At 40.2% G+C, this 144179-nt stretch overlaps 2 protein-coding genes and 2 long non-coding RNA genes across 5 annotated transcripts; 2 read left to right on the plus strand and 2 right to left on the minus strand.

Moving 5' to 3' along the window:
• Positions 1 to 3683: 3683 nt before the first annotated feature.
• On the minus strand, positions 3684 to 13514 carry LOC138736398 (uncharacterized). Of its 2 annotated transcripts, none has more exons than XR_011340262.1 (4): positions 13099 to 13514; positions 9634 to 9914; positions 4418 to 4578; positions 3684 to 4012 (listed from the first exon to the last, which is right to left on the minus strand). It is a non-coding gene; the product is annotated as an uncharacterized lncRNA (long non-coding RNA). The 2 variants fall into 2 exon arrangements; XR_011340261.1 differs by having other exon boundaries at positions 9766 to 9914; positions 13099 to 13512.
• A 29-nt stretch (positions 13515 to 13543) lies between these two features.
• LOC138736399 (uncharacterized) lies at positions 13544 to 88322 on the plus strand. The gene is made up of 5 exons (XR_011340263.1): positions 13544 to 13850; positions 43226 to 43408; positions 79208 to 79364; positions 85211 to 85324; positions 87465 to 88322. It is a non-coding gene; the product is annotated as an uncharacterized lncRNA (long non-coding RNA).
• LOC138736838 (probable G-protein coupled receptor 139) lies at positions 71604 to 78582 on the minus strand. The gene is made up of 4 exons (XM_069886928.1): positions 78544 to 78582; positions 74740 to 74856; positions 73136 to 73256; positions 71604 to 72973 (listed from the first exon to the last, which is right to left on the minus strand). The coding sequence occupies exons 1-4, from the start codon at positions 78580 to 78582 to the stop codon at positions 72063 to 72065; spliced, it is 1188 nt and encodes a 395-aa protein (XP_069743029.1). The 3' UTR covers positions 71604 to 72062.
• Positions 88323 to 111614: 23292 nt separating the features above from the next.
• Positions 111615 to 113836, plus strand: LOC138737571 (probable G-protein coupled receptor 139). Its single transcript, XM_069888234.1, has 2 exons — positions 111615 to 111821; positions 112282 to 113836. Exons 1-2 carry the CDS (start codon positions 111722 to 111724, stop codon positions 113187 to 113189), a joined length of 1008 nt encoding a protein of 335 aa, XP_069744335.1. The 5' UTR covers positions 111615 to 111721; the 3' UTR covers positions 113190 to 113836.
• The last annotated feature ends 30343 nt before the right edge of the window (positions 113837 to 144179 follow it).

The raw sequence follows: 144179 nt of genomic DNA on the forward strand, positions 1-144179 counted from the left end.
GCGGCTCACCCATGTGGCAGGCGAACCGGCCCCAGCATTTGCGGTTGAGTGCGCAGTGACATACTCTGGTGCTCTTGGTGTGGGGTAGAATAACAGAAAGAGAGTGGACGAGTGCTGAGTGCGCTCGGACCAATCAGTCGGTTTGAAACTCTTCTCCACTCCGCGTGTTGTTTCCAGTCAAACTCACAAGGAGAGAAAGATTTCATTATTAGGCGAGTCTCCCTGGCCTCGTTCTCGGACACTTTCCGACCCTGAAGTCGAACTGATGAGGCTCCAAAGCAAACACGAATAACGTCACAAAAAAAATTGATAATTCCGAAAGGTGTGATTCCAACCACAGCAGAAAGCGCTGCCACAAAGGAGTCTGACTTGTGATTTATAACATCACTCGATTTACAATGTTTATCTCTATTTTGTTGAGCTTCCTACAAGCAAATCCCATCCCTTCTCCCACCAAAGTTTTCTCGGGATTCCTTAGTTAGTCTCACACCACCAAACAAGGTAATTCTTATCAGCTCTCAATGCAGTTCCCCTTTTCCATTCCAATCCGACTGGGGAAGGTCAGAACAGGAAGAAAGTGCAGCCAGTCGTGTGGCTGAGGAGATGGTCTGGGAAAAGGGTTTCATGTTTTTGGAATATTGGATTATTTTCTGGGGAAGAGGGTGACCTGCACAAGTGTGAATTGTTCAACCTGAACTTAAGGGGAACCAATATCCTGGAAGGAAAGTTTGCTAATTCTGTTGGGGGGGTGGGGGGTGGGGGTAACTAGATTCGCAGTGGTTGGAAATCAAAGTGAAGAAGCAGAGAAGAGGCTGTTTGCACACAAGTAGAAATAGCTGGTAGCGATTTGGTGTGGGAGGACATGCAGATGGGGCAGAGGTGCAGCTATGGCGTTGCTTGGCAATGCAACAGGGACAGAGACACTAATGTAACAAATAAACGGCTTAAGCTTTATGTATTTAAATGCACGTAGCATGTGACATAAAATGGAAAACATTATTGTACATCTTCAAATATGCAGGTATGATAGAACATAGAACATTTAACATAGAAAATTGAACAATGGAGCACGGTACAGGCCGTTCCATCCTCCATGATGTGCCAACCAAAATAAAAGTACTAAACCCTCCTTACCCCATAGACCTCTATTTTATTACATCCATGTTCCTGTGTAAACTTCTCATAAATTCCCCTAATGTTTCATGTTGTTATGGCCGTCACGGAATTGTGGCTAAATAATGAATGTCATTGAAAGTAGAATGTCGAAGCATCGAAACTATACGCAAGTAAACAGAGGGGGCGGAGTAGTTCGGTTGATAAGGAAAAATATTAAATTATTCCAAAGAGGTTGTAGGTTGTAGAATTGTGGTCTGAGGTAAGAAATGGCAACGTTATAAATACACTCCAAACAGTATTCTCGATATGCACAACAAATTGTAACAGCAGATGAAAAAGGCGTTGAAGAAGGGCAATATTATGATCTCAGAGGAAATACTGAGCGAGGAAATGAATACTAATCAACAGTGCTCACCTTCCTTCCCGAAACCCATTGAAGTAAGTAAATTTAGCCCTCAGACATCATACCATTAATAACTCCTTTCACTTGAAAGCCTTGTCGTGAATTTATTCCTTCTTTTCCACAAAGTGGACGTGTTTTCCGTACCCAACCTATTCCCCACTGGACCTGTTATTGAATGCAATGGTGAGAAGTCTACCAGGTCTTGTTTTCAGATCGTGAATGAAAACTAGTTGCCTTCCCAGCATGATTATATTCGTACAAAAATAATAGAGCCTTGAAATTGATTTGGGAAATGCGAGTAATATTGTTTTTGTTATTTTCACATCATCCCGTTTATTGTAAAAACAAATTTCACGCCATTTTTCAGTTCTTCTCTGAATTTCCTTTGTCAGTCCATAGAGGCAGGTGTTGGTGCAGGTACAGAGACACTGTAGCATAATTCCACATTGTTGAAAGATAAATATTGGAGTATTAAAATATTTTTCTGCATAACTAGGATTAACCGTTTGCCAGTTCATAGAGTGTATTACAGAGGGCAAACACAGTAACAAGAAATTGGCGGATAGCGCGAACAACAAAATCATCGATTTTTTTTTCCCGGATCTCCACCTCGGAATCAGTTTGATTTTCACCGTCCATGCGGAGTCCGCTGCGGACTCTGTTTGCTGCAATTATATGCCTGGCTGTTAACCCATTAAATAGGAAAATTAAAAACATCGGTAATATCGGCGTTACAATGCTGTCCTGAAACTCGTGTGCTTTCCACAGGGGTGCAGAATAATATTCAGGTACTGGCGCACGCCGCCAAGGAATATTGTCAATTATTGCACAAGGCTCTACGACAAAGTAAAATGGGACGTATCTCATCCAGCTCACTGCCGCCACTATTATCAAACCCTTCGTCGCTACTCTCTCAGTACAATAGTTTTTCTGCAAATTTTGATAGCAAATCGCGATGACGCAATCAAATGTGAAGGCAACGGTGAATCAAACCGTGAAATCCGTTGTCGCATATCATAATCAACAGAGTAGATACTTTGGTTCTGAGCAAAAAACGGGCATACAAAGAAATATCATTGACCTGCTTCAGAACGATTACAATGAGAACTACCATGAGATCGGCCGCTGCCATCCCCACGAGATAACGAGTGATACATTTGGAAAGGCCACATTTTCCACGACGCAGGATGACAATCGCCGTTAGTTAACTGCAAGAGCAAAGAAGAACAAAAATTGAACTGGCGAAAATAGTTTTAAGTTTTCTTCTTCAATTACTGCCTGTGAGAGGAAAGGTTCGGAGGCCGCAGTCACACGTGAATTCGCCTCTGATGGTACGGATCTCCCGCATGCCTAAGTTCTGAATGCCAATGTAATATCAGAATGTGTCTGATGTGGGTGGTGATGGTGGTAAATGCCCTCTGGAAAACGCGAAAGTAATAATAACAATGATTGTAAGGTTAGCATTTCGGTCAGTCTGTCCGGCAATCATGTTCATGTGTCAGCCCTTGAGCGTTCACAAAACTATGAACGAAAAGTGAAACCCCGTTAGTGTGTTGTTGTGGAAAGGGTATGGGAAGCAGCAGACATAACGAGACGACACATGAGATTGCAGTTTAAGTGAATTGGGTCATTTTATGGATGGAGGTCAACTGGCCGTTGTTTGCACAGAACTTGAACATCGTTCACAGTAGGCCACGATTGACAATATAAATCGAGAATAAAACAGAGAAGAACAAGACAAAGAGATGCTGAGGACAAATGGCAGGTGAGATTGGGCTGATGAGGAGAGAAAGGGCTAGCATCATAACGACATGGACAGGGTTCAAGGCATTCGATACTGATTGAAAATGTGTGTGAGAGAGAGAGAGAGAGAGAGAGAGGGAGGGAGAGAGAGAGAGAGAGAGAGAGAGAGTGCAAGAGAGAGAGATTGGAAATAGAGGGATGAACAGCACAGTAAAGATCAATCATACTATTGCCGACTGAGCCCAGTTTTTCTTGGAAGGCCTCGACCAACCTCCCTTGCCTTTTCCTGTACCTCAAATAAGTTTCTCTCTGCAGCGCTCATTTGAGGAAACACTGTATGATCATCCAGCATCTTGTTATCGGGGCGAGTGTAGCAAACATCAGAAGAAATATTTACAACATGAGGGAGGAAACATAAGGGTAGAAGTCAGGGGTACCTTTTTATTAAACAGAGGTTAGTTACTGAAATGCATTGCCACTTGATACAATAGACAGATTTCAAATACTCTTAGGCAAGCAAATGAATGAAAGGAATATAGAGCATAATCAGGAGGCGTATGATTTGGTTCAGTATGATTATTTTGGTCGGAATTATATGGTAGATGAGGGTCTGAACCACTCTGTAATATTCTATGTTCTATTCGCTCTGTTGTGCCCTTTCAGTCAGTAGCTTTGTCCTGCTGGTCACATTATACCGTTCGAAATACGAAGTTCTCACGTTCCATGGCGGTCTTCTCCATTGGTCATTCTCTGTTTTCAGAATTTGGAAAAGATTATCAATGTTCAATCATCATGTAAAAAAAAAGCCCATTCAATCAGTTCACCTAAAATCACATAAATATCACTGGCTCATACCATTTGTTCTATTACTACCTCTTCACCCACCCAGCGTCTGAGATGCTTCTTTTCCTTCTGGTGCTGATGACGAGTTATAGATTTGAAACATCAATTCTTCTCATTGCTTCCCCCATGATGGAAATACACCGCCTGGGTATTTCCAATTTCTAACATATTCTTAATACAGCTTTCTCGGGGGAAATAATTAACTGTTTTATCTAAACACAAATTCAAGAAACTGGGCAGCAGACAATTGCATAAAATTAGACAGGTTATGGATGAATTGTTTATAAAAGTTTGTGTGAACTAACGTATTACCTTTTACACCGATATCTGCAAGTACAGAATAGCAAATGGTCGCAATGTCGCAGATTGCTGGCTCTGTGAAACGCTGAAATCAGTTCGAATCTTACAGCCATCCACGTACTCTAAGTTTTGTGTAGGAGTTCTTATATGAGAGGAGTGATCCATTGGGACAACTAATTGGATAAACCACAGCAGAACAACACATTGAATAAGCAACTATACAGAGCTAATTTTGCTTATTGGTTCCCTGTGCAATGCATTTCGCCACTAGTTGTATGATGTAAACAGTTGATTATGCAATTCGTGTGCATAACGTGGCAATTTGCGCTCTCAGACACAAGCTGCCAGCAAGACCTTTTTGGGACTAATATAAAATAGCACAGCAAATGCAGACCCTCTTTCCATCGGCCGTGAGCGGTAATTTGGAACATGATGTTCATTTGTGACAGCAAATTGAACATAGAACACAGAACATTGTAGCACATTAGTGCTGTCCTGTTGAAACCTATTTCACAACAATATGGTTTATTCCAAACACATGCTTAAATATTTATCACATTTATGTGTTTATTTCAGACATATTTTCGCAAAGTAGCAGCAAAAACTAGAGGGCATCTGCACAACGTGAAAGTAGGAAAGTTTCGTTTGACATCGGGGGTACGGTTTCTATTTACACAGACATTGTGGGTAGCTGAATTGCATTGGCAGAGGTGATGGTGAGGTTGGAATGATATGGTCATGTAAGACACTCTTAGGCAGGAACTGATGAAAGAAAAATAAAGGTTTATGAGTTAGGGAGCTTTTTTTCTTTTGAGTAGACATATATTGGTGGCCAAAATCGCATTACCATGCTCACATATTCTGTGTATTATGTAGACTTAAATGTTCCAATTGTACCAACCTAAGCTGCTACCAGTCACCACCTCTCTATCAGTAATGTAAATAACCTCTGATATTTCCACTGTGCAAATCTTTCTTCTTTGGCTTGGCTTCGCAGATGAAGATTTATGGAAGGTTATGTCCATGTCTGCTGCAGGCTCGTTGGTGACTGACATGTCGGATGCGGGACAGGCAGGCACGGTTGCAGCGGTTGCAAGGGAAAATTGGTTGGTTGCAGTTGGGTGCTGAGTTTTTCCTCCTTTGTCTTTTGTCGGTGAGGTGGGCTCTGCGATCTTCTTCAAAGGAGGTTGCTGCCCGCCGAACTGTAAGGTGCCAAGATGCATGGTTGGAGGCAATATCAGCCCACTGGCATTGGTCAATGTGGCAGGCACCAAGAGATTTCTTTAAGCAGTCCTTGTACCTCTTCTTTGGTGCACCTCTGTCTCTGTGGCCAGTGGAGAGCTCTCCATATAACACAATCTTGGGATGGCGATGGTCCTCCATTCTGGAGATTGACCCACCCAGCACAGTTGGGTATTCACCAGCGTGGATTGTATGCTTGCGGACTCTGCCAGCTCGAGTATGTCGATGTTGGTGATGAAGTCATTCCAATGAATGTTGAGGATGGAGTGGAGACAGCGCTGATGGAAGCGTTCTAGGAGCCTTAGGTGATGCCGGGAGAGGACCCATGATTCAGAGCCGAACAGGAACTTGGGTATGACAACGGCTCTGTACACGCTGATCTTTGTGTGTTTCTTCACGTGATTGTTTTTCCAGACTCTTTTGTGTAGTCTTCCAAAGGCGCTATTTGCCTTGGCAATTCTGTTGTCTATCTCTTTGCCATCCTTGCATTAGATGAAATGGTGCAGCCGAGGTAGGTAAACTGGTTGAGCGTTTTGAGTTCTGTGTGCCCGATGGAGATGTGGGTGGGCTGGTATTCATGGTGGGGAGTTGGCTGATGGAGGACCTCAGTTTTCTTCAGGCTGACTTCCAGGCCAAACATTTTGGCAGTTTCCGCAAAACAGGACGTCATGCACTGGAGAGCTGGCTCTGCAAATACACGCTCGAGAAACACAGCATGCCTTGCAGCGTCCATAGGAAGCAATGGTATATTAACAATGTTTCCGGCCTGAGCCTGCCTCAAGGTATTATTTGAACGCTGGCCATCACAAGAATTTGCAAGTGGAGGAGCGAATGGAAAGAGAAGAGATATGGTTTGGCAAGCAGAAGATTACAAAGTTGTGCAATTTATGGAGAAGGAATAGTTCTCTGAATGGTGGGGACCAAGAGTAAAACAGACAGAGAAATTGGGAGAGTCCAAGAGCTATGGAGGGGCCAACCGGATACTGAAGACGTCGACATTTATGCCATCAGTTCAGTGGATGCCCACAAGATATATTCGCTATTTTATCTTCAAATTGTCCATGCTTTAGTTTGATATGCATGGGGAAATGAACTGAAAGGTCGACGAGACGATGATGTGTGGAATTGAAATTGGTGTCTACTATCAGTCGGTCTATATAATTGCAGTGGAAGAATTACAGTGTTAAACAAAATGTCCCCCGATTCTTCGTCCACTCTCTCTCTCTCTAATGTCGAGAAAGCCGTTGGATATCGTTGATGGCCACAGATGATTCACAGCAAAGTGTTGCTTCACTTGCAAAGACTGTCTGAGGCCGGTAAATGTGGTGAGAGAGGAGGTGAGAGCGAACCCTGGGGACAATGAGTGGGACACGGAGGTAGCAGTTCCTTCTTAAGTGGAGACGGGATTAGATGGACACATGTTTCCGTTTGTATAATCACCTTGTAAGTATCTGAAATTACGGAGGGCGCTGCGTGCTCTGTTGTGGTAGTGGGTGTAGACAGGGAATCCTGACCTTGCTGCGTCTTATAGTGGAGGGGGCTATAGTAGTTTGCGGGACATACAAAAGATGATATAAAACGCTGTTAATGGAAGTAGATTGGGAAGCCACGATTTTGAAAGGAAAGAAGGACATCTTGGCTGGTATGAAATACAACACCTCATCCTGAGAGCCACGGGGACGGAGAAGGAGAAATTCAGAGAAATGAGTAGAAACTACAGGGTATTCAGAGAGAGGTACTGTCCAGGAAACGATTGGAGTTGTTTGGTTGTTAGAAAATGATTGAATCTTGAAATCTTCTTGAATATCCAGGGCATCATATGTAATGGTATGAAGCCGAGCTGTGGGGCCAGGTGTGAAAAAAATATTATTTCACGATTAAATGGCGAAGCAGATACTATCAGCTGAATAACCCAAGTCTTATAAGATTCTTTGCCTCGTAGCCATATGAACAATGGCAATATTTTAGAAGGTTTTGAACAAGTACATGGATCTTCGAGGTATGGAGCAATATTGACTGGGTGAAGGTCAGTGGGACTAAGCAGAATAATTGTTTGGTGCTAACTAGGATGGCCGAGAGGCCCATCTTGTACATCTATGTTGTATAATTACACCAAGTTAATCATGATACATTGGTGGAGTCGGATAATCAGTGTCTACGACAATACATAACTTCACTCGGAGATCAGGCAGAGCAATGAAACTTCAGTGACTTTGGCGATATCCGTTTACTCAAAAAGTCAATCGTTGAACTGAAGAATATACGACGTATTGATAAAATAAACTGGGACAAAGTAAACATAATTAATGTAAAGTCGCCCCAGGGTGGTGGTGGTGGTGTTGTTCATGCTGAATCCAGAAGAATTCCGTGCTGATCTATGTAAATAGCACAACGACAAATATAATGGAGATGATGTAAAGTCACCAGAAATATCACTGAACTTATGAAGTTATTGAATAAACGTGGGTCAGTGAATAATTTTTGATTCTCATGGAGATTTGGGAGAAGACAGCAGGAGCAGGACGCCGATATTTCGGAATTATAATCTTCTATTTGGCTGATAATGACGATGCCAAAACGCAGAAAATGGAGAAATATTTATCCGCGAAAGTGAACGATTAGATGTTTCACTCTGTAAATATTTTTACAGTGACGTTATTATGTCCATTTCCTTGGTGAATGATATTGTACTGCAAATGTACTGGAAATATTATTGGTAAATTAAAAGGGTATGAATTAAAATTAAAAGACAAACAGAGCACATTAGCGGTTAGTGCAAATTCCTTACAGACAGAGCCAGCGATCGGGAGTTTGGTTCCAATTCCGAGCTATCTGTAAGGAATGTGTACATTCTCCAAATCTCTGCGTGGATTGTTCCGGGGGATTCGATTTCCTCCAAACGTTCCAAAACCTAGCGGGGGTTGTGCATTAATTTGATGAAATTGGGCAGCTCGGGTTGGTGGGACGGGACTGTTATTATGCTCCATGTGTAAAAAAATAATATTCGATGTAGAGAATTGAAATGGTCTAGTGATAAATTCAATGTCAATGACGAGGGATGAAGTCGTTTAAAATTTCATACTCGTGCTTGCTTCGATGAACTTATGACAAATATAAATGATGGGATCGAACAAAAAATTAGCAGTGCTGCCGGTGGTCCTGCAACGGCAGTACTGCCACTGGTGTGAACCCAAAGAGAGAGGAGGGAGCGGAGATTTCATCCGCAGTGTTCTCACTCCAGGGATGGAAACCATGTAGCATGCAGGCTGCCAGCGATTCCAATCAAAGGACTTAAATCAGGCCGCGGATAACTAGGAACAGGCTGAAGAAAGTCTGATGGGCTGCTAGCAATGGCAACCATGGTTTGACATGGTGCCTAAGGTTCTGTGGGCTTCCTGATCGCTCGGAGGTTTCTATCTGTATCTCAGGTTCCGATTGTCTGGACAGAACTGGAACTCGGAACGCCTCTTCTATCGGATAATAAATTATATCTGTTTATACAATTGTAGTGCGTGGAGCCCTCCCCTCGGCAAAATAGGGATGGATAAACTGAATTAAGCGGTACCCTGCTGAAATACAGCTAAGACTGGCTGAAGAGGCGTCTTTCTAATATCCCAGAGAGTCTGTTCCTTGCTCTCATCAAGTAACGATAAATAATATTACTTGCTGACAATAAAAACATAGCGGAAATATTCTTGATTGCGATGAGTGACGAATATTAAGGATTAAAAAAAAATAATTTACAAAATGGCTGCACAGTTCAATAGCGCAACGCTATTGCAGTGCCCAGAAACCAGGGTTTCGCATCCAGTGCTTGAAGTAAGACGTTACCCCTGCGGCTACATTGATTTCATCTGGGTGCTCGGTTTTTTTCCACCCTCCAAAACATACGGTATTTTGAAGTTTTTGTATTTGGGCGGCACTGGTTGATGGTCTCAAGTACCTGTTACATTGCGATATCTCTGAAATATTTGAAGAAAACATACCTATGAGAGATAGGAAATTGTAGATTCCTTCACACAATCCCTCATTTCAGTTCGAGACTCGCTCTGCACCACCACTGACCGCCATGATTCCACACAGCATTCCCTGTCCCATCATGCCTTCTTTACACTTACTTCTCCATTGTATATCTGTCTTTTACATGAAGGGATTCGGGGCGAAACGTTGACCGTTCCTTTTTTTTTCTCTAACGGATTCTGTTTCCCCTCTTAATTCGTCCAGTAGAGTGTTCAATTCAAAGGAGTGTATGATATCAGATGGAAACCTGAACGAGGGAATGAATAAGAATCAACAGTGATCACTTTCCTTCCCGAAACCAGGAGAATTCGAGTATCTGGGCCCTCAGAATCACACATTTAATAACTAATTTATCTTGGAAGCCTAGTTGAGAATTTGTTCCTTCTTTTCTACAAAGTGGACGTCTTTTCCGTACCCAACCTTTTGCCTACTGGAACTGTCATTGAATGCCATAGTGAGAAATCTACAAGGTCCTGTTGTCAAATCGTGACTGAAAACTATCTTGCTTCCCAGCCTGATTGTATTCTTACAAAAATAATCGAGCTTGAAATTGATTTGGGAAATGCGCGTAACGTTGGTTTTGTTATTTACACCTTGTTATCATCACATCATATGATGTAAAATCATATGATGTAAAATCAAACCAGGCCATTTTTCAGTTCCTCTCTAAATGTCCTTTTTGTCAGTCCATCGAAGCAGGTGTTGGTCAAGGTACAGAGAAACTGTAGCATAACTCCATATTGTTGAAAGATAAATATTGGCGTTATCATATATTTCTCCCTATAATTAGGATTCACCGTTTGCCAGTTCATAGAGTGTATTACATATGGCAAACACAGTAACAGGAAATTGGTGGATAGAGCGAACAAGAAAATCATCGATTTTTTCGTGTTCTCCAGCTCGGAATCAGTTTGATTTTCACTGTTCATGCGGAGTCCGCTGCGGACTCTGTTTGCTGTATGTGCCTGCTGTTAACCCATTAAGCAGGAGAATGAAAAACATCGGTAATATCGGTGTCACGATGCTGTAAAACAAGTCATGTGCTTTCCACAAGGGTGAAGTATAGTATTCAGGTACTGACGCACACAGCCAAGGAACATTGACAATTACTGTATAAGGCTCCACGACAAAGTAAAATGGGACGCATCTCATACAGCTCACTGCCGCCACTATTATCACAACTTTCGTCGCTACTCTCTCAGTACAATAGTTTTTCTTCAGTTTTTGACAGCAAATCGCAATGAAGCCATCAAATGTGAAGGCAACGGGGAACCACGCCGAGAAATCCGTTGTCGCATATCTACGGACAATCAATAGTTTGTCTTTATTTTCTTTCATCAATATTCCTGTCTAAGAGTCTCTTAAACACCCATATCTTTCCAATCTCCACCATCACCTCGGCCAAAGCATTCCACCTACCCACATCTGTCTGTGTAAATAGAAATCGTACCCCCCCAATGTCTACCTCCATGCGCACAGACGAGATATGGTTTGTGAAGTAGAAGATTAAAAAGTTGAACAATGTATGTAGAAGCAATAGTTCTCTGAATGGTGGGGACCAAGAGTAAAAGAGACAGAGAAATTGGAAGAGTCCAAATGGTAGAGGAGGGTTCTACCGGATACTGCAGACTTGGAGTTGATGCCATCTGGTTAGAGGATGCCCTCAATGGATATTTGCTATTGTTCATTCAATTTGTGGATGCATGGAGAAATGGAGAGAAAGGCCAACGAGGCGATGAGGTATGGAAGTGAAATGTGTGTCTACTATAGAGACGGCCCTTATAATTGCAGTGGAAGAGCTACACTATTAAACAAAAACGTCCCCGATTCTTCGTCCACTCCCTCCAATGTCGAGGAAGCCGTTGGATACAGTAGATCGCCACAGAAGATTCACAGTAACGTGTTGCTTCACTTGAAAAGACTGTTTGAGGCCTGTAGTTGTGGTGAGGGAGGAGGTGTGAGTGCAACGTAGGGGGTGATGAGTGGGACATGGAGGACGCAGTTCCTATTTGAAGTGGAGACGGGAGCAGATGGACGCATGTTTCCGGTTGTGTGATCACCTTGTATGTATCTGAAATTACGGAGGGCGCTGCGGGCTCTGTTGAGGTCGTAGTTATAGATAGGGAATCTTGACCTTGTTGCGTATTTTAGTGGAGGAGGTCACGGTTGTTTCGCGAGACATACAGAATATGATAGAAAAAGCTGTTAATGGAAGAAGATGTGAGGGCCACGATTTCGGAAGTAAAGAAGGACATCTCGGATGGTATGAAATAGTACACCTCATCCTGAGAGCCAAGGCGTTGGAGATGGAGAAATTCATAGAAAAGAATAGAAACTACAGGGTGGTCAGAGAGAGGTACTGCCTGGGGAACTGCTGGATTTGTTTGGTTGTTAGAAAATGATTACATCTTGAAATCTTCTTGAATATCCAGGGCATCAAACGCAATGGTGTGAAGTCGAACTGTGGGGCAAGGTGAGAAAATGTATCATCCCACAATTGAATGGCGGAGCAGACCCGATTAGCTGAAGAACCTAAGTCTTATAAGATTCTTTGCCTTGTAGCCATATCTACAATTGCAATATTTTAGAAGGTTTTGAATAGTGCGATATGGACTGAGTGCAGGTCAGTGGGACGAAGGAGAATAATTGTTTGGCGCTGACTAGAATGGCCGAGAGGCCCATTTTCTACATCTATCTTTGTATAATTATACCACGTTAATCAGGATACATTGCGAAATGGGATTCTCAATGTCTACTTCAACACATAACTTCACTCAGAGATTAGGTAGAGCATGGACACTTAATTGACTTCGCGATATTCGTTGACTGCAAAAGTCAATACTTTATCTTTAATAACTGGAATAAAGTAAACATTATTAAAGTAAGATCGCTCCAGGGAGGTGGTGGTGGTGGTGGGGGGGGGGGGGTGGTGGGGGGGGGTGGGGGGGTTCATGTTGAATCCAGAAGAATTCCGTGCTGATCTATGTAAATGGGTCATCGACAAATATAAGGGAGATTATGTAAAGTCACCAGAAATATCGCTGAACTTATCAGGTTAGTGAATATACGTGGGATAGTGAAAATTCTTTGAATCTCGTGGAGCTTTAGGAAATGAAAAATACAAACAGAGCACAGTGAGCCGAGCGGTGAGTGCAAATTCCTTACAGACAGCTCCAGCGATCGGGATTTGGGTTCGAATCCCGAGCTGTACGTTAGGAATGTGTACATTCTCCCGTTCTCTGCGTGGATTTCCCAGAGGGCACCGGTTTCCTCCCATCGTTCAAAAGCCTAGCGGGTGTTGTGGGTTAATTTGTCAAATTGGGCAGCACGGGTCGTGTCCAAAAATAATATCTTCGATGTCGAGGATTGATGTTTTAATTGTCCAGTGATAAATTCAAAGACGGGGGCTGAAGTCATTTTGGCAAACATACCTCAAGGATATGAACAAGATGTTTTGAAAATTCATATTCCTGTACTTGGATCGACGGACTGATGCCAAACAATGGACTGTTCTCTGTTCAAGTAACGATCAAACAAAAAAAATAATTGGCAGTGGTGCCGCTGGTGTGAACCCATAGAAAGCAGGGTGCGGAGGCTACTCTTTCCTGTGCAGTGTTCTACCTCCATGCCCAACTACGAATGGTTCTGAACAGGCTTTAGACAACCTGTTAGAGGAACCGACGGTGGTTTATTTTCCAATCCTGCTTTGGTGGGTCTGGGCGGTTGATGGTTGGTCCTGTGTTCAGTAGCAGCCACGAGAGATTTCAGACTCCGAGGAAGCAGATAACTTGGGGAGGGCACCAGGATAGGGGGTGACCAGCCCCCTTACACTCGTTTCGCAAGGACAATCAAAGGAGGTGACGTAATGGGGTGGTAACCACAGCAGTGGAGGAGTGAGGCCTCTGCAGTTGGAGAACACACAAACAGAAGCTTTGGGTAACTCCATGGATGGAAACCATGATGCCTGCAGTCTGCCAGCGACTCCAATCAAAGGATTTAAATCAGGCAGCGGACCACTAGTAACAGGATCGAGACTGGCTGATGGGCTATCAGCAGTGGGAACCTGCGTTTGAGAGGGTGCCGAGGGGTCTGAGGACTTCCTGATCGCTCGGAGGTTTCTATCTGGATCTCGGGTATCTGATGGTTTGGACGCAACTGAAACTGGGAATTCCTCTACAATCGGGTAATAAATTATATCTGTTGGTTCAATTTTAGGCAGTTATGAAAATAGATGGAGGGTGCGTGCAGCGCTCATCTTGTCGAAAGAGTGATGAGTAAACTAAATTAGGCGATACCGTGCTGAAATACAGCTAAGAGGCGGCTTTCTTATATTCCAGAGAGTCTGTTCTCTGCCATCATCAAGTCACGATGAAATAATATTACTTGCTGACAAAAAAAAAAGCATCGCACAAATATTTTTAATTGCGACGAACAATTCAGGAATTTTTTAAAAAGGTTTTGAGTTACAGAATGGCAGCACGGTTCACGTAGTGGTCAGTGCAACGCTATTTGAGTACCCAGAAACCAGGGTCCGCATGCAGTGCTTCCAGTAAGAGGTTTGCTGCGTGGATTTCATTTGGGTGCTTGGTTTCTTCCCATCCTCCAAAACATACTGGAGTTGTGCGTTAATTGTTGAATTTGGGCGGCACTGGCTCGTTAGTTGCAAGTACCTGTTACATTGCTGTATCTCTGAAACCTTTGAAGAAAACATACCTAAGAAAGGAAAGAAACTGTAGATTCCTTCATGCAATCCCTCATTTCAGTTCGAGTCTCGCTCTGCACCTCCACTCTTTTGCCAATCCCACATGGCGTTACCTTTACCCACCCTGCCTTCTTTACACCTACATTACATTTCTGTCTTTTACATGAAGGGCTTGGGGTCTAAACGTACTTTTTCTCTAACCGATCCTGTTTCCCTGCTTAATTTATCCAGAATGGTGTTTGATTCAAAGGGGTGCTTGATCTCAAAGCATAAAAAAAAAACTGACCGATGGAATAAATCCGTATCAATATTGTTCACCTTCCGTTCTGAAACCAAGATAAGTCAAGAACTTTAGGCTTTAGACATCAGGAAACCACATTGTAAAAATACGTTGGCCAGGAATCCAACCCGGGTCAACTGCTTGGAAGGCACCTATGTTAACCATGTTGAACTTTCACCATCATCTGATATGTTATCCTCTGACAATTTACTATCTCAAACTGATCTCACTACCAGTTTCATCTTCCCCTAACCATCCCAGCCGCCTAAACTAATACTGACGCAAAATCAGCTAATCCCTTTTACAATAGATAACCTTTCCTTTAGAGAATGGGAGAAAAAAGGGATCAAAAGAATAGAACTTTTCAGGAAATAAATCCTTTGAACAAATGAAGGATAAATATAATATAACTCAAGATACAGTGTTGGCATACTACCAACTGAAATCCTACTTGAAGAACAAATTGGGAAGCAGTCTGAGGTTACCAGAGGGAAGTAATTTTGAATATGTGATTACAGATACAATGATAATCAAATAAATTATAACAAATATGTATATTAAACTGAAGGAAAACGAGAATGAAGAACCAAATGGTAAAACTAAATAAAAATGGGAACAAGATTTAAACATAAAGATAAAGAAGGAAACATGGGAGAAGTTATGCTCTGGAAGTATGAGAAATACAATAAACACGAGGTTACGTATGATACAATATAACTGAATACACAGGCTATACATTACACCTCAAAAGTTAAAAAAAATGGGACCCAACAGTATCTGACAGATGTTTTCGTTGTAAGAAAGAAATGGGAACAACAATTCATGCAATCTGGACGTGTGAGAAAGTGAAAATATTTTGGGAAGATCTAAACCAGATATTAAATAAAATCACAGGAAGACTACACAAAAGAGTCTGGAAAAACAACCAACTGAAAAACCTCACAAAGATAAGCGTATACAGAGCCGTTGTCATACCCACACTCCTGTTCGGCTCCGAATCATGGGTCCTCTACCGGCACCACCTACGGCTCCTAGAACGCTTCCACCAGCGTTGTCTCCGCTCCATCCTCAACATCCATTGGAGCGCTCACACCCCTAACGTCGAGGTACTCGAGATGGCAGAGGTCGACAGCATCGAGTCCACGCTGCTGAAGATCCAGCTGCGCTGGATGGGTCACGTCTCCAGAATGGAGGACCATCGCCTTCCCAAGATCGTATTATATGGCGAGCTCTCCACTGGCCACCGTGACAGAGGTGCACCAAAGAAAAGGTACAAGGACTGCCTAAAGAAATCTCTTGGTGCCTGCCACATTGACCACCGCCAGTGGGCTGATAACGCCTCAAACCGTGCATCTTGGCGCCTCACAGTTTGGCGGGCAGCAGCCTCCTTTGAAGAAGACCGCAGAGCCCACCTCACTGACAAAAGGCAAAGGAGGAAAAACCCAACACCCAACCCCAACCAACCAATTTTCCCTTGCAACCGCTGCAATCGTGTCTGCCTGTCCCGCATCGGACTGGTCAGCCACAAACGAGCCTGCAGCTGACGTGGACTTTTTACCCCCTCCATAAATCTTCGTCCGCGAAGCCAAGCCAAAGAAAAGAAATATATTTGAAAATAAAAATGTATGTATCTTGATCAATGTGGCTTATAGTGTGAAAAATAAAAAAATTTAAAAAAAACCATCCCAGCCGCCTCTTCAGATGTGAGTCACTCCAGTACATCCTTATCCGCTAAACCTTCCCTGCAACCACACACGGTTCCACCCACTGTCGCACTGCCCAGCAATGTCCGCAGTGTGTCTAAACCCTGCCCCTACATAGTCCTACTCCACTCTCCTGGATCCACCATAAGAAACTAATCTTTCAGGTGAGGCCGAGCTTGAACCGCTTCTGGCCCAATCTGATCTATCTGAGACCAAACGCGGACAGTGGATCATTACGTCCAGCATCTGCATTCAGTTTGTTGGGCCTCAGCTTTCTGCAGCCGACGAGCAACTTCCACAACTACTCCCTCACAGCCATGTCCGCCCTCCGCCACCCTCCGGAAACAGCAGCTCAACGCTTTTGGGACCCCGCAGCCCCGGACCAAAAAGTAGAGCTCCGCGGGGTCCTACTGCCCGATATTGGTTAAAGTGCCTGCCGACGGGACCGGCGCGATGAAATGAGGCCGATGATCAAGATGCCGGCGCACGCCGTTAGCAGCAGACCCCAAGGAGTGTGGTCTCTTTGGGATCAGTGTTACCGATGCAGGCAACCAAAGAGGAAGAAAAACTCTCCTTCTCTCCCACTATTTCACCGAGAGCGACAAATCTGGGAGAGGACTTTCGGGGAAAGACAGCGTGGCAGAGCACCAGTGGGACGCTCGCTGTATGATGTACTCGCACCAGCTGGAGGCCGCCAAAGACCTTGAAATTTCCTAATCGCATCAGCGATCTGTTTGGAGCCCAAAGGACCCCAACACCCAGCAGCAATAGACAAATGGTTACATAAACAAAAGTTGTTTTTAATTATCTTTGAAAATGAAAACAGAATCAAAGCATAACTTTTCTCTATTTTTAACTTAACTTCCTTCTAAATCTAAGTGCACGTGTCTGTAATGTGTGTGTAAATTAAGGAAAGTTCTTTGGTTCACAGTCCAATCTCACTTCTCATTCGTCCAAGTTCACTGGTTGCAGGCAATGCTTATTCTGTGCACAGAATTTAACACGTGTGAAGTTCACGAGGCTTTGGTGCTTGAAAGGTAAATGTTTACCACTGAGGAAGTTTCCCGGATTCTCAATCGGTCTTTCTGACGAACCTTGCCCTCTTCAGGGTCTTCCAGATTATCCCCTTTCTTTCAGATCACCTTTCACACCACCAGCCTTCTCCTTTGACCTGACAACCTTCCAATGTTTGCCGTTTGTCCCTCAGGAACAAATTTCTGTCTCTCTCCTCTCTGTTTCACACCCTCCCTCTCTGAGAGCAAAACTCTTATCCTCTGCCTGCAACGATCACATGCTTTCCCATGCAAGCTGCTGTCGATACTTTGTTGCCTCCTGAAAAAGCATTCTGGAAAAGTCCTGCACATATTGTGTTTTAAAATGTGTGCGTGAAATCTGCTCTAACAATTCTTCCCAAACCACCTCTAAATACCCCGTCACACCAGCATTTGTAACAGGCTGTGTCTGTGGCAATGGGGAAATTCACATGAGTTCTTTTAACTTGCTCTTTTTCCATTAGAATTTCGCTTCGTTGTCAGTGTACATATTATTTGCTGATATTCCAATAGTTGCATCCATTTAAACTTAACTCACCTCTTTACTTCCAAAATTGCACAAACACTAGGCGTCCTGTTTCCTTTTCACTTTTAAGAACGAGTCTGAGATCTGTCGTTGGGACAGCAATCTCTGCCGTTTGCGGCACCCAGCTAAGTGGAGCGTGTGATTAAATGGACCTATTCTCTAGAATATTTCTGGGATGAAAAGAGGGATGTGTGCTTGAATCACACGGGATATTTGACCTATCACCAACGGAAAGGAGGCAGAGGAGCTTCAAAATCAGAAATGACAGGCTGGGCAATTTTTTTTCCCTTGCAGTCCTTGAAATTGACAACCGGTATCATGTATCATTGGACCTCTTATAAATGGAAACTAATTTATTCCAGAATATGTATACATGTTAATTTTTATTCTCTATTTATGCACTTATTACGAGGTGTGTATTGTCAACCACGGTTGCCTTATCGTTTCTCTGTCCCAGTGGGACAAACCGATCCAGAATCCTGTGCAAATGGTCCCTAAACAGCCATCTGTGCTTTCCCCGAGAACATCTGCTATATCAGTTGGTGTCTGGAATTCTCCGCCTGAATGTGGGAGGGTGCATGGTTCCGACTGGATAGGCACCCGTCAAACAATGTTGTCACTCAATAAAAATAAACAAGAAATTCCACTGAGTCAATTCTTTTCATTTCCTTCTCCTTCTGTCATTTTAGGTGGTAGATGTCCCCGGTAGGTTTTCTCTATTGTGTTTCATGTATGGCTCCCATATTTGTTCAAATATTGTAATATTATTTCTTAAATTATATGTTAATTTTTCTAATGGAATACATTTATTCATTTCTATATACCATTGTTGTATTCTCAAGTTATCTTCTAATTTCCAGGCTGACATAATACATTTTTTTGCTATGGCTAGGGCTATCCTAACAAATCTTTTTTGTGCACCATCAAAATCAAGTCCAAATTCTTTGGACTGCAGGCCTCGAGGATAGGATTTGATCGATATGCTCTTCTCTAACTGCTACAACCGCGATGGGCCATTTATCCTCCTGCATCATCAATGTGATGTAGTTTCTCCGGCACGTGTCACCACAGATGTTCCATCGCTGTCTGCATATGTTAGATTGTATGAGGATTGTGGGAGAGATACTCCTCTGCCCGAGACTTCATGTGAGGGAGGTGGTCAGTCTCGGAATGGGAGGCTGTTTGAGCCGAAATTATCACCTCATGTTTGAGTATAATGAACACATTACTCAGTCACCGAGGCTCATTCCCTTCATGTTAGTAAAATACACTATATATCAAATTAATGGTCTGAGCATTAATAAGAGCGATCATAATATGATTGAATTTCTCATACAGATGGAGGGTGGAATAGACATATCTAAAACTAATGTATTATACTTGAACAGGGAAGACTATAACAGGATGAGTGAGAAATTGGTCAACATGGACTGTGAACTCAGGATATTTGGCATAAAATTTGAGGAATAGTGGAAGACTTCCGAAGAAATATTTCACAGTGCTCAACAAAAATATATTCTGGTTAAAAATAAGGGCAGTATCATAAGGAAAATCCAGCCTTGGTTAACTAAGGAAATAGAGGTAGTATAAAATTAGAAGTTCATGAATGAAGTAGCCAAGAATAGTGGGGAATTGAGGGATTGGGAAAACTTTAAAGGGCAACAAAGGACAACTAAATGAGAAATAAGGGAAGGGAAGAAGGATTATGAAGAGGCCCCGATCCGGGCAGAGAGTGGGAGCGGTGGCCACAGTCCGGGCACAGGGTGAGCAGTGGCGGCCCCGGCTCCAGTCTGGGCGAAGGGTAGGCGGCAACGGCCCCGATCCGGGCAGGAGCAAGGGGGAGACGGCGGCCCCGGCCTCGGTCAAGTGAGGCAGGCGGAGGCCCCGGTCCGGGCAGAGAGTTGGAGGCGGTGGCCCCAGTCCGGGCACAGGGAGAGCTGCGGCGGCCTCGGCCCGAGTCCGGGCAGTATGGACCGAACTAGGAGGGGAGGCAGACCCCTCCAGCCCGGGTAAGAAACCTGCATAGGAGAAGGTCACTCCGATACAAAACCTACGACCCAAGGACCTCGCTGCCACGTCGCAGTTTGCTTGGCCACGGCATATGAACCATGGGTGTAAAGGGTGGGGCCAGTACTGCGCGCACTGCACTCCACCTAAAAGCTCCTTTGCACAGGCCCGAGGACAGGTCCACGTCCTCCCCCTCCACGTCCTCCCCCTCCACGTCCTCCCCCTCCACGTCCTCCCCCTCCACGTCCTTCCCCTCCACGTCCTCCCCCTCCACGTCCTCCCCCTCCACGTCCTCCCCTCCACGTCCTCCTCCTCCACGTCCTCCCCCTCCACGTCCTCCCCCTCCACGTCCTCCCACTCCACGTCCTCCCCCTCCACGTCCTCCCCCTCCACGTCCTTCCCCTCAAAAGATGCTCACAAACTCAAGCTAGCATGCTGGAACATCAGAACTATACTAGACAAGGCTGACAGCCACCGACCTGAACGTCGGTCTGCCCTCATTGCACATGAACTCCTCAGACTTGACATCGACATAGCCGCTCTCAATGAAGTCCGCCTGGCAGATGTAGGCAGCCTCCAAGAACGCGGTGCGGGCTACACACTCTACTGGTCCGGCAAGCCTTCGGATGAACGACGCCTATCTGATCTAGGCTTCATGGTCAAGAACTTCATTGCCTCCAAACTCGAAAACCGTCCGACAGGCCACTCGGACCGAATCATGTCCATGCAATTCCCCCTTCAAAACAAGCGTTGCATCACCCTCATCAGTGTCTATGCTCCAACCCTCCAGGCGGAACCAGCAGAAAAGGACAAGTTCTACACTGACCTGCGAAACCTCATCCAATGCACCCCTTCAGCCGAAAAGGTTGTCATCCTTGGCGACTTCAACGCTCCCGTTGGCAAAGACTCAGAAACCTGGCCAGGAATCCTGGGCAAGCATGGTGTCGGCAAGTGCAACGACAATTGGTGCCTCCTGTTGGAGCTCTGCGCAGAACAGCTGCTTGTCATTACAAACACCCTTTTTCAGCAGAGGGACAGCCTTAAGACTACCTGGATGCATCCCCGATCCAAACACTGGCACCTCCTGGACTACATCCTGGTGCGAGAAAGTGACAAACGAGATGTGCTCCACACCAAGGTCATGCCCAGCGCGGAATGCCACACTGACCACCGGCTGGTTCGCTGCAAGCTCAACCTTCACTTCAAGCCAAAGTCCAGGAACAGTAAAGCCCCTATAAAGAGGTTCAATGTTGGAAACCTGCAGTCAGACGAAGCGAGAGGAAACTTCCAGGCAAACCTCAAAGCAAAGCTCAACCTGCCTCACGGACCCGTCCCCTGAAACCCTCTGGGATCAGTTGAAGACTACCATACTGCAATCCACTAAAGAGGTACTGGGCTTCTCCTCCAGGAAAAACAAGGACTGGTTCGACGAAAACAGCCAGGAAATCCAGGAGCTGCTGGCAAAGAAGCGAGCTGCCCACCAGGCTCACCTTACAAAACCGTCCTGTCCAGAGAAGAAACAAGCCTTCCATCGCGCATGCAGCCATCTTCAGTGCAAACTCCTGGAGACCCAAAATGAGTTGTGGACTAGCCTCGGCAAACGAACCCAGCTCAGTGCGGACATTGGCGACTTCAGGGGTTTCTATGAGGCTCTAAAGGCTGTGTACAGCCCCTCACCCCAAGTCCAAAGCCCGCTGCGCAGCTCAGATGGCAAAGTCCTCCTCAGCGACAAGATCTCCATCCTCAACCAATGGTCAGAACACATCCAATCTCTTTTCAGTGCCAACCGCTCAGTCAAAGATTCCGCCCTGCTCCAGCTCCCTCAACAGCCCCTAAGGCTAGAGCTGGATGAGGTCCTCACCCAGGATGAGACATATAAGGCAATCGAACAACTGAAAAGTGGCAAAGCAGCAGGTATGGATGGAATCCCCCCCAGAGGTCTGGAAGGCTGGCGGCAAAACTCTGCATGCCAAACTGCATGAGTTTTTCAAGCTTTGTTGGGACCAAGGGAAACTGCCTCAGGACCTTCGTGATGCCACCATCATCACCCTGTACAAAAACAAAGGCGAGATATCAGACTGCTCAAACTACAGGGGAATCACGCTGCTCTCCATTGCAGGCAAAATCTTCGCTAGGATTCTACTAAATAGAATAATACCTAGTGTCGCCGAGAATATTCTCCCAGAATCACAGTGCGGCTTTCGCACAAACAGAGGAAGTACTGACATGGTCTTTGCCCTCAGACAGATCCAAGAAAAGTGCAGAGAACAAAACAAAGGACACTACATCACCTTTGTTGACCTCACCAAAGCCTTCGACACCGTGAGCAGGAAAGGGCTTTGGCAAATACTAGAGCGCATCGGATGTCCTCAACATGATTATCCAACTGCACGAAAACCAACAAGGTCGGGTCAGATACAGCAATGAGCTCTCTGAACCCTTCTCCATTGACATCGGCGTGAAGCAAGGCTGTGTTCTGGCACCAACCCTCTCTTCAATCTTCTTCAGCATGATGCTGAACCAAGCCATGAAAGACCTCAACAATGAAGACGCTGTTTACATCCAGTACTGCACGGATGGCAGTCTCTTCAATCTGAGGCGCCTGCAAGCTCACACCAAGACACAAGAGAAACTTGTCCGTGAACTACTCTTTGCAGACGATGCCGCTTTAGTTGCCCATTCAGAGCCAGCTCTTCAGCGCTTGACGTCCTGCTTTGCGGAAACTGCCAAAATGTTTGGCCTGGAAGTCAGCCTGAAGAAAACTGAGGTCCTCCATCAGCCAGCTCCCCACCATGACTACCAGCCCCCCCCCCCCACATCTCCATCAGGCACACAAAACTCAAAACGGTCAACCAGTTTACCTATCTCGGCTGCACCATTTCATCAGATGCAAGGATCGACAATGAGATAGACAACAGACTCGCCAAGGCAAATAGCGCCTTTGGAAGACTACACAAAAGAGTCTGGAAAAACAACCAACTGAAAAACCTCACAAAGATAAGCGTATACAGAGCCGTTGTCATACCCACACTCCTGTTTGGCTTAGAATCATGCGTCCTCTACCGGCATCACCTACGGCTCCTAGAACGCTTCCACCAGCATTGTCTCCGCTCCATCCTCAACATTCATTGGAGCGCTTTCATCCCTAACGTCAAAGTACTCGAGATGGCAGAGGTCGACAGCATCGAGTCCACACTGCTGAAGATCCAGCTGCGCTGGGTGGGTCACCTCTCCAGAATGGAGGACCATTGCCTTCCCAAGATCGTGTTATATGGTGAGCTCTCCACTGGCCACCGTGACAGAGGTGCACCAAAGAAAAGGTACAAGGACTCCCTAAAGAAATCTCTTTGTGCCTGCCATATTGACCACCGCCAGTGGGCTGATATCGCCTCAAACCGTGCATCTTGGCGCCTCACAGTTTGGCGGGCAGCAACCTCCTTTGAAGAAGACCGCAGAGCCCACCTCACTGACAAAAGGCAAAGGAGGAAAAACCCAACACCCAACCCCAACCAACCAATTTTCCCCTGCAACCGCTGCAACTGTGTCTGCCTGTCCCGCATCGGACTTGTCAGCCAGAAACGAGCCTGCAGCTGACGTGGACTTTTACCCCCTCCATATATCTTCATCCGCGAAGCCAAGCCAAAGAAAGAAAGATAATGACAGATAGCAAAAACAATTATAAAATTATAACACAGGAAAGAGTGGCTCAAGTCAACATAGCTCCCATGGAAGATGTGAATGAGAAATTGATATTGAGTAATGTGGAAATGGCTGAGGCATTGAACTGACATTTTGTGTCCGTCTTCACTGTGGAAGACACATTCATCATGCTAAAGAGTGGTGATCGGGATGTGAAGGGAAGTGTGGGCCTCGATAAAATAATTATTACAAAAGAGATAGTGATGAGGAAACTAATAGGATTGAAAGTGAAAAAATCCCCAGGTCCTGATGCGATGCATCCCAGCGTACTGAAGGAAATGGCGGCAGTTATGGATTCTCTGGAATCTGGACAGGTCCTGGAAAATTGGAAAACAGCAAATGTCACGCCACCTTTTAAAAAGGGATGTTGGCAGACGACAGATAATGATCGGCCAGTGGTTTAATGTCTGTAGTTGGGAAAATCATTGAAGCTGTAATTAAGGAAGAAATAGCGAGACATTAAGAATGAAGGTTTTCCACCATGTAGACACAGAAAAGGAAGGTCTTGTTTGACAAACTTTCTGGGGATCTTCGAAGATATAATGGGTGTGGTAGATAAAGGGAAACAGGTTGAATTTGTATATTTGGATTTCCAGAAGGCGTTTGATATGGTGCAGCACAAGAGACTTATCAATAAGATACATATGAATTGAGTCAGTGGAAGTATATTGGCGTGGATTGAGAATTAGTTAACTTTCAAAAGACAGTTCTTCTGATTGACAGAAAGTGATAAGTGGGGTTGTGCAGGTGTCAGTGCTGGGCCTGCAGCTGTTCACGATTTACATTGATGATTTGGGAGAGGGGATAGAATGTACAGTAGCCAATTTTGGGGATGATACTAAATTGTAAAAGTGAATTGTACAGATGATGTGGATTGTTTGCAATAGGATATCGTTAAGTTAGGTGAGTGGGCGAATGTCTGGCAGATGGTGTGTAACGTTAGTATCTGCAAGGATTCCACATTGGTAGAAAAAAATATAAGAGCAGATTATTAGTTAAATGCTGAAAGTCTGCAGCAGGTGCAGTGGTGCAGATGGACTTGGGAGGGCTATGCATGAACCACAAAAAGTTGGGTTGCAGATACCACAGATTATTAAGAAGGCAAATGGAATGATTGCCTTCATCACTAGAGGAATTCAAGAATAAGGAGGTCATGCTGCAAATATACAAGGTATTGGTGAGGCTGCACCTGAAGTACTGTGTACAGTTCTGGTTTCCTTATTTGAGGAAGGATATACTGGCCTTGCATATAGATCAGAGGAGGTTCACCAGGTTTATACCGTAGATGAGGGGGTTGACCTACGAGGAGAGACTAGATCACCTGGGATTATACTCACTCGAATTTGGAATATTGAGAGGAAATCTTAAAGAAACATATAAAATTATAAAGTTGATAGATAAGATAGAGGCAGGAACAATGTTTTAAATTGTTGGTGAAACCAGAAATAGAGAACACAGCCTCAAGATCCAAGGGAGTAGATTCTGGATGGAGATGAGGAAAAACTTTTTTTTTCCCTGAGAGTTGTGAATTTGTGAAATTCTCTGCCAAAGGAAGCAGTTGAGAGCACTTTATTAAACTTATTTAAGGTTCAGTTCAATACAATTTAACAAAAGAAAATAATTTGGGGATATAGGAAAAAGGAATGTAGGTTGAGTTGAGTCAATGATCAGATCATCCAATATCTTACTGAATGGCGGTGCAGGCTCAATGGGCCAGCTGGCCTACTCCTGCTCGTATTTCTTATGTCCTTATGTATACATGTGTGCATACTGTTTCTCGGGTGGAATGTTTGGTGTATGGGTGGCAGTTTTGGTATAGTGATTAGCGCAACACCTTAACAAGACCTGGGTTAAAATCCTGCGCTGTGTGTAAGGCGTTTGTACATTCTCCCCGTGTCTGTCTGGGATTTTCCTGGGGGCACCGGCTTCATCCTACTGTGCAAAATGTACCAAGGGTTGTAAGCCAATTGGGTGTAATTGGATGGATTGGACTCATGGTCCTAAGCGGATTGTTACTCTGCTCTTTGTTACTCTGAAAGGTTTTTTAAAATTAAATATATATATTTTAAAATCTGGTTGTATTTAGAAAGTCACATGATAATAAAACTGACCTTGATAAGGAAAGTCTGGGACACTTCTCCTGAAGCATAAGATCCGATTGTAAGGCTGTTCTCAATGCAGATTTATAAAATCATGGGGGCATAGTTCCCCAAAGAGTAGAGATAAGGGAGGTGGTGGTGTGTTCTGCGTTTCATGAGTGAGACCTTGCAGTTGATATTCCTGAGCAGTTTTTTTCCCCAAGTAGGTGGAAATGAGAGATTAGATGAAGTGAAGATGTTGTTGGGATTGCACAATGAAAAGCCTACCTGGCACATGTCAACGAAGGTTAGAGGAACTGAAACAAAGGGTGATCATAGATAGATATAAGGGATGCAAAGTGGGGGATTTGAGCTTTCCAAATATAATCCGTTATCCTCCATCGGATTAGATCAGTTGGAATTTGTAATAATATAGTAAAGTTAAAAAAAAATTACCAACATTTTGGTCTTGAGCCTTTAATCAAGGATGGAAAATGTCGGCAGGCGTCCGAACAAATGAGAAGGCGAGGAGGTGTGGTTTCAAAGATAGGACGTAAGGTGGAGAAGGGAGGGAAGTTCAGCAGTGATCAAGGGGAAATGTTTCTTCGGCTACAAAAGACAGGGTAGTATTGGACAAAGAAATGGCTTATGAACTTAGTATGTATTTCGCACCTTTCTTCATTGTGGCAGTTCTCATAAAATTCGTCTTTGATATTCAACCTGTCTGGACGGGAAACATTGTTGTCATGACCTGATGGTCAGTTTTAGTTTGAAAACCCACAGCATGTGTCTAGGTCAGCGCAGATTTATGGAGTTTAACTCCAAAAGATCATTGCGGAATTGGGCCATTCTTCCTATCGAGTATATTCCACCATTCCATCATGAGAACTTATGAGAACTGCAGTGTGCCTATCATCTGAGAGTGTCAATAGGCTGAGTCAATTGTCTTAGCATTGGGAGGTCAGAAGATGGATCAATTATCTGGACGAGATGAAGTACAGTCCTCGGTTTGAAAGAGGTAACTGAAGAAACTGAAGGCATTGTTACTGATCTTCGTGAATCATTATATTTTCAGTGATAGGTAAGATTTTTGAATCTTTTAATAAGGATAAGGTTTCAGTGGCCATAGAGGCCCATGGTGAAAGACAGCATTGATTTCTGAAAGAGAAATCTTTGGATGCAAACCTGTTGGAATTCCTAGAGTGAAGAACAGGAATGACAACTAAAGGAGAGTCAGTGGATATTGTTAACATGGATTTTCAGAAGGCCCATGACAAGGTGGCGTACATGAGGCTGCTAAGCACGATGAGGATCATGGTTCTCCCACAAAAATACTGGCATGGATATAAGATTAACTGATTGACAGGAAGCAGAGTGGTTATAAAAGGGACATTTACAGGTTGGCTGCTGTTGGCCAGTGGTGTTCCTCTGGTCTAGCTGCTGGTGCCATTTCATTTTACGTTATGTGTTACTCATTGTGATGGTGGATTAGACAGCTATGTTGCCACGTTTTCAGACAATACAAAGCTCAGAGGAGGGGCAGGTAGCGTTAAGGAAGGTTTAGACGTTTAGGAGATTTGGTAAAGAAATGACAGATGGAATACAGGGAAGAAAAGTCATGATCATGTTATTTTAGTGGAAGGAATAAAGGTTTTGACCTTTTTCTAAACAGAAAATTATATCAAAATCAGTGGCACAGAGGGACTTGGGGTCGTCGTTCAAATCTGCCTAAAGATCCACTTGCATGTAGAGGCAGGTGTAAGAAAGGCAAATGGAATTATCTCATTTATTTTAGGAAGAATAGGATATAAATGCAGGGATGTGGTGTCGCGGCTTTATAATTCATTAGTCAACAATGTTGGAATACTGTGAATAGTTTGTGATCCATATCTAAGGAAGGCTGTGTTGGATTTGGAGAGGGTTCAGTTGTTGTCATGGTGATCCCCGGAGTGAAAGGGTTCGAACGCTCTGGGGTTGTGCCTGCTGGAGTTTAGAAGAATGAGGTGTTATCTCATTTATACCAATCTAATGCTGGAAGGTCAGGACAGAGTGGAGGTGGAGAGAATATTTCCCATGGTGGGTGAGTATGGAACCAGAGGTAACTGCCAGGTAATACAGTAAAAACCCTTTTAAAACCGAGATTAGAGTAATTTCTTTACCAAGAAGGTGCAGATCTTATGGAATTTGATGTACCAGATAGCTATGGAGGCCAAGTCATCGGGAATATTTAAGCCAGACGTTCGTGACCATGAAGGCTATCAAGGTTTACGGGGAGAAGGCAAGAAGATGAGGGTCAAATGGATTATAAATCAGCCATGATGGAATGGTGGAATATACTCGATGGAAAGAATGGCCCAATTCCGCACCTGTGCCTTATGAGCTTTTGGAGTTAAACTCCATAAATCTGCGCTGACCTAGACACATGCTTCAAACGAAAACTGACCATCAGGTCAGTGACAACAATGTTTCCCGTCCAGACAGGTTGAATATCAAAGACGAAATTTATGAGAACTGCAATGTGACACTAACGAAGGCCTCATCTCTGCCAGATGAACAGGCATAGTCGCTGCTGTGGATCCCATCTTTGGAGAAGCTATGCAACTTAGCAGGACCAGACAACATACCTAGTCGGGTGCTCAAGGACTGTGAAGGCTGCAGCCCAGCTGACGGAGGTCCTAATGGACATCTTCAACTCTCACTGGAGCAATCCATTGTTTCCGCAACATTCAAGGCATCACATAACAATTACAGCATAGCAACAGTCCAACTTGGCCCTTTTAGTCCATGCAGAACACTTTCCCCCACCTAATCCCACTGACCTACATACAACCCACACCCACCAGTGCTGGTGGGTAAACTGTAATCGCTGGAACTCAACACCCATCTCTGTGTCTGCATTCTAGACTTCCTAATACAGTCAGTCACAGCACGCTGAGTAATGGGAAACCTGAGGGATCTGTGATCATGCCACTAACGTTCACGCTGCTGCCTCATGGCTGCACTGCCAAACTCAGTTTTAACACCATCACACAATCATCACTCTTGCAGATTATAGACCAGAAGTGGCCTCACCGACAACAATGATGTGCATGCTGACAGAGAGGAAGTTGAAGGGCTTGTAAAATGGAGAGAAAACACAAGATAAAACAAGTGATTGTGAACTTCAGGAGGATGAATATCAACTATTCTCTGATACAAACCAATGGCTCTGGCTTGGAAAGAATGAAGAGAACATAGTTCCTTGGTGTGCAGAAAATGGGTGGCCTACCCTATTCTGCTTAAGAGGCTTATGCTGGCAAGGTTACTGTTATCCATCTTGATATCTTTCTGGAGAAAATTGACAGTGTGCTAGCTGGCTCCATTATTGCGTGGTATGGAGGCAGGAGAGAATCCTCGACATCGAAGAGATTGGATGCAGACTGTTAAATCATTACCTTCAGCGCCACGGATCAGTCCACCGCAGTAGCCGGCATCTCTTATTGACCACTCATTTCAATTTCCTGCCCCGATACCCTGCTGACATATCTGTTTATTGTCGCATGGATTTCCAGACTGAGACGACCTGAAAATTGAAGGAACAACTCCTCATATTGCATAGTGGTGTCCTCCAATCAGATGACGTTCACATTGACTCTCCGATTTCCGGGTTTCCGTTTCCAACCCTACCCCTATCTTTCCCTATATTCGTCTTCCCTGGAGCAGTAACACTCTCATTTCACATCTTTCTGGTTTGGGAGGAAATGGTAAAGTAGATTGCACACACATATTGTGAAACACTGAATTTTTACAGGACTTTTGCAAAGTGCTTTTTGCAAAAGAGCAAAGAAGTAACAAGATAAAGATTGCCTGGGAGAGCATATGATTTTTTGCAGGCAGTGAGAAGAGTTTTGCTCTCAGAGAAGGAAAGTGTGAAACAGTGAGCGTGGAGACAGAAATCAGTTCCAGAAGGACAAAGCTGGCAAACTTTTGGAAGACTGTCTGGTCAAAGGAGAGGGTTAGCAATCTGAAAGGTGACCTGAAATAAGGAGAATGATCTGGAGAACCCTGAAGGGGGCATATATTTTCAGCAAGATTGAGAATGTATTAGATGTGGATGTCCTGGAAGGGGTATCTCTCTCTGAAAACCAGCAAGAACCTTCCTAAGTGGTAATCATTTGCCTGTTAAACACCAACGCCTTGTGGACTCCGTTAATGCACAGTACAAGAATTCCCTGCAAAGAGTGAGATGGACTGTGATTCAAAGAAATTTTCCAATCTTAAATATAAATTGCTCACACCTGCGCTTAGTATTAGAGGGGGTGTTAAGTAGGTTAGGTAAGTAGGTTAAGTAATAAGTTAAACTTTAATTCTGTTTTCCTGTTCAAATATAATTTAAAATCTACTTTTGTATAAGTAATTCTGTGTTATGGTGCATATCTATTGCTGCTAGTTGTTTGGGTCCTCTGAACACTGTAAGAGTCTCCTTTCCCCCATTTCTCCCATTCACAAATGTAACACCCTTTCGCTATGATTCTTTTATTTCTTCCCTAGTGTTCTCCTAATCTTTATCTAATTAACTCAATTTGTCTGTTGGTCAGTGCTCCACTCCATGCCGTTTTATATTTTCCTCAGCCTTTTAAATCAGACGCCTGCAGATTTTTACTTCCACCTTCAAGACTCGGGCACGAAACATCTGTTGGCAAAGTAGTTAGCGCAAAGCATTTACATCGCCAGCATTCTGGACCAGAGTGTCAATCCTGCGCTGTCTGCAAAGAGATTTTACATTCTCCATGTGTCTGCATGGGTTTCCTCCAGTGTTCAAAAACATACCGGTCGAGTAGGTCAATTGGGTGGAATTGGGCGGCAGGGACTCATTGGCTGAAATGGCCCGTTCACGTGCTGTATGTCTAAAACCATTCTTTACCTCCAATGGGCGCTGCGATACTCCAACACTTTAATGCAATCGCAGCGTTTGCAGACGTTTGTGTCATATTACAGGGTCTCATTAAAATGATATTTAACAGAAGCATTACCTAAAGAGGTCTCAGAAAAATGTTAGAAGACACTTTCAATCCACCACTCAGTATCATTCACCCATTACCATCAAAACGGACATCCGGGATCATGAACATTGGAAATGCAAGGCTGGGAAATGACTTCCCGTAGGCTTTAAGGATAATGCACAATAACCTCGTAGCGGAGTAAATCACTTGTTCTTACCATGACAATTTACTTGCACAAATTCGTTTCCACAGCCAAGTGTCCTTCCTCGCAACTTGCCTTCACGCCACGCATTGCACATGACCTCCAGCTCCGGTTCCAGGCCAGACGGTTTATCCCCAGAAAGAACCGACCCTGCATTGACTGTTGTTCTTTAGTTTCTCCAGCCAAATCCACTGGACCACCAAAAAGACCGTCCAAATGAAGCCTCAATTAAATTGTAGATTTTCGGAATTCAGTAATTGCACCCGATGCTCACGTTGTGGCCTTCTCTTCACCGAAAAGACTGGACGTATGCTCGGAGTTAGTTCCGTTGAGAATGTTAACTCTGTCCCTACGAATGCCGGCGATATCCGAGGTGTCAAACTTTCAATTCCGCGGCCCAATCCCACGCTGGCATTTATGCCCATGTCCTCATGCACTAACAAACCAAGGCCCCCCTCTCCCTTGCTATGCAATCCTATGTTAACCCATTGTGGTGTTTCACCTTCAAATAATGATGAGAGGAATCTCGACTGGGCTCCTAAGTAATATTTCCTAAATTCAGGTAATCGTAGCCCCCCTCTCCCAGTTTATAATCCCACATCAATTTTTTCATGGAGATTCTGGAGACTTTGCCATTCCACAGGAAAGCTCTTCTGATGTTATAAACATTTCATAATAGTTAAATAGGAAAGGATTAAAATTAATAAGTTAATCTTGGCAAAACCTTCATTTTCATGCAGTTTACTCTGCCTATCAATGTGATGGGCAGGCTTCTCCATCTGTTTAAATCTTCTTCGATTTATTTCAAGGATAGGGGTATAGTTGAATTTATATGTTTCCCAAATCTCTAACATGACCAAGAGCAACCCCTACAATTCTACATGGACATTAGCCCTCATCTCTGGTTTATGTTAGGCAGCTCCCTGTCTTCCTCATTCCTCTTCTGCCTTTTCTCCAGTCCTTATTGCAGCTAATCTTTTTAAATATTATGCTCTTCCACCTGTATCCACATGTCCTCCTGCCTGCGGGACTTTACTGCATACTTGACGCGAGCCTGCATGCCTTTTGCTCATACAAAGTGCTCAGTTGGTTATGTATTGTTATCTTTTCTGCATAAAGAAGACTGTGTGACTTTCTGAGTTCGTCTAGCATTTCTGTGTAAAATTAATACAACGAGGTTATTTTTGGACTTAACAGGATCAACCGATGCTAACAACTGTCAAATATGTCATGCATTCGATATTCATAATTGTGTGGTGTATAGGTTCTGGCAAGAGGACAATTGGAAAGGGTTCCAAAGATCAGCCATGAGCTCACGAATAACACCTGAGGCTGGTCTCGATGCAATCGTTTCGAATGACAGTGCATTGGCAGGATGAGGCATTAATGGGAAGTAAACGTTAAAAATATGAGCCTTGTCATTAGCGATATAATGGTGGAGATTATCATTCCCTCTGAACAATCCCGCACATGTACTCCCACACCTGCCCCCAACATGGGGCTAAATTAAACTGAAACTCTGCTGTTTGCACATGAAACATAGACCCCTATTCCCTTCCTATTTCTCTGGCTATTGAACAGCGTGTTGAACACAATGATCGTATCTGCTTCTGCCGCTAGCACACATATCTACCACATATTTTGCAAAAAGGTATGTATGCTACATCTTCTTTAAACTCCAGCAACTGCATAGTACCCCTCTTCTCGTTGAATGGATGTCCTCTATTATTTGAATATTATACATGGTGAAATTGTTCTACTGTATCTACTCCTCTCATAATCTCATAAATGTAATTTATATATGCTGTCTTTCTACATCGTTCAGAAAATTCCAATTTTGTCAAAACTCTCCTTAGTTTGAAATTGATTAAAATAATAAATTAGATACCCTGCAGCAAATTTATGGATTCTAATCCGGGTCGCTGGCATTATAACAATGTCATGCTGACCGTGACGTTCGAATTATATCTCAAACCAGTATTTGAAATTATTTACACTGATGAAAGCATTAAAATAGGCCAAAGACACAATGGGGAAGCGTACAGAATGAAGGTGGATCAACTGGTTGAAGGATGCCACAACAAACTTCTACTCAATGTCAGCAAAACTAAGGAACTAATTGTGGTCTTCAGGCAGGGGAAATCACCAACCAGGCAGCAGTGGAAAGGATAAGAAGTTCAGAATTTCTGTCCTGTGTCCGACATGTGGATGCAGCCATGACGAAGGCTCAGTCCTAATTAAGTTTTGTATAGTTTGAGGAAATTTGGTTTGTCACCAAAGACTTTTGCTCATTTCTACATGGAAAGCATTCTTACTGGTTGCATCACTATCTGGTGCGGATGTGCCAATGAACAGGACAGGAAAAGATTAAAAGAATTGTGAACTCTGCCAGCACTATCATGGGCATCGGCCTTTACTCGATTCAGGGCATCTAAAAAGAAATCAGAAATCAGAAATCAGAAATCAGAAGTCTTCAGAAATCACCCTCTATATTCAATGACCTTCGGCACACAGGCCATGTCTTCTTCACTCTGCTACCATCAGGAATGAGTTACAGGCGGCTTAACGGCACAAAAACAGCTTCTACCCCTTTTCCATTAGATTTCTCAATGGTCGACGAAGCATAGAAACCCCCTCACTTCCTTTTTTTATGCAATAATTTATTTATTTTTATGAAATGTACTTTATACCAATATTTGCACGTGTAATTTCACCACAATACAATTAATAATTGTATTGTTCATGACAACAAATTCTGATTTTGACCACTGCGCACATACTTCAATATTTTAATGGAATAAAGGTAGTGAACTGAAGCCATTTAATTCAGAAACAAACAGGACTCGTGAGTTTTTTTCTCACGTGACCACGTAAAGAGTGTAATTATTCTGATAGATGAAGGGAACGTTTGATTCCATGGAGACTGTCTTTGTTATAAATGTGAGAATATTTCAAAAGTGTGAACTGTGCTCAGTAATTCTGAAAACCAAGCATGGAACTCCAGAAGGTCTCCTATTTGCTATTTATTATCCAGTCATCGCATCAATTAGAGTTCCAGGTCAAATATTGTGATTATTTTGTTTAATGGTAAAATGTTCATATCATTTCGATATATCTCATGGCATGTTATTGACATTGCTGCTGCAAGTGTTTATTCCCAATTCTGCTCCATTTGCTTCCAGGAATCAAGCTTTGAATATCCTGAAAAAATCTCAGCAGTTAAAGTAGATTTCTTGTAACAAGAACAACTAGCTAATATTTCTTAATTGAGAACCGGGATATTTGTAATTAAATGTCTCTTTCCAACTAGTGTATCTGGCACAATAAATGTCGCCAATATATTCTATGTCTTCTTTTAAAATCTTCACTTGGATCGTGTTCCTACGTGAGTTTCTTGTCAAAAGAATGATATTCCACTCCGAATCATAGTGCAAATTTAGTAGGGTTGCCTGAATGATGCAGTTGATTCCAGTGAGCTATCGCTTCCATTCTTCTTTCTTTGGCTTGGCTTCACGGACGAAGATTTATGGAGGGGTTTGTCCACGTCTCTATTAATCTGATTATATTTTGCAATTTTTCAAATACGCAACAACACGCATTTATTTCCTTGCCGGCTGACATTGGGTATAAATATGTAATTTCTAATAGAACCATAGAACAATTACAGCACAGGAACAGGCCATCTCGGTCCCTCTCGTTTATGCTGAACCATTTTTGCCTAGTCCCACTGACCTGCATCCAATCCATCATCCACCATACCTCTCCCATCCATGTACCTGAACAAATTCTTCTCAAGTGAAAAAATTGACCCCGCATTTAGCACCTCATGTAGAAGCTCATCCCACAATCCCACCACTCTCTGTGTGAAGACGATCCCCTCATATTCCCCCTAATCCTTTCCCTTTTCATCCTCATCCCATTTCCCCTGGAGCGTACCTCAACTACGCTCAGTGGAAAATGTTATCTATATTTATTCCATTTATCCCTCTCATAATTTTAAATACATCTATCAAATATCCCCTCATTCTTCTATGCAAGGGGTATTTCAGTTCTAACCTGTTTATTTTATTTTATTTTTCAATTTTTCCAAAACAATATCATGTATGAAAAAATTATTTTTAATCTACTTACACTTTCATTTAGTATAATTTACTTCTCAGATTTAAGCACTATGTCAGCTTACTTAAAATTTCCTTTATTGTCCAAGAACTTTGAAAATTAAACATCAAATAAAACAATTAAAGTGACAAACATAAAAATGGTAAAAAGAAAAGAACATTTCAGCGTGTGCCAACCTTTGTAATCGACTTCCTCTCTTTGAGGTGCTTCATTGCTCTTGTCTTTATGCATTTTTTTAGGTTTATAGAACTGTGGGCTGTTGGTATAGATGCACACAAAAGTGCTCCAGATAAGCTTGCCTTATTTTGACAAACGTATTATACTCATTTCTTAAATTATGTTATTTTCTCCATGGGCACACAGTTGTGCATCTCCGTGGTCCATCGAATGATGAGCAGGGGTGAGTTGGACATTTGTTTAGTGACTTAGAGGTAATATCTACAAATTTAATTTTGAATTTAGTTAATGATCTGCCCACGTCCTCTAAAATTCCTAATACATAGAGCTCCGGATCCAGGGGTAAGTCTGTTCCTGTAATCCTCGTAAATATATTAGATCATTCCAACCGAAAGAGTCTCACCTTTGCGCAGGTCCATGTGGAGTGTATGAAGGTACCTATTTATAACCCACACCTGAAATACATTTCGAATAGCTCTGATTTTCCTTTATGTAATTTTTTGTGGTGTGAGATATAATTGGTGCAAGAAATCATATTGTATCAGTCTCACTCTGGCGTTGATCACTGCTGTTCCACTTAACCTACAGAAATCTGACCAACACTATCAATCATTGTTCTCAAGTCCAACTCGCACCTTTCCCTCAATCAATGCAAGACCAGTTTTCGGCTCTCACTTTCAAGTACAAACTACATTCTGGATATAAATTTGGGAATGACTCCCAGTCGAAGTAGCCATTTTACCTCGTTCCCTTCAGGTGGGCATTGGTTGTGATCCTTCACTCAGAAGAATCTTAACTGTAGAAAGTAGTGAAACATTCCATTAGGCAAATCATATTTATCATTCAGTTGATTGAAAAGCATGAATGTCTATTCTCATTGCTGCTTTCGATAGTTCAGATCCCCATTCAGTGACAATTATCCAGAATTGTGTTACCGAAATACATAGGCATCAGTTTGATACATATTAAGTGTGTTTCTGGCATATTACAATCTGTATACCGATACAATCATTAAATTCTTTCCAGCTTTTTACCAGATGTTTTAAAATAGGGTTCTCTGTCCTTTTATTTATTAATTTTGTATTTGTTTTGGAAATAAAATCTTTCACCACTCCCTCTCCCTTGCTATGCATTCCTATGTTAACCCATTGTGGTGTTTCACCTTCAAATAAAGATGAGAGGAACCTCAACTGGGCTCCTAAGTAATATTTCCTAAAATCAGGTAAACATAGCCCCCCTCCCCCAGTTTATAATCACACATAAATTCTTTCATGGTGATCCTGGAGACTTTGCCATTTCACAGGAAAGCACTTCTGATGCTATAAACATTTCATAGTAGGTAAATAGGAAAGGATTGAAATAAATATGTTAATCTTGGCAAAACCTTCATTTACATACGGTTTACTCTGCCTATAAAATGGTGGGCAGGCTTCTCCATCTGTTTAAATTGTCTTCGATTTATTTCAAGGATAGGGGTATAGTTGAATTGATGTTTCCCAAATCTCTTCCTGTTATTTTCCCTAGCTATTCAAAACTACCTGATAGCCACTTTAACTGGCTCCCCGGTTTATAGTCTGAGACAGTCAGGGGAATAATCCTACTTTTTTTTCAAATTAACCTTATATTTAGAGATTTTATCATAATCTTCAAGTGTGACCTGCAATTTGGACATTGCCTCAGCTGTTTCCATCAAGTAGAATAGCACAGGAAGCTTCAACCCAACCAGTAAAAAGTGGTGCAAATTTAATTTTTTCTAACACCTTATAGATAAAAATTTCATTCAACATGATCAAAAGCTTTTTTCTGCACTTAACAGTAATATCATCAGTTGACTAATCTGTATTCTTGAATCATTAATTATTGTATTAAATTTGGTAATGTTGTCAGCAGAATATCTACCTTTAATAAATCTTGCTTGATCAACATGTACTAATTTTGGTTAAAGAAATTAGCTAATCTATTAGATAATACATTTGCCACAATGTGATAATCCACATTTAATAAAGATATCGGTCTGTATGAAGGCACTTTTAAAGGATGCCTGTCCTGCTTTGGAATAACTGTTATCAATGCCCTTGAAAATGATTCCGGAAATGAACCTGTTTCTGTCACTTGTTTCAATACTTTTATGTACATATAGGAAATAACAAATCATAAAATTCTTTATAAAACTCCGTTGTAAATCCGTCCTCCCCAGGAAATTTCCCACAAGTCATCCTTAAGTTTTAAATTTGTAAATGAACTATCTAAGTCCATTTCATTTAATAATGGTAAATTTATGTTAGATAAAAAATACTCAATCTGGTCCATATCTTGAGTACCCTCAGAAGTATATAATTATATACGAGTCACGTGATGGAGTAGTGGCAGGTCGGGCAAAACCAGCCCTCTCCAGAATAGAAGAAAAAATGTCAAGGAAAGACAAAGTTCAACTAAAATAAAATAAACGATAAAGTTGCAGAGAAGAGAAAGAAGATGGCACCTAAGAAGTAAGAAGTAAAAACAACGGGGTAAAAAAGAAGAAAAGACACCGAAAAAGAAAGTAGAAAGACTTACCTGCACCAAAGAATAGGGAGCTGTGGTGGTAAAGTGTGCACGATCTCCGAGGTTAGTGTTGGCCCTGTGGAGACGTGACCACCCAACCGGTGGACTACAAAAATGGCTCTCTCAGCCATGCAAAAGTGTGCAACGCGAAATCTAAGGTAATGGAAAACACCGACGGGTGGGGGCTCAGCCGAGGAGCGGGAAATCGACTGAGACGCCCGACACCGGGGTTCTCAGCTGGAGGATGTGGAGAGCAGCAGGAGGAGTTCAGTAAAAGGTGAGAAAGAAAGTCGATGGGGTGAACGGCAAGAGAGGCAGCAGCAGCGGCTCGACAAATGAGGAGATCAGAAGGAGAGGTCCAACAGCAAGAGGCCAAGCAAGAATAGGCAGGACAAAGTGAAACAAACAACTCATCCCAAAAATCAGAAGAGACACAGATATAAAGAGAAGAAGAAGAGAGATGAAGACATAAACACAGGTAGAGAGACAGAAGAAGAGGAAGAAGAGGACCAAGATATTCACAGAGAAATAGAAGGTAAAACAGATGGACAGAATATAGATAAAGCTTTTTGTTGAAGAATATATGAGAGCATTAAAAGAATGGTTGTCATTTGAATTTAGTGCAATAAAAATGAAAATGAAAATAACAGAAGATAGAATGCAAAGATTAGAAATAGTTATGACAGAAAAAGGGCAAAGTGTAGTTCTAACATGTGGAAGAACGAGAAATGGCTGTAGAAATGGAAGTAAACGACTTTAGAGGAAAATTGGAAGAAAGTGACAAAAGAAGTAAAGAGACACAAGAGTTGTTAGTTCAGAAAATTGATATGTTGTAAAATTATACTGGTGAAACAACATAAAAATAGTGGGGCGGAATAAGATGAATAAGGCACAGATATGAAGGAATTTATAAAAGAATGGATACTGAAGGTCCTGGTAATGACAGAAATGCAGGAGAAAATGGAAATAGAAAGTGCACACAGAACACTAGCTCCGAAACCACAGACACATCAAAAACCAAGATCCATTTTAATATATTTTTTGAGATATACAACACGAGAAAATATACTGGATCTGGCAAGGAATAAAATTGGAGAAGAAAATAAACCATTGGAATAAAGGATCAAAAATATTTTTTTTTACTCGGGCATACATTTTCAACTCTTAAAGAAGAGGAAGGAGTTAAGATATCCAGTTCTGCTTAAAATATTTATACTTGGAGAGCAAATCAGACTGTTCGCAGATCCAGAGGAAGCACAAAAATTTGCAGATAGCTTGCAGGACATATGGAGAGATGAGGAGATGTCATAAGATTGAACAATGGAGATAAAATATATATAAAGATGAAAGATGTAAAAACAATGTATATGTAACAAACAAAAGAAGGAAAAGAGAAGAGAAGGAATGAAGTAAATGGGAAAATGGGAGAACTTTGTTATATGTGTAAAAAAAGTGTTTTCTGGAATGGTTGGGGGGAGAGAATAACCAACACTGCGAAATCAGTTGACGCTTGTGAACAGGATCACAATCCAAATGGGAAGGGGAGTTGTGGTTGCCCAACAAGGGATAAGGGGCAACTTAGAGAGGGGGACATTTGGGATTAAGGTAATATTGGATGTGGGAGTTGCGTGGTTGGGGTAATTTATGTTTTGAATGTGTTGTCATTCATTGAATTTAAAAAGGGAAAACTGAGAGATGAAAATGGGGAAAAGGGGGATGGTGGTATTGAGGAAGTGGAAATGATGTGTAAACATGATATGAGAAGGCCATATTGAACTATATGACGAGACACATTAATGGAATACATAACCAAATTAAAAGATAGAGGCTATTAAATTTACTGAAAAAAGAAAATTAGATATAGCATTTGTGCAGGAAACGCATCTAATTGACGTGGAACATAACAAATTAAAGAGAGACTGGGTAGGATACGTAGTGGCAGCATGATATAATTCAAAAGCTAGATGTGAAGCTATATTAATTAATAAAAATATACCAATCAAATTACAGTAGGAAATAATGAATCCAGCAAGGAGGTATGTAATGATAAAGAGTCAGATATATTCAGAATTTTCAAATTTGCTCAATATATATATATATGCACCTAATGAAACAAATCAAAAGTTTATGCAAGATATCATTTGAAGATTGTAGATACACAAGAAAATATATTGATAGGAGAGGACTTTAACCTTAATTCGGTTTCAATGTTGTATAAAACTGTACAAAAGACAAGCAAAAAGAAGAATGTGGCCACATTTATTGTTAAATCAATGCAGGAAATGAAACTTGTGGACATATAGTGGAGGCAGCACCAGGAGAGAAGGAATACTCATATCATTCAAGTAGACATAAAACATACTCAAGGATTGATATGGTTTTTTTTTGTCAGCCCATATTCAAGGGAGAGTTAGGAAAACTGAATATAAAGCTAGATTACTATCTGATCATTCACCCCTGTTATAAGCAATAGAACTAGAAGATATCCCACCAAGAACATATAGATGGAGATTAAACTTTATGCTATATAAAATGCATGAATTTAGAGACTTTATTGAACGACAAATAAAAATATATTCTGAAATAAATACAGAATCAGTGAAAGACAAATTTATATTATGGAACGGAATGAAAGCCTTCATTGGAGGGCAGATAATAAGTTATGTCACTAAGATGAAAAAGGACTACATTCAGGAAATAGAGCAGTTGGAAAGGGAGATAGTAAGTATAGAAAATGAACTAGTAAAAAGGAGATATAACGAAAAGGAGGGAATTGGTGGACAAAAAAATGAAACATTACAAACGTACAAGGTGGAGAATAACATAAATGAAAATAAAGTAAATGTATTATGAACTGGGAGAAAAATAAACCACATAAACTATTAACGTGGCAACTTAAAACAGAACAAGCTAAAATAACTGTATTGGCATCAAGGAAAAAGGATAATCAAATTACATATAACCCAGTAGATATCAATGAGAATTTTAAGGAATTTTATGAACAATTATACCAAACTGAGAACGAGGAGAAAAATGATAAAATAGAAGAGTTTTTAGCTAAAATTTAACTGTCGAAATTGCAAGAAGAGGAACAAAATAAACTGATAAAATCATTTCAAATAGAAAAAAATACAGGATATATTTTTTAAAAAGCTGCTGAACAATAAAACGCCATGAGAGGATGGATTCCAAACAGAATCCTATGAAACATTTAAAGAGTTATTAATTCCTCCTCTCCTAGAAGTTAATGAACCAGATAGAAGAAATACAAAACTTGCCAGATTCATGTAAGATAGCAATAATTACAGTAATACCAAAGATGGGGAAGGATCTATTAACACCAGCATCATATAGATCAATATCTCTACTTAACTCAGATTATAAGATAATAGCGAAATTATTAGCATACAGATTGGTCGACTGTGTACCAAAAATAGCAAAACAAGATCAAACTGGATTTATTAAGAAAACACAAACAGTGGATAATGACTGTAAACTTATTAATCTAATTTATGCAGTTCAACATCAGTGGATGTTGCTTTAGATGCAGAAAAAGCCTTTGACAGAGTAGAGTGGAACTATTTATTTAAAGTTTTACAGAGGTTCAATCTACCAGAAAAGATATATTAATTGAATTTTCCTTCTTCTTTGGCTTGGTTTCGCGGACAAAGATTTATGGAGGGGTATGTCCACATCTGCTGCAGGCTCGTTGGTGACTGACAAGTCCAATGCGGGACAGGAAGGCACAGTTGCAGCAGTTGCAAAAGAAAATTGGTTGGTTGGGGTTGGGTGTTGGGTTTTTCCTCCTTTGTCGTTTGTCAGTGAGGTGGGCTCTGTGGTCTTCTTCAAAGGAGGTTGCTGCCCGCCGAACTGTGAAGCGCCAAGGTGCAAGGTTGGAGGCGATATCAGCCCACTGGCAGTGGTCAATGTGACAGGCACGAAGAGATTTCTTTCAGCAGTCCTTGTACCTCTTATTTGGTGCACCTCTGTCTCGATGGCCAGTGGAGAGCTCAGCATAGAACACGATCTTGGGAAGGCAATGGTACTCCATTCTGGAGTCATGACCCACCCAGCGCAGTTGGGTCTTCAGCAGGGTGGATTCGATGCTTGCAGACTCTGCCAGCTCGGGTACTTCGATGTTGGTGATGAAGTCATTCCATTGAATGTTGATGATGGAGCACAGACAGCGCTGATGCAAGCGTTCTAGGAGCCGTAGGTGATGCCAGTAGAGGACCCATGAATGGGAGCCGAACAGGAGCGTGGGTATGACAACGGCTCTGCACATGCTGATCTTTGTGTGTTTCTTCAGGTGGTTTTTTTTCCAGACTCTTTTGTGTAGTCTTCTAAAGGCGCTATTTGACTTCACGAGTCTATTGTCTATCTCTTTGTCGATCCTTTCATCAGATGAAATGGTGCAGCCGAGGTAGGCAAACTGGATGACCGTTTTGAATTCTGTTTGCCCGATGGGGATGGGGGGGGGGGGGGGGAGGCGGGGCGGGTGGTGGTCATGATGGGGAGCTGGCTCATGGAGGACCTCAGTTTTCTTCAGGCTGACTTCCAGGCCAAACATTATGGCAGTTTCCACAAAACAGGACGTCATATAATGGACCATTGGCAAAGGTAAGAGTAAATTGATATGTATTGAGCCAATTTAAATTAAGTTGGTCAACTAGACCGGGATGCCTATTATCCCCCTCATTGTTCACTTTAACAGTAGAACCATTGGCAGAAGTGATAATAACAGAAAATAATGTTAAATGGATACAAATAAAGGAGAAGGAGCACTAAATCAGCTTATTTGCAGATGACATCATAGTATACTTAACAGAACCAGAAATATCAATAAAAAATACATAAGAAATTGAAGGAGTATGGAGAAATATCAAGGTACAAGATCAACGCAAATAAAAGTGAAGTGATGCCAATGAGTAACGTGGATTATACAGAAATTAAAAAAAGAATGATCATTTAAACACAAGCAATCCAATACTTTGGTATCAGGTTAGAAAATAACTTAAGCCACCTGTTCAAACTAAATTATCAGGCACTAACAAAGAATTTGCTGAAAGACTTAGAACATTGGAAAGAATTACCGCTAACGTTGATAGGGAGGGCAAATTGCATTAAAATGAATGTCTTCCTAAGGATACAATACTTATTTCAATCGTTGCCTATTCCCTTAACAGAGAAAGTCTTTAATGAACTAAAGAGAATAAGAAGGAAATTCTTGTGGAGGGGAGGGGGGGGTGGGGGAACCGAGGGATAAATAAATTATCTTAGATAAATTAACAGAGAGATATAAGCAAGGTGCTTTGTCGTTAACAAACTTAAAAATTATTATAGAGCATCACAATTAAGGTATGTATCAACAAAACAATCTCCCAGCGTGCGTCCAGTCTCTTCAGAGTAGAGAAAGCCACAATGTGAGCACGGGTGCAGTAGCTGAAAACCATGGATTCGCAGTTTAAATGTTGCTTCGCTTTGAAGGTCTGTCGGGTGGCCCAGTGGATTCAGCTGGAGAAGCACAAGGAACAACAGTCAATGCAGCGTCGGTCCAACCTGGGGATAATTGAGTGGAGGTCACGTGGAAACAGAGCTGGAGGTCACGTGGAATCCGTGGCAATGAAGGCAAGAAGCTAGTTCGGACACGTGGCTGGGTAACCGATCTGTGTAAGTAAATGACTATGATAAGAATTGTCATGATAAGAACATATACAAATACATAGAATGATTTAATCCGCTACGATGTTATTATACATCATTCTCACAGCCTACGGGAATTTATTTCCTAGCCTTGTATTGCCGATTTTCATGATCCTGTACGTCCATTTTGATTCTAGTAGGTCAACGATATTGGGTGCCGGATTGAAGGGGTTTTATATCATTCTTTGAGAACTATTTAAGTCACGCTCCCGGTAAATGTCATCAATAGAGGAAAGGGAACTTCTCCACTGTTTTAATGATACTCTGTGCTGTTCAACGATGTGAATTATCAGTCTGGATCCAGTCTCTCCGATATAGAGGGTCCTCTGCAGCTGCCCTACTAGCAACAATACTGCAAGGCAGCACATTTTCAATTTTGCCCTGTAAAGAACTATCAAGAAGGATGCCGCCTCAACCTTCGATGAAGACTATGAAAGGCCGTACATTTTCTGTACGGAACGTTTTGCTCTCCGCTCACTCCCAGCCAGAGCCATTTGTTTGTATCAGAGAATAGTTGACTTTCGTCCTCCTGAAGTTCACAATCATCTGCTTTATCATGAGTTCTCTCTCCATTGTACAGGGCTCACAATATCTTCTCTGTCAGCCTGCACATCATTGTTGCTGATGAGGCCATACCTGGTCTGTAATCAGCAAGAGTAATGATTGTGTGATGGTGTTTAAACTGAATCAGGCAGTGCAGCCATGATGCAGCAGAGTGAATGTTAGTGGCCTGAGCACACATACGTGAGGTATGCCAGTACTCAGCGTGCTGGGACTGACCGTGGCCTTTGTGTGAGGTAATCAAGAACTCCGACGCAGAGATGGGGATTGAGTTCCAGCGAGGAAATATACCCACCAGTCTCTGATGTTTGATCATTTTGAACGCTCAGCTGAACCTAATATATGATGCATAATTTCTCTCGCTCAGCTCGGAGTGGATGTTTGAGGCCATGACACCATCTGTGGAATTATTAGCATGGTCAGCAATAGGAACGGGTCAAATGTCACTGGAAATGTGATTTGAGTCATGCAAACAAGTTCCCGATCGTCTGGGCATTCGTTACTTAGCCCAATTTCCGTAATATCACAGGTATGATTATGACTGCCTTGAATGCTGCAGTTCTCTGTTAGCACCTCCGTGAGCTGGACCACAGCCCAGACAGTCCTACAGCGTCCGACAAGTTATGTTGTCTGATCCTGCTGAATTGCGTAGCTTCACCCAAGATGGGATCTACAGCAGCATCTATGGAAGGCGCCTGTTCTTCAGGCAGAGATGAAGCCTTAGTTGGTGTCACATTGCAGTTCCCATCAAGTTAATCTTTGGTATTCAACTTGTCTGGACGGGCAACTTTGTTGTCACTGACCTGATGATCGGGTGTCACTGACCTAATGATCGATTTTGGTTAGAAAAACCACAGCATTTGTCTTTCCAGTTTATCGCAGATTTATGGGGTTTAAAGACAAAAGTCTATAAGGCAGAAGAGCGTAATTGGGCCATTCCTCACATCGAGTGCATTCCACCATTCCATTATGGCTGATTTGCTATCCCTATGAGCTTAATCTCTTGCTTTCTTCGCTTAACGCTTGATACACTTCATGGTCAAAAACATCCAACTTCAATGTCCACAGCTATCGTCTGCAATGAATTCTACAAATTCTACAGCCTCTGAGTAATGAACTTACGCTACACCTCCGTTATTAAAGGACATTTTTTTGTGTTATGTAGTGGTTATCTCGGAATCCATTCTCTCCATCGCCCATGGGAAACATCCTCCCCACATCCAATCTTTCAAGGTATCCGATCAGTATCAATGAGATGACCCTTCGTTCTTCTGAACACCAGTTGGTAAACTCCAGAACCTTCAAGCTGTCTTCATCTGAAAACCTTTTCATTCCAGGGATCATCTTAGCAAACCATTGGACCCTCTCCAATACCCACACATCTTTCTTTAGTGATGAATAACAAACTTCTCACAATATTCCAAGTGTGATGGCTAAAGCATTATCAAGCCTCACATCACTTCCCCCCTCTTAAGATGAATGAGAGCATTCTATTCAACTTCCCTACAGCAGAACCGTCATGCAGATGGTCAATAAGGCAATTTTGCACCCCCATGTCACTCTGCACCTCCGATTCTGAACTCGTTGCCTCTTAAGAAAATTGTCCACACATTTATTCCTTCCACCAAAGTACATTATTATTCTTCTCTTCACGGTATTCCATCTGCCATTTCTTCACCCTCTCCCCTAACCATCTAAATACTTCTGCGGACATGGTGCTTCCTCGATACTACCCTCCCCTCCTTCGATCTTCGTATTGTCCCCAAACGTGGCAACAAGGCTCTCTAATCCACCATCACAATCATTGACATATATCGAGAAAATAAACAGGCCCAACATTGAGATCGGCAGAACATGACTGGTCACAGTCAGTCAACATTTAAATGCACCTAAAATCCTCACTCTCTACCTCCTGCCAATATATCCATGCCAATATTTTTGTGGAAGAAACATGTGCTTCATCGCGCTTCACAGCCTCATGTTCGTCTCCTTGAAAAATACCTTCTGAATATCCCATGTAATCAACATCCACTGACTCTCCTTTAACCTGTCATTCCTGGTATTCCCAATAAGAATTCCAACAAGTTTGTGTGGAAATATTTCTCCTTTGAGAATCACTGCTGCATTTCACCGTGGGCCTCGAAGTTTACTGAAACATTATTCGCACTAAAAAGATTCAAAATTCATCCAAACCACCGAAGTGAGGCTAATTGGCCTCTAATTCCCTGTCTTTTCCTCCATCCTTTGTTAAAATCTGGAGTCCCTTTTCTATTCTCCAATCCTCCATAAATATTCCAGAATATAGCAGTTCCAGAAGATCCCTAACAATGCCTCCACGGATTCTTCTACTAACTCTTTCAAACCTAGAGTTCATTTAATTTTGTCCAGGAAATTCATACATTTTCTGACCTTCCAACTTTCTCAGCTCCTTCTCATTGAAGAGGCTAATTACACACATCTGACCCTGAACACTCTCGGACGTCTGGCACTCTGCAGGTGTTTTTCAAAATGAAGATGAAACCAAAATACTCAGTGAGTTCGTAAGCCATTTCTTTGTCCCTCATAAAAACACGACCCTGCCTTTTGCTCCTGAGGAAACATTTCACATCCGTTTTATGTTTATGGACATTTTTCCTTTGTATTTCATCTTTTCTCACCTTATACTATCTTTCACTTCATTGTTAACCACAGTTGCCTCATTTTCCCACTACGACCTTCATTAGTCCTTGTGATGACTTTGTCCTGTACCTTCCGAGCTAATCTGATAAATTTCAACTATTGCTGCTCCTTTGTTATCCCTTCTAGTACCCACTTCCAATCAACATCGGCAAATTTTTTCCTCGTACCTCTGAAGTCCCCTTTATTCTGCTGGTATACTGACACTTCTAGATTTCAGCTTGTCCCTCTCAAATTGCAGGGTGAATTTGGGCAAATAATGATTACTGCCACCAAGTGAAAAAAACACGCAAATGCTGGAGAAACTCAGTAGGTCAAACAATGCCTTTCATCAACGTTTCATGCTTGATGAAGGGCTCAAGCCTAAACCTTTGATTCTGTATCTTTATCTTTCCTGCACAAAGGCACAGTTTAACCTGCTGAGTTTCTCTATCATTTGTGTTTTTTTTTTCACTTATCCACGGTGTCAACAGAATCCTGTGTTTTACCACTGGCACCAAGTGGTTCCTTTACCTTAAGCTCCCTTTCAACTCTGGTTCATTTTACAATACACATTTCTGAATTGGCATAGCCAATTTCAAAATCGAGGTATTTAAAATTATGAATGGGATAGGCAGAGTAAATGTAGATAGACATTTTCCACTGAGTGTAGGAGACTTATAAACGTCTGCAGACAGAGTGGCGGGAATGTGGAACGAGTTGCCAGCTGAAGTGTGGAATGCGGGCTAAATTTTAACTTTTAAGAAGTATTTTGTCAGGTATATGGATGGAGAGATATGGAGGGCAAAATACTGGGTGCACGTCAGTGGGACTAGGCAGAAGAATGCTTTGGCACAGAAAGGAATGGATGAAGAGGCTTGTTCCTGTCCTGTCATGTTCTCTGGTTCTATGGTTTTATTTCTCCCCACAGGTGCGAAAGATACCCCCACTGTCTTCGGAAACACCCCATTCATTCCATTTGAGGAGGAACACTTTTGTACTCTCCTCAATGGAATCTTATTTGGACAAGTTTAGTAAATTTCACCAATTCTGTACCGGTCAACACCAGGAGTGTAAAATCTCTAAGAAATACCATCCAGCTGTTTGTATTGATATCTCCATTGATATATCATGTCATCTCATCTTTGATGATGGTTGGCAAATAGTATAGCCGCCAATTGTTACTTCCCACCCCTATACCTCAACATTGTGAATTGAGACAATACTGTGTTTGCCCTGTACAAATGTAAGTGTGTGTGTGTGTGTGTGTGTGTGTGTGTGTGTGTGTGTGTGTGTGTGTGTGTGTGTGTGTGTGTGCACGTGCGTGCGTGTGTGTAAGTGCAGGCCTATCTGAGAGAGGTTCTAGGACAACAAAGGACCAGAAAACCCAGGAGCATTAGATATTCACCAAGCTATTATGTAAACAAAACTTGTTTTTAATTAATTTAAAATTGAAAAAAGGATCACACTTTAACTTACCACTATTAATTTAATTAACCTCATAACCCCCTTATAATTCTAATCTCCCGCTGTCTTTTGGGCAATTTCCATTCGACCCATTAATTTTAATACTAAAAGTCGCATTTGATAAATCGTGTGGATTTGCCTGGATCAGACGTAGATAGGCCAGAATAGACATGTCCTCCGTTTTGTTATTCAAAGTCCTGATCATAGTAACTTTAGGTGGATTTCCTCTCCCGATGGTTTCGTCTGTCCGGCATCCTTTGTCCAACATGGCCGGCTGCACCTGGCACACTGTTTCTGTCAACTTGAGGAAGAAGAAGAGCTTTCCAGCTCTCATTTGCATGAGAAGAAGCTTTGGCGGGAGCCTCAGGGCTTCTGCAGACTTTTGCATAATGCCCTTTCTTTCTGCAGTTTTAACAGCTAGCTTCTCTATCCGAGGTGCGTGTGCTGCCCGCAAAATGAGCACTTGGAGCGTTCCAGTGAGGATACTGCTGCTATATGTTGCCTTTGAGTACTAGTGCTCCTCTCCTTGTGTAGAGCTAATGAGTCCAGCAATGTATACTCCTCCAGTTCTTTTCTAGTGTCTCACAGAGCCTCTGCGATAATTTTTGCCTTCTCCAGCGTGATTGTCCCCTATTCTATCAGCCTCTGCCTTATCTCGGTAGATCTGCCAACCGCTTCAACCCTGTCTCTTATGAGCTCATTCGCAGTTGAGCAGTTAGAGTTTTAAAAGTACATTCCCTACCTAAGTTTTCAGGGCAAAGATGAAAGACCTGGTCATGAGTCTGTGTCTGGAATGGAGCTTGCTGTGCTCATTATTATTGACTCTCTGCAAGATGTTCATAGCTTCTTGATAGGACTCAACATCCTGTGTAAGGGAGAATGTCGCTCCCCCCCCCGCCCATCCCCCAAGCTGCAGTAGCAGTGGAATCTGCATTTCTTCATCCGATGACCCATCAACCCCTACATAGTTTAGGAAACACCTCTGCCACCGGTTAAAGTTAGTGCTTGCCGCGGGGGGCCTGTCATGCCTTACCACCTGTCCAAACATCTCTGATTCTGTGGCAGTGGGGGCACATACTGGGCCTGATACCGTCCCCATGTGATCACGTGATCTTTGGGAAGCATGAACGCCCTGTGGGGATTCGGAGTTAACTGGAGTTGTCTCTGGGGGTCGGATTGTCCTCGGGGTCCTGGTGGTAGATCGAGATCGGGAAGGATACTTGCTCTACGACCTCTGCCCACGCTTGTTTCAACACTCAGCTATCAAACAGGAGCCCAGTTGGCTGCGTGGCTCGACCTGGCCCTGGAGAGTTACTTAACAGGCATGGTTTTGGACCGTTCTTTACCTGTTCCCAGGTGCTTCTGTCCCTCTCGCATGCCTTGGTCACTGGGCAAGTCCCTGTCTCCATCGCGGCTTTGGTCCCACAGCGCCCCGCCTGGTCCATACTCAACTGCACGTGCATGGGTGACATCTCCATTTTAGGATCCTTAGATATGGTTTAGGTGGAGTCGGGAGCATGGATGAGGTCAGGAGTAGCTTCCATCCCGGATAAAAATCACTCTATTAAATTGTTACCGATATCAACCTCGCGAAGCAGAGTGAAGGCCAAATGCAGGCTTTAATTGAGTTATATATACAGCTAGATCTTCCCTCTGTGGAATCCAAGGTCAGAATCAGGTGCATGGCTCTGGTCCGCTTTACATAAAGGGTCATTAGGTGGTCGCCCTTGGTGACCTAGTGATGTAATCCATATCACCACAGCTACCAATCCCCCCTCCTTCCAATGCTAATGTTCCACCCATACAAGGTTGGTGGGTTATTTGGCTATCATTGGGCAGCATGTGTTGCATGAACTGGAAGGATCAGTTAACATGCTGCACCTTTAAAATATTAAAGCTGCAGTGAACCGCATCAGTAGTCAGTCATAAAATTGTCTAGACACTGCGATTGAAGTAAAAACACAAAATGCTGGGGAAACTCAGCAGGTCAAACGATGTCCAAAGGTAAAGATGCACAACCGACCTTTCAGGCTTGAGCCCTTCATCAAAGTCTGAAAAAATGCCAGCAAGTGTCAAAACAGTAGAGTGGGTGGTGGGTGGTGATGGAAAATGCAGTATGATAGGTGGAGAAAGGAGGGACGGGACACAGCAGGGCTCGGTGGGGGAATTAACTGGAAAGACAGGAAAAGACAGAGGGTAATGAAAAGGCCAACAGGTTTAATAGGGCCACAAACAGGCCTTTAACATGAAATACCACTTCACTCGTACATCCAGAGAACCTATTTACTCTTTGTGGCATTCTCAACAGCAGAGAGACCGGGCACAGACGAGAAGATCGCTTCGCTCAGTTCCCCCACTCCGTTGGCAATCACAGCGACCTCCCAGAGGCCAACTATTTTAATTCGGGGTCGCACTCTTGCACTCACATGTCTGTGCATGGCCATATGTACTATACCACTCTGACCGCCCGTAGATTGGAGGACCAATACCTTATTTTCCGTCTGGGTACCCTCCAGCCAAGTGGCATGAACATCAATGTACCTGCTCATTTTTTTCCGACTCCCCCTATTATTGTATTTCCAGTTCTTTCAGCCATTCAGTCCTGTCATTCCCCCCCTCCCCCATTGCTGCGTTCCCCTCGCTCCTTTCTGCACCTATCATCTCCGGCCTTTCCACCCCTTCCCCTTACTCCCTGCTCTTTATGTCGGACACTTGCCGGCACTTTCTCGTATTTTGTCTTTACCTTTTTTGACCAGCCGGCGTTTCTGAGCTGAATATCAAGCACAAATGAAACTGAATCTCTGCTGCTTGCCCATTATTTCCTGAATATTCTTCTATCATTCCGGAAGCCACTTCAATTCAGTAATCTTGTCTTATTGTACAAATACACACGGGAGCCCGTTCCAGCATAAACTCCATTCCAATGTAGAATAACTTCCCACTCACATCCTTCTTTAGTCGCTTTCCGTTGGATTAAATGAAAATACTCGAGTATTTTACATGTTAATCATGGGATACGAACAATTCTGCAATCATGGGATACAAAGAATTCTGACTCGTATCTGCAGAGATGACTCGGTAATCTGACATATCGGTGAGATAAAGGGGTTTCTCACGAAATCCGGAAACTGCAGTCCATGAATGAAGAAATAGCATGAAAGCACACATTGTATATGGTTCTCCAGCATAGTTTACGACTAGCAACGAGGAGCTTCGACAGGGTTATCCTGACCTTACCTCAACTCATCCACCGACGCCTCCGCCTCTGATCTCCCAACACTCCCGAGCCAAAGACTTTACCTGACCCTCATAAACTAGGTCACTCACACAATGGCTGTTCTGCTTCAGAAACTTGTTTCACTTTTAATTTTGTTTCCTGTTTATGAATCACAGGATTTTTCCACAAAATCGCGAGTTCCGCCAACGCAACTTTGTTTTTTTCTATTCTTCTTCCTGACCTGTGCATTGCGCTCTCTCTCTCTCTCTCTCTCTCTCTCTCTCTCTCTCTGTCTCTCTCTCTCTCTCTCTCTCTCACTCACTCTAACCTCACTCCTCCTGAGTGTATGCACCAAACATCCACCGCCTTCATTAATATAGGAAACGCATGGAACATGAAGCATATGGACTAAAACCTGGATTCGCTGAGTGCCCAGATCCTTTCGGAACATTAATGCTGATCGTTGAGATACAAGATATCTCACCTTGAGGGAAAGGTGAAAAACTATCTAGAAAGGGCAGGGCCACGCGGTTAAGAGGGAGAACACATCAGTCATGACACGAATTCCGGAACAGACTTCATGAGCCGAATGTGACATTTTCTGATCCTACGTTTAATGATCTTAACAGATTTGGAAAAGAATAATCTTCTCAGGGACAGTCATAAAGGCTTGCTGAGAAGCAGGTCGAACCAGACGATGAGGTGTCTATATTTGGAAGGATTGTGGCTGTCATGTGACAGCATTGCCCCTTAATTAGTTGGTGGACACTCCATTTGCCAATCAAGGTTTGTTTCCGCCATACCTATTAGTTGACACTTTGCCATTGGATCCTTGTAAATTACTTGGACGGCACTCTCCTACCTGCCAATACTTGGCCTTCGCTCATTGGCTGTTGTAATTAGATTATCGCTCCTGGCACCGAGCCATTCACTTCTGCTAAAGACTTGCGCGAGACCCTCCAGCATTTTAGACATGTCATGTGCTCTTTGTTCTCTCTCTTTGCCAGCTTGGGCCCACCCTACTTCACTCCAGTCCTAGAGAAGTGGCATGGTGCTGGAGAAACTGTTGGTAAAATGTGCACTGTTAAAAAGGTTGGGCGCGTTTAATTAGTGCCCCTTGCATAGCCGTGCCTTCATTGAGTAAAAGGGTTGTGCAGCATAGTAGTGATTTTTCCATGATCATCGTATGTACCAGTTCATTTTGTGTGTGTGTGTGTGTGTGTGTGTGTGTGTGTGTGTATGTGTGTGTGTGTGTGTGTGTGTGCGGGTGCGCGCGTGTTTGTGTGTGTGTGTGTGTGAGGTGGGAATCGAGGTTTGCTGCATCAGTTAACATTTCCCACACTTACCTTCTGTAAAAATCCCTTCCGAATCAAACCTGAATTCCGAGTTCTTGTCTCTGAGACCTACTAATCTTGTTATCCCACTCACAACAGTGTCAAATGGAACAGATTCAGCAAAATACGTCAGTATGGTGCCCATGATTTGAATAATTTAATTGAGAATTTCCCCTACGACAGTTTCATTCAGAGATTTATGAGACAGGGGATGCAAGGAATCTTTGTTGCTTGGATTTGAAATTGGCTTGCCTGCAGAAAGAAAAGGGTAGTCACTTATGGAACTTATTCTACTTGGAGGTCAGCTGCTGGTGTCGATATGCATGAACCTGCTCGTTGGGGAAGTGACAGATGGAATTCAATAAGTGTGAAGTGATAGATTTTGAAATATCTAATCCGAAGGCAGAGTAGATTGTTAATGGCAGCATTCTTAACAATTGTAGAGAGAAAGATATTGGAGTCCATGACCACAGGACATGATGACCCGAAACTCGATCGGATAGTTAAATGGATGCAAACTCTGTTGGCCTTCATTCCTCGGGGAATTGAGTTCAAGAACAATGAGTTAACACAATAAATCTATGAATACAGTATACCGCATAAATGCGTTCAAATCTCGTTGCTCATTTGGTGAAGTAGACCATTTGGACACAAGGAGATGAGTTTTACCAGGATGGTGCATGGATTAGAAAATATCCCTATGAAGCTAATTTGACAGAGATTGGGATATTCTCTTTGAAACGACTTGTAAAACTTCCTGATTCTCTGTCCTTGTCTGAGTTGATTGTCATGGAGACATATCAGAAAAGAGCACTGCGACCACACTCTACGCTCTATGCATTTGTCCTCTGAAATCTCCCCAAATCCTCCACATGATTCTTCTCTCCTTGTGCCCCTCTTACTGCCGTGATATCGTCTGAGATCACTTCGTCAAAGAAGTGCTCAGTTGATTTTAAAAGAAATTCTGCTTCATGTGAATATCAACAGAGATCTGTTTGTTTATCACTCCAATATGGAACGATATTTCCTTCATTTTGTTTTCTTTTGGGTATGATGACGTTGTATTTCTTGGAGACCCCGCCTGGTCCAAATTGTATGCGTCACCCCACATAAGGAAAGGAGAATTTTTTAAGTCGCTCCATAATGGCTTTTTGCCGCCGATCATTAATTAATGTGCATTCTTCTTGATGTGTTGCACGTCATTCCGTTTCATTAGACTATTGTTTGGGTCGTAGAAATGGCACCACGAAGGACAATGTGAGGTGCCAGGAGCAGAGATTCTGTTTTACAGAAGTGTCGTGGTGGAACACCATAATAGTTACTTAAACCATAATATTGACTGTCTACCAGTGGAGAAAATAAAATCTTGTGCTGTTGTGTTATTATTACATGGTCTGTTATACATAAATTGAATTTTTCTGATCTGTGTACAATTCAAAATGCGCCTCATTATTCTTCCTGCACGTGCAAAAGATTTTCGAATTCTTTCTGGATTCAACATTGTGATTCCAAAACTCCGGGTAATAGAATCACGGTCTGTTCTCCAGAATTAAAATGGAGGAAATATCTAATATTTAATTCATTGGATACCCAGCCTATCAGTGGAGAACACATTTCCCTGAATCCTGGTTTCACTATTGTCTATCCGTTGTACTTACCTGGAGATTTGCTTAGATGGAGAGTGATTTTTAAAAACTATAATTCGCTGCAAGATACCAACATCGCCTTTTTTGCGTTTATGCTTCCCCGGATTTATTTTTTCCAAATTACTTTAAATTTAGAGTTAAAGCACAGACAGAGGTCCTTTCGTACCACGACCCTCTGCACCCAAATACACCAATTAACCTAAGAAACTGAGGAAAGTCACGGGAAGAGATTACAAACTCTTTACAGACAGCGTTGAATAATAATCCCGGATGTTACAGAAACCATTATTTAAACCGTGCCATCTTGTTCAACTGGATGATTTGTGTAACTCCAGTTAACTCTAAAACAATTATTGAGACATATTTACACTTGAATCTTTGTCATAACATGCGATGAGGATGGACATTTCCAATCGGGAAGGACCCATGCAACATTGTGTGAATTAAGACTGAATATACTAAAAGATTAAACATTTATGTGCATAGCTCGGAATGTATGGATTAACTTGGTGCGAGCATGTAACAAAGAGCAAGAGACGAAATTTCATATATATATTTAAAATTTGCCACAAAATTGCGGGAAGTAGATTTAGAACAGAAATAAGGAGAATCATCTTTACAGGATACGAATGAATGTGTCGAAATATATGTCCAAAGAAGTCGTAGGGGCTGCCATAATAAATATATTAGAGAGCTATTTGCATAATCACGGAATTAAAATTTCTTGGAAAAAGCATGGAGCTCAATTCATTGGCTGTACAACGAATGATCGTTCAACAGACGTTTACTTAACAGAGGACAACCGGTCACCAAGAATGAGGGAGAGGAACGACATATGGAATTATTATCTACAAATGTGTTAAGTGGGATAAATATTGTTGTTTACAGCCGGAACCACAAATGCAACAGGCTCCCTTGCGATCAGTGACGTAGATAATACTAGAAAAACGCAAGGCTGAAATAACATGAACAATTCGATGCAAAGTTAAAAGAATAATAACGTCGGTATCGATTCATGATTATGATCAATGCATGAGAAATTTATGATGTGATCAAAAAGTCTCAAACGTCAGTGTCTAATTCAGTTCAAAAAAGTTGTTTCATTAATGGCAAATAACGAGAGGCTGCGGACACCGGTGATTGGAGGCAATCGCCCAAATGCATTAAAGAATGGAAAATTAGAAGTGTGGGTAAAGACGAAATTGAAGCCAAAATCAACGAGAAATTCCTCAACATGCCAACTGTATAATATAAAAGTTAGTAAAAGTGTTCAGTAATCATCCTGGAGAATGTCTACAGCAAACATTTTTCATCAAACAGTGAGGATCCACGAGATTTCGTGACGATGGTACATATAAACACTATCGGGGAAAGGAGCATGTTATGAGATAATTTTATATGTAAAGAATTAAAGTGGTTTAATATAGTCTGAAACCAGATATTTATATTGGAATAAATCGTGCAGTGATGGCCTGAAATATAACTTAGCAATTAACTCACCAAGAATTAACAACAGAGAAAATGTGCGTTGCATTAAGACGAAATAAAAGTATAAAATAAAACAAAAGCTAGTATGGATTGTCCTTGGAGTTTGATAAACGTCCAACTCTTGATCACAAATATTCTTGAATTGTTTGCGAGTAAACCATTTAGATTCAAATTGCTGTTAATAATTATTGAATTCTGTGCAGAGATGCAGATTTACCCCTAGACACCAAAACAGCCTCACCTCACTTTATAGTAATACAAGAAAAAATATGCTATCGCCAAAAATAATGATATTGGAGTCTGAGAAAAGCCCGAAATTTATAATGAACCGTGAGGGAAACGAAAGATTGTGTGACTGTTAAATGAGCCAACGGCAAGTATTTGCGCAAATATTCCAATGAATATTCCTTTCTTACACAGATGAGAAAAAAAAAAACAACTGCAATTCATTTTTAAATGTCAGAAGAGAGAACGCTAAATGACGGAGCCGCTTCATAGCCAGTCTGGACTGCTCCATATCTTCGTTTGTAATATCAACAGAACCCGGACTATAGGGTCTCACCATATCAGTAAATATGACCATTAGTTAAATGTTCTGTCACAGAACTCTCATAAAGTCCCAGTAGTGGCAACGTTATCACATTTTGTGAAGCCAACTAAACTTTAATATGTTTTACAATTTGGTCCGCAGATTTCAGATATTCCCAGAAATGAAACATCTGGTCCACACCCACTCCTTCAAAGCCCACTCATTGCAGCTCCAGCTGATGCCAATGGGTGATCCCGAGTCTTCCAAAATGATGAAACTGCAAATTCTCTGGGGCTGTGCCCGAGCACATCTATCCGCCATCTCTTTCCGATAGAGACAGTTTTACCCGTGATATGGACAATTTCAAGATTCCTCAGATCTGCACCTGAAGAACGTTCCAGCGGATAAATTAAAGTTTATTTATTTTGCGACAAAATAAAAGAACAAAGAATCTGAAAGCAAACATAATGAAATGAAATAACGTCTCAGATAATGTAAATTTGAAACAGAATTTAAAACATGCCGAAATATCAGTAGGCCTGTCGACATATTTTGTGGAAGATAAATGTCATTAATTTACTTTTTCAAGATCATTCGTTCTATCACATGCACTATTCAGTAAACACAAAACACAAAACCGTTAACCAAACTAACAGGCGACTTAACCTGCAAGTAGCTGAACAATTCCGTATCGCAGAATTAATTTCAATTTGTGTCAGTTTATGTTTCAAAACTATCCGGTGCAGTGAAAGGGTTATTTGGTGAACAGACTAGTGGGTTACGCGAGCATGACATACTGCCATGTGTGGAACACAATTGACGGAGTAACAGATTAAATGAAATGGACGATTAATTTAAACCATGCAAGGTCAGTGTGAGAAAAATGTTATGGGGATCACTAAGGAGTCTGATCTCTGCAGGGTAATAAATGTACTCAGTTTGTTTTTGCCTGATTTCCCACTTTTAAACCGTCTCCCTGATGAGAGAACAGAGAAGGCCGGTCATCCTGTGGTTTTGAGTATATTTATTGCCTTTCCTGGTCATTGGGTTTGCACATGGAGATGCAGTTTACATTCTGATCTGTGCTGCGTCCCAACCTTCTGCGGTTTTTAAACAGATTTTGAGCATGGACGTTTTTTATTCTCCGCTGTGATACACCTAGCAAATTTGCTTTTGATGGCGTGACGTTAGCAGTTGTTGAGGTGTGAGTACATGTTGAAAATCCCTTCATCTGCCAAAGTAGAGGCCTTCAGCCCCTACTCGGTTGTAACTTCAATATACGTATTCTGACCGAATATGTTGTGTTTTATATTGAATATAGATATAATTTGGGGTGATAAAGCGTGGCATTTTCTTTTAGTCTAGGTCACTTGAAAACACTTCAAAACAGATTATCATTTATAATACTGGAGCTTTACTCAAACCATATAGGCCTGCTGTGAATGCCTTGACAAAATCTTTGTGGAATGCACAAGGGACTTCACTACTGGATTGATATATTGAAAAGCAACAGATGAAAGAACTCAGAGGATTAGATTCAGAGCCACAGTCTGTTTGGAGTGGAACTTGCTGTTCTAAGAGGGTCACGTGGTTTGTCAAGCAGGGAGTAAAGCAGGATTTTCTCTGAGAGAGAGAGACAGAGAGAGAAATAGAGAATTCATTTCTCAAGTTTTACAGTTCAGCAGCAGCAGCTGGGACTGGAACCGACAAGCTGGCAAACTGTGGAAAAACAGCATTTCGAAGATGGGTTGTGAGTGCTTTGTTCATCCTGGTCAAACCCATTGTGGTCTATACAAGAGGAGCCGACTGGCTGCCCAATATTTTACTTAAAATAAAGGGAAACAAAAAAGACCTCTGTGGTAATCTGAAAGAAAGAAGTTTTCTTCTGGAAAACTCTGAAAGGACCCAGCGAACAATAAATCTCTCTCTGAAAATCGACATGAACCTTCCTGTGCAATAACCATTTAGCTTTAAAGCACCAAAGCCTGGTGAAATTCGTAAATTTTAAATTCTGTTCACAGTACAAGAATAGCCTGCAACCAGTGAACTTGAAGAATTGAAAAGTGAGATTGGACTGTGAATCAAATAACCTTTCTAAAAGAACACACATTACATACAAATGCACTTACAATTATTAGGGGTGGGGGTAAAGTTAAGTAAAGTAAGTTAATAGTAATGTTATTGTTTGACCCTGATTTCATGTTTAAAGATAATTTTGATTAAGTAACCAATTGAACCACTTAAACCATTAAAACATTTAAAGAACTCTTGTTTTGGTGACTTTCTATTGCTGCTGGGTTTTGGGGTCCTCTGGGCTCGTCACACGTCCCTCCTTAGTACATTCGAAATAGATATTCGTAGCATCTTCACTATGTTAACATTTTCGACTCAGCATCATTAATGTGGGCAGGATTGTGTCCTCTCCCACCTGCAATGATGTCAATGATCCTGTTCCTAATGACTTTGAGAGAGAGAGAGAGAGAGAGAGAGAGAGAGAGAGTCCTTATTCCTGCCATCCCACCCACGAGATTTTCGATCTCTTTCCTGTGTTTTTGTCTCCTTATTCGTTGTCAAGTCTTCACTCGGCATCGCAGGTAAATTTGGTTTTGAATGGAATTCTTCTGTGAAGTCATGGGTGTACAGGTAATATATTTGGAAAGAGGACACAATCTATTGGAGCGACGGGTTTGATTGTGATCTGAAAGATCTATTATCACCCATCTTCACTGTGTGCCTTACGTTTGCAGTAACTCAAGGATCCAGTTGGGGCGTCAGAATAAAGGTCTAGATTAGTGGCGGCCAATCCTTTTTCCCGGCCCCACTGCGGCTCGCTTCCTGTTTTTATGTGACATCTACCACCTGAAGAGTGTTTCTAATTTGTTACATATAAATATGGGGAAAATTGTCAAGATAATGAGAATTATTTTGTCATCGGGTGTAATGGGAATACGTCCATTTGCGATTTCTGAGGTGGCCAGTCCATTCTTACGTCTTCATCATGTTCCACACCTTTCATTATGATCATGCTAAAGTTTGGGCTATGTCTATTACTGGTTTATTGTTTCTAAGCTTCGTAATGTTTCCATTGACTTTCATTGGCACCTATCCGGTTCTCATGTTGGATGATAGCAACTATAGAGTCCAAATGTGATCAGAAGCTTAGATTCAAACCTAGTGTTGGTACCCGCATCAATAAAACAATTGAAAATTAATGAATACTCAACAATACCACAGATTTTCGTGCTCTTAAATGAGGGGTCTATGTATAGAAAGCGCAGTAACTTCTACGTGGTCAAACCACAATATTTACAAATAACCTTGCATAAAATCTGGAATAATCACCTTAACTACACGTGAATTATTGGATTACAAATTTACAATTGTGGCTCACAGGTGCAAATAACATAAAGAAAATTGAATTCCTCCCATATATTATGGAGGGCACTGTATGTGTGCTTTGTGTCCATGTATTCTAGGGCCATGTGTCGAGCTACTGATATGTTATCAGTAGTTGCATTGCTCTGAATGTACACAATATGCATTTATACGAACTCTCTTGCAGGCTAGACTTGGTGTGAGCCTCTCAAATCGATTCCTATTCGTGAATGTCAAAGCCAAAGTTCGATAAAAATTGAGGTCCGTTATTATGTTGTCATCGGAATTCATAAGGGGATGACAATTTGAAGCAAGTTTGACTTGTGGCAGGGTGCTATTAAATATGCCTGTAAATCCACCCATCAGATGATTTGTGCAGAATGTTCAGACACGTCCCAAGACTCCACTTCAGCATTTTCTCGGGTTCACCAGAGAGTGGACATGATAATGAAATGACTATAATCATAAACAAATTATTAAAATAATGAAATAAAATTTGATGGAAATCTGAAAGTGATGTTTCCTTTAAAAAGATGAACCTGTTGTGCATGTAGGAGTGGGTGTAAAAAGCGATACGGAAGCAGCCTTGGACAAAGACTTGTGCAAAATATCTTGTATCTGGTGAGGGATAATTCGAGCTGTTACAAGCCCAGAGGACCCCAAAACCCACCAGCAATACATTTTCATCAAGGCAAATGGTTACTTGAACAAAAGCTGCTTTTTTTTAATCTTTAAACATGAAAATAGTATCAAACGTATTACATTAACTTCACTAAGCTAACTTTACCCTCTTCTAATTCTAAGTGCATGTTTATGTAAATTCAGAAAGGTTCTTTGATTCACATTCCAATCTCACTTCTCATTCCTCCAAGTTTACTGGTTGAAGGAAAATCTTATTCTTTTAAAAAAATATATTTATTTGAAAGATCATTAGTAATAATGCAGCATATATTCAATAAAGACAATTTTATATCAGTATATCTATCAAAAACAATAAAAATACAGAAAAACAAGAGTCCCCACCCACCCTCCCACAACATCAGCCAGCTCTCTTAAGGAGTACCAAAAAAAATATAAACAGAAACGAAGAATATATAATAAATCAAAATACATCTAAATACATGTATTCAAAATACGGTAACCACTTATTAAAAAAATAGAATAATTATCATGCAGATTATATGTAATTTTTTCCATAACAATACAAGCTTTCAATTCATTATTCCACCGCATTGTATTAATCACTATGTTATCTTTCCATGTACTTGCTACAAATTTTCGAGCTACAGACAATGCTAAGCATACAAATGCAATTTTAAATTTATCGAATCCTAATCCCTTTAATGCAATGATATAACCCATTATAATAGATGGATCTAGTGGTAATTTAATGTCATATAACCATTCCAGAGTTATTCTAATTTCTAGCCAAAATGTTTGTACATGGATACAAGTACAAACAGCATTTTAAAAATTACCAGTACATACACCACATCTAAAACAGTGTCTGAATTACTAAAACCATATTTTCTCAATTTCTCTGGGGTTAAAGGCAAGTGATGTAAAAAGTTGTAATTAACTATTCCATACCGCATATTCGTCAATTTAGTAACACTATCATGACACATAGTCTTCAGGAAAAAAATAAAGGCTAAATCATTTTCCTATTTAAGCTTAGACTTTTCCCATTTTGGTTTATCCATATTGTCTTGTAATACTTGGGACATAACAGAAATATAACACTTTTGGTGAAGAAGAAATCAAAACCTCGAATTCCATCAACACAGGTAAAATCATCTATCTACCACACATATCTTTCACCAAATCTTGAAGTTGATAATAAACAAATAAATAATTTTCAGCAATATCAAAATGCTCTTTCAATTGATTGAAAGAAAGAAACTGCCTTTCTACAAAACAATCCTGTAACATCTTTATATTTTTAGAGTTTCAACTCTTTAAATGATTATTAAAACATTGAAAAGGAATAAGCTGATTGGTATCTAATGGAGCAAAATTGACAATTTACCTTATGATCCTAAAATCTTATTTTCTTTCATCTATATCTTTAATAGATGTTTTAATATCGGCATATTACATTCCTGAAACAAATTTACATTCCATCGAAATATAAATTGATGCATCTCAACTTTAGCCCAACACGGGGCTTGGGACAAATCCATCAGTCTACTAATAAATTTCAACTGAACTGCTTCATAATAATTTTGAAAATAGGGTAATTGAATCCCACCGAACACATACTTCCAAGTAAGTTTATATAATGCTACCCCTGATAATTTGCCTTTCAATAAAAATTCTCTCATAGCTTTATTTAAATCCTGAAAAATCCCTTTGAGAGACAACACGGTATTGATTGAAATAAATATTGAATTCGAGGAAAATATATTTATATTAATAGAATTAACTCGGCCAATTAAAGTTAACGGGAGATCTTTCCACTTAATTAAATCTGCTTTAATATTTTTAAAGGGAACATAATTTAACTTATATAAAGATTGAGTGACATTCACAATTATTCCTAAATATTTAATTTTATCAGATCATTTCAATTTAATAATATTTTTATATTCTGAATAATTTCCTTCTCCAACTGGCAAAATTTCTCTCTTCTCCCAATTAACCTTGTATCTAGATAATGTTTCATATTGTAATAAACATTCCTGCAAATGCGGCAATGATTGTTCTGGATTTGTCACATATATCAAAACATCATCTGCAAATAGATTAATCTTATTCTCTTTATCCATAACTCTCATCCCTCTTATCTTTTCATTCTGTCTTATTGTTTGAGCTAACGGTTCAATAGCCAATGCAAACAGGGCTGATGACAATCGACACCTGTGTCGGGTCGAACTTGTCAATTTAAATGGTAATGAAACTTGACCATTTGTCACCATCTTGGCAATTGGGTTCGTATATAAAGTTTTAACCCAACCAAGAAAAAATGGCCAAATTTAAACTTTTCAAACACCTTAAATAAAAAATCCCATTCAACCCTGTCAAAGGGTTTTTTGGCATCAAGCGCAACCACCATTGAATGGTGATATGAATTGATCAAATAAATTAATTGAAGAATATTATCTGAAGCATTTCTATTCTTAATAAATCCTGTTTGATAAATATGTATTAATTTAGGTAAATACTTGGCAAGTCGATTTGCTAAAACTTTCGCTATGGTGAATCTACATTCAGCAAATAAAATAGGTCTATATGAAGACACTTTCAACAGGTCTCTATCTTTTTTCATTATTATCGTAATTAAAGCACTAGAACAAGATTCTAGCAACTCATACTCTTCAGAAACTTGTACTACCTCCTCAAACACAGGATAAATCTTCATAAAATATTTTATAATATTCTGCAGAAAATCCGTCGTCCCCTGGTGACTTCCCATTTGGGATTTCCAACATAGGTTCCTTAATCTCAAATTCTGTAAATGGAGTTTCCAATTCCATAACATCCTGCTCTTCCAATACTGGTAACTTTAATTTAGATAAATAAGATTTCATAGAACCACTATCCTGTTTCCCCTCAGAAGTATACATTTTTTTGTAAAATGAATAAAACTGGTCATTGATTTCCTGAGGTTTATAAGTAACGGATGAATTCCTTTTAACAGCATTAATAGTCCGTGAAACCTCTTCTGCCTTTAACTGCCATGCTAGTACCTTATGTGCCCTCTCACACAACTCATTACAACATGATCGATTAATTAAACGCTCAAATTGATAAGTTTGTAATGTAATATAACGTAATTTCAAATTAGCCAAAGCCACTTTTTTTTTAATCTTCTGTCACAACTTTCTGAAATCCCTTCTCCAATTCAGCAATTTGCTTCTCCAGTTCCATTCTCTGACATGTACTGTTTCTTAACTTTAGTAGTGTAACTAATAATCTGCCCTCATAAATAAGCTTTTAATGCATCCCATAATACAAAATGACTATCTACAGAATTAGCATTCTCAGTCAAAAACAAGGTCATCAGTTCCGGAACAAAAGTAAAAAATTCTGGGGTTTTTTTCAACCACATTATATTCAATCTCCATCTAGAAGATGAATGTACCACTTCTGAACTTATGCAAGAGAAAAACAATAAAGAATGATCCGAAAAAACTCTACTTTTTTATTCCACCTGTAATACTCTTCCTTGTAAATGTGCTGATACTAAAAAAAAGTCTATTCTGGAAAATGCATCATGTCAGGATGAATAAAAAGAGAAATCCTTCTAAGTTGGATTGGCCCTTCTCCACATATCCACCAAATTTAAATCTTTCATCAAGGCCCAAGTTTGTGTCGCCATCTTTGATTTCTTTATACTTTTTGGAGATGTATCCAGTAAAGGATCCAAAACACAATTAAAATCTCCAACAACTATGATATTTCCTTAGCTTGATTTAACAACAAACAAAACATCAGAAATAAAATGCTCATCATCCACATTAGGTGCATAAACATTGAGCAAAGTCCAAGGTTCATCAAAAACTTTACAAATCACCCTTAAGACCCATTGAACATTTCTTCCATATTTTGTAATTCAAAAGACAAATTCTTATGAATTAAAATTTCTAAACCTTTTGCCTTCAAATTAAATGAAGAAGAAAACACATGTGCAACCTCTCTCTTCAATTTCAAATGTTACTTTTCAGTCAAGTGAGTTTCTTGTAAAAAGGCAATATCAAATTTCATTTTCTTAATATAAGCCAAAACTCTCTTTTGCTTAATCAGATTATTTAACCCTTGAACATTAAAAGTTGTAAATTTCAAATTAGACATCCTTACAAATTAACAAAATAATTTATCACTAAAAAATAACCTAAATCTCTATCCCTCCCCTATCTATTTAAAGAAAATGCAAAAAAAAATGTTAATTATACCAAAAAAAACTACCCAAAGGTAGTAACGCCTGAAAAAATCTGGGTGTGGTAAACCCCACTAGTGTCGGATGACTATCAAAGATTTCAGTGCTCTCCACCCCCCAGCCAGAAATACATTATTCACATCAACACAATCAAATACTGTAAATATATTCAACCCAGTGACTCCATTCCCAGTGATTGTTCCGGATCTTCAATGTCAATACACTTCGTGTTAAACTTCTTTCTTTGCATTCTTTCAATTTTTCCCGTTCTTCCCATTCCCATTTCCATTTGCCTTCTTTTTGGGTGATGGCAGTGACATCCTTCCATGTCCTTACAAATCTGGTAGTGACTTACCAAAAATTAATGCATCATGATCATTTTCAAAAAATTGAGACTGAAAATTACCATAAAATACTTTCAATACTGCAGGGTAACGAAAAGCAAATTTGTAACCCTTCTGCCACAATATTTCTTCGGACAAGTTAAATTCACGACATCACCTAATAATCTCCTGACTCAAATCTGCATAGAAAAATATTCTGTTATTTTGGTCCATCATTGGAGTTTTACTTTGTCATGCCTTCTGCACCACCATCTGTAATATCATTTTTCTGTCCTGGTATTTCAAACAATGAATTAAAACTGCCGGTGGCAGTTGTCCCAGTAATGGTTACTTTGTAACGGTCTATGTGCCCATTCCAATTCTAGGCCTTCTGAAAAATACTTCATGCCCAACACCTTGGGAATCCAGTTCTTAAAAAAGTTTATTGGATCGGACCCTTCAATAACTTCTGGGACCCCCAAAATTTACACATCATTTCTCCAACTTTGATTTTCAAATGAATCAATTTTTTCAATAAGTCTTTCTTCTGAATTCCCCAATCCACAAAGGAATCTTCCACTTTTCATTCTTTCCCTATTACGTTCAATTTGAATTTTGCATTCAGGAAAAGCTGTTTCTATTAAAAAAATATTTTCTTGCACTGTATCCACTGATTTAATACACTTATTAACATTACTCTTAACTGCAGATATATCTTCAGACATACTAGTTATTTTGGTTGTTATTTCTAAAAATCCTTGAGTCATTTGTTTTAACATATTGTCCATTTGTTAAGAAATCCCTTCCAGGACTGTACACACAGACTCCATTCCAGATTCCAGTTCCACTTTTTGAGGCCTACCTTCTCTGGTCTCCACCTCCAAATGTTCCTGTAAGCTGCTCAGTAAAGGTAAGTTTTCTTCTTCTTCCAGTGTTGTCGGTCCCCTCCCGGTGCGGCTGTGAGTCTGTACACCCGACGACGGCATTCCGAACTCATCGGGACGCTGCAGACCATATGCGATCCGACAAGTCCTGGACCCTTGAAGTACTGCGCATGCCCGATAAGGCCAGGGACTGCACAGGTGCGACTTCCAATGCCATTCTGCACTCCCCAGCCCATTCGATGGCAGGCTGGGCTCAAGGGCTCTTTTCTAAGCCGTTTCGCGCATGCGCGGTTCGGCACTGGCTGAGCTCATCGTCAAGCCGGTGCTATACGTACCCGGGCAGGAGTCCTCTGTGCCTTGGAGGTTCCAAAAGTCGGGTCCATGGCTTAATTTGAACAGGTAGGCCTTAATTCTTCAGCAGTTTTAAAAGGTAGCTTCCTCTGCAGTTGAGTGTTTGTTTTTTTTTACATTAGTAGCCATTGTAACGCACTAATGTTCCCAAAAGTAAAAATTCAACTTTTAATCACTTTTATAAACTTTAAAAATAGGTTCTTAAAAAAACTAGCTGAGGAAGGGTGGGATTTCACGTCTGTCCTCTATGCCATCTTGTGACACCCCCCACGGATTTACCACAATATTTCCAGTTTGTCCTGTTCTAGTCACAGCTGCTGCTGCTGAACTGTAAAACTGCATAAACTGAATTTTCTCTCCCTGAAAGAAAACCCTGTTTTACTCTCTCGGCTCACAAAACCACATGATTCTCTTAGGAAAGCAAGTTCCAGGCCAGATAGACTGTGGCTCAGATGAGTTCATTCATTTGTTGCATTTTCCAAAAAAAAAACAATCCAATAGTCAAGTATCTTTGGCACTCTCCAAAGTTTTTGCAAAGTTTATCGGAGTGGCCTGTCAAGCATCAGTAGACCTCCAATATTTTAAATAACCTCAGGTTAAAATGTTTGTATGTGACTGAAATTTTTAAAAAAATCTCCCAAAAAACATATCTATAATCTGTCACTTTGCAAAGAAAAAATTGATCAGGTACACAACAGTTCCTACCCTCAGAATATTCAGTGATGCCGCTTGTGAAAGCAACATTTTATTCTCCAGTTTGGTTTCTCTGTCCTTCCGAATTATGCCCACTCATGTTCCAAACATTCACAATTGTGCGAATTGTAGCACAACTATACACATCACCGACAATTCTTTTACGAACAGGTATCACAACTTAACTCAGTTAATTTGGCAGAATTGAGTAATATGATAGAATATTTGGAGATGTATTTGGGAGATAAATAGGTAAAATTGGGATAGGTTACATACATACATACACACTATTTAAAACACATCTTATTTGAAATACTGAATAATTCATATTCAGTGATTTTACAGAAACTATGCAGAATGCTATGTACAGTTCACAAGTAGGTGCTCATTGAAATAATATCATGAAATGAATGGACTGGAGACACTCTGACTGTTGAATGCTCTTTGCAAGGGTTTTCATAGAGTGCACAGAAAGGTGACTCCTAGGTTTTTGTTTACCTAAAAATAACAGAGGGGAACAGAAGACTAATTTCTCTTGTTTGATGAAGAAGGTGAGGGTTTTGTAAGAGAGAGTGAGTGAGAGTGAGTGAGAGTGAGTGAGAGTGAGAGTGAGTGAGAGTGAGAGAGTGAGTGAGAGTGAGAGAGAGTGAGAGAGAGTGAGAGAGAGAGAGAGAGTGAGAGTGAGTGAGAGTGAGTGAGAGAGAGAGAGAGAGAGAGTGAGAGAGAGAGTGAGAGTGAGAGAGAGAGTGTGTGAGAGAGTGTGAAAGTGTGAGAGAGTGAGAGAGTGAGGGAGAGTGTGGGAGAGTGCGGGAGAGAGCGAGTGAGAGGCAGAGAGAGGGGAGAGGGGAGGGAGAGGGGAGAGGGGAGGGAGAGGGGAGAGGAGAGGGGAGGGAGTGGAGAGAGGGGGAGGGAGAGGGGAGGGTGTGGAGGGAGGGAGAGGGGAGGGAGTGAGAGTGTGTGTGTCACAGCTGAAAATAGGCAGGAGAAGCTTATTGGAACTGAAGCAAACTCCAGAGTGGCAGATGGCTGGAATTGCTAAGTGTCTTATGTTCTCATGGAGTAAATGTAACAGAAACAAACTATGTAAAAGCCTGAAAGAAAGAGGTTAATATCTTGAAAACTGTGATGGGGCACATTTCATCGGCATGACATTGAGGTGGTACTTCAGTTGTGGAAATCCTGGAACAAGAAATCTCTCTCTGCAAACCCTTTGAGAACTTTCCTGAGTGGTAAATATTTACCTTTCAAGCACCAAAGCATGGCGAACTTTATTCATGTTAAATTTTGTACACAGTATAAGAACTGCCTGCAACCAGAAAACTTGGAAGAATGGGACGTGAGTTGAGCGATGAACAAAAGCGCTTAGAATTAGAAGGGGCTAAAGCTGGTTTTGGTAATAGAGATAAGTTAAAGTATGATTCTGTTTTCATGTTGGAAGATAATTAAAACAACGTTTGTTTACGTATCTACTTGTCTTAGTGAATATCTATTGCTTCTGGGTTTTTCGGTCCTTTGATTTAATTCATTTACGGACGTTTTATATACAAAGATGTCTCATTGATGTCAATATATGTTTCAGCGCAAGCTTCAGCTCCTCCCTAAATTTTCTCTGAGACGACGTATAGATAGATGCACGTGTGCTGAAAAAATGCAGAAGTTTGTTGCAGAATATATGTTGCATTACTTAGATACCTGTCTGTGTAAAAATAATTTTGAGTTTGCCATTTTGAGGGAAATACGACAGAGGGGATCCACAACAAAATGAAATTGGTGGATAGAGCGAACAAAAAAAACCATCGACTTTCTCCTGTTCTCCACCTCTGGATCCTTCTGATTCTCAACGCTCTTCCGGATACAGCTACGCGTTTTATTTGTGACTACAATCTGACGGACGGTTAACACGTTGAACATTGCGATGGAACTGATTGGCAGTAAAGATGTTATGATGATGTTGAAGACCGTGTATATTCTCCAGAAGGACGCTGTCCAATATTCGGCTTTGGGGACGCAGTTCCACGGCACTTGATGAATGATGACAAAATGTTCCATGAACAAGTAATATGGAACATACCTCACACAGTTCCATATTGTCAGAATCACTATCACAACCGTCGCCGTTCTCACCGAGCAATATCGTCCCCGCAGTTTTTGGAGATATAGCGGTCGAACGTGAACGCCACCGTAAACCACACAGAACAATCTATGGCTGCTTGGTTCAGGACAAGCGTCAGTGCACATATTGGAGTGAAGAGCAAACAGTGAGCATAATCATAGATATTATTTATCTGTTCCATTACAACACCGATAACAACAGACATTAAATCAGCCATAGACATTCCCACCAGGTAGCGAGTGATGCATTTTGACAGAAAGCAATTTCGTCGTGAGGGAACGACATTCCTCAATAAATTAACTGTGAGGTGAAAGAAAAACTGAGTTCAAACGTGCAAAACCAAATCTTTTTGTTTTACATAAAGGCACAAACAAAGCCAAGTAGAACTCCACATGTGTTCCTATATTTCTGACCCTCTGTCCGACTAGGCTGGCTGAGAATCGAACCAGTTAAACTGATTCTACATATGAAACCCAGGCATGGAACAGCGACGGACCCGAGTCGGAGTTTCATGAAGCAGCCAGCAGTTCCCTTTTTTTTTAAACTTTATTTAAGATTTTATAACATGAATAAAATAGAAAGTTACAGTAAAAAGATTAAACATAAGATAATAAAAATTACAATACTACATCGGCAGACTAAATAAACTAACCCCCCCCCCCCAAATTAGTACACAACATTAATGACCTAGCTTAAAGTTAGTCTAACCCCCCCAAATAAAGAGTGAAAGAGTGAAGAGTTAATAAAATGAACAATAATTATATAAAAAACCCCTTACACAAAAAAGATAAAACATAACAAATAAAGATACTAACATCAAAAAAATATCAATACTAAAATATTAAACTTAAAAACATATTTAAATCAAACTTAAATGCATATATTTAGCAAACGGAGTCCACTTTAACCTATAAAAAGACATCCTATCCTGAATTGAAAAAGATATCATTTCCATAGTCAAACAGAACTTCATCTCCAAATACCACCTATCAAAAGTTAATATATTTCTATCTTTCCAAGTAAGAGCTATACATTTCTTGGCCACAGCTAAAGCTAAATAGATAAAAGAAATCTGATGATCTTGTCGGCCAAAATCAATTAATGATTGCATATTCCCTAATAAAAATATACCAGGATCTAATACAAGACAAATACTTTATAAACTATTAAGTATAGATTGAATACCCTTCCAAAACTGTTGCAATCGATCACAAAGCCAAACAGTATGCAAAAAAGTATTAGCCGTCTGGTCACAACGAAAACAGCAATCCGACTTACTAAGACGAAACTTTTTTAGTTTCTCCGGTGTTAAATATAACTGATGTATAAAATTGTAATTAATCATCGCTAATCTAGCATTAACCAATTTCCTAATACTATCCTGGCAAATTTCCATCCAGGCTTCTTCAGCTATTATAAAACCTAAATCTTTTCCCCATTTTAACTTATCCTTATCCCAATCTTTTTTACTATCAATTTCTTATAAAATATGATACAAATCAGATATATATCCCTTTTGTGGTATTGAAAGTACATATTCCTCAAAATTAGAATCAGACAATAAAATCATATGTCGACCACATATCTGTTTTACAAAAGATCTTAATTGATAATACACAAATACAGAGTTTCCCCTAATACCGAATTTCCTTTATAATTCATCAAAAGAACAAAAACACCCCTAAGAAAAACAATCAGATAATTTTTTTATTCCCTTCCTTTCCCACTGTTTCAAAGTAATATTGGAGACTGTAAAAGGAACAAGTTGATTGTTATATAATGGCAATCGTCCAGACCATTTATTTTTGAGCCCCAATTTATTAAGTTTACTTGTCCATAAATTTAATAAATGCTTCAATATTGCGACATCATAGGTTCGTAATAAATTTTTATTCCATCGAAATAAAAACTCATGAGAAAATATTTCTGAAATTACCGCCATTTCTATCTTTGCCCAACTGGGCGGATCATCCATATTCATTAATGCACTAAGAAATTTAAATTGAGCTGCTTCATAATAATGTTGAAAATTCGGTAATCTTAAACCTCCAAATTGAAAATCCCACATCAGCTTTCTCATCGCTACCCTCGGAAATTTTCCCTACCATAAAAAGTCTCTAATTGCTTTATATAGATCCTTATAAAAACTTTTATTTAAAAAATAAGGAATTGATTGAAACAAATATTGTATTCGGGGAAAAATATTCATTTTTGTAGTATTAATCCTCCCTAATAGACCCAAAGGCAAATCCTTCCACCTAATCAAATCTAATTTAATCTTTTTTTATTAAAGGAAGATAATTAATTGAATATAAATCTTGAAATTCCCGTATTAACATTAATTCCTAAATATTTAATTTGTGTGGTCCACTTCAAATTTGTAATACTTTTATACATTGAATAATCATTTTTACAAATTGTTAAAATTTCACTTTTGGTCCAATTTACTTTATAACAAGATAATTGACCATAAATTTCTAAACATTCTTGAATTGCTGGTTCCACCAAATATAATAAAACATCATCAGCAAATAGATTAATCTTATATTCCTCATTCAAAAAAAAACCCATTTACAATAGATAATTTATTTTTCAAGGAATAGGATAGAAAAGGAATTAAGAAAATAGAAGATTGTTTTATGGGAAATAATTTATTAACATTTGACCAATTAAAAGATAAATATGAAATAACGCAAGGTACAATGTTTACATATCAACAATTGAAAACTTAGTTAAAAGATAAACTGTGAAATAGCTTGAGATTACCATAAATTAGTAACTATGAATGTTTAATCACATACACAATAATTAAAAATTGGTCACTCGGAATCAGAGACCATCCGGATCATTCTCTCTGACAGCATCGTGTTCTTCCCCATTTAACTTTCTCCGTCTTTATGAATGATGCGCACTCATGTTCCAAACATTCATAATTGAGTGAATTGGAGAACAACTATACACATCACCGACAATTCTTTTCAGAAAAGGTGTCAGAACTTAAGTCAGTAAATATGGCTGAATTGAGTACAAATAAGTATTCGCGATATTCAAACCGATTCAGAGCAATGTCCAAATCTGAAAATGTCCTCAACATTGATGTAATTGATTAACGGACGTTTTGTATGCAAAGATGTCTCCTTGATGTCAAGATATGTTTCAGCGCAAGCTTCAGCTCCTCCCTAAATTTTCTCTGAGACAATGTATAGATACACGTGTTGGTGCACGTGCTGAGAAACTGCAGTATCAATGCAGTTTGTTGAAGAATATATGTCGGATTACTGAGATACCTGTCTGTGTAAAAATAATTTTGAGTTTGCCATTTTGAGTGAAATACGACAGAGGGAATCCACAACAAAATGAAATTGGTGGATAGAGCGAACAACAAAAGCATTGACTTTCTCCTGTTCTCAACCTCTGTATCCTTCTGATTCTCAACGCTTTTCCTGATACAGCGACGCGTTCTATTTGCGACTACAAGCTGACGGACGGTTAACGCGTTGAACAATACGATGGAACTGATTGGCAGTAAAGGTGTTACGATGCTGTTGAAGACCGTGTATATTCTCCAGAAGGACGCTTTCCAATATTCGGCTTTGGGGACGCAGCGCCACGGCACTTGCTTTATGATGACATAAGGTTCCACGACGAAGTAATATGGAACGTACCTCACACAGTTCCATGTTGTCAGAATCACTATCACAACAGTCGCCGTTCTCACCGAGCAATATCGTCCCCGCAGTTTTTGACTACAAATGGAGATATAGCGGTCGAACGTGAACGCCACCGTAAACCACACAGAACAATCTATGGCTGCATAGTTCAGGACAAGCGTCAGTGCACATATTGGAGTGAAGAGCAAACACTGAGAATAAACATAGATGTTATTTATCTGTTCCATTACAACACCGATAACAACAGACATTAAATCAGCCATAGACATTCCCACCAGGTAGCGAGTGATGCATTTGGAAAGACCGCAATTTCCTCGTGAGAGAATGACAATCGTTAAAAAATTAACTGTGAAGAGAAAAAAAAGAAGTAAGTTCAAACTCGCAAAACCAAATACATTTTGTTTAATAAACAAACAAACAAATCGAAGTTCCTATATTTCCAACGCTGGGTCCGACAAGGCAGACTGAGAATCGAACCAGGTAACCATGCTAGCAAACAGCGACGTACCCGTGTTCGAGTTGCACGGGTAAGTCAGCAGTTTCCATCGCACATTTGAAGTCCCCGACAGGTTGTGTGCGGCGCATCGCCCCAGACACCGAGACATGGTCATTCCTTGGAGCTCAACTTGCTAACAGGAGCGTTTATAATGGGTATAAAACGTAATCCGGGAGATGAGTGTATCTTCATGAATATCGTGTGTAAGAAGTGGAAAAAAGTTAAAAAAAATATAGCTAGGAAAAGCTCGTAAAACTGAATTCAAGAAGATTATTCAGATTTATCTTAAATTTGTAGCGACCGTTTTTAATTGCTGAGTTTGGCAGACATTCGACATTAAGGGTTGTCTTACAGTTGATGAAAAATTTTGATTTTTATCGGATCAGACCCAGACATACAAAATTGTTATCAGAAATGCAAGTTTACATTATCACTGTTATATACTGGAATATTGGTACTGATAGATGGAATTGTTGTAATAAACTACGGGGATGAAATGAAGACAAAATTCTGAAAAAAATTGTGCTTAAACAATGAACGAAAGTGCTGGATGAACGCAATAGATCACAGTTTCCATAATCAAATGTTGAATCTTGAACGTACGAAAATTTAAAAAAAAAACCTCTCACGTGAGGCAGAATGCGTGTCGATGTTATGGCGACATTTCTGCAGGACACCCTGGACTCAATGAAATAGCCAGCACCAGAATCTTACCAGGGATAGCAACAGCTGCAAGTACAGGGAAGTAAATGCTCACTATGTCGTAAATCGCTGCATATCCCATTCTCCCACGGAATAAGCGATCGGTTGTATAGGCGCATTGGTGATGTATTAATCAACTCTTATAGAAGAGAACCAAGTCCACTGAGACAGGTTTCGTGACCATCTCCGCCGTCACACACAAAAAACCCCCACTGAAGCATCAATTGTGGAGATCTATTTTTATTCATTGTGTAATGGACTTCGATTGTCAGAGGAGATAAGTAATTTAATATTATGAATAATATTTTGAAATGGTTGCTTGCGTCGAGAGCATTCATTTCTCGACGAAATGGATAATCATGTTTACATAAAGATAATTTAAAACAAAGTAGGAAGAGCACAGTTTTGTTGAATTTTACAGGGGGTTTCCGTTTAGATGGTGAAATAAGGTCTCCCTTTTGCTGGAAGGGGAAGATTAACGACGCCCACTTGCTATTCAGGTGCATTTAAGCGACACTTATCTTTAATAAAATCAGTTTTTACAAAATTTACTGACATCTAATGGGATTAAACATGATATTAAAGTCGACAGGTCTGAATAAAGGGCATTACGTTCTCGAACATGGATATTGCTTGAGAACCTAATGAAGATAGGTGATTTGCAGCAGCGAAATAGACCTTTTGACCCGAATAATATGCTCTTATCTCAGGTAAAACAAAACAAAAAAAAATCAGTGTTGATCAGTAATACCGCTGGTTTTGTGCACTGCGTTCATAAATTAAACAATACTTCTATAGTTTTCAGTGGACTATGATTTCAATGAAATGTACACCAGGTCGTTTCCCCTCAGTACAAAGTGTCATCTAAAAACAGACATCTTTACTCTAGTTGCAGCAGATGGTCTTACTCATACCGCACTGCGATCCCGGTGGCCACATTTGGTGACCCCGACGAGTCCAAATTGGATAGAAACGGTCTCTGCAGCCGTGGCTGCGAAGCCTTCACCGTTTTGGACAGCTGAGCCTGAACTCTGGTTCCAACAGGGTGAAGCAACATTCAACATTAGCAAAGTCGAACTGGTCCCCACTCGTTATTACCATCTGGTCGGTGCTCTTCCCTTCGCGAAGAGGGACGGGTATTCCTATGAGATATGTGACCAAAATCAAACCCGTGAAGCAGAGTGAAGATTAAATGCAAGCTTTAATTCAAGAATAGAATGCATCTAAGTCTTCTATCTGCGAAAGCCCAGGTCAGAAAGAGGAGCATAAGCTCTGATTGGCTTTATATACCGGGTCGTCAGGTGGTGGCCCCTGTAACCTAGTGATGTAATGTTATATCACCATATTCACCCCCGCCCCCTTAAAGCAATATGGCCACTCCCCTTCCCTCCTCGGAAGTTCATGTCCAGGATCTGGCAGGCTTTTTTTTGTCTCTTGGTCCTTCGGGTTACTGGTGCAGGGGAGGTGGGGGTTATTGGGGGCAGGGTGGTTGAGGGCTCAGGGCTTCTCGTCGGCTGTTGGAGGACTTCACGGATGGGTAAGGGTTGTAGGGGGTGTATCGTTTGGTGATTCGTTTTGGGGTGATAAGATGGTTGGCTGTCCATCTTGCTGGGCAATCGGGGACCGTGGGGTCTGTAATCCTTCCTCATTGTATACGATACCCGCCGGCGCCATGTCCTTGATGGCTACCGAATCTTCCTATCTGTCCATTAATGCGACAACCACATAGTGGGGTTCGCGAGCCTCAGCTCTATTGGCTCCACCAGCGGATCCGTTTTCTGTGGCCTGCAGTGCTTCTCGGCTGCATCGTGTTGTCGCGGCTTTCCTTGAGAGTGAAAATAAGCGGTCATGTGGAGTCGTGTTTGTGGCGGTACACAATAGTGAGTGTATGAAATGTAAAGCCTCCGGTAGCACCATCTTGCCAAGAGTAGGTCTTTTGCCTTGAAGGTCAAGAACACTGTTTTCCAAATAGTGGCATTTTCCTTTTCCACTTACCCATTACCCCTGGGGTTGTAGCTTTTAGTGAGGCTTGTGGCACTCATGAATGCAGCACTCCTGTTTGTGTGTCTTCAGCTAGGGTACCCACACATGCTGAAAATTGATTGCAGGCACTTTATGACGGTGGCTGTCAACACGTCAAGGCAGGAAATTTCGAAAGGGAAGCTGGTGTATTCATCCATGGTATTAAGGAAATAGATAATTCTGTTGTAGGAGGGTAGCGGGCGTTTAAAGTCGAGACTGAGGCGTTCAAATGTTTGGTGGCTTTTATCAATGTAGCCCTGTGTGGCCGGTAGAAATGCAGTTTGCATTTTGCAGATGAAGCAGCCCTTGTTTACAGTCCTTACCTCCTTCACTGAGAACGGGAAATGGTTGGTCCTTACGAAACGGAATAATCTAGTGACCCCCGGGTGGCCCTGCTCATTGTGCAGCTCTGCAGCTGGGATATGTGATTGAGAACCATGCAGATGGCCCTGTGCAGCTCTGCCCGGGCCAGTATAGAATGTTGTAATTGTACATCGACAAGTTCCATCCTCCAGCGCAATATTTTGTCATTGTTTATTTTCCCCCAGTTCCAGTTGTTCAACACGAATGCCTTTGTTAGAAACAGAAGTACCTTCACAGAAATTTCTCGAGACAAAAATTGAGAACAAAGAACATTTATTATACAACAATGCAAAGTTGGGTGCTTCCCCGTACCCTGGGAATACACCCAACTTTTATACAGTTCATTTCAGTATAGGAATACCCTCCCCCTTACATTCTTCTGCCTCCTGGAGAGGTTTGGCATTAGGCAATCCTGCCTGCCTACGTGCTGTTTCTGTGCACTTGAAGGACCAGGGGGTATCCTGTCGGTGTCTCATCATGTCATTATCCTCATTGTCCTTATTCACAAACCTGTCTTTGTTCTAATTTACACCTTCCCGACCCTCAGGGCTGTGTCCCCTTCATATGTAGAACTGGCTAATCGAAGGCTTACTAATTACATATGAAAACCTGCTAATTCTATCTGGGGCTAGAAGACCCTTATTCTTATTCAGACTAACTCTACTTCCTACATTCTTTTATCTATTGTCTATCCTTATCTCATTTCATACAGTGAACTTGCTGATTCTGTCTAAAGGCTAGGAGATTCTTATCTTACTCAGACTGATTCTGCTTCCTGCATTGTAATATCCATGTCTTATCCTGTTCATACTGGCTTTATTCATTTACCCATGTATCTATTTTAGTTTCCTCATCTTCATATTTTTATATCAGTTGTACTCATTTCTCACACCTTGGATCGTTGGTCCTGACCAGAGTGAAGCGGTTACAAGTCAGGCAATGTCTCCAAAGCCTCACCACTTCTATGATCGCCTGTGCCCCCTTCTCCATTACAAAGTGTCTCACTTCTAGCCCCTGTAGGGTCCATGCGAAAATGGCTACCTGTCTCCCTCCTGATTCAGTGTGGCAGCTAGTGCGACATCTGAGTCATCTGTCTCCGATTGGAATGGGATCATCTCATCTTATGGCCCGCAAGTTTGCTTTTGCAATCAGGTCCTTGATCTCTGTGAAGGCTTTGAAAGCCACCGGGCCGAGGGGAAATGCTGAGTCTTTTATGAGCGGGCGGGTTCTATAGGCATGTTTGGGAACCACTGTGCATAGTAGGCGAAGAGTCCCTAACATTTCTTTAACGCTTTCTGTGTGTGAGGGACTGGTTGGTCAAAGACTGGGCGCATGCGGGCAATAGTTCCGGCTGATTTCCCCGGTTTGTTCTACGTATCTGAGGATGGCCAATTTCATAGCGCTAAAGACGCACATGTCCTTATTGTATGTTAGATTACATTCCTTAGCTGACTGGAAGAAGCGCTTAAGGTCTGTATCATGGTCGGCTTGAGAGTGGCCGCAAATAGTAACATTGACGAGGTAAGGGAACACCTCTTGTAGATGACACTCATCTACTATGGGGTCCATCTCCTGCTGGAACGGTGACACGCCATTCGTGATGCTGAAGGCGAGACGGAAAAACTGGTACAGTCTGCCACCTGCACAGTATATAGGTGGGTGAAGGGTAGTAAAAGAACAAAAGGTATGAGCCAAGGATGTTGATGCGATATTAAGTTAACTGAACGAATGGTTATTTTTACATTATGAATGAGCATTCGTCATCCTTTACAAATTCTGAAAACAGAGAATGGCCGATGAAGAAGACCGCATGGAACGTGGGAACTTCGTATTTCGAACGGCAGCATATGTCCAGCAGGACGAAACATTCCCCTCCTCATTATGCTCTATATTCCTTTCATTCATTTGCTTGCCTAAGAGTATTTGAAATGTGTCTATTGTACCAAGTGGCAATGCATTTCAGGAAGTAACCTGTGTTAGAAAAAAAAGTACCCCTCACTTCTTCCGAATATTTCCTCCCAGAATTATGTCTTCTGGTGTTTGCTATACTCGTCCCGGTAACAAGATGCTGGTTGATTACACAGTGGTACCTCAGCTGAGCGATGCAGAGATAAAGTTATTTGAGGTGCAGGAAAATGCAAGGGAGGTTGAGCGAGCACTTCTGAAAGAAACTGGGTTCTATCCGCGAGAGTATGGTTCATCTTTACTTTGCTGTGCACTTTAAATTCTCATCTCTCTATACTCAGCTCTCTTTATCTCGCTTGCTCTCTCTCTCTCCATCTCTCCCACTCTCTCTTTCTCTCTCTCTCTCTCTCTCTCTCTCTCTCACTCACTCTCACTTTTTCATTCAGTATCGAATGCGGTGACTCCATCTTTTCCTGTCCATTTCGTTATGTTGCCAGCCCATTCTCTCCTCAACAGCCCCATCTCACCTGCCATTTGTCCTCAGCATTTTTGTGTCTTGTTCGTCTCTGTTTTATTATCGGTTTAAATTGTCAATCGTGGCCGACTGTGAACGAAGTTCGTGTTCTGTGCAAACAACGGCAAGTTGACCTCCATCCATAAATTGACGCAATTCACTCAAACGACAATCTTATGGGGAGTTTCGTTTGTGACTGCTGCTTCCCATACCCTTTCCGCAACACAACACTAACGGGGTTTGTTTTCTTGTTCATAGTTTGTGAACGTTCAAGGACTGACACATGAACACGATTGCCGAACAGATTGGCCGAGACGCTAACCTTACAATCATTTTTATTATTACTTTCGAATTTTCCAAAGGCTAATTACCACAATCACCACCCACATCAGACAAAATACGATTTTCGATTGGCATTCAGACCTTAGGCATGCGGGTTATCCGTTCCATCGGAGGCAAATTCATGTAGTGGAGTGTGGCTTCGGGTCCAGAAACTTTTCTCTCACAGGAACCAATTGAAGAAGAAAACTTAAAACGATTTTCGCCAGTTCAATTTTTGTTCTTCTTTGCTCTGGCAGGTAACCTAACGGCGATTGTGATTCTGTGTCGTGGAAAATGTGGACTCTCCAAATGTGGACTCGTTATCTGGTGGGGATGGCGGCGGCCAATCTCATGGTAGTTGTCATTGTAATAATTCTGAAGCAGATCAATGCCCGTTTTTTGCTCCGAACCCAGGTATGTACTCTATTGATTATGATATGCGACAAGGGATTTCTCGGTTTGGTTCACCATTCCCTTCGCATTTGATCACTTCATTCCGATTTGCTGTCAAAAACTGAAGAAAAAAACTATTGTACTGAGAGAGTAGCGACGAAGGTTCTGATAATAGTGGCGGCAGTGAGCTGTATGAGATGCGTTCCATTTTACTTTGTGTAGAGCCTTATGCAATAATTGACCATGTTCCTTGGCGGTGTACGCCAGTACCTGATTACTGTACTTCACCATTGTGGAAAGCATACGAGTTGTTTGACAGCATCGTAACACCGATATTACCGATGTTTTTTTTATTCTCCTGTTTAATGGGTTAACAGCCAGGCACATATTTGCAGCAAACAGTCCGCAGCGGACTCCGCTGGATCAATGAATATCAACCCGATTCCGAGGTGGAGAACCGGAAAAAATCGATGATTTTGTTGTTCGCTGTATCCACCAATTTCCTGTTACTGTGGTTGTCCTATGTAATACACTCTATGAACTGGCAAACGATGAATCCTAATTATACAGAGAAATATTTGAATACCCCAATTTTTATCTTTCAACAATGTGGAGTTATGCTACAGTTTCTCTGTACCTGCACCAACACATGCATCTATAGACTGATACAAAGGAAATTCAGAGAAGAACTGAAAAATGGCAAAAAGTTTGTTTTTACAATAAGCGTGATGATGTGTAAATAACTAAAACAAAGTTACGCGCATTTCCCAAATCAATTTCAAGGCTCGATTATTTTTGTAAGAATACAATCAGGCTCGGAAGGCAGACAGTTTTCAGTCACGATCTGACAACAGGACCTGGTAGATTTCTCATCATGGCATTCAATGACAGTTCCAGTGGGGAAAAGGTTGGGTACGGAAAAGATGACCACTTTGTGGAAAAGAAGGAGCAAATTCTCAACTAGGCTTCCAAGGTAAATTAATTATTAAATGTGTGATTCTAAGGGCCCAAATACTCGAACTCTCCTGGTTTCGAGGGGGGGGGGGATTCTTATTCATTCCCTCGTTCAGTTTTCCATCTGAGTTCATACACTCATTTGAATTAGGAGGGGAAACAGAATACGTTAGAGAAAAAAAAATGGTGGACGATTCGACCCGAAACCCTTCAAGTAAAAGACAGATATACAATGGAGAAGTAAGTGTAAAAAAGGCATGGTGGAACAGGGAACGCTGTGTGGAATTGGTAAACGAGTTGAAGTGAATCATGACGGTCAGTGGTGGTGCAGAGTGAGACTCGAACTGAAATGAGGGATTGCATGAAAGAATCTACAATTTCTTTCCTCTCATAGGTATGTTTTCTTCAAATGTTTCAGAGATATCGTAATGTAACAGGTACTTGCGAACAACGAACCAGTGGCGCCCAAATTCAAAAAATAACGCCCAAATACCGTATATTTTGGAGGGTGGAAAAAACCGAGCACCCATATGAAATCCACGCAGCCGAAGGGGAAACGTCTTACTGCAAGCACTGGATGCGAAACCTTGGTTTCTGGGCACTGCAATAGCGATGAGCTGACCAATACGTGAACCGTGCAGACATTTTGTAAATCAATTAAAAAAAAATCCTTAACATTCATCACTGGTCGCAATCAAGATTATATGGGCGATATTTTTTTTTATTGTCCGCAAGTAATATTTCGTCGTTACTTGATGATACCAAGGAACAGTCTCTCTGGGCTATAAGAAAGACGCCTTTTCAGCCAGTCCTTAGCTGGATTTCAGCAAGGCATCGCTTAATTCAGTTTACCCATCACTTTTTCGCCAAGATGAGAGCTCCACGCACCATCTATCTATTTTTATAATTGCCTACAATTGTATAAACAGATATAATATATTACCCGATTTCAGAGGCGTTCTGAGTTACATTTCCATCCAAACGATCAGAAACTTGAGATACAGATCGAAACCTCCGAGCATACAGCAAGCCCTCAGACCCCTCCGTATCCACTCAAATCAAGGTTCCCACTGCTGGTAGATCATCAGCCTGTTCAGCGTTATGCACGGCCTGATTTAAGTCCTTTGAATGGAATCGCTGGCAGCCGGTAGGCTACATAGTTTCCATTCCTGGAGTGAGAACACTGCGGAGGAAATATCCGCTCCCTGCTCTCTCTTTGAGTTCACATCTGTGGCACCATTGACGTTGCAGGAGCTCCGGTAGCACTGCTAATTTCTTGTTCTATCCCATCATTTATGTGTGTCATAAGTTCATTGAAGCAAGCAGGTGAGTATGAATTTTTAAACGACTTCTTCCCTCGATACCGACATTGAATTTATCAATAGACCATCAATTCTCGACATCGAATATAATTTTTTTACTCATGCAGCATACTAACAGGAACTTTCGTCCCACGAGCCTGAGCTGCCCAATTTCATCAAATTAACCCACAACCCCCGCTAGGTTTTTGAACGTTTGGAGAAAATCGGATCCCGGAGCAATCCACGCAGAGATTTGGAGAATGTACACATTCCTTACAGACAACTCGGGATTGGAACCAAATTCCCGATCGCTGGCTCTGTCTGTAAGGAATTTGCAATAACCCCTAGTCTAATTATGCTCTGTTTGTCTTTTTTAATTTTCATTCATACCCCATTAATTTACAATAATATTTCCAGTACATTTGCAGTACAATATCATTCACCAAGGAAATGAACATCATAACGTCACTGTAAAAATATTTACAGAGTGAAACATCTCATTGTTCACTTCTGCGGATAAATATTTTTCCATTTTCTGCGGTTTGGCATCATCATTATCAGCCTAATAGAAGATTATAATTCCAAACTATCGGCGACCTGCTCCTGCTGTCTTCTCCCAAATTTCCATGAGAATCAAAGATTATTCATTGTCCCACGTATATTCAGTAACTTCATAAGTTCAGCGATATTTCTGGTGACTTTACATCATCTCCATTATATTTGTCGATGGGCTATTTACATAGATCAGCACAGAATTCTTCTGGATTCAGCATGAACACTCCACCACCAACACCCTGGGTCGACTTTACATTAATTATGTTTACTTTGTCCCAGTTTATTTTATCAATACGTCGTAGCTTCTTCAGATAAACCATTCACCTTTTGAGTCAACGGATATCGCCAAAGTCAATTAAGTATCATTCCTCTGCCTGATCTCCGAGTGAAGTAATGTATTGAAGTAGACACTGATTATCCCACTTCGCCAATGTATCCTGATTAATGTGGTAGAATTATATAACATAGATGTAGAAAATGGGCCATTCTGGTTAGTGACAAACAATTATTCTGCTTAGTCCCACTGACCTGCACCCAGTCAATATCTCTCCATACCTCGCAGATCCATATACCTGTTCAAAACCTTCTAAATATTGCAATTGTTCATCAGGCTACAAGGCAAAGAATCATATAAGACTTAGGATATTCAGCTGATGGGGTCTGCCCAGCCATTCAATCGTGAAATAATTCTTTTTCACAATTGTCCCCACAGCTCGGCTTTATACCATTACATTTGATGCCCTGGTTATTCAAGATGATTTTAAGATGCAATCATTTTCTAACAACCAAACAACTCCAATCTTTTCCTGGATAGTACTTCTCTCTGACCATCCTGTAGTTTCTACTCCTTTCTCTGAATTTCTACATCTCCTTCGCCTTGGCTCTCAGGATGAGGTGTTGTATTTCATTCTAATCGAGATATCCTTCTTTCCTTCCAAAATCGTGGCTTCCCAATCTACTTCCATTAACAGCGTTTTCTATCATCTTCTGTATGTCCCGCAAACGATTATGACCCTCTCCATTATAAGACGCAGCAAGGTCAGGATTCCTTGAAATAGAGCACACAGTGCCCTCTGTAATTTCAGATACTTACAAGGTGATTACACAAATAGAAACATCCGTCCATCTCCTCCCGTCACTAGAGGAATTGAATTCAGGAGTAGGGAGGTAATTTCGCAACTGTCTAAGCTACTCGTGAGACCACACCTGGAGTACTGTGTCCAATTCTGGTCTCCATATTTGAGGAAGGATATACCGGCTTTGGAGATGGTCCAGAGGAGGTTTAGTAGGTTGATCCCTGGGATGACGGGGTTGACTTATGATGAAAGATTAAATCGTCTGGGATTGTATTCGCTCGAGTTCAGAAGAATGAGAGGAGATCTTATAGAAACATATAATGTTATGAAGGATACGGATAGGATAGATATAGGAATATTTTTTGAGCTGGCTGGGGAAACTAAAACGAGAGGACACAGTCTCAAAATTCGGGGGAGTAGATTTAGTACATAGATGAGGAAAAATATTTTTTTTCCCAGAGCGTAGTGAATGTTTGGAATTCTCTAACCAGGGAAGTGGTTGAGGCTGCTTCATTAAACATATTTAAAATTCGGTTAGATACATTTTTACATGATAGAGGCATTAGAGGATATGGGGAGAACGCAGGTAGGTGGAGTTAGGTGATAAATTAGATCAGCCGTGATCATATTGAATAGTGGAACAGGCTCGATGGGCCATTTGTGGCCTACTCGTGTTCCTACTTCCTATGTTCCTATGTTCCTATGTTTCACTTTAAGAAGGAACTGCTTCCTCCAGGTCCCATTCATTGCCCCTAGGTTTCGCTCACACCTCCTCTCTCACCACAATTACCGTCCTCAGACAGTCTTTTCAAGTAAAGCAACGCTGTACTGTGAATCATCTGTGGCCATCCACTGCATCCTATGGCTTTATCGACATTAGAGAGAGAGAGAGAGAGAGTGGACGAAGAATCGGGGGCCTTTTTGTTTAACACTGTAGCTCTTCCACTGCAATTATATTGGCCGACTGTGTAGTAGACACCTATTTCAATTCCACACATCATTGCCTCGTCGGCCTTTCTGTTAATTTCCCAATGCATATCAAACTAAACCATGCACAATTTGAAGGAGCAATAGCGAATATACCTTATGGGCATCCTCTAACCTGATGGCATCAGCAGCGACGTCTTCAGTATCCGGTAGGCCCCTACATATCTCCCAATTAATCTGTCGCTTTTACTCTCGGTCCCCACCATTCAGAGAACTATTCCTTCTCCATAAATTGCACAAATTTGTAATCTGCTTGCCAAACCATGTCTCTTCTGTTACCATGTGCTCCTCCATTTGCAAATTCTTGTGATGGCCACCGTTCTAATAATACCTTGAGGCAGGCACAGGCCGGAAAATTTGTTTATAAACCATTGCTTCCTACGCACGCTGCAGAGCATGGTGTGTTTCTCGAGCGTGTGTTTGTACAGTGGAAGTGTCAGAAGTATTTCCGTTACTAATAGAATGGTGGTGCCTGGTAGCAGATTAGATTGGTACAATTGGAACATTCAAGGGCACATGATACATAGAATATTTGAGCACGGCAATGCGATTCGGGCCACCAATATATGTCTACACAAAAGAAAAAAAAGCTCCCTACCACATAACCCTTTATTTTTCTTTCATCAATGTTCCTGTCTAAGAGTGTCAAAATGCCCATATCTTTCCAACCTCCACCATCACTTCTGCCAATGCAATCCAGCTACCTACAATGTCTGTGTAAATAGAAACCGTACCCCCAAAATTTAACTAAACATTCCTATCTTCACTTTGTGCAGATGCCCTCTCGTGTTTGCTGCTACTTTGCGAGAATATGTCTGAAATAGACACACAAATATGAGAAATATTTAAGCGTGTGTTTGGAATTAACTAGATTGTTGTGAAATAGGTTTCAACAGGTCAGCACTAATGTGCTGCAAAGTTCTGTGTTTTATGTTCAATTTGCTCTCACAAATGAACCTCAAGTGCCAATTGACTGCTCACATTTTCGCCGCAGAGAGAAAGAGGGTGGACATTTGCTCTGCTATATTGGTCCCAAAAAGGTCTTGCTCGCAGCTTGTGCCAGAGAGCGAAAATTGCAACGTTATGGACACCAATTGCATAATCAACGGTTTGTATCATACAACTAGTGACGAAATGCATTGCACAGAGAACCAATAAGCAAACTTAGCTCTTGTGTAGTTGCTTATTCAATGTGTTGTTCTGCTGTGGTTTATCTCAGTAGTTATCCCAGTGGATCACTCGTCTCATATAAGAAATCCTACACAAAACTGAGAGTACATAGTTGGCTTTAAGATTCGAACTGATTTCAGCTTTTCACAGAAGATGTCAAAGGTCTGGAGGGTTGCGCATTTGGTTCTGCTGTTTAAGAAAGGGTCCAAATGTAAACCTGGGAATTATAGGCCCGTGCGTCTGACGTCTGTGGTGGGCAAGTTGATGGAAAGTGTTCTGAGGGATGGTATATACAAATATTTGGAGGTACAGGGATTGATAGGGAGTAATCAGCATGGTTTTGTCAGGCGTAGATCATGCTTGACAAACCTGATTGAGTTTTTCGAGGGGGTTACAAAAAAGGTTGATGAAGGGAAAGCTGTGGATGTTGTCTATTTAGACTTTAGTAAAGCTTTTGACAAAGTTCCCACAAGAGGTTAGGAAAAAAGGTGGAGGCATTAGGTATAAATAAAGAGGTAGTGAAATGGGAGGTGTCAGAGAGTAGTGGTAGAAAATTGTTTGTCCAATTGGAGGTCGGTGACTAGTGCAGTTCCTCAGGGATCAGTCCTGGGTCCACTTTTGTTTGTTATATTTATTAACGATCTGGAATTAGGGGTGAAGATTTGGGTAAGCAAGTTTGCGGATGATACAAAGATTAGTGGTGTTGTGGACAGTGAGGAAGATTACTGTAGATTAAAAGGTGATTTAGGAAGGCTGGAGGTGTGGGCTGAGAATTGGCTGATGGAATTTAATACAGATAAGTGTGAGGTGATACAATTTGGAAAGGCAAATCAAAATAGGTCATATGCATTAAATGGTAGGGTATTGATATGTGCAGAGCAACAAAGGGATTTAGGAATTATGGTAAATAGTACCCTCAAGGCTGATACTCAGGTAGATGGTGTGGTGAAGAGGCATTTGGAATGTTGGCCTTCATAAATCGGAGAATTGAATTCCAGAGTAGGGAGGTTATGATGAAATTGTACAAGGCATTGGTGAGGCCAAATTTGGAGTACTGTGTACAGTTTTGGTCTCGAAATTATAGGAAATATATAAACAAAATAGAGAGATTCCAGAGATTGTTCACGAGAATGTTGCCAGGATTTCAAGGTTTGAGTTACAGGGAAAGGTTGTGCAGACTACGGCTTTTTTCTCTGGAGCGTAGAAGATTGAGGGGGAACTTAATAGAGGTGTTTAAGATTTTAAAAGGGACAGACAGAGTAAATGTGGATAGGCTCTTTCAATTAAGAGTTGGGGAGATTCAAACTAGAGGGCATGGTTTAAGGTTGAAGGGGGAGAATTATAAGGGGAACATGAGGGGAAATTTCTTTACGTGTGCAAAGGGTGGTAGGGATGTGGAATGAGCTTCCAGCAGATGTGGTTGAGGCGGGATCATTGGTTACATTTAAGGATAGACTGAATAGTTACATGGAGAGGAGAGGACTGGAGGGGTATGGACCGGGTGCTGGTCAGTGGGACTAGGAGTGTGGGGATTTGTTACAGCATGGACTAGTAAGGCCGAACTGGCCTGTTCTCTGCTGTAAGTGGTTATATGATTATATGGTTATGAAAGAGCCAGCAAATTACTACATTGCGACCATTCACTATCTTGTACTTGCAGTTGTAGGTGTAACCGGTAATACGTTGCTTCAGACAATCGTTTTTTTTTAATTCTTCCATCTCCTGTCTAATTTTATGCAATTGACTACTGCCCAGTTTCTTGAATTTGTGTTGAGATAAAACAGTTAATTATTTGCCCAGAGAACGCTGTATTAAGAATATTTTAGAACTTGGAAATACCCACGCGGTCTATTTCCATCGTGGGGGAAGGAAAGAGAAGAAATGATGTTTCGAATCTATAACTCATCATCAGCACCAGAAGCAGAAGCATCTCAGAGGCTGGGTGGTTGAAGAGGTATTAATTGAACAAACGGTATAAGCCAGTGATAGTTACGCGATTTTAGGTGAACAGATTGAATGGGATTTTTTTATATATGATGAATAAACATTGTTAATCTTTTTTCAAATTCTGAAAACAGAGAATTACCAATGGAGAAGACCGCCATGGAACGTGGGAACTTCGAATTTCGAATGGCAGAAAGTGATCAGCAGGATAAAGCGTACTGATTGAAAGGGCACAACTGAGCGAATAGAACATAGAATATTGCAGACCCTCATCTACCATATTATGCCGACCAAAAAAATCAGACTAAACCGAAACATTCCCCTCCTAATTATGCTCTATACTCCTTTCATTCATTTGCCTGCCTATGAGTATTTGAAATGTGTCTATTGAATCAAGTGGCAATGCATTTCAGGAACCAACCTGTGTTTAAGAAAGGTACCCCTGACTTATACCCTAATGTTTCCTCCCTCATATTGTAAATATTTCTTCTGGTGTTTGCTACACTCGCCCCGGTAACAAGATGCTGGTTGATTACACAGTTGTCCCTCAAATGAGGCGCACACAGAGAGAAAGTTATTTGAGGTACAGGAAAAGGCAAGTGAGGTTGGGCGAGCACTTCCAAGAGAAACTGGGTTCAGTCGGCGAGAGTATGTTTGATCTTTACTTTGCTGTTCATCCCTCTATCCCCAATCTCTCTCTCTTGCACTCTCTCTCTCTCTCTCTCAATCTTTCTCTCTCATTCACTCTCACATTTTCATTCAGTATCGAATGCCCTGACCCCATCTTCCCCTGTCCATGTCGTTATGAAGCCAACCCTTTCTCTCCTCATCAGCCCAATCTCACCTGCCATTTGTCCTCAGCATCTCTCTGTCTTGTTCTTCTCTGTTTTATTCTCGAATTATATTGTCAATCGTGGCCTACTGTGAACGAAGTTCAAACAACGGCCAGTTGACCTCCATCCATAAAACGACCCAATTCACTCAAACTACAATCTCATGTGTCGTCTCGTTTCTGTCTTTTCGTTCATAGTTTTGAGAACGCTGAAGGGCTGACACAAGAACACGATTGCCGAACAGACTAGCCGAAATGCTAACCTTACAATCATTTTTATTATTACTTTCAACTTTTCCAAAGGCCAGTTACCACCATCACCACCCACGTCAGACATATTCTGATTTTACATTGGCATTCAGAACTTAGGCATGCGGGAGATCCGTACCATCAGAGGCGAATTCACCTGTGACTGCCGGCTCTGAACCTTTCCTCTCACAGGCACCAACTGAAGAAAAAAAGTTAAAACGATTTTCGTCAGTTCAATTTTTGTTCTTCTTTGCTCTCGCAGTTAAATAACGGTGATTGTGATCCTGTGTCGTGGAAAATGTGGCCTCCCCAAATGTATCACTCGTTATCTGGTGGGAATGGCAGCGGCCGATCTCATGGTAGTTGTCATTGTAATCATTGTGAAGCAGATCGATGATATTTATTTGTATGTCCGTGTTTTTGCACAGAACCCAGGTATGTACTCTATTGATTATGATATGTGACAACGGAGTTCTCGGTTTGGTTCACATTTGATCGCTTCATCGCGATTTGCTGTCAAAAGCTGCAGGAAAACTATTGTACTGAGAGAGTAGCGACGAAGGGTCTGATAATTGTGGCGGCAGTGAGCTGGATGAGATACGTCCCATTTTACTTTGTGGTAGAGCCTTGTGCAATAATTGACAATGTTCCTTGGAGGTGTGCGCCAGTACCTCAATACTATTCTTCACCCCTGTGGAAAGCACACGAGTTGCTTGACAGCATCGTAACACCGATATTACCGATGTTTTTCATTCTCCTGTTTAATGGGTTAAAGGCCAGGCACATAATTGCAGCAAACAGAGTCCGCAGCGGACTCCGCATGAACAGTGAAAATCAAACTGATTTCGAGGTGGAGATCCGGAAAAAAATCGATTATTTTGTTGTTCTCTCTATCCACCAATTTCCTATTTTCCCTTCTTTCCCTTCGTTTTCAGTTCGGTATAATTGTTCATAGAATTCTCTAAAGTTTTCCTTAATTTCTTTTGGATTATATGTAATTTGTCTGTCTTTTTTCCTTGATGCCAATACCATTTTCTTAGCTTGCTCTGTCTTAAGCTGCCATGCTAGGATTTGGTGCGTTTTTTCACCTAGTTCATAATATTTCTGTTTTGTCTTCATTATATTCTTCTCTACCTTATATGTTTGTAATGTTTCATATTTTATTTTTTTATCCGCCAATTCTCTTCTTTTAGTTGTATCTTCCTTCATTGCTAATTTTTTTTCTATGTTTACTATTTCCCTTTCCAACTGCTCTGTTTCCTGATTATAGTCCTTCTTCATCTTGGTTACATAACTTATTATTTGCCCTCTAATGAATGCTTTCATTGCGTCCCATAGTATAAACTTATCTTCCACTGATTCCGTATTTACTTCAAAATACATTTTTAATTGTTTTTCAATAAATTCTCTAAAATCCTGTCTTTTAAGTAGCATGGGGTTTAATCTCCATCTATACATTCTTGGAGGGATGTCCTCTAGCTTTACGATAGCATTCTCGCTTTATATTCTGTTTTTCTTACTCTATCCTGCATACTAGCTGATAACAAAAATAGGTCTATTCTTGAGTATGTTTTATGTCTAGCCGAGTAGTATGAGTATTCCTTTTCTTTTGGGTTTTGTTTCCTCCATATATCCAAAAGTTTCATTTCTTGCATTGATTTAATTATAAATTTGGTTACTTTGTTCTTCCTGTTAATTTTTTTCCACGTTTTATCCATATTTGGATCCAAATTCAGGTTGAAATCCCCTCCTATTAGTATGTTCCCTTGCATATTAGCTACCTTCAAAAAGATATCTTGCATAAACTTTTGATCTTCTTCGTTAGGTGAATATACATTAAGTAGATTCCAAAACTCCGAATATATCTGACATTTTATCATAACATATCTCACTGCTGGATCTATTATTTCCTCTTCTATTTTAAATGGCACATTTTTACTAATTAATATAGCCACTCCTCTTACTTTTGAATTATACGATGCTGCTGTTACATGTCCTACCCAATCTCTCTTTAATTTCTTGTGCTCCAATTCAGTTAAGTGTGTTTCTTGGACAAATGCTATATCAATTTTTTCCTTTTTCAGTAAATTTAGTAGTTTCTTCCTTTTAATTTGGTTATGTATTCCATTAATATTTAAAGTCATATAGTTCAGCGTAGCCATTTTATATTTTGTTTATCTTCTCTTTCCGTTTTTCCATCATTACCTTTCCTCCTTTTCCATTTCTGTTTTCTTATTTTCAACTCTTTATAAGACAACATTCCTACAACATCCAACATTTTCCTTATTCTCCTATTTATATCTTCTTTATCCCCAATCTCCCCTTCCCCTCCTGAGTTGTCCTTTATCCCTTGTCGGACAACCACATCTCCCCTCTCCATTTGGGTTTGCGAATCCACTCGCAAGCGTCAACTGATTTTGCAGTGACCGCTATTTCCCCCCACCCAGGCCCCCCCCAGAAAAGATTTCACTTTTCATATGTCACAAAGGTCACTCTTTTAATTCCCTCCTTATTCTCTCTATTCCATTACCTTCCCTTATTAATTCTTGTCTATACTATCTATATTTTCCTCTAAGTACAGATACATTCACATATGCACATTGTCTCTATTCACTCTTACACCTCTTTACCCGCATACATATCAATCGTGATCATTTTTACTCTCATTACCCGTCTTCATCCCTCAGTCTATTTTTGTCTTTACCCACATACATATCAATCGTGATCATTTTTACTCTCATTACCCGTCTTCATCCCTCAGTCTATTTTTGCAATTGTTCTGCAAATTTTCGTGCTTCTTCTGGATCCGAGAATAGTCTGTTTTGTTGTCCTGGAATAAATATTTTCAATACCGCTGGATGCTTTAGTATAAATTTATACCCTTTCTTCCATAAAATCGCCTTTGCTGTATTGAACTCTTTTCTCTTCTTTAGGAGTTCAAAACTTATATCTGGATAAATGAAGATTTTTTGCCCTTTATACTCCAGTGGTTTGTTGCCCTCTCTTACTTTTTCCATTGTCTTCTCCAGTACCTTTTCTCTTGTAGTATATCTTAGGAATTTTACTCAAATAGATCTTGGTTTTTGTTGTGGTTGTGGTTTAGAGGCCAATGCTCTATGTGCCCTTTCTATTTCCATTTCTTGCTGTAGTTCTGGGCATCCTAGGGTCTTAGGGATCCAATCTTTTATAAACTCCCTCATATTCTTGCCTTATTCATCTTCCTTAAGTCCCACTATCTTTATGTTATTTCTTCTGTTATAATTTTCCATTATATCTATTTTTTGAGCTAGTAGTTTTTGTGTCTCTTTAGTTTTTTTATTAGATTCCTCCAATTTCTTTTTTAAGTCTTCTACCTCCATTTCTGCTGCTACTGCCCGCTCTTCCATCTTGACCATTTTCTATCCCATTTCTGTTAAGGTCATATCTATTTTATTCACTTTCTCTTCTGTGTTGTTTATTCTTCTTCTTAAATCATTAAATTCCTGTGTTTGCCATTCTTTAAATGACTCCATGTATCCTCTAACCAGAGAAAGTACATCCTTGCCTTTCCCTTCTTCTATTTCACTGTACTCTTCCTCTTCTTCTTCCTCTGGGTTGGCCATCTGTTGTTTCTTTGTTGCCCTTTTCTTCTCTTCTTTCTTGTTTTCATTGTCTTCTGTGTTCTCCTCTTGCTGCAGGTGTTCTGCAGCTGTCGTTGCCGGCTGTGGAGATCGACTCCCCAGCTAGTCCCCCCTCCCGTCGGTGTGTCTTTTTTCATGCGCATCGCGCATGCGCGACTCCTCGCGCATGCGCGGTTGCGCACTTTTACTCGGCTCTGCGAGCCATTTTTGTAGTCCTATTTCTACCGACCTGAGGAAGCGGGCTTCTCTCTCCACAGCGGGCCTCTTCGGACAGGTAAGGCCTTCTCCTTCTTCCTCCGTTGTCTTCTCTTCCTCTCTTCTTACCACTGATTTTGATTTTTCTTTTTTTGTCGCCATCTTCTTTCTACCTTTATACTCACTTTTCTTTAACTTTTATTTCTGTGCCTTTGTATTTTCTCTTGTTTTTCCCGACTTTTCTGGAGAGGGCTGGAGTTCACCGTCGGCCACTACTCCATCACGTGACTCCAAGCTGTTCTGCATTTTCTGACACAAAGGCTACGGTCAGTCCCAGCACGCTGAGTACTGGCAAACCTCAAGGATGTATTTTCACGCCACTAGCCTGTTGCTGTTGCCTCATGGCTGCACTGTCCGATTCAGTTTAAAAACCATCACAATCATCACTCTTGCAGATAACTGACCAGTATTCGTCTTATCAGCAACAATGATGTGCAGGCTGACATAGAGGATATTGAAAGGCTTGTAAAATGGAGAGAGAACTCATGATAAAGCAGATGATTGTGAACTTCAGGAGGACGAAGTTCAACTATTCTCTGATACAAACCAATGACTCCGGCTTGGAGAGATCGGAGAGCAAAACGTTTCTTGGTGTGCAGAAAACGTACTGCCTTTCCTCGTCTTCATCGGAGGTTGAGGTTGGCAAAGCCACTGGCATCCTTCTTGATAGCTTTTTAGAGGAAAAAATTGAGAATGTGCTGCCGAGCTGTATCGTTGCTTGCAGGACAGCTGCAGGGGACCATCTATATCGGAGAGACTGGATGCATACTAGCAATCCACTTCGTTAATCACCGCAGAGTATCATTAAAACAGCGGAGAATATCCTTTCCTATATTGATGACATTTACCTGGAGCATGGCTTGAATAGTTCTCAAAGAATGATAGAAAACCCTTTCAACCGGGCGCCCAATTTCGTTGACCTACTACTATCAAAGACGACGTAGAAGATCATGAAAATCTGGAATGCAAGGCTGGGAAATGACTTCCTGTAGGCTGTGAGAATGATGTTCATAACCTCGTAGGGGATTAAATCATCCTATGTCCATTTACCTACACAGACTCTGTTTCCCAGCCACATGTCCTTCCTAGCTACTTGCCTTCACCGCCACCGATTCCACGTGACCTACAGCTCCGTTTCCACCTGACCTTCAGCTCAATTATCCCTAGGAAGGACCGACACTGCATTGACTGTTTTTCCTTTGCTTCTCCAGCCGAATCCACTGGATCACCGAACAGACCTTCCAAGGGAAGCAACATTTAAATTGTGAAACCAGCGATTTCAGCTCCTGCACCCGGTGCTCACGTTGTGACCTTCTCTATACCGAAGAGACTGTACGCACGCTGGGAGATTGTTTTGTTGAGAACTTTAACTCTGTCCGCACGAATACAGGCGATATCCCTGGGGTCAACCTTTGAATTCCGCGCGTCCCAATCCCACGCCATGATTTATGTCCATGTTCTCATGTACTTACAAACCGAGGCCACCTCCAAACTCCAAGAGCAGCACCTAAAATTCTACATGGGCACTCTTCGACCAGAAGGCATTAACCCTCATCTCTGGTTTCTGTTATGCAGCTCCCTGTCTTCCTCATGCTCAGTTGGTTATGTATCATTATCGTTGCTGCATGAAGAACGTTGCGTGACTTTCTGAGTTCCTCCAGCATATTCTTCTTTGGCTTGGCTTCGCGGACGAAGATTTATGGAGGGGGTAAAAAGTCCACGTCAGCTGCAGGCTCGTTTGTGGCTGACAATTCCGATGCGGGACAGGCAGACATGGTTGCAGCGGTTGCAGGGGAAAATTGGTTGGTTGGGGTTGGGTGTTGGGTTTTTCCTCCTTTGCCTTTTGTCAGTGAGGTAGGCTCTGCGGTCTTCTTCAAAGGAGGTTGCTGCCCGCCAAACTGTGATGCGCCAAGATGCACGGTTTGAGGCGATATCAGCCCACTGGCGGTGGTCAATGTGGCAGGCACCAAGAGATTTCTTTAGGCAGTCCTTGTACCTTTTCTTTGGTGCACCTCTGTCACGGTGGCCAGTGGAGAGCTCACCATATAACACGATCTTGGGAAGGCGATGGTCCTCCATTCTGTAGACGTGACCCATCCAGCGCAGCTGGATCTTCAGCAGCGTGGATTCGATGCTGTCGACCTCTGCCATCTCGAGTACTTCGACGTTTAGGGATGAAAGCGCTCCAATGGATGTTGAGGATGGAGCAGAGACAACGCTGGTGGAAGCGTTCTAGGAGCCATAGGTGGTGCCGGTAGAGGACCCATGATTCAGAGCCGAACAGGAGTGTGGGTATGACAACGGCTCTGTATACGCTTATCTTTGTGAGGTTTTTCAGTTGGTTGTTTTTCCAGACTCTTTTGTGTAGTCTTCCAAAGGCGCTATTTGACTTGGCGAGTCTGTTGTCTATCTCATTGTCGATCCTTGCATCTGATGAAATGGTGCAGCTGAGATAGGTAAACTGGTTGACCGTTTTGAGTTTTGTGTGCCAGATGAAGATGTTGGGGGGCTGGTAGTCATGGTGGGGAGCTGGCTGATGGAGGACCTCAGTTTTCTTCAGGCTGACTTCCAGGCCAAACATTTTGGCAGTTTCCGCAAAGCAGGACGTCAAGCGCTGAAGAGCTGGCTCTGAATGGGCAACTAAAGCGGCATCGTCTGCAAAGAGTAGTTCACGGACAAGTTTCTCTTGTGTCTTGGTGTGAGCTTGCAGGCGCCTCAGATTGAAGAGACTGCCATCCGTGCGGTACCGGATGTAAACAGCGTCTTCATTGTTGGGGTCTTTCATGGCTTGGTTCAGCATCATGCTGAAGAAGATTGAAAAGAGGGTTGGTGCGAGAAAACAGCCTTGCTTCACGCCATTGTTAATGGAGAAGGGTTCAGAGAGCTCATTGCTGTATCTGACCCGACCTTGTTGGTTTTCGTGCAGTTGGATAATCATGTTGAGGATCTTTGGGGGACATCCGATGCGCTCTAGTATTTGCCAAAGCCCTTTCCTGCTCACGGTGTCGAAGGCTTTGGTGAGGTCAACAAAGGTGATGTAGAGTCCTTTGTTTTGTTCTCTGCACTTTACTTGGAGCTGTCTGAGGGCAAAGACCATGTCAGTAGTTCCTCTGTTTGCGCGAAAGCCGCACTGTGATTCTGGGAGAATATTCTCGGCGACACTAGGTATTATTCTATTTAGTAGAATCCTAGCGAAGATTTTGCCTGCAATGGAGAGCAACGTGATTCCCCTGTAGTTTGAGCAGTCTGATTTCTCGCCTTTGTTTTTGTACAGGGTGATGATGGTGGCATCACGAAGATCCTGAGGCAGTTTTCCTTGGTCCCAACAAAGCTTGAAAAACTCATGCAGTTTGACATGCAGAGTTTTGCCGCCAGCCTTCCAGACCTCTGGGGGGATTCCATCCATACCTGCTGCTTTGCCACTTTTCAGTTGTTCGATTGCCTTATATGACTCATCCAGGGTGAGAACCTCATCCAGCTCTAGCCTTAGGGGCTGTTGAGGGAGCTGGAGCAGGGCGGAATCTTGGACTGAGCGGTTGGCACTGAAAAGAGATTGGAAGTGTTCTGACCATCGGTTGAGGATGGAGATCTTGTCGCTGAGGAGGACTTTGCCGTCTGAGCTGCGCAGCGGGCTTTGGACTTGGGGTGAGGGGCCATAAACAGCATTTAGAGCCTCGTAGAAACCCCTGAAATCGCCAATGTCCGCGCTGAGCTGGGTTTGTTTGGCGAGGCTAGTCCACCACTCATTTTGGATCTCCCGGAGTTTGCGCTGAGGATGGCTGCATGCGCGACGGAAGGCTTGTTTCTTCTCTGGACAGGACGGTTTTGTAAGGTGAGCCTGGTGGGCAGCTCGCTTCTTTGCCAGCAGCTCCTGGATTTCCTGGCTGTTTTCGTCAAACCAGTCCTTGTTTTTCTGGAGGAGAAGCCCAGTACCTCTTCAGTGGATTGCAGTATGGTAGTCTTCAACTGATCCCAGAGGGTTTCAGGGGACGGGTCCGTGAGGCGGGTTGCATCATCGAGCTTTGCTTTGAGGTTTGCCTGGAAGTTTCGTCTCGCTTCATCTGACTGCAGATTTCCAACATTGAACCTCTTTCTGGGGGCTTTACTGTTCCTGGGCTTTGGCTTGAAGTGAAGGTTGAGCTTGCAGCGAACCAGCCGGTGGTCAGTGTGGCATTCCGCGCTGGGCATGACCCTGGTGTGGAGCACATCTAGTTTGTCACTTTCTCGCACCAGGATGTAGCCCAGGAGGTGCATCTCTCAAAAATCTCATAAATGTAACTTGGAGATGCCGTCATTCTCGACAAAAAAAATCCAATTTTGTCAAAACTCTCCTAATTGTGAAATGTATTAAAATAATAACTCAGATACCCTGCAACACAATTACGATTCCGGGTCACTGGCACTGAAATAATGTTGTACTGACCGTAATGCTCGATTTATATCTCATACCAGTAATTGAAATTATTTATACTGATGAAGACATTAAATTGGCCCAAAGACACAAAGAGGAAGCATGCAGAAGAAAAACGGATCAACTAGTTGAGGGGTTCCACAACAACAAACTTTCACTCAATGTTAACAAAACTATGGAAATTATTGTGGTCTTCAGGCGGGTGAAATCACCGATGGATCAGCAGTGGAAAGGGTAAGAAGTTCAAATTTTATGAAGATCTGTCCAGTGTCCTCCATGGGATAAAGCCACGAAGAAGGCTCACTATTTTGTATAGTTTGGGGAAATGTGGTATGTCACCAAAACCTTTTCTAATTTCTACATGGAGAGCATTCTGACTGGTGTGGAGCTGCCAATGTACAGGACAGGAAAGTATTACAGAGAATTTTGAACTCTGCCAGCACTATCAAGGGCATCAGCCTTCACTCGATTCAGGGCATCTACAAGAGATGGTGTCTTCAGAAATCACCCTCTATATTCAATGACCTTCGCCACACAGACTATGCCCTCTTCACACTACTACCATCAGGAATGAGTGACAGGCGGCTCAATGGTACAAAGCAGCTTCTTTCCCTTTGCAATTAAATTTCTAAATGGTCAATGAAGCACAGGTATGCAATAATTTATTTAATGTTTAAAATGAATGAATAAAAATAATGCATATTTCTGTTATGTTCTTGACAACAAATTCTTATTCTGACCACTGTGCACATATTTCAATATCAGTGAGATAAAAGTAGTCAACTGAAGCCATTTAACTCAGAAACAAACAGGACGCATGAGTTTCTCTCTCGCGTGACCGCATAAAGCGTGTAATTATTATGAGAGATGAAGGGAATGATTGATTCCATGGAGACTGTCATTGTTATAAATGTCAGAATATTTGAATGTAGTGCGAACCATGATCAGTAATTCTGAAAACCATGCATGGTACACCAGAAGGTCTCTTATTTGCTATTTATTATCCTGTCCTCGCATCAATTGGAGTTCCAGGTAAAATATTGTGATTATTTTGTTTAATGGTAAAATGTTCATATCATTTCGATATTTTTGATGGCATATTATTAGTATTGCTGCTGCAAGCGTTTATTCCCAGTTCTGCTCCATTTACTTCCCGGAATAAAGTGTTGAAAATCCTGAAAAATATCTCAGCAGTTCATGTAGATTTCTTGCAACAAGAAAAACGAACTAACATTTCCTAATTGAGAACAGGGATCTTTGTCATTAAATATCTGTTTCCACCAGTAGTATCTGGCGCAATAAATGTCGCCATCATGTTCTATGTCTTTTGTTTTTTAACCTTCACTTGTAACGTGTTCCTCCGAGAGTTTCTTGACAGGACAATGACATTCAACTCCATATCACCGTAAAAATGTGGAAGGGTTGCCTGAATGATGCAGTTGATTCCAGCGAGCTATCGCCAAGATATAGTATATATTTTTTAGTGTTTTGATACTGTTCCTGAGATGTATTTATTTTGCAATCTATTCATGCGAGATTACTTCGAAATATTCGCTTCAAATATCTCAGCGGGAATGTTTACTCGGTCCATTATACTGTGAAGGAATACAACTACATATATGTTTCAATAATTTAACAGGTTAAATTGAAGCCGATGCCAGTGATCCCTGCAGCCACATTACTCCCAAACACGCATGGTTCTGAGGTTCGCTTTCATCAATCTAATTATATTATTCGTGGATTTTTGCAATACCCTATAGCACTTAGCTATTTCTCAGGCAGCTGCCTTTAGGTATATAGGTGAAATTTCTAATAGAACCATAGAAAAATTACAGCACAGAAACAGGCCATCTCGGTCCCTCTAGTTCATGCTGAATCACGTTTTTGCTTTGTCCCACTGACCTACATCCAGTCCATAGCCCTCCATACCTCTCCCACCCATGTACCTGTCTAAATTCTTCTTAAATGTAAAATCTGACCCCGCATTTACCATCTCAGCAAGAAGCTCGTTCTGCAATCCCACCACTCTCTGTGTTAAGAGGTTCGCCCTCATATTCACTTTAAATTTTTCCCCTTTCATCCTCAATCCATTTCCTCTGGTTTGGATCTCATTTACCCTCAGTGGAAAATGTTATCTACATTTATTCTGTTGATCCCTCTCATAAATTTAAATAGCTCTATCAAATCTCCACTCATTCTCCTTTTTTCCCAAAAACTTTATTTATTTCAAATATCATTAGTAATAATACAACATACATACAATAAAAACAATTTAATAAGTGTATATATAATTTTAAAAAAACGGAAAAAGAAAAAAAAATCCATACCCACCCTCCCACCACGCCAGCCATCTCTCTTAATGAGAGCCAAAAAAAACATAAACGCAAGCTAAGAATATATAAGAAATCAAAATATATCTTAACGCATATATTCCATATATGGTAACGACTTATTAACAAAAAAAATTATCATGCAAATTATATATAAATATTTCCATAACAATACAAGCTTTCATTTCATTATATTAATCACTATGTTATCTTTCTATGTACTCGCTGGACATTTTCGAGCTACAGACAATGCTAAGTGTAAAAATGCAATTTGAAATTTATCCAATGCCAATGGCTTTAAAGGAATCATATAATCCATTACAAAATGGATGGATCTAATGGTAACTTAATGTCATATAAATTTTCCAAAATTAACCTAATTTCTTGCCAAAATGATTGTACATAAACACAAGACCAAACAAGAATATCAGTACATACACCACATCTAAAGCAAAAGTCTGAATTACTAAAACTATATTTTTTAAAATTTTTCTGGTGTTAAATACAATTGATACAAAAATATAATTAACCATTCCATGCCGTATATTCATCAAATTTGTAACACTATTATGAGAAATATCTGCCCAATAATCTTCAGGAAAAACAAAAGCTGAATCTTTTTCCCATTTCAGCTTAGATTTTTCATATTCCGACTTATCCATATTATCTTGTAATATTTTTAAAAAACAGAAATATAACCCCTTTTTGGTATAGAAATCAAAGATCTAATTCCGTCAATGCAGGTAAAGTCATATCTCCATCATACATATTTTTCACCAAAGATCAAAGTTGATTATAAACAAATAAATAATTTTCAGCAATATCAAAAGGGTCCCTCAATTCCTCAAAGAGGAAACTGACCGTATACAAATCAGTCCTGTACTGTTTTTATCCCCTTAAAATCTCAATTCTTTAAATAACTAATAAACATTGAAAAATAAATAAGCTGATTATTATATAATTGAGTTAAAATTGACAATTTACATTTTGATCTTAAAATCTTTTTTTTAGACCATAACTTCAATAAATGTTTTAATATCGGCATACTTTATTCCATCAACAAATTTACATTCCATCGAAACATACACTGATGTACCTCAATTTCAGAAATACAGGCCATCTCAACTTTAGACCCACTTGGAGAATGGTTCAAATCCATTAATCTACTAATAAATTAGAACTGAAATTGTATATCGAAAATAATATTTCGATGGAATGTAAATTTGTTGGGTGAATAAAATATGCCGATATTAAAACATTTATTGAAGTCATGGACGAAAAAGTAAGATTTTAGGATCAAAATGTAAACTGTCAATTTTAACTCCTTAATATAACAATCAGCTTATTTCTTTTTCAATGTTCAATAGATATTTAAAGAGTTGGGATTTTGAGGGTATAAAAATATTACAGGATTGTTTTGAGAATGGTCAGTTTCTTTCTTTTATTCAATTGAGGGAGCGTTTTGATATTGCTGAAAATTCGTTATTTGTTTATTTGGTGAAAAATATGTATGGTCGAGAGATTAATTTACCTGTATTGACGGAATTCGAGTTTTTGATGTCTTCTATACCACAAAGGGGTTATATTTCTGTTATTTATAAAATATTACAAGATAATGTGGTAAGTCAGAATGGGAGAAATCCAAGCTTAAATATAAATTGATGTACCTCAATTTCAGGAATAAAGGCATTTGCAACTTTAGACCAACTTGGGGAATAGTCTAAATCCATCAATCTACTAATAGATTAGAACTGGGCTGCTTCATAATCATTCTGAAAATGAGTAAATTGAAGCCAACCTAACACAGACGTCCAAATGAGTTTATTTAATGCTACCCGTGGTAATTCACCTTTCCATAAAAATTATCTCGTTACTTTATTTAAATCCAGAAAGAGACTATTTGTAAGAGAACAAGGTATTGATTGAAATAAATATTGAATATGAGGAAAAATATTCATCTTAATAGTGTGAACTCAACAAATTAAATCTAACGGAAGATCTTTCCATTTAATTAAATCTTCTTTAATCTTTTTCAATAATGGAACATAATTTAACTTATATAAAGATTGATACTCAGTATTTACAATTAATCCTAAATATTTAATTTTATCAGACCATTTCAATGTTATAATATGTTTATAATCTGAATACTCTCGTTCTCCAACTGGTAAAATTCACTTTTGACCCAATTATCTTTATATCCAGATAATGTTCCATAATGTAATAAACATTCTCGTAAATGTGGCAATGATTGTTCTGGGTGTGTTAAATATATCAAAACATCATCTGCAAACAAATTAATCTTATACTCTTCATCCATAATTCTCATCCCTCTTCTGCCTTATTGTTTGATTTAACAGTTCAATAGCCAATGTAAATAGGGCTGGTGACAATGGATAACCTTATCAAGTTGAACATGTCAATTTCAATGATGATGAAACTTGACCATTTGTCACCACCCTAACAGTCGGGTTTGTATATAAAGCTTCAAACACAACCAATAAAAAAGGGCCAAATTTAAACTTCTCCAGTACTTTAAATAAAAAGTCCCATTCGACCTTATCAAAGGCTTTTACTGCATCTAGCTGTTGTCGATATGCATTGACTAAACAAATCAATCGAAGAATAATATATGAAGCATTTCTATTCTTAATAAAACATGTTTTTTTAGTACAATAGGAGTTTCCAAGATAAAATGACTTAGGCCAAAAAATCTCCGGAATTGAAACCATATACGTAGTGTATGTTTAACCATTGGATTATCAATTTGTTTATATAATTTAGTAAGAGTAAAAGGGAGAGCAGCTCCCAAAATAGAGCTAATTGAAAAATTTTGTATCGGTTTAATTTCTAAATTTACCCAATGTGGATTTAGAGATAATTCTGAATAATTCAACCAATACCTTAAGTAACTAATATTAATTGCCCAGTAATAAATTCTAAAGTTGGGTAATGCCAACCCTCCCTCTAGTTTAGATTTCTGTAAATATTTTTTCCCCAATCTAGGATTCTTGTTTTGCCAGATATACGAGGACAATTTAGAATCGACCTTATCAAAAAAAGATTTAGGAACAAAAATAGGTATAGCTTGGAACATATATATAAAAATTTAGGTAAAATCATCATCTTAATAGCATTAATTTGGCCTATCATGGATAGAGATAATGGTGACCAATTGGTAAGTAAACTGCCGATCAGGTCCAATAGAGGGAAAAAATTAGTCCTAAACAAATCTTCGTCCGCGAAGCCAAGCCAAAGAAAAGAATCCCTAAATATATAAAATGGTCTCTAGCTATTTTAAAAGATAAACTATCACAAATAGGGACCCATCCATTAAAAGGGAATAATTCACTTTTATTTAAATTCAGTTTATATCCCGAAAAATTACTAAATTGGGCTAATAAAGATAAAACTGCAGGAATAGAATTTTCAGGATTGGAAATATATAACAATAAATCATCTGCATATTGTGATACTTTATGAATATCCCTGCAACGAATAATACCAGTAATATTGGGTGCTTCTCTGATAGCAATTGCCAAAGGTTCTAAAGCTAAGTTAAATAATAAAGGGCTAAGGGGGCACCCTTGCCTGGTGCCCCGAAATAATCGAAAATATGGCGATCTTTGGGTATTAGTAAAAACCGAGGCAACTGGGGAATTATAAAGAAGTTTAATCCAAGATATAAATATCGGACTAAAATTAAATTTTTCAAGAACTGTAAATAAATAAGGCCATTCTACTCTATCGAAGGCCTTCTCAGCATCTAGTGAAATAACACATTCTGAAGACTTATGTGAAGGAGTGTAAATAATATTCATCAATCTTCTAATATTAAAGGAGGAATAACGATTTTTAATGAATCCAGTCTGGTCTTCAGAGATAATATATGGTAACATCTTCTCTAGCCTTCTCACTAGAATTTTAGAGAAGATCTTAGAATCAACATTCAACAAAGAAATAGGTCTATAAGAAGAACATTCGGTCGGGTCTTTATTTTTTTTCAAGATTAGAGAAATCGTAGCTCTGTAAAATGATTGTGGTAGTTTACCCAATGTGATAGATTCATCAAACATCTTAATCAGCCAGGGAGAGAGAGTAGAAGAAAAAGCTTTATAAAATTCCACAGAATATCCATCGGGACCTGGTGTTTTCCCCGAGTTCAGTGAGAAAATAGTATTATTGATCTCCGAATCTGTAATGGGTTTACTTAATTCTAAGTTATCTTGTGGTAATACTTTTGGGAATTTCAAATGTTCTAAATAATTAAGCATATTACTAAGGTCTTGATGGGATTCTGTACTATATAAGGATGTATAAAAATTTTGGAAAGATTGATTTATCTCTTCCTGGTTAACAGTCAGTTCTCCATTCTGTTTGCGAATCTCCACAATTTGGCGTCTAGCTGAAATATTCTTCAGATGATTAGCCAACAGTTTACCCGATTTCTCAATATGCACATAAAAATCAGATTTAGATCTAATTAGCTGGTTTTCAATCGAAGATGTAAGTAACAAATTATATTCCATCTGCAGTTCAATTCTTTGTTTGTAAAGTTCTTCAGTAGGATCAGTCACATATTTCTTATCAATGTCTTTAATCTTCTCAACCAATAGATGAATCTTGTTTTTGATGCATTTCTTCAAAGCTACTGAGTAAGAAATAATTCGACCACGAATATAAGCCTTGAATGTATCCCACAATATTCCATAAGAAATTTCCATAGTGTAATTTGTTGAAAAGAAAAAGTTAATTTGTTCTTTCATAAATTTAACAAAGTATAAATCTTGCAATAATGTAACATCAAAACACCAGTGCTTAATAGTAGAAACAGAGTCTTTGAATTTAAGAGAGAGTTGTAATGGAGAGTGATCCGAAATGGCTATAATGTCATACTTACAAGCAGTTACAAGTGGAATAAAATGTGAATCAATAAAAAAGTGATCAATTCTCGAGTATGAATGGTATACATGAGAAAAAAAGGAAAACTCTTTATCTGTCGGGTGAAGAAATCTCCAAATATCAACAGCTCTAGAGTTAGTAAGGAGCCGATTTATTCGGTAGGAGCTGTGAAGGTTTCGACCTATCTAGCAGGGGATTCAGACAACAGTTAGAATCCCCACCCATTATTAAATGATATTCATTTAGATTGGGTAAAATAGTAAACAAAGATCTAAAAAACTCAGGGTGATCTACATTCGGGGCATAAACATTAACCATGACAACCTTAATATTGAATAATAACCCAGTAACCAATAAAAATCTGCCGTTAGGGTCTACAGTGATGTCATGTTGAACAAATGTAATAGAGGGATCAATAAAAATAGATACACCTCGAGTCTTAGAGCATGAGTTGGCATGAAATTGTGGGCCTTTCCAAGATTTAAAAAAACGCAGATTATCCTCCTTCCTCACATGAGTCTCCTGTAAAAAAATAATCCGTGCTTTCAGTCTCTGGAATACTTTAAAGACCTTCCTCCTTTTAAACATGTTGTTTAGACCATTAGTATTCCAAGAGACAAAATTAATGTTTTGATCTATTACTTAGGTCAACCCTCCAGTATATAAAGGGTTAACCAAAGCAGGGACCCATGCGCCCGGAAGAAGAGTAAAGATATAAGGAAGGGCCGGAAATGACGACGTGTCAGCCATATCTGTAGTTCTAAAAGAAAAATCAAGAAAAAAAAAGAAAATGAAACATAAGAACCCCGAAAGGAAAAACAAAACCCACCCCCCACCCACAAAGCCCCCCATCTGACCAGAGAGTGATCAGAGAAAAAAGAAGAGATAATACTAAACCTACCCCCATATCTTCAGACGGCAGCTCCAAATATTAAGATAAGATCCACCACCTAAACTTATAAAAAGGATAACTCAAGCTAAAATCAATTACTAAATATTGAAAGAAAAATATTTAAAAAGAAATAAAAGAAAAATCGTAATTGTGTAGTACCTACTGATAAAACAAAGTCATAAAGAGTTAAATCATTTTAAAATTAGTTTATGAAGAAAGACAAAGAGAAAATGGCGAATGTAAAAAAAAACCATGAAAAGTTTTAATAAACAAAAGATAAAAAATCGCCATTTTCAGTAATTCAGAAATAAAATAGTAAAGAATATAATCATATTATTAGTATAGATTAATATAAAATTAAACATACACTTATATATTTAAAAAAAAAATTCTCACAGAGGAGAAAGAAAATATACAAAAATGTGTTAAAGATGAACAGGATAATTAGAGCTATAATGATCTATTACTTTTCGAATGGTCAGAAATCAGAATCTGACTATTAACCTGAAAAAGACCACTATCTACCGCATTTTTTAATCGGTCACTCGGGCTGAGAGGTCGCGCTAGACGGGAAATTAGCCGACAGGTAGTTCCGTGCTGCAGACACAGAGTCGAATATTTGACGAGCTTGGTTCTCCGGAGAAATCCTGAGCCTCGCAGGATACAGGAGCGCAGGTTTCAGTTTCTTCTCAAAACATTCGGACATCAGATCTTTAAACAGTCTTCGAGCGCGTACTACCTCCGGACTAAAATCTTCATAGGCTCTTAGACTAAAGCCACGAACAGTCACATTTCCAAGTCTTCTGGCTGTACGAATCAATCTATCCTTTGTACTCACGTAATGCATACGGACCATCACCACTCTGAGTTTGGAAGCTTCAGCATTTCGGTTCCAGATACGATGTACTCTATCAAGTAGCGGTGGATCAGCAGGGAATTCAGATGGGTATGCTTCTTTTAAAAGCTCGGCAAAAAACGTCAGGAGATCTCCTTTCTCAATGCCTTCAGGAATTCCAACCAAACGAATATTTTGTCTTCTGGAACGGTTCTCTGAATCAATGCTTTTCAGCTGGAGTGCTTCTAGTTGTTTAATTGCTTTGGAAAGTTTCTGTTCGACCTCAGTCAGTCTAATCTCTTTTTGTTGAACTTCAGTTTGAAGAGCTGCAATTAAGGTATGTTGTTTTTTGGTTTCAGCTTCTGAGGCAATTAAAGCTGTACGAAGTTCAGCTAGGTCTTTTTTGCGACAAACATCTTTGAATTCATCACGAAAGAATTTTAAAAAGTCAGTGAAGGTCATCTCACTTAGTTTAATGTCTGGTTGTTTCTTCTCTCGGCCGTTACCTTCTTCTGCCCGGGTTTTAGCTCGTGTAGCTTTTCCTTCAGTCATTTCTTCAAAATTTTCAGACTCAAGTATAATTAGAGAAATAATAAAGATCTTTCTGACTTCTGTGAAGTTAGTTCAAAGGTGGATACAGGTTAAAAATAGTATATTTTATGGAGCAAAAACCAAAATGTGTTTACTCCATGAGCGCCACCTGGAGACCTTTTTCAGTCAAATCTGTTTTATTGTAAAAAAAGCAATATCAATTTTCATTTTCTTAATATAAGCTAAACCTCGCTTTCACATTATTGGATTATACAGCCCCTGAACATGAAAAGTTTCATATCTCAAAGTAGACATCTTTACAAACTAACAATATAGTCACTTAACATAAAACGTCGCTTCCATTTTAATAAATGAAAATCACTCCCCCCCCCCGAAAAAAGGTGTAAAAAAGCTTCTAATTATTCCCCCTCAAAAAAAACACCATCCAAAGGTTGTAACGCCCTAAAAAACTGGGTGTGGTAAACCCCATTTGTGGCAGATGACTATCAAAGATTTCAATGCCATCCACCCTCCCCAGTCAGAAATACATCATTCATATTAATACAATTCAATACTGTAAATATATTCAAACCAATTCACTCCATTCCCAATTATTGTTTCGGATCTTCAATGTCAATAAGACTTTGTGTTAAAACCTATTTCTCCCATGTTTCCTTTTTTATCTTTATATTTAAATCTTGTTCCCATTTTTGTTTAGTTTTACCATTTGTTTCCTCATTCTCCTTTTCTTGCAGTTTAATATACATATTTGTTATAAATCTTTTGATTAACATTGTATCTGTAATCACATATTCAAGGTTACTTCCCTCTGGTAAAAATTGCTTCCAAATTTATCCTTCAAGTAGGATCTCAGTTGGTAATATGCCAGCGCTGTATCTCCAGTTATATTGTACTTATCTCTCATTTGTTCAAAGGATAAGAATCTACTTCCTGAAAAACAATTTTCTATTCTTTTAATCCCTTTTTTTCCCATTCTCTAAAGGAAAGGTTGTCTATTGTAAAAGGGAGTAGCTTAGTTTGCGTCAATATTAGTTTTGGTAATTGATAATTTGTTTTATTTCTTTCTACATGGATCTTCTTCCAAATATTGAGGAGATGATGTAATACTGGAGAAGTTCTATGTTGTACCAATTTTTCGTCCCATTTATATAATATGTGTTCAGGTATCTTTTCACCTATTTTATCTAATTCTAATCTCGTCCAGTCTGATTTTTCCCTTGTTTGATAAAAATCTGATAGGTATCTTAATTGTGCAGCTCTATAATAATTTTTAAAGTTTGGCAATTGTAAGTCTCCTTGTTTATACCATTCTGTTAATTTATCTAGTGCTATCCTCGGTTCCCCCCTCTCCATAAAAATTTCCTTATTATTTTCTTTAACTCTTTGAAGAATTTTTCTGTCAGTTGTATTGGCAGTGCCTGAAATAAGTATAATATCCTTGGAAAAATGTTCATTTTAATACAGTTTATCCTTCCTATCAGCGTTAGTGGTAGATCTTTCCAATGCTCTAAATCGTCCTGTAATTTTTTCATTAGTGGATTATAATTGAGTTTATATAATTGGCCTAGATTTTTGTTTATTTGTACACCTAGGTATCTTATTGCCTGCATTTGCCATCTGAAAGGAGATTCCTTCTTAAATTTTGAGAAATCCGCATTATTCATAGGCATTGCTTCACTTTTATTTACGTTTATCTTGTAACCCGACACTTCTCCATATTCCTTCAATTAATTATATAATTCTTTTATTGATAATTCTGGTTCTGTTAAGTACACTATAACATCATCCGCAAATAGACTGATTTTATATTCCCTGTCTTTTATTTTTATTCCTTTTATATTATTATCTATTCTTATCAATTCTGCTAGTGGTTCTATAGCTAGCGCAAACAATAAAGGTGATAGTGGGCATCCCTGCCGCGTTGACCTGCTTAAGTTAAATTGCTTTGATACATGTCCATTTACTGTCACTTTCGCTAACGGTCCCTTATATAATGCTTTAATCCAATTAATATACTTCTCCGGTAAACTGAATTTTTGCAATACTTTGAACAAATAATTCCATTCTACTCTGTCGAAAGCCTTCTCTGCGTCTAAAGCAACTGCTACTGCAGGTGCTTTATTTCCTTCTACTGCATGAATTAAGTTAATAAATTTACAAATATTGTCTGTTGTGCGTCTTTTTTTGATAAATCCAGTTTGGTCTAGATTTACCATTTTCGGTACCTGATCTAATAATCTGTTTGCTAATAGTTTAGCTATTATCTTATAGTCTGTGTTTAGCAAAGATATTGGTCTATATGATGCTGGTATGAGTGGATCTTTCCCTTGTTTTAGTATTACTGTAATTATTGCTGTTTTACATGAATCTGGTAAGCTTTGTGTTTCATCAATCTGGTTGATTACATCCAGGAGGGGCGGTATTAATAAGTCTTTAAATGTGCTATTTTCTCCATGGGCTCGCAGTTGTGCATCTCCGTGGTCCATTGAGTCATGGGCAGTGGTGAGCTGGACATTTAAAGCTACTGACAATCAATATCGAAAAGTTTAATTTAATTAATGATCTGCCCACATCCTCTAAATATTCTAATAAATACAGCTCTGGATCCAGAGTTAAATCTCTTCCCGTAATATTGGTTAATATATTAGATAATTCCAACCAAAAGGGTCTCACCTTAATCTAGGACGATGTGGAGTGTATGAAGGTAACAATTTCTAAACAACACCTGAAGCAAATTCTGATTTTCCTTTACGAAATTTTATGGTGTGAGATATAATTGATGTTAGAAATTATATTGTACCAATCTTAGTCTTGTGTTACACTTTCCCTACAGAAATTGACCAACACTCTTTATTAATCATTATTCTGAAGTCCAAATCCCAGCACTCCCTCGATCTTTGATGTCCCAGTTCTGGGATCGCACATTCAAGTACAAAGTACATTCTGCCTCCCAGTTGAATTAGTCCTTCTACCTCGTTCCTTTCAGGTGGGGTCATGGTGGGGCCCATTTTTTCCTCGGAAAGATCTTAACTGTAGAAAGTTGTGAAAGTTTCCATTAGGCAAATCATATTTATCCTTCAGATGTTCGAAGTGCATGAGCTATCTCTTCTTATAGCAGTCTTCAATAGTTCGGATCCCCTTTCAGTGCCAAAACACCCAGAATTATTTTACATAAATTCATAGACATCAGTTCATTACGTATTAAAGGTGTTTTAGACAAAATTGCAATCGCTTTACCGATACAATCCTTAATTTTCTTCCAGATGTTTACCAGATGTTTTAAGATTAATTTCTCTGTTCTTTTATTTATTAATTTGATATATTGTTTGTATATGAAATCTTTCACCGCTCCCTCCCTCATGCCATGTTAACCCATTTTGGTGGTTCACCATCAAATAATAAGAGGAACCTTGACTGTGCTGCTAAATATTATTTCCTAAAATGAGGTAATCGTAGACCTCTCCCCTCTCCTCGCAGTTTATAATCCCACGTCAATGTTTCCATGGAAATCATGGAGGATTTGCCATTCCTCAGGAAAGTTCTTATGCTGTTCTATTTTTTTTTTAAATTTCATAGTAGGTAAGTAGGAATGAACTGAAATAAATATTGTAATTTCGGCAACTCCTTCATTTCCATTCAGTTCACCCTGTCCATCAAAGTGATAGGCAGACCTCCATCTGTTTAAATCGTCTTCGATTCTTTGTCAAGGATAGGGGTATAGTTGAGTTTATATGTCTCAACATTTTGTTATCCTTAGGTGTTTAAAACTACCTGATTTCCACATAAAACGACTCCCCTGTTTACAGTCTGAGTCAGTCCGGAGCATAATCCCACTTTTTAAATAATTAACATATTCAGAGATTATGCCATAATTTTCCAGTGTGGCCTGTAATTTGGACAATGGCTCAGCTGCTTCTGACAAGTTTAATAGCACATCATCTGCGAATAGGTTTATTTCCTATTCAGTTTGTCCTACCTTGATTTCCTTTATATGTGGGTCCTTCCTAATATATTCTGCTAATAAATTCAATGTCTACTACAAACAGCGTGGAGATAGTGGACCACCCTGTCTACTAGACCTAGTTAAGGGGAATGTCCACCAAATGTGGCCATTTGTTATGATCCTTCCATGTGGTTTAGAATATAATATTTTTTTCCCAATTAATATACGTTTGTCTCAGTCCAAATATTTCCATTACTTTCAACAGATATGGCCATTCCAATCTATCGAAGGCCTTTTATGCACCAAGAGAGATGCTACATTGGGATCTTCTCTGAATTTGAATACATTCAAAAATCTTCCCAAGTTGTCAGCAAAATGTTTGTTTTTTTATAAAACCTACTTGCTCCAGATTTATTAATTTGGGGGATATTGGCCCAATGTCTCAGCCAGCGCATTGGCCGTTGTAATCTGAATTTAATAGGGTGATGGGAAGTCCTAATATGCTTAACCTTTCCCTGTAACTCAGTTCCTAAAGTACCTGGAATATCCAGGTAAATCTTCTCTGCACTCTTTCTATGTTGTTGATATCATTCCTATAGTTAGCGGACCAAAATTACGCAGAGTTCTCCAAATCTGGCCTCACCAATCTCTTATACAGATTTTACATTACATCCCAGCAATACAGTTCTGAGCTTAGAGTTTCTTAAAACCATGCACACTCTGCTGACTATATAGCTGTTTACTATTTACTGTTATCCGTGCATCTGTTGGAGTTCCAGATTAAAAAAAAAACTAGGATTAATTTTCTTTTAATGTGATAGAATATCCTAGATAAATTTATAATCCTGTAATAGGACATCTCATGTAATGTTAAACGGAGTTGCCAGGCAGGGAAAAAGAAGAATAGCCCATTGAAATTAACCGAGTGTCCGTTGATTTGCCTCCAGCGCTCCCACAGCCTAAGCAGATGCACAGTCTCCTGTTCGATGCACTGACAACCCGAGATCGAGATCTAAAACTCACCATGAACAGGACGCTCTCTGCGCGCCAGACCCTTCGGAGACCTTCTTGCCATTATCGCCCTCTGTAATCACGTCCCCGATGCCTGGCTCCCATGGGCGAGGCTCCTGCAGCCTGATGCACATAGGTCCGTCGCCTGTGTAAGTCCCTCCAGCAACTGAGCCCCTCTCTGCTCTACCACCGTTGTCACCATCTGTAGCGTCGACGACTCGGCTTTTCATCAATGGTGAGGGTTCTCTTATGTTGGCCCTCAGCTTCCTGGCGTATGAACCCCTCGCAGTGGCTTCTGTGCACAGGCGCTGCATTCTTGGGCACTGCCCCGTGCCTGCAAAATCACAGTCGACGATTTGTAACGGCCATTTCGAGGGTTAACAGACCCGCAGGCATGAACTCCTGGCGGTGGCATCCCTCGACCCGTCTGCGCTCTCCCTGGTCCATAAAAGCGGCAGAGTGGACGTTACAAATCATTTGGCAGAGCCACTATTTTTTTCTGACACACCAGTGTAATCTGGAATGTGGCAGATTGCAGTTCTTCCCCTCCTAATGGTCAATGTCTTACGCCCTTAGAATTGTTGGACTGTGTCCAGAAAGAGGTTATTTGTCAATGGACGACTCTTTATCAACACTCGCTGACCTCATGCCAAAGTTCAGTGAGTTCTAGTTACGTTTTAATCTTTATGGTTTTTCATCGAAGGTGGGGGGGGGGAAGAATTTTAACAAACGCTCTATCACTGTGCAAATAAATGAGTGCTGTCAACTTCCTGTTCTTATTAGAGCAAATGTTCAACGCAGTTACATTTTCTATCCTTGTGTTTCTTTTACTTTTCCTCGGCTCTATATACTTTGCAGTGTCTGGATGCATTATTACACCAGAATGTTTCCATCCTTCGTCCATTGAATCTCCCTGAATAAAGGGGAAGGGTCCAACGGAAAACTTCAATTTCCGCCGCGTCAGGGAGAACATTTACTTTGCAACGCCCGTCGAGTAATAAAGCTGTCCGCCGGAAAATCTTATTGTACTCCAGCTCCGTCCCATCTTGTAAGATATTCCCATTTTCCGTTCACTTGTTCCCTCGGTCCAAATTGTACTAATTGATCCTTCTTTTGCAGCCAATTTGGCAGCGATTGCGATCCTGCTTCGAGGAAAGTGCGGCCTTTCCAAATGCATCACGTACTACCTGGTGGCTATGGCTGTGACAGATCTTGTGGTCATAATCACGGCTGTTATATTGAACCGAACTGTGAATATGTATTTCCCATTGAGCGTCCTTTCCATAACACCTGTCTGCAAGTTGATTTTCGTACTCATTTATGGATCGAGAGATTGTTCCGTGTGGGTAACTGTGATGTTCACTTTTGACCGACATATAGCAATTTGTTGCCAAAAGCTGAAAACAACATATTGCACTGAGAGAACGGCAGCCACTGTTATAGGAATCGTTTGTGCTGTAAGCTGCATGATGAACGTTCCTTGGTATTTTATTTACAAGCCTTCCTTTGCAGCTAATGGCGTGCCTTGGCTCTGTGAAGTAAATTTAATCCTCACTCGGGAACCTCCATGGATTGCATACGATTGGATTCACCGGATTCTAACCCCGTGTTTTCCTTTCTTCCTGATACTACTGTTAAACGTCTTCACGGTCAGACACATCCTGGCGGCTAATAGAACTAGAAGAAGACTGTTAAACAACAGAAACGGTGACAATCACTCTGATCCTGAGACGGAATGTCGTATAAAATCTATCGTTTTACTCCTATTAATATCATGTTGTTTCATTCTATCGTGGCTGTTGATTTTTATCAAAATCATCTATCTTGAAATTGTGAAAATGCCATATTTCTCCGGTTCTAATTTCAAAGATCCACGTTTTTTTCTGGAAGAAAGCGGATACATGCTTCAGCTTTTGAGTTCCTGCATCAATCCGTTCATTTATGTGGGAACTCAGAAAAAGATCAGAGACCAATTGAAGAGTGGCCTCAAATATCCACTGACTCTATTTGTTCGCTTACTTAAGTGAGGCTAACATGAGATCTACATCTTCATCCCAAGATGTATCACGGTGTTTTATTCAGATGTTACCCCCATGCCCAGACGTTGTAACTCAATGCAAGATCTCCGAGCTTTGCCTTGATTGTTGCCACGTGTACATGAGCTACGAAGGCCGTTCAAAACTTCAATAAAATACAGAACATTATGTTACCTTTGATTTAAAAGTGCAACGCATACTGTTCACCTCAGTGAAAAGTTCAGGAAATCAGGAAATACATTTAAATAGTTCATAGACTCAGCAGGACAAAAATTGGCTTTATGTAGCAAAGGTGAAGACTTTCACAAAAAGCGACCTCCCAAAAGTTTCACTAAAGTGTCGTGGAACATGAGAGATGCCTGGTGGGTAGTTGAGGGCTGGGTGGTGATGGTAGGAGATGATAGGTGGAGGGGGCACCATAGGAGGGGAGGACACTAGTTTAGGTGGCCTTCTCTACAACGGAGGTACCGGTCACAGATTAGGAGATAGCTTCGCCCAGCACGTCCTCTTCATCTGCAACCGCAGCGTCGTCCCTGTAGCCAATGTAAAGGTTAAAACCTAGTGTTTGTTATTTATGGCTGCTCTATAACTTCCCATTAAGGGTAATTGTTATTGTAGAGTTACTATAGGTACTATAATGTCATATGTCCTAATATCCGAATGAGTTTTCTTCTCATTCTTGGAAGGAACATGAATGTATCTTTACCTTTGCTGCATAAAGTAACTGTTGGACCTGATAAATTTCTCTAGAATTTGTATTTCTTTCCACTTAACTACAATGTCAACAGAAACCTGCATTTTACCTCTGACTACTACAACAACTCTGTGAAAGCTCTCCAAGGGATGCCTTCCCTGAAGAAGTTTGCCTTTGCTCTTCGCAGGGAGTGACGTGGGATTCTCTCTCACTGTTCCCCACCTGTCATCACGGCTGCTCTCAAGCTACAGGACCATGTACTCACGATTCCATGGCCATGTTGCCTTCCTCTCTACTTTCCTCAACCGCCAGCTCGTGCCACATGGGCTCCAGGCTCTCAGTTTGGCCAATTCCAGGACCTTAGTTACCTGCCCCACATTGATCGCAGCTCTCATCACATTTCCTAATGAATCTTAGGCACCTGTGACAATAGAAAGATAGGTTCTTAAGAGATAGATTTCGGAAGGATTGTTAGTGTAGGTCATATACAAACTCGTTACAACAGATCGTATATATAATACTAAAACTCTGCTAATGCTCGACATATCGGGGCCCTGGAACCCTTCCAAAAGCTTTGGAGTTTGTCCAAGAGATTTCATGAATGGATTGTTGTTTTACATAATGCGAATTATATAGTGTTAAAAAAGAAATGAGCAAGGTAGGTTTTACCAGAAGCATGTATTGAAAGAGTGGAATTTAAGGGGAGCAGAATTTGGAAACCTTGTAGCATAGATTGTTTCAAACTTTTTGAGACAGAGGCCTTAGTTTCAGTAAAGGTAGGAGAACCACAGGTTCCAGTTAAAATTCTTAGATATTCTGGGCTGTTCAGGTAGTGCTGTTAGAAAGTGTTTTAATTCTGGATCAAAGGACTGACACGGGAGACAAATTTGAATAAAGGTGCAGGAGGTAAGGTAGGGTCAATATCACTTCACAACATTTTACTAAATTCAGAATTTTTAAAACGGACCTGTTATCGTAGGAGTAATTTCAAATTTACCCATGCAGTGTGTTTCATTTTAATTTGGGAATGATTGAGCAGAGCATAAAGTTGGGTCAGTTATGAGATCACCAAATCTTCCTAGTAAGGATGAGGCCAGAGAGGATTTTGAGATATATGCAGTATGTGCTGTAACAAGGTCTGTGACTAAGAAAATGATGAGGGCTGAAGAAGACCCAGTTGATTGAGACTTGCCCAATACTTCTGAAGTACTTTAGAAAGAGCAGGATCATTGTGAGAGTACGGATTTCGCTTTGTCAAGAAAATTGTTCATTCAGCAACTGCAAATACACACAGATCTTGTTGCCTTACAGTACGCCTTTGGGTGGTAATCTTAGTATAATGAAATCTATGAATAAAATTTTTAGACAGTTTTTCTGGACTGGTTTGAAGATGGGTGTTGTAAATTGGTGCTGGACATGTCACTTTTGTCAGGTTGCAGGGAAACCTAACCAGGATCCTCCAGTGGCTCCTTTACAACCTATTCATGTTGATGAGGAACCTTTCACTAGGGGTACTGTAGGTTGTGTATGTCACCTGCCAAAGACTAAGTCTGGGAATCAGTAATTATTAACAAATATGTGTGCACCATCGTGATTTCAAGAGGCTTAACAATTAAGAAATATAAAATTCAAAGTGGTGGTAAAGGCTCTGGAAATATATTTCGCAGTTTTTGCATTACCAAAAGAGATCCAGAGAGAGCAACGATCTAACTTTATGTCTGGGTTATTTCAGCAGTTTATGTATGAGTTGGGAATAAAACAGTTCACTACATCTGCGTAGCATTCTGAAACTCAGGGTGCTTTGGAAAAAAATCATTCTACTCTTAAAAATATGATGATAATTTATTTTCTGGAGAATGGAAAAGATTAGGATGACGTATTAATTTATTGTTGTTTGCAACCAGCGAGGCTGTGCAGGGTCATTAGGTTGATTAAAAAGTAATGGGTAAATGTCGATGTGCAGCTGAACTTGCTGGATTATGTTTCTAAATTTAAAGATAGGCTACAAAATATTGTGGACTTTGGCTCAAAAGAATTTAGAAATAGCTGAGGGTAAACCGAAGCATTTATTTGACAGGAAAGCTCATGAGGAGTTTTAAGAGAGGTAATAACGTTTTGATTTTGTTTCCAACAAATGGCAATCACCTGAGAGCTGGATTTTTCTGGACCATACATAATTAAATTAAAACTGTATGACGTTAACTATGTTGTTTACATGCCAGATTGAAGGAATAAAACTCAGGTTTATTGAAGTTTTATTATGAGAATAAAGATAGTGGAGAACAGTCTGTATTTAAGGTGTTAGTTGTTGAGAAGTTTGATGAAGTTATGGATCATACGATTATGGAAACAGAATCGTGTGTGGGTAACCTTAAAGAAACCATAGTTCCTGTGCTCCTGTCTAACTAAGCAATATTCAAAAATGTGGAAGAAATGTTAGGCGATCTTACGTCACAAGTGGACATGCAGTTGAATGAATTATTTCTAAAATAGACAACTTTGTTCCCTTCTGTTCCATAAAGGAAAACTGTGATTATTTCATGAAGTAGATGTAGGTGAAGCAAGCCACATAAACAACACCCATATAGAATAATCATTCATAAGAGTAAAATCATGGATCTGGAGGTGGAATATATGTTGGGAAATGACATTATTAGACCTTTCGAACTCAGAGTGGAGTTCTCCTTGTATTCTGGTACTAGAACCTGATGGAACTGTCAGGTTCCGTACAGATTACAGCATGGTTAATGCAGTAACTAAAACAGGTGCTTATATTCTGTGAATAGATGACTCTATTTACAATATTTGGATAGCTATATTTCTTACTAAGTTGGATTTGTTGAAGAGTTATTGGTGTGTGCCTTTAACGGAAAGAGGAAATAATATTTCGGCTTTTGAATCTCCATCCGGTTTATATGAGTATACTGTGTTAAAACTTGGCATGGAAAATGCCCCTGCAGCATTCCAAAGGATGATTAATTCGGTAATCTAAGGGTAACATATACAGATGCTTATTTTTATGACTTGATCACAAAAAGTGACACATGGGAGAACGACTAAGGGAATTGGACATATTGTTTGCAAATTTATCCAAAGCATACTTAACACATAATTTAGCAAAAAGTCTATTTTCAAATGCCACTGTAACATTCTTTGGTTCTGTATTTGGCCATGGAAAGGTTGCATCTATTCAAGCTAAGGTGAATGCAATTTATGAGTTTCCTATTCCCAATGGCAAGAAAGCAGTGAGAAGGTTTTCTAGGAATGACAGGATTTTATAGAAAATGTTGCAGATATTTTGTTGAGGATGCTCTTCCTTTAACTAACCCTATGTTGAGGATGCTCTTCCTTTAACTAATCCTATGAAGAAAGGGGAGAAATTTATGTGGACTAAATTTGTCTGACTAAAGTCAGACAGCTTTGTAAAATTTAAAGGAGATGCTTTGCCATTGCCCTGTGTTAAAATCTCCTGATTTTGAAAAATAAAATCATTTTCCTTATCAGTGAAGGTCAGTGAGGGAGCAGCAGGTGCAGTTTTATTGCAAAACCATAATGACATTGACCATCCAGTTGCCAATTTTGTTTTAAAAAATCAATGTTTATCAAAGGTACCATTCCACTATTGGAAAATAACTGTTATCTATTATATTTGCTCTGCAGAATTTTGTTGCAAACCTCGGTACCCCTCATGAACCAATTGTGATATTTACTGACCACAATCCCCTGGTGTTCTGAATAAAATGAAGAATAAAAACAGAATATTGTTAAACTGGAGTTTTATATTGCAAGAATATAATCTGCAAATTAATCATATCAGAGGTACAAATAATGTGAGAGCTGATTCTTGTTCAAGGTGTTGAAATTAATCATGTATAGAAATACTCTCAACAATTAGTAACTTTATTATAATATGTTATATATTGTGTATTGTCATCTCTTTAGTGATTTTAAAGACAGTTTAGATATAACCGAATTTTAACACAAGATTTAAAATTACATTAAATGGGAAGGTATTACAGGGTATGTAGAGAATATAGAAATGTTTTTGGGTGATTAATTGAGGAAATGATTGTAAGATTAGATTACATACAAACACTTTTAAACAGATCTTATTTGAAATACGAGGTCTGCCCTACGTGAGACATACCAGGGCCTCAAACATTTGAAGAGTGTTCAAGAGACTTCACTTATAGATTATTGTTTAAAAAAGGAAAGAGCACGTCGGAACCACTTTTGTCTTGAAGAGAGCTTATAAGAGGGTCATGTGGTTTTGCAAGCAGAGAGAATCATACAGACTTTCACTCTGAGAGAGGGAGAGGGAGAGAGAGAGAGAGAGAGAGGGTGGGAGAAGGTGGGAGAGAGTGAGGGAGAGAGTGATAGGGAGAGGGATCACTTGTACAACTAAAGTCAGCATAAGTAGCTGGGACTGGAAAAGGACAATCTGGCAAGCTTATGGAAAGGCCATTTGTAAGACAGCCTGGTTAAAGCCATGATGGTTCATGCAAGAGGAGAGGTCTGGCTGTCTCATGTTTCACTTGGAATATGGGAAACAAAAAGGAACTCTGTGATGTGAAAGAAAGAGGTTATAATATGGAGAACCCTAAAGAGGCAAGATTCGCCAGCAAGACACTGGAGTGATGGATGGAAATACATCAGTTGTGGATTTTCTGGAACAACAAATCTCTCTCTGAAACTGAAAAGTACCTTCCTGAGTGGTTACCATTTACCTTTCAAGCACGAAAGCCTGGGGAACTTTTAAAATTTTAAATTCTATCCACAGAATAAGAATTGCCTGCAACCAGTGCACTTGGAGGAATGATAAGTGAGATTGGATTGTGAACCGAAGAACTTTTCTGAACTTACACACACATTACTGTGAGAGAGTATTTAGAGCTGGTGTGGGAGAAATTGTTAGAGCAGCTTGCACGCACACACACACACACACACACACACACACACACACACACACACACACACACACACACACACACACACACACACACACACACACACACACATTTTAAAACACAGAATATTTGCAGGTCTTTTGCAGAATGATTTTTGCAAGAAACAACAAAGTATCGACAGCAGCTTGTCTGGGAGAGCATGTGATCTTTGCAGGCAGAGGAGAACAGTTTTGCTCTCAGAGAGGGAGGGGGTGAAATAGGGGGGAAAACATAATTCTATTCCGGAGGGACTAGCTGGCATTTTTTTGAAGACTGCCTGGTAAAAGGAGAAAACTGGTGGTGTGAAAGGTTACCTGAAAGAAAGAGAACACTGAAGGGGGCAAGTTTCTTAGCAAGACTGATTGAGAATGAATCAGTTGTGGATATCATGGAAAAGGAATCTCTCTCTGAAAACCTGCAAGAACTTTCCTGAGTGGTAACCATTTGCCTATTAAGCACCAAAGACTGGTGAACTTCGTTAATGCTAACTTCTGTGCACAATACCAGAATTGCCTGCAACCAGTATGATTGGACTTTGATCCAAAGAACATTTTCTAATCTTAAATATACATTACACACACATGCACTTAGCATGGTGGTGGGGGGGGGGGGGGGGGGTTAAGTAGTTAGGTCGGTTAAGTAATAAGTTAAAGTTTAATTCTGTTTTCTTGTTAAAATATAATTAAAAACAACTTCTGTTTATTTAACACTGTCTTGTGTTGCATATAAATTACTCTTGGTCCTAGGGATCCTATGGACTCTGTAACATTACATATATGTGCGCTTAGAATTAGAAGGGGGTTAAGTTTGTTTAAGTTAATGAATAGAGTTAGATACTATTTTCAAATTTAACAATAATTAAAGAAACTGTTTTAGTAACCGTTTGACTTGGTGAATAATTATTGCTGATGAGTTTTGGAGTCCTCCTGGCTCATAACATTTTCTGTTGGACTTATTAGGGCTAGGATTAGGGCAGTGGATCCGACGCGCTCTTCCATCTGTTACCTTTGGTAAACAACAATCCATTAGTGAAGTCTTTGGAGCACACTTCAAAGCTCTTGCAAAGGTTTTAAGACCTGATATGTCTCACATGGGGCAGAGCTTCAGTATTTCAAATAAGATCTGTTTGAAAGTGTTTTTATGTAACCTACTCTAACAAACATTTCACGATATATCTACTAAAAACACACAATTAACAATTTTGAATTCCATTCATAAATAAAATCCTGCATAATATTTTCTCCTGTTTTACTCAATTATATTTTAAACCCAGATTTATCTATATCACACATCCCATTGATAAATTCAATTGAGCCTTACAATAATTCTTCAAATTATGAAATTGCAAACCTCTTAATTCATATTTCCATGTTAATTTTCCATATACATTCTATCCATGTTTCCTTTCCATAAAACCTCCTAATACCTCAATATAATATCCTAATTTTTTTTGGTGGAGTTTCCAACAAGGAATTAACTGAATTAAATACTGAAACATTGGAAAAAATATTCATTTTAAACAATTGACTGCCTTCTAAAGTTATAGGCAAATTGTTCCATCTATTTAAATAATTCTTATTATTTAAGTCATTATCAATTTTAATCCATAAATATTTGATTCTATAAACTGGCTTCTTAAATCTAGCAAATGCTCTACACTAATTATTATCTCCTACAACTAAAGGCATAATTTAACTTTTGTCCAAGTTAACATTATAATTTGATAATTCATCATATTCTTCTAATTGTCTTTCAAACTACTTATAGGATCTGTATTATAAACCAAAAGATCAGCAGAAAGTAAATTAATCTTTTATTCCTCATGACTAACTTTTATAAGCTTAATTTTAGAATCTTGTCTTATTAACTTTGCTAAAGGTTCAGTTGTTAAAACAAAGAAAGCAGGAGATAAAGGACACACTTGTCGACTTGATCTAGTTAATGAAAAAGCAGAAGAAATTTGTCTGTTAGACATAACAATAGCAAAGGGGTTTTCATATAAAATTTTCCCCAATTTTATAAATATAAATCCAATAACAAATTTCCCTAGCACCTTGAATAATTTATTCAATTCTAATCTTTCAAAGGATTTCTCATCATCTAAAGTAACTGCTACTGCTGAATCACCCTTCTTAGAGATAAATGTAATAAACTAATCAATCTGGCAACATTATCAGCAGAATGGCATTCTTTAACTTAACCAGTTTGGTCTATATGAATTAAATTTGGTAAATATCTAGCCATTCTATTCGCCAAAGCTTTAGCTATAATTTTATAATCAGCATTTAATAGAGATATTGGCCTATACAATTACATTTTCAACAAATCTTCATCTTTCTTAGGTGTTACATTTATAATTGCACTTAATACTTTTGTTTAATTTTCTCAATTATTTTTCAGTTCTGTAAGTCTGTATTGAATTATATTAAAATTTCTTCTTTATTAATTTTTCACTTTTTTCTCAGAAACATTTTTCTGTAAATCTTTTTCCAAATGTTCAATTTCCTTCTGCAAAGAATCTAATGTTTTGTACATAATAATTCTTATATTTCTCTGAAGAACATATTATCTGATCTCTTATAAAGCTTATAAAAAGTATCCTGGAATCGTTGTATGAAGGGCCTGTACTTGTGCTATATTAATGAACATTTCGGTCATTATGTCCGCTGTGATAATATGCACATTCCTAACATTATTTACCATTAATTCTTATTTTCTGTCAATCCATTGTCATTTAAAACTCTTACATAGAGACTGGCCTCAGGTGCAATTTGTGAGATCATGACTGATCTTTGAATACTTTTCAAAATTTCCCTTTGCCAGAGCCCATAAACTGCCCCTTTATAAATATAAAAGTCATTCCAGATATAACATTTCTGAGCACCAGTTTTAACCGTTATGTCCCCATTTGTCAAAGTTGTTTTATTAATTTTACACAAAATTGCTTTCAAATCCCATAAAGTCACACAATATTTTTGTGTATTGAAGATAAATGGACACAATCAACGTTCTAGGCCTGAGTCCATCGTCAAGGCAAGCAGGACCCTGAATGACATGGTGAGTGGAGGGGCAGGTGAAGGAGCACAGCCCCCCCCCCCCCAAGCAAGATTCCATAGGTGGTCAGGGTGGGAGGGCACAAGTAAACACATGGGAAGTGTTAAAGTGGAAGGGTTATCCCTCTCAATGGAGGGAAAGTTGTGCAGATCCAGAGGAAAGGATACAGAGGGGTGGGGAAGGGAAGGAGACAGAGTGTCGCCTAATTTCCAAAAGTGTCTGGATTGAATATTAGGTGTTTCACGTTCAATTATTGTATTATCCTCCAAATTTTTAAAAGTTTTTTCGGGAACTCTTTCCTGCACTTGTTTCTGTGTTTCTACAGTTATTGTTTCCTTCATTCCTCCCTCGTTTCCTTCCATTCATTCCTCCTTTCTTCCTTCCACCTTCCTTCTTTCCTTCTGTTCTTCCTTCCTCCCATCCTACCTTCATTCATTCCTGACATCCCTCCTGCTTTCCTTCATTCCTTCTAAAGACATAGAATATAATACTGTTCGAGGGACAGAGTGATTTCATGGCAGTTCACGACATCCATGCTTCATCCATTCATCTTTGCTGATATGGGCATGGAATGTTACTCTTTCTCCAACCAGTTTATGTTATCAAGTTATCCAGCCTTCTCGTTAAATCGGGCTATGTTTCTTGAGCAAACAGAAAAGATTGAGATTTGCACTCGCTCAGTTCCCATTTGTGTCAGATAAATTGTGAGACAGCATTGCAAGTTTGTATGCTCTTTCAAGTCTAAATTGGGAAGGAAAATAGCTGGCATAATATGTATTTATAATGAATGGGAGAGGATGGCCAAATACTTCACTGATTTATGTGGGTGGGCTGGATTGGAGAGATCAGTGGAGGATTTTAATTGTGTGCATTGATTTTTTAAAATCATGAATAAAGGATTGGACAAAGAAAATTGGAGCAGTAAAAGCAGAGGTAGAAACAGTATGAACAGTAGAACTGGGATGGGCTGGGGCGTTGGATGGAATTGTGTTATTATAAATCTTTAGTTATAAAATATATTTCAGTGAACTAATTTTGTGGGTGGACAAGAACACAGACAATTATGTGGATTCCGTATTTTTCGGTGAATTCTACAAAATGAGGTTACCCAAACTTTCGTCTTTTTGCTCTGCAGAATTACGAATTATCAACACATAGCCACACAAAGAAGCTCTCTCTGGGAAAGCTGTCAGAGACTGACATTTGTCTGGTTCAAACATGGGCGGCGTTACATTTGGGACAATGAAAAGTTCACACAATACATTCTTACCCTATGCAATTGCTACCAAGGACAAATTGCATTGCTAGAGATGATGGACAGCCGCTTATCATACCTGCTCGTTTGATTGGTTCATTGCTACTGTTGGTCATCGTGCTTAATGGTCCTTTTGAATTCCCATGCCCGCCTTACTAGAAAGCTGCATAACCTAACTACACTATCACTACTGTTAACCCTTTCCTTTCTCACTTACACACAGAACAACATTTGAAAAATTGAAATATCGACAAATTTATTATTCAGTGGAAGATGTGTAAGCAGCCATAAAACCTGGAGTGATTGTCCATTGAAATGTTGAAGAAAATGCTGAGAAACATCTGTGCACACATGGAAGTCATGTTTTCCTTTGTCTTAGCAGGCAGCCAGGATGCATTTGTTTGTACAAAGATTTTGGATGAGAGGATCCTCAACAGAATCGGTAGTTATGTCGTGTAATGTGATTTTGACACTCCAAAAAGGCATCGTTAATATTACAAGCGATTCATCTGGAGTCAGAAATGCAGTAGCCTTCAGTGAGTGAGGTACTGGTGTGTTGTATTCTCCTTGTCATTGGAGGTACACGGAATCAGTGGTATCGAAGTGAACGAGCCACTTCACAGGTTCCATTTCTTAAAATGGTCTCTTGATGTAACCCTTACCTGGGTGTTTTGAAATCAGCATGTAAAACAAGTTCCAGAAACTCCATGCAAAAGAGGGTAACTTGTTGAACATATCAAGAAACATTTCTCTGAAAACTACTCTTCAATGTGAGTGTTCCCCCCACGCACACACACATACACACGCACCCACACACAAATCACACCCACCTACCGTCACACACAAGCGCACGCACACCCACATCCATCCACAGACACACATATACACAAAGGCCCCCGCCCGCCGAAAAGCGCACGCACACCCACATCCATCCACAGACACACATATACACAAACGCCCCCGCCCGCCCGCCCGCCGAAAAGCGCCCGCTCGCGCCCGCCCGCCGAAAAGCGCCCACCCCCGCACACACGTATAAAAGCGCCCACCCCCGCACATAGTGGGGTTAAGTTTAAAGTTAAGATTTAATGTTATTGTTAAAAAAAATTATTGATTTTAAAATACCATAATTTGGTGAATTTCTATTGCTCTCGGTCTCTGTTGTAAGAATAGTAACTTGAAAATGAAAACCAGTTCATGCCTTTGTTTTGCAGGCAACCTAGATGCAAAATTATATTCTGTCCTTTATTTATTTTAATTCTGCCCTTCTCTTCTATATCATTGAATTTATTTTCAGAGCCACTCAAAGCTGCATAGAGCGAATGCAGGATTCTTCAATGACCTACCGCAGTTCCCTGCCTCTTGGACCGTTTATTACTGTTTGATATAATCACTTATCTAACCATGTTTTACAAAGAAGCAACAGAGGAACAGATGAGTTAAGGCGTGTTTGCATTTTGGTGAGGGCAAAGACAACATTGTCTCAATTCTCAATTTTGAAATAAAACATTTTGAGTGCTCTTCCAGAGAAATCATAGGGGTGGGGAGCAACAATTGGGGGCTATATTATTTGCCCACCATCATTAAAAATGAGATGACATGATATATCAATGCAGATATCAATGCAAACAGTTGTATAGTATTTCTTAGCGAATTCACACCCCTGATATTGTGCGAGACAGAATGGGTGAAATTTACTAAACTTGTCCAAATAAGATTTATTGCAGAGAGTACAAAATGTTTCTACTCGACTGGAATGAGCTGGGGTGTTTCCGAAGTTACAGTGTGGGTACCTTTCGGACCTATGTGAAGAAATAAATTCATAGAACCAGAGAACATTACAGGACAGGAACAAACCCCTTCAGCCATCTATTCTGTGCCAAAACCTTCTTCTGCCAGGTCTCATTGACTTGCACTCAGTCTTTTGCCCTCCATATCTTTCCATCCATATTCCTGACAAAATACTTCTTAAATGTTAAAATTGAGCACGCATTCCACACTTCAGCTGGAAGCTCGTTCCACATGCCCGCCATTCCGACTGCAAAAGTACCCTGTCATGTTCCCCCATTCACCCTGAACCGATTACCTCTGGTTTATAAGTCTCCTACACTCAGTGGAAAATGTCTATCTACATTTACTCTGCCTATTCCCCTCATAATTTTCAATACCTCTATCGTCTCCTTTCATTCTTCTGCACGCTCGGTAATAAAAACCTAACCTTTCCCTGTAACTCAGTTTTCGAAGCCCAGGCAACACTTGAGTAAACGTTTCCAGCACTCTCTAGCTCATTGTTATCTTTCCAGTAGTTAGATGATCAAACCTGCACACAACACTGCGAATGTGGCCTCACCAAAGTCGTATACAATGTTACCATCACATCCCAGCTCCTGTACTCACAATCTTGATTTATGAAGTCCATCCAGCCTCCCTTAAGATCTGAGGGAATAACTCATCAGGCCAAGAATATTTATAGACCCTTTTTTATAAAATTTACCAACACATCCTCTTTAATTTTTACAGGTTCCGTGACCTCATTGCTTAAATTTCTTATTTCACATGACATAACATAACAATTACAGCATGGAAACAGGCCGTTAGGGCCTTCTAGTCAGCACTGAACCAAACAGTCCTCTTTAGTTCCACCGACCTGCACAATGACCATAACCCTCCACCTTCTTCTCATCCATATACCTGTCCAGCTTTTTCTTAAATAATAAATTTGACTCTGCCGCCACTATTTCTCCCGGAAGCTCATTCCACACCGCTACCACTCTTAGTAAAGAAGTTCCCCCTCATGTTACCTCTAAACCTCTGCCCCTTAACTCTTAACTTATGTCCTCTTGTTTCAATCTCTCCTACTCTTAATGGAAATAGTTTATCTGCATCCACTCTGTCTATCCCTTTCATAATCATAAATATCTCTATCAAATCCCCTCTCAACCTTCTACGCTCCAAAGAATAAAGACCTAATCTGCCCAATCTCTCCCTGTACTCTAGATGCTTAAACCCAGGTAATGTTCTGGTAAATCTTCTCTGCACTCTCTCCACTCTGTTTATATCCTTCCTATAATTAGGCAACCAGAACTGCACACAGAACTCTAAATTAGGCTGCACCAATGCCTTATACAATCTCAACATCACTTCCCAACTCCTATATTCCATGCAATGATTGATAAAGGCCAGCATACTAAAAGCCTTCTTCACCACCCTATTCACATGAGTTTCTACCTTCAGGGAACAATGTACCATTACTCCTAAATCCTTCTGCTCTTCTGTATTCATCAATGCTCTCCCATTTACTACGTATGACCTGTTCTGATTCTTCTTACCAAAATAAACCACCTCACACTTATCAGCATTAAATTCCATCTGCCATTTTTCAGCCCACGTTTCTAAGCAGCCCAAATCCCTCTGCAATCCTTGAAAACCTTCTTCATTATCCACTATTCCACCTATCTTAGTATCGTCTGCATATTTACTAATCCAATTCACCACCCCATCATCTAGATCATTAATGTATATAACAAACAACAATGGGCCCAATACAGGTCCCTGAGGCACACCACTGGTCACCGGCCTCCAACCTGACAGACAATTTTCCACTACCACTCTCTGGCCTCTCCCTTTCAGCCAATGTTCAATCCATTTGACTATCTCGAAATTTATACCTAAAGACTGCACCTTCCTAACTAACTTTCCATGAGGTACCTTAACAAAGGCCTTATTGAAGTCCATATAGACAACATCCACCGCACTACCATCATCCACATTCCTAGTCACCTCTTCAAAAAATTCAATCAGATTGGTCAAACAGGACCTTCCGCCCACAAATCCATGTTGAGTGCTCCTGATCAGACCCTGTCTATCCAGATATTTATAAGTACTATCTCTAAGAACTTTCTCCATTAATTTACCTACCACAGACGTCAAACTTACAGGCCGATAATTGCCAGGCTTCCTCCTTGAACCCTTTTTAAATAATGGAACCACATGCGCAATACGCCAATCCTCCAGCACTATCCCCATCTCTAATGACATTTGGAAAATTACCATCAGAGCCTCTGCTATTTTCTCCTTTACTTCTCTCAATGTCCTGGGGAAGATCCCGTCTGGTCTCGGAGACTTATCCTCTTTATATTCCTCAAAAGCCCTAACACTAAATCTTTCGTAATCACTATATTCTCCATATTTACCCAATTTGCTTTTTTTATCTCACATATCCCAATATCCTTCTCGTTGGTGAATACCGAAGAAAAGAAACTATTCAATATCTCCCCCATTTCTCTAGGCTCCACACACAGTTTTCCGCTCTGATTCTCTAAGGGACCAATTTTGTCTCTCGCTTTCCTTTTACCATTAACATGTTTGTAGAACCCTTTTGGATTAATTTTCACCCTGCTTGCTATAGTCTCCTCGTACCTTCTTTTAGCTTTCCCAATTCCTCTCTTAAGATTCCTCTTACATTCAATGTATTTTTCAAACATCTCCTTAATCCCATGCTTCTTATACCTAATGTATGCCTCGCTTTTTCTTCGAACCAAGTTTCCAATATTCCTTGAAAACCACGGGTCTCTCAAACCTTTTTCCCCTCCTTTTAACCTAACAGGAACATAAAGGTTTTGCACTCTCAAAATCTGATCTTTAAAAGACTTCCATCTCTCTACTACATCCTGCCTATAAAACAAATTGTCCCAATGCACACCCTGTAAGTCCTTTCGCATCTCCTCAAATCTAGCTTTTCCCCAATCAAAAACCTCGACCCTTGGCCCTGACTTATCTCTTTCCATAATGACATTGAAGCTGATGGCATTATGATCACTGGACCCGAAGTGCTCGCCAACACTAACCTCCGTCACTTGACCCATCCCATTTGCCAACAGTAGATCTAACACTGCACCTTCTCTGGTTGGCACCTCTACATATTGTTGTAAAAAACTATCTTGCACGCATTTCACAAACTCTAACCCATCCAGCCCTTTCACAGAAAGTGTTTCCCAATCTATATGTGGAAAATTAAAATCTCCTATAATTACAACCATGTGTTTATCACAAATATCCACTATCTCCCTACAGATTTGCTAATCTAGGTCTCAGTCCCCTCCGGGTGGTCTATGATACACCCCTACAAGTGTAACCTCTCCTTTCCCACTCCTCAGTTCCACCCAAATAGCCTCCATGGATGAGCCCTCTAATCTATCCTGCCTAAGCACCGCTGTAATATTCTCCCTGACAAGCAATGCAACACCACCTCCTCTTGCCCCTCCGACTCTATCACACCTAAAGCAACGAAACCCAGGGATATTCAGTTGCCAATCACATCCCTTCTGCAACCATGTCTCACTAATCGCTACCACATCATACTTCCAAGTATCAATCCACACCTTCAGCTCATCCACCTTTTTTACAATACTCCTGGCATTAAAATATATGAATTTCAGGGATTTCCCAATTCTTAATCCCGGTTTTCCCTCATCTTTAATAACAACATTATTTCCTTTTCCTGCCAATTGCCCTTCATCTTCTTCCAGAGCATTTCCTTTCTCTATCACCTGCCCATCCATATTCAAATACTTACTACAAACTTTATTTGTTTGCATTCTAACCTTCTCTTTACTGCTCTGTACTATTTTGCTCCCTGCCCCCAACCATTCTAGTTTAAAGGATCCTGAGTAGCCCTAGCAAATACCCCTGCCAGGATTGTGGTCCCCCTGGGATTTAAGCGTAACCCATCCATACTGAACAGCTCACATCTTCCCTAAAAAAGCTCCCAGTGATCCAGAATCTTGAAACCCTGCTCCTTACTCCACCCCTTCAGCCACGTGTTAATCCTCCTCCTCATTCTATTTCTATTCTCACTGTCACATGGCACAGGGAGTAATCCAGAGATTACCCCCTTTGCAGTCCTTCTTTTTAACTCCCTACCTAACTGCCTGTACTCACTTTTTAGGACATCTTTTCTATTCCTCCCTATGTCATTGGTACCTACATGTACCACGACCTCTGGCTCCTGTCCCTCCCACTTATGGATATCCGGGACACGAGCAGCAACATCCCAGACCCTGGCACCAGGGCGGCAAACCGCCATCCGGTTCTCCTTGCTGCGACCACAGAATCCCCTATCTGTCCTCTTAACTATTTAGTCCCCTACCACTATTGCCCTCCTCTTCCTTTCCCTACCTTTCTGAGCTACAGGGGCTGACCCCGTGCCAGAGGCACAGCCACTGCTGCTCCCCCCAACTTTGATGTCCTTTTCAGCAGTACTCAAAGAGGTGTACTTATTGCTGAGGGATACAGTCATAGGGCTCCTCTCTGGCACCTTACGTTTTTCTGTCCCTCTCCTAACTGTTACCCACCTTTCCTCCTCCCTTGGCCCTGGAGTGACCACCTGGCTGTAACTCCTGTCTATGACTTCCTCTGTTTCCCTAACCAGCCTGAGGTCATCAAGCTGCAGCTCTAGTTCCCTAACACAGTCCCTAAGAATCTGCAGCTCGACACACCTAGTGCAGATATGGACATCCGGGAGTCTGGAAGACTCCAGGACCTCCCACATCCGGCACTCCCAACAACACACAGCCCTAACACTCATCCTTTACCCCAAAGAAGTAGTAATAAAGACTATCTTACCTTAATGTGCAGTGACTCGTCCTCAACCTGTGCTCCCACTCACTCGCTTGGGCTGCTCACTCGCTGCCTCTCCCAAAAACCTTTCCATTACTTTAATACACTACCCAATGTGACCACTGAGTATTTTGTGTTCATCTTCATTTTGAAAAACACCTGCAGATTGCCAGATGTCCGAGCGTGTTGAGGGTCAGATGTGTGTTGTTATCCTCATCAATGAGAAGATGCTGCGAAAGTTGAAAGGTCAGAAGATGGATAAATTTCCTGAACGAAATTAAATAAAGTCCAGGATTTCAAAGAGTTAGCAGAAGAATCCGTGGAGGCATTGTTGGGGATCTTCTGGAACCGCTATATTCTGGAATAGTTATGGAGGATTGGAGAATAGAAAAGGGACTCCACTTTTTAACAAAGGATGGAGGAAAAGACGGGGAATTATAGGCCAGTTATCCTCACTTCGGTGGTTGGGATGGATTTTGAATCTTTTTAGTAAGAATAAAGTTTCAGTAAACTTCGAGGCCCACGATGAAAGGCAGCAGTGATTCCCGAAGGAGTAATATTTCCACACAAACGTGTTGGAATTCTTATAGGGAATAATAGGAATGACAGGTAAAGGAGAGTCAATGGATGTTGATAACATGGGATATTCAGAAGGTATTTTTCAAGGTGACAAACATGAGGCTGTGAAGCGCGATAAAGCGCATGATTCTTCCACAAATGTACTGGCATGGATATAGGATGATCTGATTGGCAGGAGATAGAGAGTGAGGATATAAGGGGCATTTAAATGTTGGCTCACTGTGACCAGTCATGTTCTGCCGATCTCAGTGTTTGGCCTGTTTATTTTCTCAATATATGTCAATGATTGTGATGGTGGATTAGAGAGCCTTGTTGCCACGTTTGGGGACAGTACAAAGATCGGAGGAGGGGCGGGTAGTATCGAGGAAGCACCATGTCCGCAGAAGTGTTTAGATGGTTAGGGGAGAGGGTGAAGAAATCGCAGATGGAATACCGTGAATAGAAGAATAATAATGCACTTTGGTGGAAGGAATTAATGTGTGGATGTTTTTCTAAAAAGGCAACGAGATCAAACTCGGAGGTGCAAAATTGCCTTATTGACCATCTGCATGACGAGTCAGCTGTAGGGAAGTTGAATAGAATGCTCTCATTCATTTTAAGAGGGGGAAGTGATGTTGAGGCTTGATAATGCTTTAGCCATCACACTTGGAATATTGTGAGAAGTTTGTTATTCATCGGTAAGCTAAGATGTGTGGATATTGGAGAGGGTCCAATTGTTTGCAAGGATGATCCCTGGAGTGAAAAGATTTTCAGATAAAGACAGTTTGAAGGCTCTGGAGTTGTACCAACTGGAGTTTAGAAGAACGAAGGGTCATCTCATGGATGACCTTGAAAGATTGGATGGGGTAGGATGTTTCCCATGGGGGATATAGAGATTGGAATCCGAGATAACCACTACATAATACAAAAAAACATGTCCTTTAAGAACGGAGATGTAGAGTAAGTTCATTACTCAGAGGCTGTAGAATTAGTAGAATTCATTGCAGATGATAGCTGTGGACATTTAAGCTGGACGTTTTTGACCATGAAGGGTATCAAAGGTTAAGCGAAGAAAGCAAGAGATTAAGCTCCAAGGGATAGTACATCAGCCATAATGTAATTGTGGAATGGACTCGATGTGAAGAATGGCCCAATTTCGCTCTTCTGCTTTATGGTCTTTTGTCTTTTAATCCCATAAATCTGCACTAAACGGCAAGACATGACAAATGCTGTGGGATTCCTAACCTAAACCGATCGTTAGGTCAGTGACAACAATGTTTCCCCTCCAAACAAGTTGAATACCAAAGATGAACTTGATTGGAACGACAATCTTACACCAACGAAGGCCTCATCTCTGCCTGAAGAACAGGCACCTTCCATAGGTGACGCAATGCAATGCAGCAGGATTAGGCAACATACCTTGTCGAACGCTGTATGACTGTGTGGACTGTGTTCCAGCTCACACAGGTCCTAACAGAGAACTGCAGCAGTCCATTTCCCCGCAGCATTCAAGACAGTCATAATCATTCATCTGATTTTACAGAAACTGGGCTATGTAACAAATGCCCAGACGATCGGGAAGTTGTTTGCGTGACTCAAATCACATTTCCATATAACCATATAACCACTTACAGCACAGCACAGGCCAGTTCTTCCCTTCTAGTCCATGCCGTAACAAATCCCCACCCTCCCAGTCCCACTGACCAGGACCCGGTCCATACCCCTCCAGTCCTCTCCTCTCCATCTAACTATACAGTGTATTCTTAAATGTAACCAATAATCCTGCCTCAACCACTTCTGCCAGAAGCTCATTCCACATCCCTACCACCCTTTGCATAAAGAAATTTCCCCTCATGTTCCCTTTATAATTTTCCCCCTTCAATCTTAAACCATGCCCTCTAGTTTGAATCTTCCCCACTCTTAATTGAAAAAACCTATCCACATTTACTCTGCCTGTCCCTTTTAAAATCTTAAAAACATCTATCAATTCTCCCCTCAATCTTCTACCCTCCAGAGAAAAAATACCAGTCTGCACAACCTTTCCCTGTAACTCAGACCCTGAAATCCTCTCAACATTCTTGTGAACATTCTCTGCACTCTCTCTATTTTGTTTATATCTTTCGTATAATTTGGTGACCAAAACTGTACACAGTACTCCAAATTTGGCCTCACCAATGCCTTGTACAATTTCATCATAACCTCCCTACTCTTGAATTCAATACTCCGATTTGTGAAGGCCAACATTCCAAATGCCTTCTTCACCACACTATCTACCTGAGTATCAGCCTTGAGGGTCCTATTTACCATCACTCCTAAATCCCTTTGTTGCTCTGCACATCTCAATAGCCTACCATGTAATGCATATGACCTATTTAGATTTGCATTTCCAAAATGTAACACCTCACACTTATCTGTATTAAATTCCATCAGCCATTTCTCAGCACACACCTCCAGCCTTCCTAAATCACCTTGTAAACTACGGTAATCTTCCTCACTGTCCACAACACCACCAATCTTTGTATCATCCACAAACTTGCTTATCCAATTCTCCACCCCTACTTCCAGTTCGTTAATATATATAACAAACAATAGTGGACCCAGTACCGATCCCTGAGAAACTCCACTAGTCACCGGCCTCCAATTGGACAAACAATTTTCTACCACTACTCTCTGACACCTCCCATCCAACCATTGCGGAATCCATTTCACTACCTCCTTATTTACACCTAATGCCTCCACCTTTTTTCCTAACCTCCTCTGGGGAACTTTGTCAAAAGCTTTACTAAAGTCTAAATAGAAAACATCCACAGCTTTCCCTTCATCAACGTTTTTTGTAACCCCCCTTGAAAAACTCAATCAGGTTTGTCAAACATGATCTACTCCTGACAAAACCATGCTGATAACCCCCTATCAATCCCTCTACCATCCCTAAGAACACTTTCCATCAACTTGCCCACTACAGACGTCAGACTCACGGGACTATAATTCCCAGGTTTACATTTGGACCCTTTCTTAATGAGCGGAACCTCATGTGCCACCCTCCAATCGTTTGGCACTACCCCCGTGGCCAGTGATATCTTAGATATCTCTGTTAATGGTCCCACTATCTGTCCACGAGCCTCCCTGAGTGTCCTTGGGAATATTTTGTCTGGTCCCGGAGATTTATCCACCTTTATCTTTTTCAACACAGCCATCACTACCTCCTCGGCTATCCGTATATGCTTCATGACCTCCCCACTATTTTTCTGTACTTCAACTGGTTCAATATTTTTTCCCTAGTGAATACCGAGGCAAAGAAATCATTCAAAATTTCCACAATTTCCTCTGACTTCTCACTCATCCTACCCTCGCTATCTACAAGGGGTCCATTTTTAACCCTCACTAATCTTTTACATTTAATGTACCAAAAGAAACCCTTTGGTTTTATTTTTACTCTGTCTGCCAAAGCCACTTTGTGCCTTTTTATTTGGCCTTTCTAATTTCTTTCTTAAGATTCCTTATACAATCCTTGTAGTCCTCCTTCAAATTCTCAGCTCCCTGCTCTTTATACCTCTTGTACACCTCCCTTTTTCTCCAAACCAATTTTCAAATATTCCTCGAAAACCAAGCCTCCCTATCACTTCCAGCCTTTCTTTTGATCCTCACTGGGACATATCTACTCTGTACCCTCAAAATGTCTTTTTTGAATATCCTCCATTTTTCATTTACATCCTTACCTGAAAATATACTGTCCCACTCAATACTCCCCAAATCCCTTATTCCTTCGAAATTTGCTCTTCTCCAATCCAGAACCTCAACTTTAGGCCCCTCCTTACTCTTCCATAAAACTACCCTAAAACTAACAGTGTTATGATCACTAGACCCAATTTGTTCTCCAACATTAATGTCCGATACCTGACCTAGCTCATACCCTAAGAAGAGATCTAGTATTACACCGTCCCGAGTCGGTTCTTCTACTAATTGATTTAGGAAACAATCTTGAACACATTTACCAAACTCAAGCCATCCAGCCCTCTAAATGTATGGGTATCCCAATCAAAGTGAGGGAAGTTAAAATCTCCCATGATCACTACCTTATAATTCCTACACATATACGTTATCTCCCTACAAATTTGTTCCTCTAATTTTCTTGGCCCATTTTGTGGTCTGTAATACACCCCTATTAGCACCCTCGTGCCTCCTTCACCCCTCAATTCCACCCAAACAGCCTCACTGGATGATCCCTCCAGACCATCCTGCCACCTCACAGCAGTAATGTCCTCCTTAACAAGCAGAGCAACTGCTCTCGCTTTTTTACCCCCTGATCTATCACATCTAAAACAAATGTATCTTGGAATATTAAGTTGCCAGTCCTGTCCCTCCTGTAGCCAGGTCTCACTAATTGCCACAATATGATTACCCCAAGTATCTGTCCATGCTCTCAGCTCATCTACCTTGTTCACTATGCTTCTTACATTAAAATATATGCATTCCAGAGACTGACTCTCACATATATTCTCTTTTCTTCCTTTTACCCTAATCTCCATCCTACCTTTGTTATCGTTATTATTCCTATCTAGGTGGCCACGCTCCCTTGACACTGCTGTCACACTCTGTTCTCCACTGCCCTGTCAAACTAGTTTAAACCTTCCCCCACAGCTCTAGCAAATCTGCTTGCCAGCACATTGGTCCCCCTCCAGTTTAAGTGGAGTCCATCCCTTTTGTACAGGTCTGACCTTCCCCAGAAGAGATCCCAATGATCCAGAAATCTTATCCCTTGCTCCCTGCGCCATCCCGTGAGCCACGCATTCATCTTCCACATCCTCCTATTTCTGCACTCACTAGTGCATTTCCACTAACCGCATTTCCAGTGACATTTGACCCGTTCCTATTGCTGACCATGTAATAATTCCGTGGATGGTGTCATGGCCTCCAACTTGCACTCCGAGCTGAGCGAGAGAAATAATACATCAGGTTCAGCTCAGCGTTCAAAATGATCATACATCAGAGACTGGTGGGTATATTTTCTCCTGGAACTCAATCCCCACATCTGCGTCGGATTTCTGGATTACCAGACACAAAGACCACGGTCAGTCCCAGCACGCTGAGTACTGGCATACTTCATGGATGTGTGGTCAGGCCACTAACGTTCACTCTGCTGCATCATTGCTGCACTGCCCGATTCAGTTTAAACACCATAACACAATGATTACTCTTGCTGATTCCAGACAAGTACTGGCCTCATCAGCAACAATGATGTGCAGGCTGACAGAGAAGATATTGTGAGGCCTGTACAATGGAGAGCGAACTCATGATAAAGCAGATGATTGTAAATTTCAGGAGGACAAAAGTCAACTATTCTCTGCTACAAACGAATGGCTCCGGCTGGGAGTGAGCGGAGAGCAAAACGTTCCGTACAGAAAATGTACTGCCTTTCATAGTCTTCATCGGAGGTTGAGGCTGGAAAGGTCACTAGCATCCTTCTTGGTAGCTCTTTACAGGGCAAAATTGACAATGTGCTGCCTAGCAGTATCGTTGCTAGTAGGGCAGCTGCAGAGGATCCTCTATATCGGAGAGGCTGGATGCAGACTGACAATTCACATCGTTGAGCATCGCAGAGTATCATTGAAACAGCGGAGAAGATCCCTTTCCTCTATTGATGACATTTACCGTGAGCGTGGCTTAAATAGTTCTCAAAGAATGATATAAAACCCTTTCAAAGCTGCACACAATATCGTTGACCTATTAGTATCAAAATTGACGTACAGGATCATGAAAATCAGGAATGCAAGGCTGGGAAATAAATTCCCGTAGGCTGTGAGAATGATGTATAATAACATCGTAGCGGAGTAAATCATTCTATGTTTTTGTATATGTTCTTAACATGGGAATTCTTTTCATGGCCATTTACTTACACAGACTCGGTTCCCCAGCCACGTGTCCTTCCTAGCTACTTGCCTTGATCGCCACCGATTCCACGTGACCTCCAGCTCCGTTTCCACCTGAACTCCAGCTCAGTTATCCCCAGGTGAGACCGACACTCCATTGACTGTTGTTCCTTACGCTTCTTCAGCTGAATCCACTGGACCACCGGACAGGCCTTCAAAGCGAAGCAACATTTGAACTGTGAATCCATGGGTTTCAGGTACTGCACCCGGTACTCACGTTGTGGCCTTCTCAACACCGAAGAGACTGGACGCACGCTTGGAGATTGTTTTGTTGAGAACATTAACTCTATCCGCTCGAATACCGGCGATATCCCAGGGGACAATCTTTCAATTCCGCGGCCCAATCGCACACGGGCATTTATGTCCTTGTCCTCATGTACTGATAAAACGAGGCCACCTGTAAACTCCAAGAGCAACCCTTAAAATTCGCCATGGGCTCTCTTCGACCAGAAGGCATTAACCCTCATCTCTGGTTCCTTTAGTCAGCTCCCTGTCTTCCTCATGCTCAGTTGGTTATGTATCATTTTCGTTGCTACATGAAGAACGTTGCATGACTTAGTGAGTTCCTCCAGCATATCCTTGTAAAATTAATACAACGGCCTTTTAATTGAAGACTTAACGGGCTCTACTGATGCTAAGAACTGTCAAATATGTCATGCATTCAACATTCATAAATGTGTGGGTTATAGGCTCTGGGAAGAGGACAATAGAATCGTGTTCCAAAGATCAGCCATGAGCTCAGGATTAACATCGGAGGCTGATCTCTCGGCACTCGTCTCGAATGAGAGAGGATTGGCAGGAAGAGGAAGTAAATGTTAAAAATATGGGCACAAGCGACATAATGGCGCATAATTTCATTCCCTCCGAACAATACAGCACAGGTACTACAATACCTACCCCCAACAAGGGTAAATTAGAAAGAGATTCTGCTGTTTTCATGTGACACAGCCCTTCCTATTCCTCTGCCTATTGAGCAGCGTGTTGAACACGATTATCGTGTCTGCTTCTACCACTTGCACACATAACTACCACACGTTTTGCAAAAAAAAAATATGCTACAACTTCTTTAAACTCCAGCAACTGCATCTTCTCGTCGAATGGATGTCTTCTATAATGAATATTATACATTGGGCAATTGTTCTTCTGTATCTACTCCTCTCAAAAATCTCATAAATGTAACTTGTATATGCCCTCATTCTCGACAAAAATCCAATTATGCCATATCTGTCCTTATTTAGAAATTTATTAAAATGCTGCACAAATATGGATTCGATTCTGTGTCGCTGGCACTGAAATTATGTCGTGCTGACTGTGACGCTCGATTTATATCTCATACCGGTAATTGAAATTACTGCTATTAAATAGCACAAAGACACAAAGAGGAAGCACACAGAATTAAGATGGATCAACTAGTTGAAGCGTTCAACAGCAACAACAAACTTTCACTCAACGTTAGAAAAACTACGGAACTGATTGTGGTCTTTTTTTTTTTTAAATTTTTTATTTTTCACACCATAAATCACAATAGCCATGATATACACTTTTTCTTTTCCACACATTTACAGTGACTTTTTCTCCCTCCCCCCTCCCTCCTCCCAAGCCACCCCCCCACCCCCCCCCCCTCTCATCCATTTTAGGTATACAATCTAGGTTGCATTAATTCAGTTAGACAATGTTGTCATTCAACAAAAATACACCAGAAATTCTACTGAGTCCATTCTTTTCTTTTCTTCTCCTTCCATCAACTTAGGTAATGTTTGTTCCCGGTAGGTTTTCGCTATTGTATTTAATGTAAGGCTCCCATACTTGTTCGAATATTTCAATATTATTTCTTAAACTATATTTTTTCTTATGGAATACATTTATTCATTTCTATATACCATTGTTGTATTTTCAAATTATCTTCCAATTTCCAGGTTGACATAATACATTTTTTTGCTACGGCTAGGGCTATCTTGACAAATCTTTTTTGTGCATCTTCCAAGTCAATTCCAAATTCTCTATTTTTTATGTTACTTAGGAGAAAGATCTCTGGATTCTTTGGTATATTGTTTTCTGTTATTTTATTTAATATCTGATTGAGATCATCCCAAAATTTTTCTACTCTCTCACATGTCCAGATTGCATGAATTGTTGTTCCCCTTTCTTTTTTACATCGTAAACATCTATCAGATACTGTTGGGTCCCATTTATTTAACTTTTGCGGTGTAATGTATAGTCTGTGTAACCAATTATATTGTATCATACGCAGCCTCGTATTTATTGTATTTCTCATCGTTCCAGAGCATAACTTCTCCCATGTTTCCTTTTTTATCTTTATATTTAAATCTTGTTCCCATTTTTGTTTAGTTTTACCATTTGTTTCCTCATTTTCCTTTTCTTGCAGTTTAATATACATATTTTTTATAAATCTTTTGATTAACATTGTATCTGTAATCACATATTCAAGGTTACTTCCCTCTGGTAAACTCAAGTTGCTTCCTAATTTATCTTTCAAGTAGGATCTCAGTTGGTAATATGCCAGCGCTGTATCTCCAGTTATATTGTACTTATCTCTCATTTGTTCAAAGGATAAGAATCTACTTCCTGAAAAACAATTTTCTATTCTTTTAATCCCTTTTTTTTCCCATTTTCTAAAGGCAAGGTTGTCTATTGTAAAAGGGAGTAGCTTATTTTGCGTCAATATTAGTTTTGGTATTTGGTAATTTATTTTATTTCTTTCTACATGAATCTTCTTCCATATATTGAGGAGATGGTGTAATACTGGAGAAGTTCTATGTTGTACCAATTTTTCGTCCCATTTATATAATATGTGTTCAGGTATCATTTCCCCTATTTTATCTAATTCTAGTCTCGTCCAGTCTGGTTTTTCCCTTGTTTGATAAAAATCTGATAGGTACCTTAATTGTGCGGCTCTATAATAATTTTTGAAGTTTGGCAATTGTAAGCCTCCTTGTTTATACCATTCTGTTAATTTATCTAGTGCTATCCTCGGTTTCCCCCCTCTCCATAAAAATCTCCTTATTATTTTCTTTAACTCTTTGAAGAATTTTTCTGTCAGTTGTATTGGCAATGCCTGAAATAAGTATAGTATCCTTGGAAAAATGTTCATTTTAATATAGTTTATCCTTCCTATCAGTGTTAGTGGTAGCTCTTTCCAATGCTCTAAATCGTCCTGTAATTTTTTCATTAGTGGATTGTAATTGAGTTTATATAATTGGCCTAGATTTTTGTTTATTTGCACACCTAGGTATCTTATTGCCTGCGTTTGCCATCTGAATGGGGATTCCTCCTTAAATTTTGAGAAATCCGCGTTATTCATAGGCATTGCTTCACTTTTATTTACGTTTATCTTGTATCCCGACACTTCTCCATATTCCTTCAATTTCTTATATAGTTCTTTTATTGATAGTTCTGGTTCTGTTAAGTACACTATCACATCATCCGCAAACAGACTGATTTTATATTCCCTGTCTTTTATTTTTATTCCTTTTATATTATTATCTCTTCTTATCGATTCTGCTAGTGGTTCTATAGCGAGCGCAAACAATAATGGTGATAGTGGGCATCCCTGCCGCGTTGACCTGCTTAAGTTAAATTGCTTTGATACATGTCCATTTACTGTCACTTTCGCTAACGGTCCCTTATATAATGCTTTAATCCAATTAATATACTTCTCCGGTAAACTGAATTTTTGCAATACTTTGAACAAGTAATTCCATTCTACTCTGTCGAAGGCCTTCTCTGCGTCTAAAGCAACTGCTACTGCCGGTGCTTTATTTCCTTCTACTGCATGAATTAAGTTAATAAATTTACAAATATTGTCTGTTGTGCGTCTTTTTTTGATAAATCCAGTTTGGTCTAAATTTACCATTTTCGGTACCTGTTCTGCTAATCTGTTCGCTAATAGTTTAGCTATTATCTTATAATCTGTGTTTAGCAGAGATATTGGTCTATATGACGCTGGTGAGAGTGGATCTTTCCCTTGTTTTAGTATCACTGTAATTATTGCTGTTTTACATGAATCTGGTAAGTTTTGTGTCTCATCAATCTGGTTGATTACATCCAGGAGGGGCGGTATTATTAGGTCTTTAAATGTTTTGTAGAATTCTATTGGGAGTCCATCCTCTCCTGGTGTCTTATTATTTGGGAAATTTTTTATTATCTCTTGTATTTCTACTGTTCCAAATGGTTCTGTTAATTTATTTTGTTCCTCTATTTGTAGTTTTGGTAGTTCAATTTTAGTCAAAAATTCATCTATTTTCCCTTCTTTCCCTTCGTTTTCGGTTCGGTATAATTGTTCATAGAATTCTCTGAAGTTTTCCTTAATTTCTTTTGGATTATATGTAATTTGTTTGTCTTTTTTCCTTGTTGCCAATACCGTTTTCTTAGTTTGCTCTGTCTTAAGCTGCCATGCTAGGATTTTGTGTGTTTTTTCCCCTAGTTCATAATATTTCTGTTTTGTCTTCATTATATTCTTCTCCACCTTATATGTTTGTAATGTTTCATATTTTATTTTTTTATCCGCCAATTCTCTTCTTTTGGTTGTATCTTCCTTTATTGCTAATTTTTTTTCTATGTTTATTATTTCCCTTTCCAACTGCTCTGTTTCCTGATTATAGTACTGATTGTGGTCTTCTGGCAGGAGAAATCACCGAGGGGTCAGCATTAGAAAGGATAAGAAGTTCAAATTTTATGTAGATCTGTCCTGTGTCCTCTATGTGGATGAAGCCATGAAGAAGGCTCACTATTTTGTATAGTTTGGGGAAATGTGGTACGTCAGCAAAGACTTTTGCTAATTTCCATGGAGAGCATCACTATCTGGTTGCATCACCTTCTGGTGCGGAGCTACCAATTTACAGGACAGGAAAAGATTACAGAGAATTGTGAACTCAACCATCACTATCATGGGCATTAGCCGTCACTCGATTCAGGATATCTACAAGAGATGGTGTCTTCAGAAATCACCATCTACATTCAATGACTTTGGCCACACAGCATACTGCTACCATCAGGAATGAGTTAAAGGCGGCTCAACTGTACAAAAACAAGTACTTCCCCTTTGCCATTAGATTTCTCAATGGTCAACGAAACACTTCCTTTACTTTATGCAATAATTTATTTACTTTTATAAAATGAATGAACAAAAACAATGAATTTTTGTGTCATGTTCATGACAACAAATTCTGATTCCGACCACTGAGCACATATTTAATATCTGAATGGGATAAAGGTAGTCATGCCAGAGTCAACTGAAGCCATTGAACTTCGAAACAAACAGGATGCAGGCTTTGCTCTCCCACGAAATTGCGTAAAGTGTGTAATTATTGTGATAGATGAATGGAACGATTGATTCCATGGAGACTGTCTTGTTATAAATGTGAAAATATTTGAATGTATTGCAAACTGTGCTCAGTGATTCTGAAAACCATGCATGGAACACTGTTTGCTATTTATTATCCTGTTCTCGCATCAATTGGAGTTCCAGGTAAAATATTGTGATTATTTTGTTCAATGGTAAAATGTTCATATAATTTCGATATTTTTTGTTGTGACAAGTAATATCGTTGGGAATGGCAGCTGACAATTCACTAGGCACCGGGAGGAAGGGGAAGAAGCCAGACTTGAGGTCGGCATGTTTGAGGAAAATAGATGTGACAGGCTCGCCAGTTTTCTGGCGTTAAATGGACTTAGGGTATCGGGATAGAACTGTATAAGATGTTAAAAGCTATCACTATAGTTGTAGACAAAATATATTTTACTGTACAGAGGGACACCAAACAAAAAAAATACATCAATCTTATGGAGTGTTAGACGAGATGTGAAATGCTGATGCTTGTAGAAATACAAAGCACTCTTGCAGAGGAGTTCTTGGAAACAGGTAGAGGTTTTATGTTGAAGACAGATGCAGGCAGACATTTTAAAAGCTCTATAAAGAAGCTTAATTTTTTTGGGGGGGGGCGTGCAAGATGGCATAGAGTCTAGATGTGCAATCTCGACCGCTCTGGCCAGACTTTTAAATACCCGTTTTTTAACCATTTGTTTTCAAGTTTAAACAATTTAAATTTTAGTTTAAAGTATTAAGGAATTACTATGGCCACTAATGGTAAAAGGACTAAGGCTCAAGTTCATGAGAACTTACATTTTCGAAGTGCTGAAGACTTTGGGCCTAGACGACATGATACAACTCCAGGCTTAATCTCTTTATTGTCTGAACCCCAAAGATTGCCTGTGGGGGCTGGAAACAATATCTATTGCTCACCAAATGAAGGATGACTCTTGAATTTCCCATTCTCCGGAAGAAGGTGCATGTTCCCAAGAAGTGGACCCTGATTTTTAAAGCTTTTCGACTTCAATGGAGGGAACACACAGGAAGATAACTCCATTGTTGGAAATTTCAATCTGAAGAAATCGTTTTTATTCGTGAATTGATGAAAAAGCAACGAGATAAGTGGGGAGTCTAGCAGCGACTCCCTGAGGAAGTCAGAATGTCACCACTGGGCGTTCAGACCGCAGTAAAATTTTTAAAATGCCTTCTGTTGAGTTGCGGTAGGAGTTGCAGTTACCTTGTTCTCCCAGCATGTCAGAGAGAGAGCAGAGATGAGCTTTACTGAATCACGCTTGAAGGCAGCTATTCAAGCTGTTATAAAACCTGGAATGGATTTTTTGATATCTCAAATGAATGAAATGGTTCAAATGAATGCTGGTATGAGATCAGAATTAAATATGGTTAAGGCACGTGTGAATGCATCTTATAAAGAATTTAAAAAAAAATCAGACTGCTTTTTTGGACTGTAAAAAACAAGTGACTTCTAACACAGAAAAAGTATTGAAGGTGGAAAAATCAGTCATAGAATTAGGAGAAGGTGAGATGGAGCTAGAAAGAAAAAAATAGATTATTTGGAAAATCAAAGCATAAGGAATAATGTGAAAATTGGTGGTTTGCCAAAAGATATAGAAGGACAAGATTCTCTTCGTTTTTTTAAAGACTGGATTCTGCAAATATTAGGTCAAGAATTTTTCTCTGGGGGTTTTGCATGAGAAAGAGCCCATAGAGGTTTAAAAAGAACACCCTCAGCTGGTCAACCACTGACACCGGTAATTATTTGATGTTTGAGTTATTTGGATAGAGAAGCAATACTTTGACTTGCAGTACAAAATGAGAGACAACGAGAAACTCCATTATTGATTCAGAATAACAGAGTCTTTTTTTTATCCTGATCTGATTCAAGAGGTCATTCAACGTCGACGTCGATTCAATTCAGTTAAAGAAGATATGGGGCATAAAAGTTAGGTCTACTTTTCGTTATCCTGCAATGTTGAAAATATTTTGTGGAGACTATCAATTTCGTTTTTTTGAGACTGATCATGAAGCAATGATTTTTGCTAATTTATTGCCAGATATAAGAGGACAAAGATGTATTCCACCATTATCTCCTAAAGGGAAATCTGATTGCTCTGGAAATGGAAGAAATGGTGGAAATTGAAAAAACGGCAATGGAAAGAGTCTACCTCCTTCTGAAATGAGATCTTCGAGATTGAAATCTTCTGGATGAAAAGAAGAATATTTTAATTCTATTTTTTGTTTTGTTATTATGAGATTTTCATGATACTGACTGTGGCTGGGAAGGGAGAGATGTGCACTAAGTTCCTTACTCGTCATCAGCCACTGGTGGATGACTTACACCCAATTTTTGTTTAGGCGATTACTACCTTTTGGTAGTTTTTTTTTGGGGGGGAGTAATTTTCTTTTTTTTTCTTTATTATTTTTATTCTTATTTTTTTCGTTTTTAATTTGTGATCCTTTTTCATTGGAGGGCCTACATACATTGATTTGAGTTTGTATATAAAGATTTTATTGGTATTTCATAATAATAGTTGAGTTTGTATATAAAGATTTTATTGGTATTTCATAATAAAAGTTGAGATTTG

The sequence above is a fragment of the Narcine bancroftii genome, chromosome 6 (genome assembly GCF_036971445.1).
Source record: "Narcine bancroftii isolate sNarBan1 chromosome 6, sNarBan1.hap1, whole genome shotgun sequence".
Taxonomy (NCBI): Eukaryota; Metazoa; Chordata; class Chondrichthyes; order Torpediniformes; family Narcinidae; genus Narcine; species Narcine bancroftii.

Excerpts from the sequence above, each read along its gene's own strand:
- LOC138736838 (XM_069886928.1), bottom strand. The coding sequence starts at position 78,582 with ATGGAGTCACCGCATTCGATACTGAATGAAAAAGTGAGA. Across the intron at positions 74,857-78,543 it reads TACTGAATGAAAAAGTGAGA|AGTTCAGGCTCAGCTGTCCA; the intron begins GTGAGTGAGAGA and ends TGTTGGAACCAG. Across the intron at positions 73,257-74,739 it reads GCCACCGGGATCGCAGTGCG|CAAGTTGAGCTCCAAGGAAT; the intron begins GTATGAGTAAGA and ends CGCTCCTGTTAG.
- LOC138737571 (XM_069888234.1), top strand. The coding sequence starts at position 111,722 with ATGTCTTACGCCCTTAGAATTGTTGGACTGTGTCCAGAAAGAGGTTAT. Across the intron at positions 111,822-112,281 it reads TGACCTCATGCCAAAGTTCA|CCAATTTGGCAGCGATTGCG; the intron begins GTGAGTTCTAGT and ends CTTCTTTTGCAG.